The 127,242-nt window shown below is 39.7% G+C and overlaps 2 protein-coding genes across 2 annotated transcripts; both read left to right on the plus strand.

The window, feature by feature from the left end:
- Window positions 1–38,731: 38,731 nt before the first annotated feature.
- LOC143440726 (uncharacterized) lies at window positions 38,732–70,802 on the plus strand. The gene is made up of 2 exons (XM_076927482.1): window positions 38,732–39,069; window positions 66,500–70,802. Exons 1-2 carry the CDS (start codon window positions 38,732–38,734, stop codon window positions 67,452–67,454), a joined length of 1,293 nt encoding a protein of 430 aa, XP_076783597.1. The 3' UTR covers window positions 67,455–70,802.
- Window positions 70,803–84,398: 13,596 nt separating this feature from the next.
- On the plus strand, window positions 84,399–96,849 carry LOC143441058 (uncharacterized). Its single transcript, XM_076928134.1, is given in 6 exon segments — window positions 84,399–84,653; window positions 86,932–87,045; window positions 91,126–91,252; window positions 91,453–91,513; window positions 92,635–93,589; window positions 93,645–96,849. Coding segments are annotated over 5 exon segments (1,419 nt in total). The 5' UTR covers window positions 84,399–84,653; window positions 86,932–87,030; the 3' UTR covers window positions 93,906–96,849.
- Window positions 96,850–127,242: the final 30,393 nt, after the last annotated feature.

Below are 127,242 nucleotides of genomic sequence, written 5' to 3' on the forward strand. Positions count from 1 at the left end.
AAAAGAATGTCCCTGTGTGGAGCTACTTAAACTCAGCACACAAGTCCCATTCTGGCTTCCCTGCCCACATGATAATTATGTATACTATTATGACCAAGTAATCTTTTCCACTGTACCCATAAAAGCCCTCATATACCTTATTTCTGGAACAATAAAGTAGAATTGACTCACTGTGCTGGTCTCTGGAGTTAATTTTATAATACTCACAGCCATCTCAAGCCAGATTGCCACAGCTGCTCCCTTTGTCCTCACTGTTTGGTAGCTAACAACCACCCAAGAATAAAGAAGACACACACCAAAGCTACCACCCTTAGTGGCCCAGTAGAAAAAATTGCTTCCTATTCCTCTGCTCTTAAGATCTGTTGGCCTGCAAGTATTAGTTATAGAGAGGTGAGCATTCCTTCCAGGAATTACAGCAAACCTTCAGTCTTCCCAGTGGTCAATTTGGGCATCTAAGGCCCTTAACCCAACAAGATAAGAAAGCAATAACAGTGTTAGAAAGGCTGATTAATCATCATGGGGAAGTTAAATTGCTTCTCCAAAATGGAGTTACAAAAGCTTATGTCTAGACTGTAGAATCTCTTGTGGTGGTTCTCAACCTTCCTAATGCTGGGACCCTTGAATACAGTTCCTCATATTATGGAGACACCCAAAGCATAAAATGAATGATATTGCTGCTTCCTATTTGTAATATTGCAACTGTGATGAATTGTAATATGAATATGTGATTTGCAGTTGGTCTCAGACAACACTTGAGAAAAGGTTCTTAGATTCCCAAGGGTTGTGACCCACAGGTTGAGAACTAGTGTTTTATGGTATCTCTTGATGATGCAATGTCTTGTAATTAAAAGCAATGGGAACCTACAACAGCCTTATCCAGACAGGATGACAAAAGGGAAAGACCCATCAGAAATGAAGGTATGTATCACTCCTCCAGGAAAAGTTACAGATCTGCTGAGGTTATTACCACAGTTGGGGAAAATATAGAATGGGTAGTAGGGGAATGTCATAATCTAAACAAAGGCCACATGACTAACTGCAGCAATGAGGATTATAAGTGATGTGAGTGATCCTGTCATATTTTGTTAATGTTGTATTTCTACAGACAGTTGTATTTTCTTTCCTCAATTTCAGGAAATTAATTAAGAGAATATCAATGCTTATCACACTTGAAGTTGCTACACTGAAAATGTTTCCATGATGCATTATAACATTTTTATGTGTCTGTGCTTGTACAAGGAGTAGCTCAATCATTTTAGACATAATTATGACCTGGTCCAATACATAATGCTTTTCATTTTTGCTGAAATAGTAACAGTTAGGCATTATTATGACATTGTTTTTCATTTGTAAATTAACCATGACATAAGAAGATATGATTGTGTGTGAAGTTGACATGTGGTAGAGTTGAGATTGCTGTCTTGATTGTTAACTCTACTAAATCTTGAATTAACTAAAACCCCAAAAGTGACTTTAATCTGAAACTTGATAGTGGAAGACACAGCTTTAATCCAGATGTTTGAGCTGAAAAGCCCCAGCTCTAATCTGACCCATGACTTGTACTGCAAGCCTATATAATGGCATGGAAGGAGAAGGTTGTGGGAGGAGCTAAGGTGGGAGGAGTAAGGAGAGAAAGAGGAGGAGTAAGGAGAGGAGGAGAAGGACGAGGAGGAATTAAGGGTGAGATGGAGGATGAGAGAGTGGAACACAGAGGCTGATGTTCATTTGTCTGTAGCAGTCAAAGGTAGTTGGTATATCTAGGTTGGGTACTGGGTTACACCTCTGATTGTAAGGGCATCTTGCTATTGATCATTACAAAATATATAAGCCTTTGGATAATCTAAGCATTAGAGGCTCATTTGTACTGAGCCCAAGTTGTTGGGGGGATGGTCTTGGCAATGCCCAGCCTTGCAGAGACAGCGTGGAAGATTGGCAGAGCCATCTCCCACGCTGCTGTCCCGTGGGTGGCAAGGCTGGTGTTTCTGGCTGCCAGTTTCTGGCTGGCCGTTCAATATGGTGGCTGAGCTAGACAGAGACACTGCAGCTTAGCCAGTTGACTTAACAGGTAGCTGCATTTTTTTTTTTTTTTTAAATAATTGTTACAACAGAAGGTGTTCTCTCTTTAGCTGCTTGCTCTCAACTTGATAGCAAGTCTATTCCTTCACTGACATTAGGGTCACCTTATTTGGAATTCCAGCTTATTCTAAACTTAAGCTGAGACATCAAGCCTTGTGGACTGAGCAACTACTGCATCCTTGCACTTGGCCTTTATAGCTAGTTATTGTTGAATTAGCCAGACCATCACAGCCCTAAGTCATTCTAAACAATACCCTTTAAATAAAGAGAAATTTATTCTATTAGTTTAGTATTCTATAGAACTCTGACTAATATACTAGACAAGCACTGAATACTTTTAGAGCAGTTTGGGCCTCACAACCATCTCAGCTCAGATACAAATTCAAAGTGGCCACCTTCCCTTAACCTTTTCTTCAGGTGATGCTTTGATGCTGGGCTGTTTCAGCTATTGGAAAAGAAAGTCAACAGCAAAAGTGGAAAAATGTAACACAAATAATACAATTAAATGAGGACCTCAGAAAGAGAGATTCAAGATTAAGTGAGGAATGGGAAACCAGATATCTTAGCTTCTGTAGGCCAAGACCTGGCACCCCTACTCACATGAAGGTCACGTGACAGGAGATTCTTTTCATCCTTGATTTTACAGCACCAGTCTGGAGCCCCATAAGGTTTCTTGTCCCACACATTGACTCGGTGATTCACTGTCAGGCTCAGAAATCAGATTTTTTCCTAGGGATCATCACAAGAATAAAGTACTGAGAGAAACAATCAGTCACACCAAAAATATTTTACTTAGTGTGTCAGGAGACAAATTCACATTACCTAAATAGTTATTCCACTTCCATATTGTACAAATACTGGCCAGCCATGTTCTCTCTCTCTCTCTCTCTCTCTCTCTCTCTCTCTCTCTCTCTCTCTCTCTCTCACATAGAGGTTTAGCAATATTTAAAAAACTCTGCTGTGATTATTTTAATTCAACAGAGCTGAAGGTTTGAAAATGGTTGTGGTTTAATTTAGAAGGTAAGAAAAGCCCTGTGCTGGATCTGCCTATCTTTGTATATTTATCTGTTTTTAAAGAGGTTTTACTAAATATAAATATCTTTTAAATTATTAGCAGGTTTATACCTGCATAAAATTTAAAATATGTATATATCATAATTAAAAACATAGATATGTTAGTCTTGTATGAGTGAGGACAATGTCCAGTATTAATAACATCTTCCGGTCTAGGAGTAGAAAACTCTTTAAAACTTGTTATCTATTCCAAGAAAAGATTCAGACCCATATTATCATTTTATATTTGTTGTATCTGTGTGGATATATTGATTAAATATATTTTTGTCCTTTCATATCTATTTTTAAGTTTATTTTTATTAGGAACAAAATGAACTAGGGTCAAGTTAACAAGTTTAATTTACTTGTAATTCATTTGCTATTAAGTATATGATGTAAATAATAAACCATGTCTCAGGTGTATATTCTACATGTAATTAATAAAAAGTCAATTTTTAATAAGCCATGAACTTGTGTCGATTGCTTGTCTGGGATTCCTGTTTCAGAATTTTCATTGTCAACTGAAAACTTCACATAGAAATCTTTAGTAAGCATATTTTTAGGTTGGGCAGAAAGTAAACCAGACATGCCTAGAGCAGAAGAGTATTGAGGGCATTTTATCTCAGAGGAAAATTAACTGCAGCAATAGCTGACAGTGAGACCCAGCATAGGGTAAAATAAATGTTCTTTGCTGGCAGCAGTCTGTGTGGCTCTTGGCAACTTATCCTTAGATTATCTGTGGGGTTCTGGGAATATCAAAGTCTTTGATTCCTTTGCTAGCATGCTAGTTTTGGAGGCAAATGGCTGGTAAAACTTTTAGGTTCTTTTGAGAAGCCTTTCTATAAGTAAGAGAGAAGCTATCAGAATAATAATAAAACAAACCATTAAGATATGAAATGAGCCGGGCGGTGGTGGTGCATGCCTTTAATCCCAGCACTTGGGAGGCAGAGGCAGGCGGATTTCTGAGTTCGAGGCCAGCCTGGTCTACAGAGTGAGTTCCAGGACAGCCAAGGCTATACAGAGAAACCCTGTCTCAAAAAAACAAAAACAAACAAACAAACAAAAAGATATGAAATAAATACCTTGTAGGCCTGATATTTCTTCTTTGTGTAATAGGGATAATATTGACACAGTGGGATCATCAAGAATAATGGTGGCCACCTTAACTTTAACCCTGAGCCTAACCCTATCCTAACCCTCACCTCTGAATTTCCTAACCTCCTAAATCTCATTCTAAAACCCTTATACTAATCCTAACCATAAATGTCTAATCCCCTAACCCTAACTCAAATCCTGCTTGCTGTGGGGCATATTTCTTAATTGCAACTGTTGAAGTGAAAAACCCTTTATTAATATTGCTCTTTTGAGATGTTCAGATCCATCTTTAATCTGGGCTACAGATTCTTTTGACAACCTACATATATAAAGAACATTGAAGAGGGTGGTGTTTTTGTTGTTTTGTACTTGCCCTATTTTTTTTTTTTTTTTTTACAAAACAAAGGTGATTTGTTGGTTTATTTGTGTTTTAAAACTGGTATTAGTAAGTACTTATCTTTTCAGAATTCTGGTATACACTGAAGATCAGCTGTAATATCCTGCATCATGAAATCAACCAGCCCTTGATTTTTCTAATTTCCCTTATCCAACAGCCTTTATTGGGACAGTCTATTACATAACCTTTCTGTTTACAAAGATTCATTGTCTCTATGATTTGAGCTATGTTTATCTATAGAACCTGTACTAATCCAACTGTGTTTTTTCTTCACTTTTCCACTAATGAAGATGTGCTGGCTACCAATAGTGCTGAACTGTGTTTCCCTTATAATTCTGGATTTTCTCTAGGGTTGATTGATACCTATCATCTGGTGAAAGGAAGCTGCAGTTTCCCTGAGCCCAGCATGAAGCTTGTTTTCTAAAAACCCTCTTTAGTGTTAATGATGTTAGCATTCTGTTTAAAACTCTGCCTCACAGTTACCTGGTGACAGCCAGGTATACTCCTCCCCATAGCAACCTTTCTTTAAAGAGAGATGGAATAAGTTCTATTGGTGTGAGGGGAGGTGTGGGGGAAGGGGATGTCTCAGCAAGCTCATGCCTCCTGCTGAGATATTTCTTCCCCTGGAGGGACCATGCCTCATGCTGAGACAGCTCTTCCCCAGTTGCAACCCACCACAAGACAGTATAGTATAGAATATAGTTTATTCAGGACATGGGGAGGAGAGTTAAAAGGGTAGTAGAGGCTGAGAAAGACAGAGAGAGGCAAAGAGTAGAGAAGTAGAGGCCTGGCATGAGCATGTGGAGAGAGAGGGGGGGAAGGGAAGAACACAAGAGAGCAAGAGATCAAAAGAGAGGAAGAGGCAAGCAGTCACCTTTACAGGGGGTCAGGCCTACCCAGCTGTTGCCAGGTAACTATGGGGAGGAGCATACCTGGCTGTTGCCAGGTAACTGGGGTGGAGTTTAGACAGAATGGTAAGAAATATCTAGGGCATCCTTCCTCCCGTAAGGTCAGATTGATACCTCCACTGCACACTGAGTAGTGGGCTATGGAAGCTGTTCACCTTGATTACGGGAAGAAGGCAAGTGCTGTGAGGAAAGCTCATACAAGGTCTGAAGTCAGGTCCTGGTAAATGTAGGATCATTGCTCTCAGAGGGGAGGAGCAGGCAGCTGAACAGCCAGAGCTGGAATGGTGGGTTCTCCCCCAGGGCTGGGTGGGGTGAGATTCCTCTTTGAAGACAGAAACAAATGCTAATGGAGTGCAAACCCCTCCTGAGCTCTGGAAAAGGTCTGACCCTGGTCTGAAAGCACACTTTACCCTTAAGGAGTTGTAAGACTCACTGGCCTATCAAGGCTCCCAGGCAGACCTGCCAATCAGACAAGGAGGCGGGTTCTTCCGGGTGCCATTCTTCAGGTTTGCGGTGCCTGTGCAGGCTTGAACGGTCATCTGTGCCCTACTCTGAGCTATGTGTTGGGTGCTGTGTGGATACCTCAGGGAAGCTCTGAAATCGAGTCATGGTGAGCACAGAATCACTGCCCACAATGGGTAGGGGCAGGCGGCTGAGCAGTGGGAGCTGGGGTGCTGGGTCCTCTCTGGGGCTGCATGGGAAGCATCAGCCAGATGTGACCACCTTTGAGGTCCCTGGTGATGCCCCTCACATGTTAGATCAGGAGGTGACCTCTGAGTAACATCACTGTCATGGCTGATTCTGAATCTGCCCCAAACATTTGGACCAGTTGCTTTCTTATAGAAACATGGGTGGTTTCTCTGACTCTGCAGCACATGTGTCCAAACCCTTTTGTCTTTTATAGAATACATTAGGAAGACAAGCATGAATCTAATATATCTTCTTTCATACATTACTTGTTTTGTTAAGTTTTTGTTAATTTTTTTCGTTGCAGTTTTTATATTGCTTTACTTTTTACGTTTAGTGTTAATTACAAGGTAAAAGGACTTCCCGCCCCCCCCCAACCCCCCCAGTATATTGGGTGTTTTGGAAGCTTCTTGTACATTAACAGGCATCTTCTTTTGTTTAGAAAAATTTTCCTTTACTGTTTCATTGAAAATATTTTCTAGACCTTTGGGCTGATATTCTTTCTCTATTCCAGTCATCTGTAGTTTTCCCTTTCTCATATGTTGCAAAATTCCTGGTTGTTTAGGGCCAGGAATCTTTTAGAATCCACATTTTTTGACCAACCTATCCATTTTGTCTTATTCACCTTTAATGTCTGAGACTGTCTCTTCCTTTCCTGTTCCACAGAACAGGACCTTATCTCTGTAGTTGTCAGTGCACAGGCAATTTCAATGCTCTGCTCTCAGGGACTTAGCAACTGCTTAAGTCATTCCCTGCCTCCATCACCTGCTGCTGTTGTCAGGTGTGCTTTATATACATGGACCACCAGCTACAGCAGCTCTCTCTGTTTCTTCCCTGTCTCTGTTCTCTGCACATGCCCCTCTCTATTCTCTTTCTCTACTCTCATGTCTCTCTCTCTGCTTCCTGTCTGTGTGCCTGTCTACAGGTCCTCTTCTGTGCCTCTATCCCTTCCCCAGATTCTCACTCATCTCCCTTCCCCAAAACAGCCTCTTTTGTACCATATCTGTTGCATGTTTAAATTCCTCAGGACCTCCTGTGATAGGATAAGTTGGCTCTTTTGGTGACTTATTTTTTTCTGGCTGTGATTTATTATATTCCTATGCTGGTGGGTATGCATCTGGGTTTGAGGTGATTAATGATCTAAGCAACCGTCTCTGGGTTTGTCTTATGTGGGTGGGAGTTTTGTTCCTGAGTTACTGTATAATGTATGGATTTGCAGAGAGCCTTGGCTGAGTGTTGCCTCTTTTACTGACCTGTTTGTTGTTATGTTCCAGAGGGAATGCTTGCTAATGTTGAAAGCTGGGAGAAGAGGTGGGCAGGAAGAGATGACCTTAGTAATCTTCAAGGAGACTTTGTCATTAGCAGCGTTAAGCTGCTTCTAGTGTTTAGTACAGTACTAGAGGCAACTGTGAAAATTGCATTTGGAATAACAAATAGTGTGGTAGATCTATGGAAAAGTTACCTTGTGTCCTTTCAGGCATGGCATGTGGGTGAACAGGAACTATCTAGCCCAAGTGGAGGCTATGATACAGGGATGAGGCAGGAAAGGAAGGGCAAGTGGGGATTGCTGCAATATCTTCATGAGGCATGCACAGGGGCAGAGGTATTTTCCAATGGTGAGGGGCACTGGTATTCTGTTCTAGTTGTAAGGACAACTGATATTAGGGTTTGCAGTAACAGATAGTGATGTAGGCCTTTGGATAAAGTACCTGTTCTACTGTCAGGTGTGGCTTGCAGGTAAACAGTAGTATCTTTTGATAATAAGGGGCTTAGTCAAAAAGATGTTTATGAAGTCCAACCAACTCTGTTTTTGAGATTGCACAAAGTCCACTTGAGAAAACATCTTATGACTAAACCCACTTATCAACAGCCAGTCAAGGTACAACAGCAGGGTTTAGCTACATATAGATAACTAATAAATGTTAAAGAGGAAAAGAAAGGTTAGCATACCAATCATAGTTGTCAGATGGTTTTGTCCCCTTGATTTGTTCTTGCCAATTATGCCAGACATACAATTTCTAAAAAAAAATTAAATTGCTGACCTGTATGTTAACACTCCAATTTTGCTGTAGCTGCAATAAATACTCAGCACCCCTAGACTTTGTCTCTCAGTTTGGACCTGATGTGAGATTGACTGGTGAGAGTCCTTGTTACTGAGCTCACAGTGCAGACCTCTGTGTATTGCATTGCAATAGGTTCTGGTAGTCTCTGGGGTCCCAGTGACTTGGGCACAAGGTCTTGGTGCATGGACTGGAACCCCCAAACCCTCAAGAATCCCAACTGAAGGGTTGAAAGGCTGCCTGTTAAGATGTGTCATTGTTGTTCTTTGTGTCAGTGGCTTATCTGTCATATTTGTGTTTGTGTACCTCGGGTTTTAGATTTTCTTGAGTATTTGCAAAGGGAGATGACTAAAGTGACTGTGGAAGCACAGTATAGTGGATGCACTGGAGAGTTGAAGCCACAAAGGGCTTGGAAGATGTTTCAGAGCCTGGTGTAAAGGATGGTGTGTCCATGGTCTTAATTTCTGGGAAGGTTAGAGCAGACTTAAAACCCTGCCACATGGCTCACAGCTACCTTCCCATCTTTATTTTCTCCTGTGTACAACTGTTGGCATATGCTGGGTACCCTTGACTACCCCCTCATGGCTGTCTATTTTGTGTGTGGCATTTTGCTATTGTCTCACTGAGGAAATGAGACAGACTCCATCCTAATTGATTTAGTTACTAGCCCCATACCATGGGTTAAATCCTTCTTAACAACAGGACCTAGATGCATTGACTAGTCCATGACAGAGAGCTCTTTGAGACAGCATCCAGGGCAAAATCAGGCTCTGCCTACCTTGTTTTCCAGGGTAAAAAGACCTCATTTCCCACCTCCTGAACTACTCTCTGCCCAGTTCATATGTGACTCTGTAGTTTTGAACTTGCAGCTGTCATAAGATGGAATGTTGTTCTTCATCGATTCTAACAAATTTAGCATATCTTCCTTGGACCAGAGATCCTGTCCTTTGTTGGTGCTCATTTGAGTTGTGTGGGACAACCTGCTTTTCTGTCCACCTTCCACGTGTTTTAGCCTCCTCTTTGGTAGCACTGCCTGGAAACCCAGAGTTAAAGACACCTCACGCCAGGTCAGCACAGCCTCTGAGCTCCCCATTCCAGTGTATCCTTCCCTGCTCTGAGCCAGGTGCGCTCCCTATTTTGTCCTTGCTCAGCCACAACTCCAACTCCCTCTTGTGGTGACAGGGGCTCCTGTAATTGATATGGTTAAATCATTGGTTTTGTGTTGTAACAACTTCCTCATTTATTATTGTGTCTGTGTCATAGTTGTTTTCTGTTCTCAGCATTTCAGAGCTACAGTCATCTGAGGGAACCTCAATTAAGGGTGTGCCCTCATCAGAATGGCTGGTTGCTGTGTCTGTGAGAGATAGTGTTGATGATTGACTAGGAAGGCTCTTCCACTGAGTGTGGCAATATCCTTAAGCAAGTTGTCCTGGGCTGCATGAGAGAGCTAGCTGAGCATGAGACAGTGACCAAGCAAGAGAGCAAGCCAGGAGACAGTGTTTATCCATGCTTTTTGCCTTCAGTTTCTAATCTAAGCTTTTAAAATGATGGACTGTGATCTGACAGAACCATGTACAACAAACATTTATTACCTGAGATGCTTTCGCTTAGAGGATTCAATCACAACAGCAGGGTAGCAGTTAGAACAACAACATGGTATCAAAGGGTTATTTTACTGCTGGACAGAATCTATGTTCTAGATTTTATTCTTGTGGACAGGACAAATTTTGGGTAAAAAGGTTTTTGGATTGGTTGGTGTCTTTAACTCTCCACTGGGGGTCCTGCCTGACTGCATATGTGGCCTCTTCAGCATCCATATCTTACTGCTATGCATCTCAGCTAAGATCAACTCCATAGACTCCTTGTCACCCTCCAATTCATGGTCTCTGGCACATCCTAAATGTACCCCCTCCCCCCAGCCAGCTGCAGATTTTGATTCATTTTCCCCCTCTGGCCCTCTCTTGTCTGTCGCCACACCTGTTGCTGGTTCACCCCGACTTCCCCTTCTTATCTGCTCTCCCATGCAGTTCTCTCTCTTCCATCTGCCTCCTTTTTTTTTTTTCCTTTTTCTTTTTTTATTAGATATTTTATTTACACTTCAGATGCCATCCCCTTTCCCCATTCCCCCCCCCTTAGAAAACCCCTATCCCATGCCCCCTTTTCCTTTTTGCATTTATACATTTTTTTAAATAATGTTAATCATAAGCATTATAAGTTTGGAATTGTTCAATCAGAGGTGTAACCCACTGACCGACCTAGATATAACAACTATCTTTGACTGGTGGAGATACATGAATATCTGCCTCCCTGTCTCCCCCCTCTTTCTCTCTTTCATCACCTAGCTTCTCCTATCCTTCTTCTCCTCCTCTTCTTACTCCTTTTCTTCCTCTCAGTACTCCTCCTACCTTAGCTCCTCCTACACATCACCCTTCCTGTTAAAATGAAACTTTTCTCTCAAAATACAATTAGAGCATAATTATGCCAATTTGTACCAGTGAGGTACAAGATAGTCCTAATACCCAGTCCATCATTTTGTTGACTAACCAGCACCTCTGTCATCTATCCTAACTAAAACATTTACTTCTGAACCTGGCTTTAGGATGAATGTCAGCTGACGACCATCCACTCAAATCTTTTCTCTTACGGTAAATAGCTATAAGTTTTCAACCCCGTCAGAAATCCAGAATGACTGAGTTAACTATAATTGTGGGAAGCACAAAGCATAGCTTCTAAAACTTAGCCAATTTATAGAGACCTCTGAACACCTGAAAAGTCCCTATACTACCGAACGTTGGAGCATCAAATCTTCAGCCTTCTGGCCCAGAATCATCTGACAGACCTTGGTGATGCAGGATTATTAAGGACTGATTACTCTGTCTAGGCAGATATAATCAGTCGACTATTCTGCATGTGTGTCCTTTTCTGGACAGTAATTTGTCTGTAGATGGAGAGAGGCAATTCTTGCCTAGTGGTTGTTACCACACAACTGGAGTAACTCCAAGGATGCTCATTTTCTTCTTAGAATCCACGACAGGAAGCTGTCAGGAGCAGACAGGTCTCTAATCAATATGAACATTAATATATAAATATTTGTAGCATCAGTTCTATGGACTTCTGATGTTTTGAAAACCAACTATCCATGTAAGGTAACCTGGACTGTTTTCTGTTAACTCCTCTCAGCTATTTCTAAGTAAAATATGGAAAGCACCCTAACAATAAACTCAAAAATATGAATTTGCTATAGTCCCTTAACTCATAGGTTAACCGTCCCAAATCAGTTAAAAAAGTTAAAAAAGGGCTGGGTCTAGGCATTGTATTCCTAAATGTGTTATACAGGCACAATGCCCATGAGTGTATCAATATTCATCTCATTTTTATATTAATAAGAGGCTCGTACCAATGAAAACCTTAAATTTGAGATCAAAGTAAATTTTGTACCATTTAAGAATTTATAACTTCATCTTGATAATAATTATACAGATTTCTACCAGTAGGTTATGGCTATGCAATAAGTCCTAGCTAATCCCCCCTGTTCCAACAAAACCACTACTTGTCCCTAGAAAGACAGACCATTATTAACCACATTAGTCTCCAAGCTCAGGGAATAGGGGCGCTGACTCTTCTTTAACTTCTTCAAGCTGATTAAGGGTGTTGAGATTTTAGAAGAGGGGTCGGGGGGCGGGGGGAGAGTAAGTTGATAAGCCTCTGATGCTGTGTGTCTTCACTGAATCCAGATGGAATTCCAGGACATCAGAGGTTTGGGCAGGTCTGCTCAGTATGCTTGATGAGTAGATACACCAAGGCTGTGTATTCTGCAATATACAATTCTCAGAACAAGTTTTAGTATCAAGAAAAAAAAAAATTCCCACCCCCAGGGGGCTGACTTTTTTTTTAAAGATGTTGGTTCTGAAGACTTCCCCCCCACCCCCGCTTCTTAAAATTGGTTGTAGTATTTACGTTTCAGATTTTATCCCCTTAGCCTACTTCCTCCCACCACCCAGAAACCTATCCCATCCCCCTCCTCATGCTTCTATGAGGCAGTGACCACACCTACCCCCCTCCCTCTCCCCGCCCTCACATCCTCCCCCACTGTGTGTTCATTCATTCATTTTTTATTCATTTTTTTATGGGACCAAGAAACTCCTCTCCCACCTATGTCTGACAGGGCCATCCTCCCCTACATATACCTCTGGAGTCTTGGGTCCCTCCCTATGTGTTCCCAGGCTGGTGGTTTAGACCCTGGAGGGCTCTGGTTGTTTGGTATTGTTGCTTTCCACCTGGAATCAATAACCCTTTCTGCTCCTTCAGTCCTCTCACTAAGTTCTCCATTGGAAAACCCCTGATCATATCAGTGGTTAATTGTGAACATTGTCCTCTGAGTGTTTTAGTCTTTGGCTGACCTCTAAGGAAACAGCTATATCATGTTCCTCACATTATGCACTTCCAGCCATCCACAACAGTGTTTAGATTAGGTGGCTGTACATGGGGTGAATACCCAGGTGGAAAGGTCTCCTGATGGCCCCTCCTTCAGTTTCTGTTCCATGTTTTGTTTCCCTATTTGCTCCCTTGAGCATTTTTATTTCTTGTTCTAAGTAGAACTGAGGCATCCCCTCTTGGTCTTCCTTCTTCATGAGCTTCATGTGGTCTGTGGGTTGAGTCTTCGCTAATCCAAGCTTTTGGGCTAACATCCGTGGAGATATGTATGTGTAACTATCTTCTTTTGGGGTTTTTGGAAGATTACTTTGCTTTTTCTAGGTTGTAGTTTCCCTCCTTGTGTTGGAGTTTTCCACCAATTATTCTTTGAAGTGCTGGATTTGTGTTGAGATACTGTGTAAATTTGGATTTGTCATGGAATATTTTGGTTTCTCCATCAATAATGATTGAGAGTTTTGCTGGGTATAGTAGTCTGGGCTGGCATTTGTGTTCTCTTAGGGTCTGTATGATATCGGTCCAGGATCTTCTGGCTTTTATGGTCTCTGGTGAGAAGTCTGGTGTAATTCTTATAGGTCTGCCTTTATATGTTACTTTGCCTTTTTCCCTTACTGCTTTTAGTATTTTTTCTTTGTTTTGTACATTTGATGTTTTGACTATTATATGGCGGGAAGTATTTCTTTTCTGGTCTAAACTATTTGGAGTTCTGTAAGCTTCTTGGATATTTATGGACATCTCTTTCTTTAGGTTAGGGAAGTTTTCCTCTATAATTTTGTTGAGGATATTTACTGGTCCTTTTAGTTGGGAGTCTTCCCCCTCATCTATATCTATTATCCTTAGGTTTGGCCTTCTCATTGTGTCTTAGATTTCTTGTATATTTTGGGTTAGTAGCTTTTTGTATTTTGCATTTTCTTTGACAGCTGTGTCAATGTTTTCCATGGTATCTTCTGCACATGAGATTCTCTCTTCCATCTCTTGTATTCTGTTGGTGATACTTGTGTCTATGACTCCTGATCTTTTTTTTAGGTTTTCTATCTCCAGGGTATTGTCCCTTTGTGATTTCTTTATTGTTTCTACTTCCATTTTTAGATCCTGCATGGTTCTGTTTAATTCCTTTTCCCGTTTGGTTGCATTTTCTTGAAATTCCTTAAGGGATTTTTGTGTTTCCTCTTTAAGGGTTTCTATCTGTCTACCAGTGCTCTCCTTAAGTTCTTTGAGAGTGTTATTTATGTCTTTTTTAAAGCCCTCTATCATCATCATGAGAAGTGATTTTAATTCTGATTCCTGCTTTTCTGGTGTGATGGGGTGTTCAGGGCTTGCTCTGATGGGGGAGCTGGGTTCTGATGATGCCATGTAACTTTGGTTTCTGTTGTTCAAGTTCTTGCTCTTGCCTTTTGCCATCTGGTTAACTCTAGTGCTGCCTGTACTTGCTGTCTCTGACTGAAGCCTGTCTTTCTAGTTATCTAGCTTGTGTCTGATCTCCTAGGGGTCCAGATGTCTCTGTGATCTTTTCCAGCTGCACTGATTACAGTGGTACCTCTAGGATGCCTCAGGATATGGTGCCTCCAAGGTAGTAGTCCAGCTAGGTGTCTGCTGTTCTGGGTGCAGTGTCTCCTCTAAAATATCTCAGGATATGTTGTCTGAAGCTCTGAGTTCATTTGTTCCTCTGTGGATCTGGATTGAGTGGACCTTCCAGTATGTCTCAGGTGGAATCCGGGGTCCACACAACAGCAGACCTGGCAGAGGTGTGATCTAGGCCTCACATCTGAGAACTAGTTTCTAAGACACTGTCCAAGTTAGAGCGCCTGGGATCCCTGCTTCCTCTGGGTTCTTGGAGGTTGGGGACAGAGCTGCCACCCAAGATCTGCTCAGTGCTCTGGCCCAGACCTGAAGGAACCAGTGTTCTGGGCCGGGAGTAACTTCCTGGGTCCTTTTGGTTCCCAGTTACTCCCTGTTTAGGGCGGGCCCTGCTGTCTGCTTACCTAGGATACTGCCTGAGTTCGAGTGCCTGGGATCCCTGCTTCCTCTGGGTTCTTGGATGTTGGGGGCAGAGCTGCCACCCAAGATCTGCTCAGTGTTCTGGCCCAGACCTGAAGGAACCAGTGTTCCGGGCCGGGAGTGACTTCCTGGGTCCTTTTGGTTCCCAGTTACTCCCTGTTTAGGGCGGGCCCTGCTGTCTGCTTACCTAAGATACTGCCTGAGTTCCAGCACCTGGGATCCCTGCTTCCTCTGGGTTCTTGGATGTTGGGGGCAGAGCTGTCACCCAAGATCTGCTCAGTGCTCTGGCCCAGACAGGAAGGAACCCCTTATCTGCTCTCCCATGCAGTTCTCTCTCTTCCATCTGCCTCCTACGATTGCTTTACTCCCCCTTCTGAGTGAGATTCAACCGTGCTCATTTGGGCCTTTCTTCGTGTATAGATTCTTTGGGTCTATAGAATGTAGTGTGAGTTTCCTGTATTTTATTATTCACTTGTAAGTGAGTACATACATGCATGTGCTTTTAGGTCTGGTTTACCTCACTTGGGATGATAGTTTCTAGCTGTATCCATATGCCTGCAAAATTCATGATGTCCTTGTATTTAATAGCTAAATAATGTTTCATTTTGTAAATAAAGCACATTTTTATATCCATCTTTTGATTGAGAGACATCTCGATTCTTCCAGTTTCAAGCTGTTACAAATAAAATGGCTATGTATTTTGTGAAGTCGCTACTCTAGGTCTCCTGCCCTCACAGAATCCCTCCCTCCAATATCCTCTGTTTCTCTTTTGAGAAGTTGTGGGCCCCTGGGTGGTCTCCACACCATGGTACATCAAGTCTCTGCTGGGTTAAGTTCATCCTTTCCATTGAAGCCAGACATGGCAGCCCAGTTCAAGGAGCAGATTCCACAGATAGACAGCAGGTTTAGGGACAGCCCCTGCTACAGTTTTTGGAGGACCCTCATGAAGACTGAGCTACACATCTGCTACATATGTTCCAGTTGCCTTAGTCCAGCCTGTGTGTGTTATTTTGTTTGTGTGGATCAGGCTCTGATTGTTCCCTAGGGTCCGGGTGAGTTGAGACTGTTGGTCTTCCTGTGGAGGAGTTCCTGTCCTCTTCAGGGCCTTCAATCCTTCCCCCAACTCTTCCATAACAGTCCCCCAGGACCATTCAATGTTTTACTATGGTTCTCTGCATCTGTTTCAAGTCAGCTGCTGGGTGGAGCCGGTCAATGGACAATTATGCAAGGCTCCTATGTGGGAGCATCACAGAGTATCTCTAATAATGTCATGGATTGTGCTTGTCCATAAGGTGGGTCTCCAGCTGGGCAAGTTTTCATTAACAATTCCCTCAGTCTCTGCTCCAGCTTTACCCCTGCATTTCTTTTAGTCAGGACATATTTTGTTCTGTGTCTACTGTGTTGTGGTTGAAACTGATCCTTCAGTTTTCTTCTCATGCTCCCATACAGTCCCCATTTGTTCTCAGTCCCTAATCACATAAGATACTGTATAGACATTTGCTATTCACTGCTAAGCTATTTTGAAAGGCTGGTAGTTTTATATTTTTAACTTTATATATTTTGTTTTAGTTTTCAAGACTAAATTTCTCTGTGAAGCCCTTCCTGTGCTGATAGTAGATACAGAAACCACAGAACTCACCTGACATGTTTTTGTAAAATAAGCACATGCTTCTGTGCAGCTCTTCATCCACATCTTTTAAATTTTAGCCAAATATATAGGTTATATTCTATTTCTATGGATGGCATATGTTCATGATATCAATACTGCCTGAGGCTTCAGACTCATTGGATTCCAGGTCATTCTGCCTAACTCTTGTGTTTGTTCTGAAATTTTTGAATAAATAAGAGTTTTGTGCCTGTGTGGATGAATATGAATATCATGTGTGCCTCATCTTTACTGTTGTCAGAAGATGGCCTCAGTACTCTTGATCTTGAAGTAATGGGTTGTGGAGGACCAATGTGCCCCACATTGGGGGTCAAAATGTTGTGGCCCTCTCGGCCCCATACTGGGAGTCAGAATGTCCCAGACTCCTCTGCTGCTACGGTCCGTGGTCAGGGTCTAGCAAGAGAGAGAGAGAGAGTGGCAGGAAGAAGGGGAAGAGATGCAGAGAATAGAGACAAGCCAGAGGGTCTGTAGTCAAGTCTCGTTTACTGTCTCCCATAGACTATATTCACCTCCTATTGACTCTATTACAAGGAAATCCTGGGTATTTATAAGTACAAGCAGGAGCACACAGGTGAAGACATTTTACCACGTGCACATGCACCATGCAGCTGGGGTCACTAAACAGCAAAACAAGGTATGTGGGATAAACAAGATATTTATGAGTGTGTGCTTCAGCTGTTATAGGCTGTTGAAAACCAAGTCTTATGTCAGGGTATATGGCTCGAGATGGCTGCAAAGCTGATAGCCGTTTTCTAGCCACTTTCTGCTTCAAGTTGGCTCCCAACAATGGGTAGTTGTTGATCCCCATGTAAATACTAGAAATTGACTAGCATTCTGTGGAGACCAGCAGGAGCTTTCCACTCCTGAGCTATCTTTCCTGCTCTATGTTCCTTATTTCTGATCAACATATATATTACTAATATTTTTATTTGTCCCTTTTTAATTGTTTAAACATGCATTCCCTTCTAGTAAAATTTATTAATGTTATGTTTAAACTGGTTCACTTCATGTTTTTGCAAGGTGAACACAGATCTGCAGTGAACGTATAATTCTTTGTAGGAACTTCAGTAAAGAACCGTGAGTTCTCTCTATCATTTTTGTTTCCTTGATTGACTTTTACAAGGGAGTGAGGGTCTTAATATGTAACTTTTGCTGTCCTGCAACACATCACAGAGACCACGCCAGCATCCAGCTCAATGACATACACCTGTCTGTTCCTCTGTGATTAAAACATGAGCAAATACACGCAGCTTGCCCATCATTTTTGTAGTTAGTAATTGTTCATACAGCCTTTCAGATGTGTTCTCAGTACAGTTGATCTGTTTCCCCCTGTATATCCCTCTCAATTGCCATTTGTGTTGCAAGGCTACATCCTATTTAAAGGGATCAGAAGCAACACAGGTGAAACTTATAATTCAATTTTCTTCTAAAATGACAGAATGATTAGATTACAACTTCTGTTTTAGGAAATAAGTGAAGGAAAGCACCAGAATTACATTATTACATTGTCTAGAAAGTATCCATTTATTTACAGTGATGTCATGATCATGCTTTCTGGTGTACACATGTATGGGATATTTTAGGATGCAGTGACTTATGATGATGTGCATGTGAACTTCACTGCAGAAGAGTGGAATTTGCTGGATCCTTCCCAGAAGAATCTCTACAAAGATGTGATGCTGGAGACCTACCGGAACCTTACTGCTATAGGTAAGACTGAGAATTTTGTTTTGCTTTTCAAAATAATGGAACAAGTGATTCTTGGTTATTGATGATCCTCTGTTATTTCAATTGAGAACAAAAAAATTTGAGCTGAATAAATCAGGTTCAGTGCTGTCAAAATTCACAGTAACTTGAGTTTTACCTAATTTCCAATACTATATCATTCATTTTCTGGTACTGTGTTTTAGGTTACAGTTGGGAAGATCATCATATTGAAGAACAAGGTCAAAGTTCTAGAAGATGTGAAAGGTAGTTTTCATGTGCAAGCTGATACAAATATGCATGTGAGGAAATTTTAATGTGTTCTGGAAGCTCTAAAGAAAAGCAAGTGTGTAAAAAAAATCAGTCCTTCAAGTATAGCTATGATTATAATATTCTCACAAAGCCATGTGCCTCAATGTCACTTATCTGATTTATGTTTTAAGGCATTCCTCTAAGGAAGAAGACATGGAAACAATGCCTTAAGAGATACCTTTAATTGATTTGTAGCTCCATTAGAGCTTTGCTGTGCAACTACCAATCTGAATAGTCTCATAATATTTAGATGTTGCACATTGAATAGTGATAAATATATATCCAAAGCCATCCAATAAGCAAATAGTTCATGGTAAATTTGGTGATACTCATATTCCTGTAGTGACATTTCTAAGTTTATTGAGTGGTCAGTTAGTGAGAGTGAAGAAAGTCGTGGAGAAACCTTAATTCATATACCACATGTCTAGAAGAACAAAATGTCAAATGGTGTGAATTCAATATGGAAACCTTTCACTTGTTCTTCTTTTAATGGGTATATCAATTGTCAGAATGGATAAAACCTTGTGAGCATAGGGATGTTGAAAGAAGCAACGCACCTCTTTCCACTCTAAAAAATGAGAAGATATGTAGTATTCTGCCTCTGGTAGACTTTCTGAATAGGATAGACATTTGCAATTAATTGGTTTTCTGACATTACTGGGGACATCACTAAGTCACATTGCAGAAAATCTCTATGGGTACTAGAAGTTTGGAAATTCTTCTGTTTGTCCTGGCTCACAGTGCTGCTGTGGTGTGATTCACACTACAGGAAAAACTAAGAAATCAGTCAGTGTTTTAATACCCTGATATCTTCAGACATATGAAATACATCATATAGAAATATAGAAACCATGAACATCAAAGTGATAAAACCTCACGATCTGAGTGTTCTTTATTATTAGATCAACTGCAAAATTTATTCATATTGGTAAAATGATTGATCAGGCTAATGAATGTGGTAAAGCTTTCACATGTGCCCATTATTGTTGCAGGCATGAAAGAAGTCATACTGGAGAGAAACCATATGAATGTAATCAATGTGGTAAAGCCTTTTCATGTCACAGTCATCTCCAAAGACATAAAAGGACACATACTGGAGAGAAACCTTATGAATGTAATCAATGTGGTAAAGCCTTTTCACGCCACAATACTCTCCAATATCATAAAAGAACACACACTGGAGAGAAACCTTATGAATGTAATCAATGTGGTAAAGCCTTTTCAGGTCACAGTACTCTCCAATGTCATAAAAGAACACACACTGGAGAGAAACCTTATGAATGTAATCAATGTGGTAAAGCCTTTTCATGTCACAGTAGTCTCCAATATCATAAAAGAACACACACTGGAGAGAAACCTTATGAATGTACTCAATGTGGTAAAGCCTTTTCATGTCACAGTACTCTCCAATATCATAAAAGAACACACACTGGAGAGAAACCTTATGAATGTAATCAATGTGGTAAAGCCTTTTCATGTCACAGTACTCTCCAAAGACATAAAAGAACACACACTGGAGAGAAACCTTATGAATGTAATCAATGTGGTAAAGCCTTTTCATGTCTCAGTCATCTCCAAAGACATAAAAGAACACACACTGGAGAGAAACCTTATGAATGTACTCAATGTGGTAAAGCCTTTTCATCTCACAGTAGTCTCCAATGTCATAAGATAACACATACTGGAGAGAAACCTTATGAATGTAATCAATGTGGTAAAGCCTTTTCAGGTCACAGTAGTCTCCGATATCATATGACAACACACACTGGAGAGAAACCTTATGAATGTAGTCAATGTGGTAAAGCCTTTTCGTCTCACAGTAGTCTCCAATGTCATAAGAGAACACATACTGGAGAGAAACCTTATGAATGTAATCAATGTAGTAAAGCCTTTTCACAACAAGGTCATCTCCAATATCATAAAAGAACCCATACCAGAGAGAAACCTTATGAATGTAATCAATGTGGTAAAGCCTTTTCATGTCACAGTACTCTCCAATATCATAAAAGAACACACACTGGAGAGAAACCTTATGAATGTAGTCAATGTGGTAAAGCCTTTTCATCTCACAGTAGTCTCCAATGTCATAAAAGAACACATACTGGAGAGAAACCTTATGAATGTAATCAATGTGGTAAAGGCTTTACACAACAAGGTCATCTCCAATATCATAAAAGAACCCATACCAGAGAGAAACCTTAGTTATGTAATCAATGTGGAAAAAACCATTTATAAGTGAAACGTCTCCAGAGACATAAATGATCACATACTGGAGAGAAACTGTATGAGTGTAATTAATATGGTAAAAGCCTTTTTCACAAAGTTTTTGTTTTCAAAACCATAAAAGGACGCATATTGGAAAAAAAACCTATGAATGTAATCATTGTGGTAAAATCCTTTCCATAAAGATTTCCCTCCCAAAACATAAAAGAACCCATATTGGACAGAACTATGAACGTAATCATTGTGGTCAAAGCCTTTGTATGTTCCATTAGTCTGGAAAACATAAAAGATCCCATATTGAAAGAAACCTCATGAATGTAACCAATGTGGTAAAGACTTTTCACAACTTTACTGTAGAGGACTGCTCTGCCAAATGTTGGAACCCGCACTGTCACAAGCTTGGGGCCCAAATTGTTAGAGCCTGCACTGGACTAGTTAACATTAAATTGTAAATTTCAATATAGGACAAGTTAACATGGAATTGTAAATTTCAATACAGGACTACTTAACATTAAAATGATGTTAACATTAAATGGCAATCTGTCCATAGGCTGATCAAATCGCAATTTTTACTTTTTCACATAGGGGTTATATACGCAAAAGTGCAGGATGTGGGGAAGGGGATGACACAGGAGTGAAGGTGTTCATGGGGAGTACAGATATCTTCCAGAACAGAGTGTCAGCTGGGTGAAGGTTCAGGGGACAGGACACTATGACTCTGCCTATGATTCACTTGTCCTAATCTAACTTGGTACTATCTACCAAGGCTGCCCAAGGTCTATGACTATTCAGGCTGGCAAATTCTCACCAAAGCTGCTTGTTTACAATAGCTGTTTCAGTGTTTTTTGTTTTTTTGTTTTTTTTTCACAGAAACCCACGACTTTGTGTTAGCAGGCTGAATTAGGCCTGTGGTTGATCTTAGGTCTTCAGTGTATAAGCAAAGTTGCCCCTTACAAACATGGAATTAGAAATTGCAATCTAGGACTTGTCAACATAGAATTGTAAATTGCAACATAGGATTCATTAACTTGGAATTGGAAATTGCAATCTAGGACTAGTTAACATTAAATTGTAAATTTTAGTATTGCACTAGTTAATATTAAATTGTAAATTTCAATTTAGGAGTAGTTAACATTAAAATGTAAATTGCAATCTAAGACTAATTAACATTAAATTTTAAATTTAAATATAGGACTACTTAATATGGAATTGGAAATTGCAATTTACAACTAGTTAATATTATTGCAACATAGGGTTAATCAGCTTGGAATTGGAAATTTCAATCTAGGATTAGTTAACATGAAATTATAAATTTTAATACAGGACTAGTTAACATGGAATTGAAAATTGCAATATAGAACTACTTAACATTAAATCATAAATTTCAATCTAGGACTAGTTAACATTAAATTGAAATTTTCATTATAGTACTAGTTAACATTAAATTGAAAATTGTAATCTAAAACTAGTTAACATGAGATTGTAAATTTCAATATAAAAGTAGTTAACATGGAATTGGAAATTGCAATTTAGGACTAGTTAACATTATTGCAACATAGGATTAATCAACTTGGAATTGGAAATTTCAATCTAGGACTAGTTAACGTTAAAATGAATATTGCAATCTGGGACTAGTTAACATGGCATCATAAATTTCAATCTAGGACTAGTTAACATTAAAATGAAAATTGCAATCTAGGACTAGTTAACATAGAATTGGAAATTGCAATCTAGAACTAATTATCAAGGAATTGGATATTGCAATCTAGGAAGTTAACATTAAATTGGAAATTGCAATCTAGAACTAGTTAACCTGGAATTGTAAATTTCAATATAGGACTAGTTAACATGGAATTCGAAATTGCAATCTAGGATTAATTATCCTAGAATTGTAAATTTTAATATAGGGCTAGTTAACATTAAAATGAAAATTGCAATCTAGGACTCATCAACATAAAATTGTAAATTGCAACATAGGATTAATCAACTTGGAATTGGAAAGTGCAATCTAAAACCAGGTTAACATTAAATTGTGAATTTCAATCTAGGACTAGTTAACATTAAATTGAAAGTTTCATTATAGAGTCCTATAATGAAATTAAACTAGTTAACATTAAATTGAAATTTGCAATCTAAAACTAGTTAACATAGAATTGTAAATTTCAGTATAAAACTAGATAACATGGAATTGGAAATTGCAATCTAGGACTAATTATCATGGAATTGTAAGTTTCAGTATAGGACTAGGCAACATTAAATTGAAATTTTCAATATAGGACTAGTTAACATTCAATTGTAATTTGCAATATAGAACCACTACAACAGTAGAGTCTTCCTCTCACATTGGATCATTTCTCTTGGGCAAAGGAGAAAGCTTTCTTCTTCCTGGAATAGATACATATTCTGCTTATGATTTTGACTTTCATGCACACATTGCTTCTGCCAAATCCAGGATCCATGGACATACTGAGTGCCTCATTCACCACAATCGCATTCCACACAGTATTGCTTCTGACCAAGGAACTCATTTCACAGCAGAGAAGTGAGACAGTGGACCAATGATCATAAATGGTTAAGTGGACCATAAATTGTAATGGTATTAATTACCATATTCCTTGTTACCCTGAAGGTGCTGAACTGATAGAAAAATAGAATGACCTTTAGAAGGAGCTTTACACAGCCAATTATGGGACAGCCACCTGGAGAGCTGGGCAGGGTCCTAGGCTATATGTATTTTGAATCAGCTTCCAGTATTTGGTACAGTTTCTCTCACAACCAAGATCCATGGTTTCAGGAATCAAGGTTGTTGGAAACCTGTGTGAAGGTCACAGTCCCCCAAATCTGAGTGGAACTCAGCTCAAAATGTAGGGCTCCCTTTATCAGAAGGGCTCCCATTTCTCTGCCTCAATTTTTCTATACAATGTCCCTGAACACAGTTGGCTGTCGTTATCAAAAGAATGTCCATGTGTGGAGCTACTTAAACTCAGCACACAAGTCCCATTCTGGCTTCCCTGCTCACATGATAATTATGTATACTATTATGACCAAGTAATCCTTTCCACCTGTACCCATAAAAGCCCTCATATACCTTATTTCTGGAACAATAAAGTAGAATTGACTCACTGTGCTGGTCTCTGGAGTTAATTTTATAATACTCACAGCCATCTCAAGCCAGATTGCCACAGCTGCTCCCTTTGTCCTCACTGTTTGGTAGCTAACAACCACCCAAGAATAAAGAAGACACACACCAAAGCTACCACCCTTAGTGGCCCAGTAGAAAAAATTGCTTCATATTCCTCTGATCTTAAGTTCTGTTGGCCTGCAAGTATTAGTTATAGAAAGGTGAGCTCTCCTTCTAGGAACTACAACAAACCTTTGGTTTTCCCAGTGGCCAATCTGAACATCTAAGGCCCTTAACCCAACAAGATAAGAAAGCAATAACAGTGTTAGAAAGTCTGATTAATCATCATGGGGAAGTAAAATTGCTTCTCCACATGGAGTTACAAAGGCTTATGTCTAGACTGCAGAATCTCTTGTGGTGGTTCTCAACCTTCCTAAAGTTGGGGCCCTTGAATACAGTTCCTCATATTATGGAAACATCCAAAGCATAAAATGAATTCTATTGCTGCTTCCTAATTGTAATTTTGCAACTGTGATGAATTGTAATATGAATATTTGATTTGCAGTTGGTCTCAGGCGATACTTGAGAAAAGGTTCTTAGATTCCCATAGGGGTTGTGACCCACAGGTTGAGAACTAGTGTTTTATGGTATCTCTTGATGATTAAAAGCAATTAAATGTCTTGTAATTTAAACCAATGGAAGCCTACAACAGCCTTCTCCAGACAGGATTACAAAGGGCACAGACCCATCAGAAATGAAGGTATGAATGACTCATCCAGAAAAATTTCCAGATCTGCTGAGGTTATTACCACAGTTGGGGAAAATACTGCATGGGTAGTAGGAGAATGTCATTATAAATATAAACAAAGGCCACATGACTAATTGCAGAAATGAGGATTATAAGTGATGTGAGTATTCCTGACATATTTTGTTAATGTTGTATTTCTACAGACAGTTGTGATTTCTTTTTTCAATTTTAGAAATTCATTAAGAGAATAAGTTGCTACACTGAAAAATGTTCCCACGAGCATTATAACATTTTTATGTGTTTGTGCTTGTACAAGGGGTAGTTCAATCATTTTAGGGATAATTATAACCTGGTACAATACATAATGCTTTTCATTTTTGCTGAAATAGTAACAGTTAGGCATTATTATGACATTGTGACTTAGTGACTTAGTGTCCATGCTTATAACCCCAGGACCCAGGAGTTGGAGCAGAAAGAAAAAACATTTAAGTGTATTTTAAGGCAGAACACAATGAGTTTAAGATCAGCCTGGATCACAGTTTATCAGTAATTGCATGGAGTGAGAACAGCACATAGGCCTTTCTCAGCATCAAATGGTAACACCTGTTAGACGACTTCTCTATGGTCCTCTTTTCTTCTTCCTCTTCCTCCTCCTCCTTCTTGTCCTCCTCCTCCCCCCTCCTCTTCCTCCTCCTCCTTCTTCTTCGGCCTAGACTCACATTAATATTGTATAATGATTGTAGTTTTAAATATTCTAAACTTTGTGATTTTAGCATAAAATTTCTATACTTCTCCTGATATAAACCAAATTGATCCTTCTCTGTAAACTTCAACTTACAAAAAAGAGAGAACATCTCATGCCAGTTTCAGTGCAAATTAGATAAATAAAGAATACAGTGAAGTTCCTCATGTTGTAGGAACTTTTATTTGTGTGTGTCTCTGTGTTTCTGTGTTGTGTGGGTGTTTGTTTATTCTCTGTGTGTGTGTGTGCATGTTGAGCTGTGTCTGTGTGTCAGTGTGTGTGTGTTTATGTGTGTGTGTGTGTATGTCTGTCTGAGTGTTATGTGCATTTGTGTGTGTGTGTTTCTGTGTGTCTGTGTGTGTGCCAGGGTGGTTGTGTGGGTATGTTTGTTTATGTGTGTGTCTGTCTGTCTAAGTGGGGTTTGTGTGCTTGTGTGTGTGCACTTGATGACACCTGTGCTGGAGATTTTTATAGTCTTTGTATACATGATATGATAAATCCAGGTATGTTAAAGGAATAGATATATCAAAGTCACAGAGGGTGATATGTACGACAGGTTCTCTCATTCCCAAGCTTTCTCAATGGATCTGCATGTAATCCATAACTCACACAGAATATTAGTTCCAATCAGCATCTTAGGTGTTTTTCAAACATCCATTTTATGTAATTCCAATCCTCTGGTTTGCACGGCCACCACAAATACCTGAGCTACCTTCCTTATCTCATTTGAAGAAATTGTTATATGTCAATGTGTCTTATATTTCTGTATTTAGCCTTTCCCATTCTTCAGGTTTCTCACAAATTCTCCTGTCTTTCCATGAATCCATCACTGGTGATGCTGTGACAAGATGAATATGAGTGGGCTGGCACTGTAGTCACCTTTGAGACATACTTTTTGGTGTTTGTGCAATGGATCCTTCTAAACTTCTAAACTTTGGTGGTTAAACTCACCAAAGGAGTGATATAGAAAGAGCAGCAGTTATGGTGCCTCAGAGAAGAGTCCTTCTAAGGGGACAAAATAAAACAAAAGAGATTACAAAGATTCTTCAAATAAGACAGTCATGGAAGGCAGCACACACGGAAAGATTCTGTTAGGCAAGTCGGTTAACATCCACAATACACAAAAGCCAGACTGTTAGGACCTTCATAATTTCTACTCATGACTTAGTTAAGAATATAATTAGTGTGGGGACTGGCTCCGGATGGGTTCCACAAGAATCTCCAGCTTGGATGAGGACAGGTCTCTGTAGCTGCCTCTGCCCGCAGGTGGTACAGGGTGAAGTGCCTGTAGGGAAGGTCCACTGCTGCCTCTGTCGCAGCCTCCCTCTCTCTGCAGTGGAGAGGGGAGAATCCTGAAGGCATTTCTGGAGAGCTGGCATCTTCTGAAGTGTCACAGCTGTTTGCTAAGCCAGGAGGTGCCAGCCAGCTAGTGGGGAAGAGAACGGATGTCTAGCCCAGTGTTAACAGTTCTCGATGAGCCGGTGAGGTGCCCCGTGAGACACTGCCAGCTAGCTGGCGAAGAGGGGAGGATCCATGACAGAAGCTGTCAGACAACAGGATGATTCTTTTACTCACTTTACTTCTGAATTAGGCTCAATATATACAGGTTGGGGTGGGTTAAGGTTTTGGCAGCAGGTAACCCCTACTGGCTTGGTCTGAGAGCTTGGGGATGCTTCATCTGCATGTGGGGAGAGCCTGAGGCATTATTCCTACATGACCGATGGCCATAGACCTCTCTCTGTGGGAGGGGCTGTGGAGGGCTGAAGCTGAGAGAGCCAGGAGTACAGGAAGAAAGCTGACCACCTTCTGTCCCAGGGGGTATTCTGGGGTTCAAAGCTTATTCAACCAGGAACCCGGCTGTCTCTCATAGCTCAGCGCCCAACAAATTAGGGCAGTATTATGCTTCTTATAGGAAGAAAATAGGCAAGAATCCCACCTAAAAACCGATGTCATGCTTTGTATTGGGTGTTAGAAGACTGATATTTTTGACATTCTTGTAAGGCCAGTAATTTGGTGAAAAAATATCGAGGAATTTTGGATAATCCCATATAAGTTTAGATTCAACCACTGATTCTCTTCTATTACAATCTTGTATAATATATGAAGAATTAAATTTTGAGGAAATACTCCTAGCATCATTTTTAACATGGGTTATGTTTTATAAGGTGAAATGTGCATCTGTTATGAGTTGGACAATATTCCATAGCCCTTCACAAAAGGATATAACTTGAGACAGCTGTTTGCTTCATCAGAACCCTACATGAAGAGCCTGTACCTGCTGCTCCTACATCACATTTAAATCAGGGAGCAGGCATGGTTACTGTAGTGAAGGACACAGTCTATTAGTGAGAAGTTCTCTTTGATAGTGAGATGGTGTTCTATATTTTGTAAATATGGCTTTTAGATTTGGCCTCAGTATTTAATAAGATTGTTCAGTTTTCCTCAGCTGTATGCAGACCCTGCCAAGCTGAAGTAAGCAAAGGGCTTTTCCTTCTTCTGGGATATTGAGATACATCTATATATATGACAAAGAGAATCAAGAGTGGGAATTTATTTTCTTTATTTTGTGTAAGTACACTGTAGCTGTCTTCAGACACCCATATGAGGGTATCAGATCTCATTATGGATGGTTGTGAGCCACCATGTGGTTGCTGGGATTTGAACTCATGACCTCTGGAAGAGCAGTCAGTGCTCTTAACCACTGAGCCATCTCACCAGCCCCGGGAACTTATTTTCTAAATAACATTTCACATGATCAAATAATTTTTGAGGACTCTTGTCCCTTCACTTGCTAAAGAGACACACTGCATTCTGAAAGTGATATACTTTACATATGCTGGCTTAAGATTACACATTTAGCAAAATCAACTTCTGTTGACTTTCTGTTAAGGTCTGTTGAAATTTCTTGTCTAGGTTATCACTTGATCTTCTGAAGAATCTCTGTATCTTCAACCTTTTCTTCATACTATTTTCCCTCTTAGTGAATGTTACTTGATATCCTTGCTTGGACTGAGTGTGACTTCCCATAGAAGCTCTGAGGGAATCATCTCTGTATTTTGACTCTCCTCAATGTAGACTGGACACAGGATAGGATAAAACTTAGATTACAGCCAGTTTGTCATAAAAGTGGATCTGAAGACAGAGGCTTTAATCCCATATGTATTTCCCATAAGTCTCATAATCTAAGTGCCTTCAATACCTAACTTGTTCCTTCAGAATTTCCAAATGCTTTGTATTTTTTTCTTCTCACTTTGGACATTTCATCTTAATCTATATATACCTCCTTCTTTATTAAAACCATTTACATCTTCAGATCATTCTAACATTTTATAAATGTTAATACCATAGGATACAATAGGTTAAACAAATAAATTCACAATCTTTTGTGAAAATATTTCTTTAAGAGTGGGGAATAAGCAATTTATATCCCCTCTTTTTAAGTTCTCAGTGGCTCTACATTTCAAAATTATCATAGCCCACCCTAGGATAACAGTGAAATTATTGGTTTTACTTGCAGAAAACTGACAAATTGTTCCTTATGAGACTGTAGATATCCTGCACTCAGTCATATCAAAAATATTTTACTTAGTATGGCAGGAGACAAACTCACATTACCTAAATAGTTATTCCACTCCCCTATTGTACAAATATTGGCCAGTCATGTGTTCTCTCTCTCTCTCTCTTTCTCTCTCTCTCTCTCTCTCTGTCTCTGTCTCTGTCTCTGTCTCTGTCTCTGTCTCTCTCTCTCTCTCAGAGGGTTAGCAATATTTAAAAACTCCTGCTGTGATTATTTTAATTCAACAGAGCTGAAAATATGAAAATGTTCACTGTTTAATTTAGAAAATAAAACACAAGCCCTGAAGTCGATCTTTCAATCATTTTATATTTATTTGTTTTTAAAGAGGCTTTACTGGATATAAATATTTCTTAAATCATTAGCATGTTTATGTCTGTATAAAAATTCAAATATGTATCTATCATATTTAAAAGAACAGATATGTTGTTCTAATGTGAGTGAGGACAATGTCCATTATGAATAGCATCTACTAGTCTAGGAGCAGTCAACTCTTTAAAAATAATTTAGAACCTTAAGGGATAGAGACCATGTTGTGTACTAGAATTGGGATAAGGTTCAATGAGATGCCATTGTGACCAGAAATATATGATTACATATATCATATTGTTAAAAATAGACAATAATATTTGAATATATATGTTCATGTTACCTGTTTTAAAGAAAGATTGAGACTTGTATTATTATTTTATATTACTTTTACCTGAGAGGGTATATGGATTAAATATGTTTTTGTCTTTTCATATTAGTTTCTAAGTTTAATTTATTATGAATGAAATAAACTTACACAACATATCCAATTTACTTTGCTTGTAATCCATTTGCTATTTTGTACATGATATGAATCACAAACCATGATCTCATGTGCATAGTCTATACATATGAAATAAAAGGGCAGAGTTTAATAAGCCATGAATTTGTGTTTATTGCTTGTCTGGGATTCCTTTCTCAGAATTTTCATTGTCAAGTGAAAGCTTCACATTGAAATCTTTAGTAAGCATATTTTCTTGTTGGGAAGAAAGTAAACCAGACATGTCTAGAGCAGAAAAGTACTGAAGCACATTTTATCTCAGAGGAAAATTAACTGCAACAATAGCTGACAGTGAGACCCAGCATAGGGTAGCATAAATGTTCTTTGCTGGCAGCAGGCTGTGTGGCTCTTGGTAACTTATCCTTTGATTATCTGTGGGGTTCTGTGAATATCAAAGCCTGCTTCCTTTGTTAGTATGCTAGTTTTGGAGGCATATGGCGGGAAAAACTTTTGGTTCTTTTGAGAAGCCTTTCTTTAAGTAAGAGAGAAGCTATCAGAATAAGAATAAAACAAACCATTAAGATATAAAATGAATATCTTGTAGGCCTGATATTTCTTCTTTGTGTAATATGGATAATATTGACACAGTGGGACCATCAAGAATAATGGTGGACACTTTAACCTTAACCCTGAGTCTAACCCTATCCTAACCCTCACCTCTTAATTTCCTAACCTCCTAAACCTCATTCTAAAAACCCTTATCCTAATCCTAACCATAAATGTCTAATCCCCTAACCCTAACTCAAACCCTGCTTGCTGTGGGGCATATTTCTTAATTACAACTGTTGAAGTGAGAAACCCTTTATCATTCTTGATCTTTTGTGATGTTCAGATCCACCTTTAATCTGGGCCATAGATTCTTTTGACAACGTACATATATAAAGGACATTGAACAAGGTGGTGTTTTTTGTCTTTTGTACTTGCCTTACTTTTTTTTTTTTTTTTTTTTTTACAAAAGTGATTTGTTTGTTTATTTGTGTTTTAAAAATGGTATTAGTAAGTACTTATCTCTTCAGAATTCTGGTATACACTGAAGATCAGCTGTAATATCCTGCAACATGAAGTCAACCAGCCCTTGTTTTTTAAATTTCCCTTGCCCAACAGCCTTTACTGGGACATTCTATTAAATAACCTTAATATACAAAGATTTATTCTCTCTATGATTTGAGCTATGTTTATCTACAAAACCTGTACTAATACAACTGTTGTTTTTCTCTACTTTTTCACTAATGAAAATGTGCTGACTAACAGTAGTGCTCAACTGTGTTTCCCTTATGATTCTGGATTTTCTCCAGGGTTGATTGATACCTGTCATCTGGTGAAATGGAACTGTAGTTTCCCTGAGCCCAGCATGAAGCTTGTTTTCTAAAACCCCTCTTTAGTGTTAATGATGTTAGCATTCTGTCTAAAACTCTACCTCACTGTTACCTGTTGACAGCCAGGTATGCTCCTCCCCATAGTTACCTTTCTTTAAAGAGAGATGGAATATGTTCTATGGGGGTGTGGGGAGGTGTGGGGGAAGGGGATGTCTCAGCAGGTGCATGGCTCCTGCTGAGGTATTTCTTCCCCTGGAGGGACCATGCCTCATGCTGAGACAGCTCTTCTCCATGAGGAACCTACTACAAGACTGTATAGTATAGAATATAGTTTATTCAAGACATGGGGAAGATAGTTAAGAGGGTAGTAGCGCCAAAGAAAGGCAGAAACAGGCAGAGTAGAGAAGTAGAAGGTGGGCATGAGCATGTGGGGGGGGAGGGTGTGGGAAGTGGCTCCGCTCTCACCATTACAAGGTGGCGCTTGGCATAGGCATTGCTTGAGAGAAAATACAGGTCTGGCCCTGGTATGAAAGCACACTTTAACCTTGAGGAATGGTAAGACTCCCTGGCCTATCAAGGATCCCAAGCCAACCTGCCAATCAGACAAGGAGGCGGGTTCTGCACGGTGGCTGTGCAGGCTTGAATTGTCATCTGAGCCCTGCTCTGAGGTCTGCTGTGGGTGCTGTGTGGAGACCTCAGGGAAACTCCGAAATTGAGTCATGGTGAGTACAGGGCCACTGCCCACAATGGGTAGGGGCAGGCGGCTGAGCAATGGGAGCTGGGGTGCTGGGTCCTCTCTGGGGCTGCATGGGAAGCATCAGCCAGATGTGACCACCTGTGAGGTCCCTGGTGATGCTCCTCACCTGTTAGATCAGGAGGTGACCTCTGAGTAACTTCACTATCTTAGCTGATTCTGAATCTGCCCAAAACATTTGGAATTCCTACTTGTCCTAGTTGTTTAGTGCCAGAAAACTTTTAGACTCAACCTTTTTTATTATTGACTGATGTATCCATTTTGTCCTATTTATCTTTAATCTCTGAGACCCTCTCTTCCTTTCCTGTTCCTTGGGTGAACCTTGTCTCTGTAGTTGTCAGTGCACAGGTAATTTCAATGCTCTGCTCTCAGGGACTTAGCAACTGCTTAAGTCATTCCCTGCCTCCATCACCTGCTGCTGTTGTCAGGTGTGCTTTATATACATGGACCACGAGCTACAGCAGCTCTCTCTGCGTCTTCCCTGTCTCTGTTCTCTGCACATGCCCCTCTCTATTCTCTTTCTCTACTCTTAGGGCTCTCTCTCTGCTCCCTGTCTGTGTGCCTGTCTACAGGTCCTCTTCTGTGCCTCTATCCCTTCCCCAGATTCTCACTCATCTCCCTACCCCCAAACAATCTCTTTTGTACCTTATCTGTTGCATGTTTAAATTCCTCAGGACCTCCTGTGATAGGATAGGTTGGCTCTTTTGGTGACTTATTTTTTCTGGCTGTTATTTATTATATTCCTATGCTGGTGGGTTGTCATGTGGGTTTGAGGTAATTAATGATCTAAGCAACTGTCTCTGGGTTTGTCTTATTTGGGTGGGAGTTTTGTTCCTGAGTTACTGTTTAATATATGGATTTCCAGAGAGCCTTGCCTGAGTGTTGCCTCTTTTACTGACCTGTTTGTTTGTTATGTTCAGGAGGGAATGCTTGCTAATGTTGAAAGCTGGGAGAAGAGGTGGGCAGGAAGAGATGATCTTAGTAATCTACAAGGAGACTGTCATTAGCGGGGTTAGGCTGCTTCTGGTGTTTAGTACAGTACTAGAGACAACTGTGAAAATTGCATTTGGAATAACAAATATTGTGGTAGATCTATAGAAAGTTTGCCTCGTGTCCTTTCAGGCATGGCATGTGGGTGAACAGGAACTATCTGCCCAAGTTGGGGCTATGATACAGGGATGAGGCAGGAAAGGAAGGGCAAGTGGGGCTTGTCTGCAGTATCTTTAGGAGGCATGCACAGGGGAAGAGGTAATTTCCCTTAGTATTATTTTCCAATGGTGACGACAACTGGTATCCTGTGACAGTTGTAAGGGCAACTGATATTAGGGTTTGCAGTAACAGATAGTGATGTAGGCCTTTGGATAAAGTACCTGTTCTACTGTCAGGCGTGGCTTGCAGGTAAACAGTAGTATCTTTTGATAATAAGGGGCTTAGTCAAAAAGATGTTTATGAAGTCCAACCAACTCTGTTTTTGAGATTGCACAAAGTCCACTTGAGAAAACATCTTATGACTAAACCCACTTATCAACAGCCAGTCAAGGTACAACAGCAGGGTTTAGCTACATATAGATAACTAATAAATGTTAAAGAGGAAAAGAAAGGTTAGTATACCAATCATAGTTGTCAGATGGTTTTGCCCCTTTGTTTGATTCTTGCAAATTATGCCAGACATGCTGTTTTGAAATAATTAAGTTGCTGACCTGTATGTTAATGCCCCAATCTTGCTGTAGCTGCAATAAATACTCAGCACCCCTAGACTTTGTCTCTCAGTTTGGACCTGATGTGAGATTGACTGGTGAGAATCCTTGTGACTCAGCTCATAGTACAGACCTTTTGCAATAGGTTCTTGGTGGTCTCTCGTGTTCCAGTGACTTGGGCACAAGGTCTTGGTGCATAGACCGGAACCCCAAAACCCTCAAGAATCCCAACTGAAGGGTTGAAAGGCTTCCTGTTAAGGTGTGTCATTGTTGTTCTTTGTGTAAGTGGCTTGTCTGTCATATTTGTGTCTGTGTACCTTGGTTTTTGAATTTTTCTTGGGTATTTGCAGAGGGAGATGACTAAAGTGAATGTGGAAGCACAGTATAGTGGATGCACTGAAGAGTTGAAGCCACAAAGGGCTTGGAAGATGTTTCAGAGCCTGGTGTAGGGGATGGTGTGCCCATGGTCTTAATTTCTGGGAAGGTTAGAGCAGACTTAGAACCCTGCTACAGGGCTCACAGCTACCTTCCTATCTTCATTTTCTCCTCTGTACAAGTGTTGGCATATGCTGGGTAGCCTTTACCGCCCTCTTGTGGCTGTCTATTTTGTGTGTGGCACTTTGTTATTCTCTGACTGAGGAAATGAGACAGACTCCATCCTAATTGATTTAGTTACTAGCCCCACACCTTGGGCTAAATCCTTCTTAACAACAGGACCTAGACCCATTGACTATTCCACGACAGAGAGCACTTTGAGACAGCACCCAAGGCAAAATCAGGCTCTGCCTACCTTGTTTTACAGGGTAAAAAGACAAAGACCTCATTTCCCACCTCCTGAACTACCTTCTGCCCAGTTCATATGTGACCCTAGTTTTGAACTTGCAGCTGTCATAAGATGGAATGTTGTTCTTCATTGATTCTCACAAATTTAGTGTATCTTCCTTGGACCAGAGGTTTTGTCTTTTGTTGGTGGCCATTTCTAGTTGTGTGGTACGATCTGCTTTTCTGTCCACCTTCCCGGTGTTTTAGCCACATCTTTGGTAGCACTGGCCTGAGAACCCAGGGTTAAAGATGCTCACCCCAGGTCAGCACAGCCTCTGAGCTCCCCATTCCAGTGTATCCTTCCCTGCTCTGAGCCAGGTGCCCTCCCTATTTTGTCCTTACTCAGCCACAACTCCAACTCCCTCTTGTGGTGGCAGGGTCTTCTGTAATTGATATCGTTAAATCATTGTTTTTGTGTTGTAACAACTTCCTCCCTTATTATTGTGTCTGTGTCATAGTTGTCTTAAGTTCTCAACATTTCAGAGCTTCAGTCATTTGAAGGAGCCTCAATCAAATGCGTGCCCTCATCAGAATGGCTGGTTGCTAAGTCTATGAGAGATAGTGTTGATGATTGATTAGGAAGGCTCTTCCACTGAGTGTTGCAGTATCCCTAAGCAAGTGGTCCTGCACTGGATGAGAGAACAGGCTGAGCATGAGACAGTGACCAAGCAAGAGAGCAAGCCAAGAGACAGTGTTTGTCCATGCTTTTTGCCTTCAGTTTCTAATCTAAGCTTTCAAAATGATGGACTGTTATTTGACAGAACCATGTACAACAAGCATTTATTACCTGAGATGCTTTTGTTTAGAGGATTCAATCACAGCAGCAGATAAGCAAGTTAGAACAACAACAACAACAAAATGGCATCAAAGGGTTATTTTGCTATTGTACAGAATCTATGTTGTAGATTGTATTCTTGTGGACAGGAACAAATTTTGGGTAGAAAGGTTTTTGGATTGGTTGGTGTCTCTAACTCTCCACTGGGGGTCCTGCCTGACTGCAGATGTTGCCTCTTCAGCATCCATATCTAACTGCTATGCATCTCAGCTAAGATCAACCCCATAGACTCCTTGTCATCCTCCAATTTGTGGTCTCTGGCACATCCCAAATGTACCCCCTCCACCCAGCCAGCTGCAGATTTTGATTCATTTTCCCCCTCTGGCCCTCTTTTGTCTCTCGCCACACCTGTTGCTGGTTCTCCCTGATTTCCCCTTCTTATCTGCTCTCCCATGCAGTTCTCTCTCTTTCATCTGCCTCCTATGACTGTTTTATTCCCCCTTCTGAGTGAAATTCATCCGTGCTCATTTGGGCTTTCCTTCTTGTATAGCTTCTTTGGGTCTATAGAGTGTAGTGTGAGTTTCCTGTATTGAAAACTTCCTGTAATAAAGACTTTTGCTCCACCTAAGAGCTGAAATTGGCTTAACCCTCAGTTGCCAGCCAGCCTGACCAGGCTGCTGGAGTCTTTAATATATTGTCAACAGCTCCTACAGGTCTTATTCACCACAGAAGAATGGGAGCAGATTCTACTAACATCTCCAATGAGATGCTGGATTTCACATAAATTAATCTGACTGGAACTGACACCATGGCTACAGGTAGGAAGAGACTGGCTGTCTCCCACCAGACTCTCAGGGCAGGTCTCAGGGGGCAACATGACACCCCACCAATTTGGCCAAGGTAAGAGAGGTTCTACAGAATCCTGTGGAACTACCTTCAGTTTTTCTAGAAAGATTAATAGAAGCTGGCAGACAAAGGAAGTGTATCATAAGAGAGAGACAGGAAAAGAAAGAAAAGGAGGAATGAGAAAATATTGGCAGCAATAGTAAGTGATAAATAGAGATGATAGGGCCTAGGCAAAAAAGGGAACCTGGGCAACAGAAGATCTAGACCTAATGAACATGGAGAGTGTCAGCGACACCCACTGGACAAAGATCAGTGCACCTTCTTCAAAGAGAAAAGGCACCAAAAGTGTCCTAAGAAACAGGCCAAGACTTCAAAGGTCCTGACCCCTAGAGAAGAAGATTAGAGGAGATAACCCTGAATGTGGAGTGGACCCCATGGACTTTTTAGTGGATACCAGATTTGAAAAGGCTACAGGACAAAATTGATATAAAATACTAAGACAGGGGTTGCCAGAGGGGTCCCAACACAGATCTTGGGACCCTAGAGAAGGCCAGTGGCCTATCTGACCGTTGTGACACTCCACTTCCTTGAGAACATTGTTTGACAACCCTCCCCGACCGGTGGATGCTGATATACTATCAGAGCCTGTTGATTGACTAAAAGAGTGATCTTTGCTCCCCCTGCTACCCTAAACCCAGCACTTTGTCAACAGAGATTGACAACTCTCCTCCCGTCCATTGCTGCATTGACATCCTGGCAGAAAAAACAGATACCCAATGTTACCTGAAGGAGCAGCCTGGGCCAGAAAGTCTGAACTGGTATTTGGACGGGAGCGGCTTTGTGAATAAAGGTAAGTGGATGGCAGGAACAACAGTGATGAGTGCTTCGGACCAGCAGCCTGCCAAAAGGGACTTCTGCCCAGAAGGTGGAGCTCATCACCTTAATACAAGCCTTGCAAATGATGGAAGAAAACATGTCAACATCTACACCAATAACAGGTCTGATTTTGCCACTGCTCTTATGCATGGGGTGATTTACAGACAGAGGTGGGCTGCTGACGTCTGCAGAAAAGGACATTAAGAACAAAGAGGAGATTTTGAGTCTCCTCGAAGCCATTCATCTGCCTAAGAAGGTGGCCATAATTCATTGTCTTGGACATCAGAGAACTCAGGACACGGTTGCTAAGTGAAATCAGACAGTAGATTTAACTGCTAAGAAGGCAGCTCAAGGAGCCACATTCTGACTGTGGAAAACGTACAAAGTGCTGGGCGGTGGTGGCTCACGCCTTTAATCCTAGCACTTGGGAGGCAGAGGCAGGGGGGATGACGGGGAAGGAATAATGATCAATAATCATGGCAATCAATAATCAATACCACTCAATGACCAATAGTCAACACTAGTCAATAACCAAAAGTGATCGATTATCATGATAATCAATGATCTATCATCAGCAGTAAATGCTAATCAATAATCGATTCTAATAGCCAATAACAATTAATAACTGATGGCACATGCCTTTAATCCCAGCACTCGGGAGGCAGAAGCAGGCAGATTTCTGAGTCCGAGGCCAGCCTGGTCTACAGAGTGAGTTCCAGGACAGCCAGGACTGCACAGAGAAACCCTGTCTTGAAAAACCAAAAAAAAAAAAATTTAAAAATAAATAAATAAATAAATAAAAAGAAAACCTACAAAGTGTCTTGAAAATCATGTTGCCGACTTAAAATAAATGGCAGATGACGACACAAAAATGGACAAACTGGGATTCAAACCTGGGTCCCCTCATGGACGAGTAGAAATCTCAGAAGAGAAAATCATCCTTCCACAGAAAACAGGATGTGACTGATTTACACTGGTGGACTCATCTGGGAGCTAAACACTTGAGAAATTTGGTAAAATCCTCTCCATTTCATGTATTGGACTTATCTGATGTGGCTGAAACGGTCATAAGAATTGTGAAGCCTGTGCTTTGCCTAATGCCGGGTATTCAAGGTTTTTCCCCAAGAAAGAGACTCTGGAGAGAACAACCTGGACTCCACTGGGAAATGGATTTCACGGAAGTCAAACCTGCTAAATATCACCAGTGACAGATATTTGCTAGTCTTTATAGATACTGTTTTCAGGATGAATAGAGGCCATTTCTACAAAAACTGAGACTGCCAACGAGTAATATAAAGTATACTGTAAAGTAAAATAAAATTTAAAATATAAAATATATGATGAAATATAAAACATAAAATATAAAACATAAATATATAATATAATTTAAATATAAAAAGTAAAATAAAATAAAATACATCGAATATAAAATATAAAGTATAAAATAAAAAAGTAAAATATAAAATTGTATAAAAATAAAATATAAAGTATAAGTATAATAATATTTTAAATTTTATATTTAATTTTTAATTTTATATTTTATATTTCTAAGATCTTAGAAGAAATCTTTCCCCAGTATGCAGTACCTAATAAGGTAATAGGACCCGATAATGGACCCGTCTTTGTTGCCCAGGTGAGTCAGGAACTGGCCGCCCAGCTGGGGATAAATTAGAAATTGTGCATTTAGGCCCCAGAGTTTAGGACAGGTAGAGAAAATGAATAGAACTCTAAAAGAGACCTGGACTAACTTGGACTTGGAGACTGGCGGGAGTGATTAGGCAGCTCTCCTTCCCTTTGCCTCGTTCCAGGTTCAGAATACCCCAGGACTGTTTAAATTCTGTGTGGGCACTGCCACTGCTTACTGAGACAGGTGGGGCACTCAATCCTAATATTGTTCTTTCCAAATCCCTGTTTGCCCACATGAAAGCGTTTGAGGTGGCTCGACATACGAGACTGGAGGGCCTGAGCACCAGTTCCAAGCAGGAGACACAGTTTGACATCACTGAGCTGGAAACTTTGAACCCAGCTGAACACACCTGATGACGACCCCAGCCTCAACCCCAGACACACAGGCTCTAGTGACCGACTTTGTAGGCTACAAGTTAAGGCAGAAGGGTTATGTCAGAGGAGCTGGCCCAGGAGAAGGCCCAACCGCTGACCTGCTACACCAAGCCATACAGGCGGCTGGAGATGAATTTGAGACCCCTTTCCAGCAACCCTCTCTGACCTGGTTGCTCAACTACATGGGACCCCAGGCTCAGCCCAACAACACTTCATCCGGGTTTCCGATGAACTATTCCGAGGAGGCCCCAATCGAGAAAATGCAAGTTATGAAGATACTGAAGTTTAAAATTTCTAAAAATTTACATTATAAGAAGTGGGGTGGGAGCGGGCCTATGAATAGTTAAGCTTTTATGATTAAAAATGTAATTAGATTTCTGAGTTCGAGGCCAGCCTGGTCTACAGAGTGAGTTCCAGGACAGCCAGGGCTACACAGAGAAACCCTGTCTCAAAATACCAAAAAAAAACCCAAAAATACCTAATTAGAAGAAGTGGGGATGTAGAATGGAAATTATGAAAATCATTTTGTATATAGATTCTTTCTTAAGTTTTTCTAAGGACATGGAAAATTTTCTCTGAAACAAGCCAGACCAGTTTTGGGAACTGGCTGACCAAGAAGGGAAGTAAAGAATGTTAGTCATTTAGGCTGCATCAAGAAACTGGTAACCACAACGATTGGGCAGGGCTGCAAGTGAGAAATAGTTAATCAGAAATAGTTAAGTAATGTTAGGAAAGTTGGGCCACACCCACAACATCCTCAGACCAAGCCCACACTATCAGATCAGTCAGTCAGACCACTCAAGCCATGCCCACAATGACATCACTGCAACCACACAGTCAAGGGAGACCATGCCCACATATAAGGACATCACTCAGGCCCTGAAAGGGGCTGATTTGCATGAGTTAACATAAATTATAATACAGCTCAAAGCAAAGGATTGGGCTGAAAGGAGCTGATTTGCATAAAATAGCATAAATTATTATACAGCCCAGAGAACTGAGAAACTGTAAGCACTATTGCCAATGACCCCGGCCTGGCCCCACCCATGTCCCTCACTCTGACTCCTCCCACACTTACATAAGACCATGCCCCATACACAGGCACCAGAACCACATTTTTGAGAAAAAAGAGTATACAGAGTGTTTTTCACATGACCCTGACTCATGTTCTGCCATTTTTATGTTATGTATCCTTGGCAACCCTTAACCCCCTCCTCACTCCCTTGGTTTGTGGTTTGCCCCTTTAAAAAGCCCCTTAGCCCACCATTCTGTGTCAATTCAGCTCCTGCATGAGCAAACAAATTGACCTTGGCTGGCCAATCTCCCTAATAATGCCTCTGCTGATTGCATCCAGGTACAGCGTCTTGGAGTTTGTGGGTGGCCATGACTTCCCGACACTCAAGTGAGGGTCTCTCCTCAGTGGGGTCTTCACTCTTGCTCTTTCCTTTCCCTTCTCTCTCTGTGCACACACGCTTTCTGATTTTCTCTTTTCCCCTCAAGCCACCCCCGCCAAAGTGACTTCCCAGCCTAGGTCCTCGGGACCAATGAATTCACCCTGCTGCAATTTCCCAGTAAACATGCATTTAATATAAACTAATCTGGATTCAATTTCCTTATTTCAAAAGCATAGAAATAACCTATCACCCGTGAAGAGAAATAACCTATCAGTCAAGAGGGTAAGTAATAGATAAAAAAGACCAGGTAAGAAAATGGAAGGGCAGTTGAGAAACAGACAGACCAACCCCTGGGGTAGAGGGCAGTTCTACCAGGCACACCTTGTAAAGGTAGGAACTGAGAAATGTCAGGGAGAACTGACAGCCACATCTGCTTTAGTTGTTAAATGGGCACCTCAGCCATTTGTCCCAGGGTTTGAGACTCATCAGTAGGAAAAAAAATGAGAAAGTTCAAAATGATTAATTATAAATTCAAAAATTATTTTAAAAGTTTCAACCGGCCAGACAGTGGAGGTGCACTCCTTTGATCCCAGCACTGGGGAGGCAGAGACAGGTGGATTTCTGAGTTCCAGGCCAGCCTGGTCTATAGAGTGCGTTCTAGGACAGCCAGGGCTACACAGAGAAACCCTGTCTCGAAAAAAAAAAAAAAAAAGAATAGCATCTTGTATACTACTTACAGAGAGAAAATGGAAAGAAATGGGAGACCTCTAAGAAGCAGAAACTATCACACAACAGGACAGACTTGGGAGGAGTCTCATAAACAATGCTGCAGAAGGAGAATGCACCTTATCTCAAGAACATTCCTGACCAAGCCTATGGTGGCCTTATGACTGATAACCACAGCCTCACATGGTAGAAAGAGTTGGGTTTTGGGGACATAAAATGTCATGAAGGCCCTTCTCCAGACCATCACCAGCTCTCCCAAGGATATTCCTGGTTTTAGAAAAGGACTCTATTTTATCCTCAATCCACTGGGGCCTCAGGATGAGGTCCTCAGACCCAGGCCCCAGACTGTTATTGGCTCTGCCAAGTGTGTTCCTGGTTTTGAGAAGGACTCTGTACATGAGGGCCTCATGGAAAGCCTTGCTTGATAAGGCTAGCCCCCGCCCCCCCCACATCAGTGTTTCTCTCCCTGTCTCTCTGTCTCTCTCTCTGTCTTTCTTTTCTCTCTCTTTCTCTCTCTATCTCTTTTTCTCTCTCTTTTTCTTTCTCTTTCTCTCTCTGTCTCTTTCTTTCTTTCTCTCTCTGTCTCTCTCTTTCTCTCTATCTCTCTTTCTCTTTCTCTTTTTTCTCTTTCTCTCTCTTTCTCTTTCTCTATGTCTTTCTCTCTTTTTCTCTCTCTGTCTCTCTCTTCCTCTCTCTTTCTCTTTTCTCCCTTTCTCTCTCTGTCCCTCTCTTTCTCTGTCTTTCTCTCTCTGTCTCTTTCTCTCTTTTCTGTTTAGTTGTTTTATTTATTTGCCACCCAAATTTTGCCCAACTATCTATTCCCCCTCCCACAGTTCTTTACCCTATTCCCCTTCACTTTGCTTTTGAGAGTGAGCTCCATCACCCCCACTTCCACTCCTCTCATATCCACCCACCACCACCTCACCTCCCTGGGGCATCAAGTCTCTACATGATCAAGTGTATTGTAAATTTCAACATAGGACTAGCTATTATTAAATAGTAAATTTCAATAAAGGACTAGTTAAAAATTATTGGAAATTTCAGTATAGGACTAGTTAATATTAAGTTTTAAATTTCAATGTAGGACTAGCTAATATTAAATTGTAAATTTCAATGTAGGACTAGTTAATATTAAATTGTAAATTTCAATAAAGAACTAGTTAAAAATTATTGGAATTTTCAGTATAGGACTAGTTAATATTAAGTTGTAAATTTCAATCTAGGACTAGTTAACATTGAATTGTAAATTTAAGTATAGGACTAGTTCATATTAAATTGGAAATTTCAATATAGGACTAGTCAACATTAAAATGTGGGCCACCATGTGGTTGCTGGGAATTGAATTCAGGACCTTTGGAAGAGCAGTCAGTGCTCTTAACCACTGAGCCATCTCTCCAGCCCCCTGAAATGTACATTTCAATAAAGGACTAATTAATATTGAATAGGAAATTTCAATATAGGACTAGTTCATATTAAATTGGAAATTTCAATATATGACTAGTTAATGTTAATTAGAAATTTCCATATATGGCTAGCTAAAAATACTTGGAACTTTAAGTATAGGACTAGTTAATATTAAATTGTAAATTTCAATATAGGACTACTTAAAAATAATTGGAAATTTAAACATAGGATGAGTTAAAAATAATTGAAAATTTTAGTGTAGGACTAGTTAACATTAAATTGTAAATTTCAATATAGGACTAGTTAATATTAAATTGTAAATTTAAATATAGTCCTGCCTAATATTAAAGTGTAATTTTCAAAATAGGAATAGTTAATATTAAATTGGAAATATCAAAGAATATTATATTTCAATATAGTACTAGTTAACACTAAATTGGATATTTCAATATAGAACTAGATAAGATTAAATTGTATATTTCAATATAGGACTACTTAAAATTACATTGTAAATTTAATTAAAGGACTAGTTAATATTAAATTGGAATTTTCAGTATTGGACTATTTAATATTCAATTAGAAATTTTGATATAGGATTGGTTAACATAAAAGTGGAAATTTCAATATAGGACTAGTTAAAAATAATTGGAAATTTGGATATAGAACTACTTAATGTTAAATTGAAAATTTCAATATAAGACTAGTTAAGATTAAATTGGAAATTTCAATACAGGAATAGTTAATAATAAAATGCAGATTTCAATATAGGACTACTTAATAATAAATGGAATTTTCAATATAGAACTAGTTAATATAAAATTAAAAATGGCAATCTAGGACTAGTTAACATGAAATTGTAAATTTCAATACAGGACTAATTAACATGAAATTGGAAATGGCAATCTAGGACTAAATATCATGGAATTGGAAATTGTAATCTAGGACTCGTTAATATTAAATTTTAAATTTAAATATATGATTAGTTAACATTAAATTGTAAAGTGCAATGTAGGACTAGTTAATATGAAATTGTAAATTTCAATATAGGACTAGTTAACAAGAATTGGAAATTGCGATCTAGGACTCATCAACATGGAATTGTAAATTTCAACATATGGTTAGTCAACTTGGAATTGGAAATTGCAATCTAGGACTAGTTAACATTAAATTGAAAATTTCATTATAGGATTAGTTAACATTAAATTGAAAATTGCAATCTAAAACTAGTTAACATGGAATTGTAAATTTCAATATGAGACTAGTTAACATGGAATTGAAATTTGCAATCTAGTACTAGTTAACATTAAATTAAAATTTCAATATAGGACTAGTTAACATTCAATTGTAATTTGCAATATAGGACCACTACAACAGTAGAGTCGTCCTCTCACATTGGATCATTTCTCTTGGGCAAAGAACAAAGCTTTCTACTTCCTGGAATAGACAGATATTCTGCTTATGATTTTGATTTTCATGCACACATTGCTTCTGCCAAATCACGATCCATGGACACACTGAGTGCCTCATTCACCACAATCGCATTCCACACAGTATTGCTTCTGACCGAGGAACTCATTTCACATCAGAGATGTGAGACAGTGGACCAATGATCATGGATTCTAATGGTATTAATTACTATTAATACCATATTCCTTGTTACCCTGAAGGTGCTGAACTGATAGTAAGATAGAATGACCTTTAGAAGACACTTTTACACGGCCAATTATGGGACAGCCACCTGGAGAGCTGGGCAGGGTCCTAGGCTGTATATATTTTGAATCAACTTTCAGTATTTGATAAAGTTTCTCTCACAGCCAAGATCCATGATTTCAGGAATCAAGGTTTTGGAAAACCTGTGTGAAGGTCACAGGCCACAAGTCTCAGTGGAACTCAGCTCAAAATGCAGGGCTCCCTTTATCAGCAGGAATTCCATTTCTCTGCCTGACTTTGTCTGGATAATGTCCCTGAACACACGTGACTGTCCTTAGCTAATAAATATCTTTTTACAGCGCTGCTTCAACTCAGCACACAAGTTGCATTCTGGATTCCCTGTGCACATGAAGCACATGTATCTGCTGCATTATAAGAAAAGAGAGTTGAAGTTCAAGGGCATGAGGTAGGATATCTCAATAATTCTATAAATCTGTGCATTTGATGGCAGAAACTCCTGCCATCATTTAAATCAGGGAGCATGCATGGTTAGTGTAACAAAGAACGCAATCTATTATTGAGAAGTTCTCTTTGATAATGAGATGGTATTTTATATTTGCTAAATATAGGTTTCAGATTTTACCTCAGTATTTAATAAAGTTGTTCAGTTTTTCTCAGCTGTATATAGACCCTGCGAAGCTGAAGTATTCCATGGACATTTCTTTCATCTGGAATATTGAGAATCATCTATATATGACAAAGAGAATCGGGAGTGAGAATTTATTTTCTAAATAACATTTCACAAGATCAAACATGATTTTTGAGGACTCTTGTCCTTTCACTTGCTAAAGAGACACACTGCATTTTGAAAGTGGTCATCCTTTACATATGCCTGCTTAAGATTACACGTTTAGCAAAATCAACTTCTTGTTGACCTTCTGTTAAGGTCTATCGAAATTTCTTGTCTAGATCATCACTTGACCTTCTGAAGAATCTCTGTATATTCAAGCTTTTCTTTGTACTAGTTCTCTCTTAGTGACCATTACTCCATATCCTTGCTCGGATTGGGTGTGACTTTCCTTGGAAGCTCCCAGGGAAACATCCCTGTATTTTGACTCTCCTCAATACACACTGAACACAGGATAGGATAAAACTTAGATGACACCCAGTTTGTCATAAATGTTGATCTGAGGACAGATAGTTTAATCCCATAGGTATTTCCCAAAAACTTGATGATCTAAGTGCCTTAAATACCTCATTTATTCCTTCAGAACTTCCAACGGCTTTGTATGCTTTCTTTTCTTTTCATTTGGGAAATTTCCATCGTAATCTATTTATAACTCTTTTATTGAAACCATTTAGATCATTCTAACATTATATAAATGTTTATAACATACAATAGGCTTAACAAAAAATTCACAATCTATTGTGAGAATATTTATTCAGGGGTGGGAAATAAGCAGTTTATATCCCCTTTTTCTAAGTTCTCAGTGTCACCACATTTCAAAATTATCATAGTTCATTCTAGGATAATAATAAAATAATACGTTTTACATGCAAAAAAATTGACAAAGTGTTTCTTCTGAGACTGTAGACATCCTTCAATCATTCACATTAAAGATACTTTACTCAGTATATCTGGAGACAAATTTACATTACCTAAATAGTTATTACCCTTCCAAGTTGTACAAATACTGGCCAGCCATGTCATATTTTTTTTTGTTTTTTGTTTTTTTTAAATAGAGGTTTAGTAACATTTAAAAAGCCCTGGTGTGATTATTTTAATTCAACAAAGCTGAAGGTATGAAAATGGTTGTGGTTTAATTTAGAAGATAAGATAAGCCCTGAGCTGGATCTGCCTATCTTTGTATATTTATCTGTTTTTAAAGAGGTTCTACTAGATATAAATATCTTTTAAATTATTAACATGTTTATGCCTGCATAAAATTTAAAATATGTATATATCATAATTGAAAACATAGATATGTTAGTCTTGTATGAGTGAGGAGAATTCCAGTATTAATAACATCTCCTGGTCTAGGAGTAGTAAACTCTTTAAAACTTGTTATCTATTCCAAGGAAAGATTCAGACCCATATTTTTATTTTGTAATTATTGCACCTGTGTGGATATATTGATTAAATATATTTTTGTCTTTTCATATCAATTTTAAGTTTATTTTCATTAGGAACAAAATGAACTAGGGTCAAGTTAACAAGTTTAATTTACTTGTAAATCATTTGCTATTAAGTACATGATGTAAATAATAACCACGTCTCATGTGTATATTCTACATGTAATTAATAAAACATCAAATTTTAATAAGCCACCAATTTGTGTCAATTGCTTGTCTGGGATTTTTGTTTCAGAATTTTCATTGTAAAGTGAAAACTTCACATTGAAATCTTTAGTAAGCATATTTTTATGTTGGACAGAAAGTAAACCAGACATGTCTAGAGCAGAAGAATACTGAGTGCATTTTATCTCAGAAGAAAATTAACTGCAAAAATACCTGACAGTGAGACCTAGCATAGGGTAGCATACATGTTCTTCGGTGGCAGCAGTCTGTGTGGCTCTTGGCAAATTATCTTTTGATTATCTGTAGATTTCTGTGAATATCAAAGTCTTTGCTTCCTTTGTTAGTTAGTATGCTAGTTTTGGAGGCAAATGGCTGGGAAAACTTTTAGGTTCTTTTGAGAAACCTTTCTCTAAGTAAGAGAGAAGCTATGAGAATAAGAATAAAACAAACAATTGAGATATGAAATGAATACCTTGTAGGCCTGATATTTCTTCTTTGTGTAATAGGGATAATATTTACACAGTGAGACCATCAAGAATAATGGTGGCCAACTTAACCTTAACCCTGAGCCTAACCCTCACCTCTTAATTTCCTAACCTCCTAAACTTAATTCTAAAAACCCTTATCCTAATCCTAACCATAAATGTCTAATCCCCTAACCCTAACTCAAACCCTGCTTGCTGTGGGGCATATTTCTTAATTACAACCTTTGAAGTGTGAAACCATTTATTAATCTTGATCTTTTGAGATGTTCAAATCCACCTTTAATCTGGGTTATAGATTCTTTTGACAACCTACATATATAAAGGACATTGAAAAGGGTGGTGTTTTGTTTCTTGTATTGGCCCTACTTTTTTACAAAACAAAGGTGATTTGTTTATTTGTGTTTTAAAGCTGGTATTAGTAAGTAATTATTTCTTCAGAATTCTGGTATACACTGAAGATCAGCTGTAATATCCTGCAGCATAAAATCAACCAGCCCTTAATTTTTCTAATTTACCTTGCCCAACAGCCTTTACTGGGACATTCTATTAAATAATCTTTCTGTATACAAAGATTCATTCTCTCTATGAGTTGAGCTATGTTTATCTACAGAATGTATACTAATAGAACTGTTGTTTTTCTCCACTTTGCCACTAATGAAGATGTTCTGGCTACCAATAGTGCTCAACTGTGTTTCTCTTATGATTCTGGGTTTTCTTTAGGGTTGATTGATACCTATCATCTGGTGGAAGGAAGCTGCAGTTTCCCTGAGCCCAGTATGAAGCTTGTTTTCTAAAACCCCTCTTTAGTGTTAATGGTGTTAGCATTCTGTCTAAAACACTACCTACCTCTCAGTTACCTGGTGACAGCCAGGTATGCTCCTCCCCATAGTTACCTCTCATTAAAGACAGATGGAATGTGTTCTATGGGTGTGTAGCAAGGTGTGGGGGAAGGGGATGTCTCAGCAGGTGCATGGCTCCTGCTGAGATATTTCTTCCCCTTGAGGGACCATGACTCATGCTGAGAGAGTTCTTACCCAGGAGAAACTGGCCACAAGACAGTATAGAATGGAATATAGTTTATTCAGGACATGGGGAGGAGAGTTAAGAGGTAGTAGAGGCAGAGAAAAGTAGAGAGTGGCAGAGTAGAGAAGTAGAGGCCTGGCATGAGCATGTGGAGAGAGAGGGGGGAAGGGAAGTGCCTAAGAGGGCAAGTGAAAGAGAGAACAAAAGGGCAAGAGATCAAAAGAGAGGAAGGGGCAAGTAGCTACCTTTCTAGTGGGTCAGGCCTACCTGGCTATTGCCAGGTAATCATGGAGGGGGAGCATACCTAGCTGTTGACAGGTAACTATGGTGGAGTTTAGACAGAATGCTAAGAAATAGCCAGGGTATCCTTTCTCTTGTGGGTCAGATTGATACCTCCACTGCACCTTGAGTAATGGGCTATATAAGCTATTTACCTTGATTACAGGAAAAAGAAGGCAAGTGCTGTGAGGAAAGCTCAGGTAAGGTCTGGAGTCAGGTCCTGGTAAGTGCAAGATCATTGCTCTCAGAGGGGAGGAGCAGGCAGCTGAACAGCCAGAGCTGCAATGCTGGGTTCATCCCCAGGGCAGGGTGGGGTGAGATTCCTTCTGAAGGATAAGTATACATGCTAATGAAGTACAAACAACTTCTGAGATTTGGAAAAGCTCTAACCCTGGCCTGGAAGCACACTTTAACCTTGAGGAGTGGTAAGACTCACTGGCCAATTAATGTTTCCAAGCAGACCTGCCAATAAGACAAGGAGGCGGGTTCGCCAGGGGCCAGTTTGCAAGTTCACTGTTCCTGTGCAGTCTTAAGTGGCTCTCTGTATCCTGCTCTGAGCCCTGCTGTCGAGTGTTGTGTGGAGACCTTAGGGAAGCTCTGAAATCGAGTCATGGTGAGCACAATATCACTGCCCACAATGGGTAGGGGCAGGTGGCTGAGCAGTGGGAGCTGAGGTGCTGGGTCCTCTCTGGGGCTGCATGGGAAGCATCAGCCAGATGTGACTACCTGTGAGGTCCTGGTGATGCCCCTCACTTGTTAGATCAGTAGGTGATATCTGAGTAACATCACTGTCATGGCTGATTATGAATCTGTCCAAAACATTTGGACCAGTTGCTTTCTTGTAGAAATGTGTCATTTCTCTGACTCTGCAGCACAAGTGTCTAAACTATTTTGTCTTTTATAGAATTCATTAGGAAGACAGGCATAGCTGGGCAGTGGTGGCTCACGCCTTTAATCCCACCACTTGGGAAGCAGAGGCAGGCAGATTTCTGAGTTTGAACCCAGCCTGGTCTACAAAGTGAGTTCCAGGACAGCCAGGGCTACACAGAGAAACCCTGTCTCTAAAAACAAACAAACAAACAAATAAACAAACAAAACCTGTTTTTAAGAAGACAGGCATAAATCTAACAGATTTGCTTTCATACATTACTTGTTTTTGTTTTGTTTAGTTTTTGTTAATTTTTTTCTGTTGCAGTTTTTTACATTTCTTGACTTTATATATTTATTGTTTGATTATTATGTGACAAAGGGTTTTTTTTCCCTCCAATCTGTTGGTTTTTTTGGATGCTTCTTATACATTAACAGGTATATTCTTTGGTTTAGGAAATTTTTCCTTTATGATTTCATTGAAAATGTTTTTAGACCTTTGGGCAGATAGTTTTCTTTTTTTTATCCAAATCATCTGTAATTTTTCTCTTCTCATGTGTTGCAGAATTCCTGGTTGTTTAGGGCCAGAAAACTTTTAGAATCCACATTTTTTGATGATGTATACATTTTATTCTATTCATCTTTAATGTCTGAGATTCACTCTTCCTTTTCTGTTCCCTGAGTGAACCTTGTCTCTGTAGTTGTCAGTGCACAGGCAATTTCAATGTTCTGCTCTCAGGGACTTAGCAACTGCTTAAGTCACTCCCTGCCTCCATCACCTGCTGCTGTTGTCAGGTGTGCTTTATATACAGGGACCACCCACCAGCTACACAGCTCTCTATGTTTGTTCCCTGTCTCTGTTCTCTGCACATGCCCCTCTCTATCTTTTTTATCTACTCCCAGGTCTCTCTCTCTGCTCCCTGTCTGTCTGCCAGTCTGCAGGTTCTTTTGTGCATCTCTGTCCCTTTCCCCAAACAACCTCTTTTGTACCGTATCTGTTGCATTTTTTAATTTCTCAGGACCTGCTGTGATAAGACGGCTTGGATTTCTTGGTGACATATTTTTCTGGTTGTTATTTATGATATTCCAATGGTGGTGTCTAGGCCTCTGGGTTTGAAATGATTATTGATTTAGGTACTGATTTTTCTATTTCTCTTGTTTGGGTGGGAGTTTTGTTCCTGGGTTATTGTTTACTGTATGGATTTGCAGAGAGCCTTGGCTGAGTGTTACCTCTTTTACTGACCTGTTTGTTTGTTATGTTCTAGAGAGAATGCTTGCTAATATTGAAAGCTGGGAGAAGAGTTGGGCAGGAAGAGATGATCTTAGTAATCTACAAGGAGACTTTGTCATTAGCGAGGTTAACCTGCTTCTGGTGTTTAATACAGTACTAGAGACAACTGTGAAAATTGCATTTGGAATAACAAATAGTGTGGTAGATCTATGGAAAACTTACCTTGTGTCCTTTCAGGCATGGCATGTGGGTGAACAGGAACTATCTGCCCAAGTTGGGGCTATGATACAGGGATGAGGCAGGAAAGGAAGGGCAAGTGGGGATGGTCTGCAGTATCTTTAGGAGGCATGCACAAGGGGAGAGGTAATTTTCACTAATTTTTTTTCCAATGGTGAAGGGCACTGGTATTCTGTTCTAGTTGTAAGGACAACTGATATTAGGGTTTGTAGTAACAGATAGTGAGGTAGATCTTTGGATAAAGTACCTGTTCTACTGTCAGGCGTGGCTTGCAGGTAAACAGTAGTATCTTTTGATAATAAGAGGCTTAGTCAAAAAGATGAGTCTATGAAGTCCAACCAACTCTGTTTTTGAGATTGCACAAAGTCCACTTGAGCAGACATCCTATGACAAAACCCTCTTATCAACAGCCAGTCAAGGTACAACAGCAGCGTTTAGATACATATAGATAACTAATAAACCTTTAAAGAGGAAAAAAAAGTTAGCTTACCCATCATAGTTGTCAGATGGTTTTGTCCCTTTGTTTGATTCTTGCAAATTATGCCAGACATGCTGTTTTGAAATAATTAAGTTGCTGACCTGTATGTTAATGCCCCAATCTTGCTGTAGCTGCAATAAATACTCAGTACCCCTAGACTCGGCCTTTCAGTTTGGACCTGATGTGAGACTGACTGGTGCAAATTATTGTTACTGAGCTCATAATACAGACCTTTGTATATTTGCATTGCAATAGGTTCTTGGTGGTCTTTGGGGTTCCAGTGATCTGGGCACAACATCTTGGTGCATGGACTGGAACCCCAAAACCCTCAGGAATCCCAGCTGAAGGGTTGAAAGGTTGCCTGTTAAGATGTGTCATTGTTCTTTGTGTAAGTGGCTTGTCTGTCAGATTTGTGTCTGTGTGCCTTGGGTTTTAGATTTTTCTTTTATTTTCAGAGGGAGATGACTAAAGTGACTGTGAAAGCACAGTATAGTGGATGCACCAAAGAGTTGAAGCCACAAAAAGCTTGGAAGATGTCTCAGAGCCTGGTGTAGGGGGTGGTGTGCCCATGGTATTATTTTCTGGAAAGGTTATATTAGACTTACAACTATGCTACATGGCTGACAGCTACCTTCTTGTCTTTATTTTCTCCTGTGTACAAGTGTTGGCATATGCTGGGTACCCTTGACCACCCCTTGTGGCTGTCTATTTTGTGTGTGGCACTTTGTTATTCTCTGACTGAGGATATGAGATAGACTCCATCCTAATTGATTTAGTTACTAGCCCCACACCTTGGGTTAAATCCTTCTTAACAACAGAACCCAGACCCATTCACTAGTCCATGACAGAGAGCTCTTCGAGACAGCACCCAGGGCAAAATCAGGCTCTGCCTATCTTGTTTTACAGGGTAGAAAGACAAAGACCTCATTTCCCACCTCCTGAACTACCCTCTGCCCAGTTCATATGTGACTGTAGTTTTGAACTTGCAGCTGTCATAAGATGGAATGTTTTTCTTCATCAATTCTAACAAATTTAGCATATCTTCCTTGGACCAGAGATCCTGTCCTTTGTTGGTGCTCATTTGAGTTGTGTGGGACAATCTGCTTTTCTGTTAACCTTCCACGTGTTTTAGCCTCCTCTTTGGTAGCACTGCCTGGAAACCCAGAGTTAAAGACACCTCACACCAGGTCAGCACAGCCTCTGAGCTCCCCATTCCAGTGTATCCTTCCCTGTTCTGAGCCAGGTATGCTCCCTATTTAGTCCTTGCTCAACCACAACTCCAACTCTCTCTTGTGGTGGCAGGGGCTTCTGTAATTGACATGGTTAAATCATTGGTTTTGGGTTTTTACCCAAACTTTCTAATTTATTATTGTGTTTGTGTCATGTTGTCTTAAGTTCTCAGCATTTCAGAGTTACAATCATCTGAAGGATCCTCAATCAAGGGCATGCCACAATGGCTGGTTGCTAAGTCTGTGAGAGATAGTGTTGATGATTGATTAGGAAGGCTCTTCCACTGAGGGTGGCAATATCCCTAAGCAAGTGGTCCTGGGCTGGATGAGAGAGCAGGCTGAGCATGAGACAGTGACCAAGTCAGGAGACAGTGTTAGTCCATGCTTTTTGCCTTCAGTTTCTAATCTAAGCTCCAAAATGAAGGACTGTGATCTGATAGAATCATGTACAACAACCACTTATTACCTGAAATGCTTTTGCTTAGAAGATTCAATCACAGCAGTAGAGAAGCAAGTTAGAACAACAACAAAATAGTATCAAAGGGTTATTTTGCTGCTCTACAGAATCTATGTTGTAGACTGTATTCTTGTGGACAGGAACAAATTTTGGGTATAAAGGTTTTTGGATTGGTTGGTGTCTCTAACTCTCCACTGGGAGTCCTGGCTGACTGCAGATGTAGCCTCTTCAGCATCCATATTTCACTGGTATGCATCTCAACTAAAATCAACTCCATAGTTTCCTTGTGGACCTCCAATTCATGGTCTCTGGCACATCCTAAATATAACCCCTTTCTTCTCCAGCCAGCTGCAGATTTTGGTTCATTTTCCCCCTCTGGCCCTCTCTTGTCTCTCACCACACCTGTTGCTGATTCTCCCTGATTCCCTTTTTTTTAAAATCTGCTCTCCCATCCAGTTCTCTCTCTTCCATCTGCCTCCTATGACTGTTTTATTCCCACTTCTGAGTGAGATTCAACCATGCTCATTTGGGCCTTCCTTCTTGTATAGCTTCTTTGGGTCTATAGAGTGTAGTGTGAGTTTCCTGTATTTTATTATTCACTTGTATGTGAGTACATACATGCATGTGCTTTCAGGTCTGGGTTACCTCCCTTGGGATGATATTTTCTAGCTGTATCCACATGCCTGCAAAATTCATGATGTCATTGTATTTAATAGCTAAATAATGTTTCATTTTGTAAATAAAGCACATTTTTATATCCATATTTTGTTGAGAGACATCTGGATTCTTCCAGTTTCAAGCTGTTATAAATAAAATGCCTATGTATTTTGTGAAGCTGCTACTTCAGGTCTCCTGGCCTCACAGAGTCCCTCCCTCCAATATCCTCTGTTTCTCTTTTGAGAGGTTGTGGGCCCCTGGGTATCTCCACACTGTGGTGCATCAGGTCTCTGCTGGGTTAAGTTCATCCTTTCCATTGAAGCCAGACATGGCAGCCCAGTTCAGGGAGCATATTCCACAGATATACATCAGCTTTATGGACAACCCTGCTACAGTTATTGGATGACCCTCATGAAGACTGAGCTACACATTTGCTACATATGTTCCAGGGGCTTTAGTCTAGACTGTGTGTGTGTGTGTGGTTTTTTTTTTTTTTTTTTGGATCAGACTCTAAGTGTCCCCCAGGGTCCAGGTTAGTTGAGTCTGTTGGTCTTCTTGTGTATTCCTATCCTCTTCAGGGCCATCAATCCTTCCCCCAACTCTTCCATAACAGTCCCCAAGAACCATTCAGTGTTTGACTGTGGTTCTCTGCATCTGTTTCAAGTCAGCTGCTGGGTGGAGCCTCTTAATGGACAATTATGCAAGGCTCCCATGTGGGAGCATAACAGACTATCCCTAATAATGTCATGGATTGGTGCTTGTTTATAACGTGGGTCTCCAGTTGGGCAAGTTTTCATTAGCCTTTCCCTCAGTTGTTGCTCCAGCTTTACCCCTGTATTTCTTTTAGACAGGACAGATTTTGTTCTGTGTCTACTGTGTTGTACTTGAAACTGATCCTTCAGCTTTCTTCTCATGTTCCCTTACAGTCCCCATTTGGTCTCAGTCTCTAATTCACATAAGATACAGTATAATCATTTGCTCTTCTATGCTAAGCTATTTTGCAAGCCTGGTGGATTAATATTTTAACTTTATATCCTTTGTTTATTGCTTTCATGACTAAATTTCTCTGTGAAGCCCTTCCTGTGCTGATAGTAGATACAGAAACCACAGAAGCCACCTGACATGTTTTTGTACAATAAGCTCATGCTTCTGTGCACCTCTTCATCTGAAGACCCCCATACTCGGGAGACCCTTCCTCAAGTCTTAGGAAATCACGACCACCCAAAGATCACAAGAAAATATACGTGGATGCAATCAGCAGAGGCTTTATTAGGGAAGTTAGCCGGCGGTCAAAACCACAAGCTCTTTAGCTCCAAGAGCAAGGTTTTGGCCCAGAGTGGTGGGTTAAAGGGTCTTTTATAGCATGGGGTGGGGAAAGGAAGGCATTTTCTCATGCTTACACATGAATGGTTGCATTTTCCTGTGGTTACACATGATTGGTTGTTTTACAAATTTTGAACATAGCACTGGGAAGACCAAGGGAGGGGTAATCAAGAACAGTGGAACATTTCAGAGAATCTAGCCCAAATGATCTAGAGTCGTGTGAAAATCACTCTGCACACTCATTCTTCTCAAAAATGTGGTTTTTACCATGCCATTGTGTCCTATCCTGCCATTTACCAACTATTTCAGATTAACTATCTTTACTTTTTTCCGGCTATAGCTTCACCTAGGTGGCAGCATCTTTTATCTGTGGTCAGGAATGTGTCTTCCTGCCTTGGGCCTCTCCCACCCATAGGTAGGAGAGGCTTGAGGAATGTAATCCAGCAAGTGTCCTTCACCTGGAATATGAAGACCTGAAATCTTATTTTCAGTTCCGAGTTCTGGAATCTGCACTTTTCCTGCTCAGGTCTAAGGTGAAAAATCTACACATATTTCATAAAATGGCCTTTATAATTTTTCACTCTACACATCCACATCTTTAATTTTAAAATATGGCTGTCTAATCCCTGAACCCTAACTCAAGCCCTGCTTGCTGTGGTGCATATCTCTTAATTACACCTTTTGAAGTGAGAAACCCTTTGTTAATCTTGATGTTTTGAGATATTCAGATTCACATTTAATCTGGGCTGTAGATTCTTTAGATAACTTACATATATAAAGGACATTGAACAGGGTGGTGTTTTTGTTTTTTGTAGTGGCCATACTTTTTTTTTTTTTTTTCAAAACAAAGGTGATTTATTTGTTTATTTGATTTGATTTTTAAAACTGGTATTAGTAAGTACTTATTTCTTCAGAATTCTGGTATACACTGGATTTCAGCTGTAATATCCTGCAACATGAAGTCAACCAGTCCTTGTTTTTCTAATTTCCCTTGTCCAACAGCCTTTATTGGGACATTTTATTAAGTAACCTTTCTGTATACAAAGATTGATTCTCTCTATGATTTGAGATATGTTTATATACAGAACCTGTACTAGTATAACTGTTTTTTTTTCCTCCACTTTTCCACTAATGAAGATATGCTGGCTGACAGTAGTGCTCAACTGTGTTTCTTTTATGATTCTGGCTTTTCTATAGGGTTGATTGATACCTGTCATCTGGTGAAAGGGAGCTGCAGTTTCCCTGAGCCCAATATGAAGCCACAAAACAAGACTCTTGTTTCCTAAAATCCCTTTTTAATGTTAATGGTGTTAGCATTCTGTCTAAAACTCTACCTCACAGTTACCTGTTGACAACCAGGTATGCTCCTCCCCACAGCTACCTCTCTTTAAAGAGAGATTGAATGTCTTCTATGTGTGTGGGGAAAGGTGTGGGGTAAAGGGATGTCTCAGTAGACTCATGCATCAGGCTGAGATATCTCTTTTCCCTAAAAGACCAGCCACAAGACAGTATAGTATAGTATAGAATATAGTTTGTTTAGGACATGGGGAGGAGAGTTAAGAGGGTAGTAGAGGCAAGGAAAGGCAGAGAGAGGCATACAGTAGAGAAGTAGAGGCCAGGCATAAGCATGTGGAGAGAGAGGTGGTAAGGGAATGGGGGAGACTGGGTAATTATTGAACCTAGGAGGGCAAGAAAAAGAGAGATCATAATATCAAAAGAGAGAGGAAGGGGCAAGCAGCCACCTTTACAGTCAGTCAGGCCTACCTGGCTGTTGCCAGGTAACCATGGGGAGGAGCATACCTAGCTGTTGCCAGGTAACTGGGGTGGAGTTTAGACAGAATGTTAAGAAATAGCCAGGACATCCTTCCACTTGTGAGTCAGATTGATACCTCCACTGCACACTGAGTAATTGGCTATGGAATCTGTTCGCCTTGATTACAGGAAGAAGAAGGCAAGTGCTGTGAGGAAAGTTCAGGTAAAGTCTAGAGTCAGGTCATGGTAAGTGCAGGATCATTGCTCTCAGAGGGGAGGAACAGGCAGCTGAACAGCCAGAGCTGGAATGCTGGGTTCTCCCCCAGGGCTGGGTGGGGTGAGATTCCTCTTTGAAGACAGAAACAAATGTTAATGGAGTGCAAACCACTCCTGAGCTCCAGAAAAAGTCTGACCCTGGTCTGGTAGCACACTTTAATCTTGAGGAGTGGTAAGACTCACTGGCCAATCAAGGCTTTCAGGAAGACCTGCCAATCAGACAAACAGGTGGTTTCTTCTGGGTGTTATTTTGCAAGTTTGCTGTGCCTGTGCAGACTTGAATGGTCATCTGTGTCTTGTTCTGTGTCGGGTGCTGTGTGGAGACCTCAGGGAAGCTCTGAAATCATAGTCATGGTGAACACAGGATCACTGCCCACAATGGGTAGGGGCAGGCAGGTGAGCAGTGGGGGCTGGGTCCTCTCTGGGGCTGCATGGGAAGCATCAGCCAGATGTGACCACCTGTGAGGTCCCTGGTGATGCCCCTCACGTGTTAGATCAGTAGGTGATCTCTGAGTAACATCACTGTCATGGCTGATTATGAATCTGCCCAAAACATTTGGACCAGTTTCTTTCTTATAGAAACATGGGTGGTTTCTCTGACTCTGCAGCACATGTGTTCAAACCCTTTTGTCTTTTATAGTATACATTAGGATCATAGGCATAGCTGGACAGTGGTGAAGCACACCTTTAGTCCTAGCACTTGGGACACAGAGGCAGGCAGATTTCTGAGTTCCAGGCCAGCCTGGTGTACAGACTGAGTTCCAGGACAGCCAGGGCTACACAGAGAAACGCTGTCTCAAAAAAACAAAAAACAAACAAAACCTGTTTTTAAGAAGACAGGCATAAATCTAACAGATCTGTTTTCATTGATTACTTGTTCTTGTCTTGTTTAGTTTTTGTTAATTCTTTTCTGTTGCAGTTTTTTATATTGCTTTATTTTTTACGTTTAGTGTTTGATTATTATGTGGTAAAGGGACTTCTGTTTTTCTCTAATCTGTTGGGTTTTTTGGATGCTTCTTGTCCATTAACAGACATCTTCTTTGGTTTAGGAAAATTTACCTTTATGATTTCATTGAAAATATTTTCTAGACCTTTGGACAGATATTATTCTTTTTTCTATTCCAATCATTTGTAGTTTTTCCCTTCTCATATGTTTAAGAATTCCTGGTTGTTTAGGGCCAGAAATCTTTTAGAATCCACATTTTTTGATGATGTAACCATTTTGTCGTATTCATCTTTAATGTCTGAGATTCTCTCTTGCTTTCCTGTTCCCTGAGTGAACCTTGTCTCTGTAATTGTCAGTGCACAGGCAATTTCAATGGCCTGATCTCAGGAACTTAGTAACTGCTTAAGTCATTCCCTGCCTCCATCACCTGCTGCTGTTGTCTGGTGTGCTTTATATACAGGGACGACCCACCAGCTACACAGCTCTCTATGTTTGTTCCCTGTCTCTGTTCTCTGCACATGGCCCTCTCTATTCTCTTTGTTTACTCTCAGGGCTCTCTCTTGGATCCCTGTCTGTGTGCCTGTCTGCAGGTTCTCTTCTGTGCCTCTATCCCTTCCCCAGGTTCTCACTCATCTCCCTTTCCCCAAACAACCTCTTTTGCACCATATCTGTTGCATGGTTTAATTTCACAGGACCTGGTGTGATAGGATAGGTTGGCTCTTTTGGTGACTTATTGTTCTGGCTGTTATTTATTTATTATATTCCTATGCTGATGTCTGGGCCTCTGGGTTTGAAGTAATTATTATCTCAGTACTGATTTCTGGAATTGTATTGCTTGGGTGGGAGTTTTGTTCCTGGGTTACTGTTTGATGTCTGGATTTACAGAGAAAGTTGCCTGAGTGTTGCCTCTTTTTGTTTTCTTTTGTTTTTTGAGACAGGGTTTCTCTGTGTAGTCCTGGCTGTCCTGATACTCACTCTGTAGACCAGGCTGGCCTCAAGCTCAGAAATCTGCCTGCCTCTGCCTTCCAAGTGCTGGGATTAAAGGTGTGTGCCACCACCGCCTGGCGAGTGTTGCCTCTTTTAATGACATGTTTGGAGGGTATCCTCAAGCGGAAATGCTTGCTTATGTTGGGAGCAGGGAGAAGAGGTGGTCAAAAAAAGATGATCTTAGCAATCCACAGGGAGACATAGTCAGGACAGAGGTAAAGCTGCCTCTGGTGTTTAGTACAGTGCTAGGGGAAACTGTGATCATTGCATCTGGGATAACAGATAGTGTGGTAGATCTATAGAAAGCTTACCTGTGTCCTGGCAGGTAAAGCATGTGGTTGAACAAGGACAGTCTGCCCAAGTGGTGCTGAGACACAGGGATGAGGCAGGAAAGGAAGGGCAGGTGGGCATTGTCTATCTTATCTATAAGAGGCATGCACAGTGGGAGAGGCAACTTCCCTGGTATTCTGTCTCAAAGTAAGTGCAACTGATATTAGGATCTACAGTAAGAGATAGTGAGGTAGGTCTTTGGACAAAGTACCTTTTCTACTGCCATGCATGGCTTGTTCTTGAACAGGAGCATCTTTCAATAATAAGGACCTCAGGCACAAAGATGAGTTTGTAAAGCCCAATCAATTCTGTTTCTGAGACTACACAAAGTCCACTTGAGCAAACATCCTATGACAACCCCCCACCCCCTTGTCAACAGCCAGTCAAGGTATAACTGCAGGGTTAAGCTACATATAGATAACTAATACATCTTACAGAGAAAAATTTAGTCTACCCATCATGATTATCAGATGGTTTTGCCCCCTTGATTGGTTCCTGAAGATTATGCCAGACATGCAGTTTCTAAAATGTTAAGTTGCTGACCAGTATGTTAATGTCCCAATCTTGCTGTAACTACAATAAATACCCAGCATCCCCAGACTTGGTCTCTCAGTTTTAATCTCATGTGAGGCTGACTGTCGAGAATCCATATTACAGAGCTCATAATAAAGACCTCCATGTATTTGCATTGCAATAGGCTCCTTGTTGGTCACTGGGATCTCTTTGACTTGGACATAACATTTTAGTGCATTGACCCAAGACCCTCAGGACTAAAGGTTTGATAGACCTGTTTTTAAGATCCACCATTGTTTTTGTGCCAGTGCCTTCTCTGTCAGATTTGTGTCTGTGTGTCTGGGTTTTAAGATTTTTCTTGAGTAAATGTGCAGGGAGATGGGTAAATTGAATGTGTAATCCTGCTACAGTGGATACGCTGGAGAGTCATAGCCCCGAAGTGCTTCAAAGATGTTCCAGAGCCTGGTATAGTGGACTGTGTGCCTCTGGTCTTAATTTCTGGGCAGGTTAGAGCAGACTTTGAACCCTGCTACAGGGCTCACAGCTGCCATCCTGTCTTCATTTTCTCCTCTGTCCAAGTGGAGGAATCTGCTGGGTAGCCTTTACCGCCCCCTTGTGGCTGTCCATTTTGTGTGTAGCATTTTATTATTCTGTGACTGAGAGAGGAAATAAGACAGTTTCCATTCCAATTGATTTAGTTACTTGTCCCTCCTCTTGGGTTAAATCCTTCTTACCAACAAAACTAAGACCCACTGAATAGTCCATGACAGAAAACTCAATCATGTTCTTCCTACCCTGTTTTACATGGTGGAAAGGACAAATACCTTATTAGCCCCCTCTCATTCTACCCTGGACCCAATTCATATGTAGTTTTGGAGTTGTTATTAGGTGGAGGGTTGTTCTTCGTCAATTCCAACAGAGTTAGTATATCTTCCTCGGACCAGAGATCCTGTCCTTTGGGGAGGCCATTTCTAGGTCTTTGGGGCAATCTACTTCTCTATCCACCTTCCAGCTGTTTTAGCCACATCTTTGGTAGCACTTCCTTGGGAACCCAGGGTTAAAGACACCTCACCCAAGGGCAGCACAGCCTCTGAATTCTCCATTCCAGTGTATTCTTCCCTGCTCTGAGCAAGTACCCTCCCCATTTTGTCCTGGCTCAGCCACAACTCCAAGTCCCTCATGGGGTGGCATGGCTTCCTGTAATTGATATGGTTAGCTCATTGGTTTTTGTTGTAACAACTTCCTCATTTACAATTGTGTCTGTGTTATAGTTGTCTTAAGTTCTCAACATTTTACAGCTACAGTCATCTGAAGGAGCCTTAATTAAGAGCATGTCCTCATCCAAATGGCTGCTTGCTATATCTGTGAAAGGTTGTGTTAATGATTGATTAGGAAGCCTCTTCCACTGAGGGTGGCAATATCCCTAAGCAAGTGGTCCTGGGCTGGATGAGAGAGCAGGCTAAGCATGAGACAGTGACCAAGCAAGAGAGCAAGGCAGGAGACAGTGTTTATCCTTGAAAAAATAAAAAGGAGACCTCCATGCTTTTTGCCTTCAGTTTCTAATCTAAGCTTCCAAAATGTTGTAAGACAGAGAACCATGTACAACAACCATTTATTACCCGAGATGCTTTTGCTCAGAGGATTCAATCACAGCAGCAAGTAGCAAGTTAGAACAACAACAACAAAATGGTATCTAAATGTGATTATGCTGCTGGACAGAAACTATGTTCTCTTTTGAAGGAATGTGGAGAATATCAGAAATTGAGATGGCAAAAGTCATAAAAAGCTATACATGGATCTTAACCGGTTGTTCTCATAGGACATAGAAGATCGGGGTGTTGACAGTAGTGCAGCCAAAGGTAATTGAGGTCATGCTAGTTCAGTGGAAAATAGACTCTGCGAAAACTTTAGTTAGAGGTCATTTGTGTGATATTTCAGCCAAAAATCTTCCCTACTTTGGCTTATGCCCTGAGATATTGAGTAGGGCAAAATTTAAAAATAATATGCTGATTTGTATATTTTTATTTTATTTATATATATTGTTTATTTTTCCCATTAATTTATATATTTCATTATATCTCAGTTACTACCCCCTCCCCATTCCATCTTCATACCTGACTCCTTTTTTCTCCCCAGAGAGGGTGGGGGCCACTTGAATATCCCCCAGTCATGGCATATCAAGTCTCTGCAGGGTTAAGCACATCCTCTCCTACTAAGGTCAGACATGCCAGCCCAGTATGGGGAACAGTATGGACAGACAGGAAACACCTTAAGAGACATCCCCCACTCCAGTTGTTGGGGAACCCACGTGAAGACTAAGTTGCACATGTAGTACATATATGCTGGGGACCTCTGTCCATCCTGTGTATACTCTTTGGTGGGTGACTCAGTCTCTGAGAGTCTCCTAGGGCCCAGGTAAGTTAACTCTGATGGTCTTCTCATGCACTTCCTGTTCCTTCAGAGGCCATCAATCATTTCCCCAAGTCTTCCAAAAGACTCCCTGAGCCCTCTCCAATGTTAGGCCGTGGTCTCTGCATCTGTTTCAGTCAGGTGCTGGATGGAGACTCTCAGAGGACAATTATGCTAAACTTCTGTCTGCAAGTATAACAAAGTATCTTCACTAATGTCAGGGACTAGTGCTTGCCTTTGGGATGGGTCTCAAGTTGGACAGGGTATATTTTGATCATTCCTCCAGTCTGTACTCCATCTTTAGGCCTGCATTTCTTGTAGACAAGACCAATTTTGGGTGGAATGTTTTTTTTTTTTTTTTTTTTTTTTTGGTTGAGTTGCTGCTTTTAATTCACCGCTGGGGGTCCTGCCTGGCTGCAGGTTGTGGCCTCTTTGGGATTCACATCACACTGCTATGCATTTCAGCTAAAATTGCCCTCATAGACTCCTTGGTGCCCTCCAATTCTTGGTCTCTGTCACATCCTAAAGATGCTTCCACCCTTCCACCCCTGCCAGCTGCAGATTCCAATTCAATATTCTGGCCCTCTGGCCCTCTCTGTCTCTCACCACACCTGTTCCTGACTCTGCTTTTTCTTTCTTATCTGCTCTCCCATCCAGTTGTCTCTTTTCCATCTGCCTCCTATGATTGCTTTACTCCCCCTTCTGATTGAGCTTCAACCATGCTCATTTTGGCCTTCCTTCTTGTTTAGTTTCTTTGAGTCTATGGAATATAGTGTGGGTTTCCTGTATTTTATAATTATTACTCACTTGTGAGTACATACATGCATGTACTTTTAGATCTGGGTTACTTCACTCAGAATGATAGTTTCTAGTTGTATCCATTTGCCTGCCAAATTCATGATGTCCGTGTATTTAATAGCTGAATCATGTTTCATTTTGTAAATGAACCACATTTTCTATATCCATATTTTGGTTGAGGGACATCTGGATTCTTCTAGTTTCAAGCTGTTATAAATAAGATGGCTATGAACTTTGTGAAGTCCCTACTCTAGGTCCCCTGCCCAAACAGAGTCCCTCCCTGCAATATCCTCTGTTTCTCCTTTGAGGTGTGGAAACTCACTCAAACTCCCCTGGGTAACTCCACATCATGGTGCATCAAGTCTCTGCTGGGTTAAGTGCATCCTCTCCCACTGAGGCCAGACATTGCAGCCCAGTTAAGGAAACAGATCCCCAAAATAGGCAGCAGCTTTAGAAACAGCCTCTGCTATAGTTGTTGGAGGACCCTCATGAAGACTGAGCTACACATCTGCTACATATATTCCAGGGGCCTTAGCCTAAACTGTGTGTGCTATTGGTTTGTGGATCAGTCTCTGAGTGTCCCCAAGGGTCCAAGTTAGTTGAGACTGTTGGTCTTCCTGTGGAGGAATTCCTATCCTCTTCAGGGCCATCAATCCTTCCCCCAACTTGTCCAAAGACCATTCAGTGTTTGGCTGTGTTCTCTGCATCTTCTCTGCATTTTAAGTCAGCTGCTGGGTGGAGCCTCTTTTTTTGTGTGTGGTTTTTTGTTTTGTTTTGTTTTGTTTTTGAGACAGGGTTTCTCTGTGTAGCCCTGGCTGTCCTGGAACTCACTCTGTAGACCAGGCTGGCCTTGAACTGAGTAATCCACCTGCCTCTGCCTCCCAAGTGCTGGGATTAAAGGCATGTGCCACCACTGCCTGGCTGGGTGGAGCCTCTTAATGGACAATTATGCAAGGCTCCCATGTGGGAGCATAACAGATTATCCCTAATAATGTCATAGATTGGTGCCTGTCCATAAGGTGGGTCTCCAGTTGGGCAAGTTTTCATTGGACATTCCCTCAGTCTCTGCTACAGCTTTACCTCTGCATTTCTTTTAAACTGGACAGATTTTATTCCGTGTGTCTACTGTGTTGTGTTGAAACTAATTATTTGGTTTTCTTCTCATGCTCCCATACATTCCCCATTTGGTCTCAGACCCTAATTCACAAAAGATACCATATAAACATTTACTATTCAATGCTAAGATATTTTTCAAGTCTGGTAGTTTTATATTTTTACCTTTATATTTTTTGTTTATTGTTTTCATGACTAAATTTCTCTGTGAAGCCTTTCCTGTGGTGATTGTAGATACAGAAACCACAGAAGCCACCTGACATATTTTTGTAAAATAAGCACATACTTCTGTGATGCTCTTCATCCACATCTTTAATTTTAAAATTCAGCCAAATATATAGATTATGTTCTATTTCTCATGCTGGCATATGTTCATGATATCCATAACACCTGAGGCTTCAGAGTCATTGAATTTCAGGTGTATGTCGTTCTGCCTGACTCTGTTTTTGTTTTCAAATTTTTGAATAAATATGTATTATGGCTGTGTGCATGAATATGAATATCATGTGTGCCTCATCTTTACTGTTGTCAGAAGATGGCCTCAGTACTCTTGATCTCGAAGTAATGACTACTTCTTGATCCCCATGTAAATACTAAAAGTAGACTACCCTTATATTGAAGACCAGCAAGAGCTTTCCACTCCTGAGCTATCTTTCCTGCTCCATGTTTCTTATTTCTGATCAACATATACATTACTAATATTTTCATCTGTCCATTTTTAAATGTTTAAACATGCATTCCCCTCTAGTAAACTTTAATTAATGTTGCTGTTTAAACTGGTTCACATCATGTTTTTGCAAGATGAATACAGAACTGCAGTGAATGTATAATTTTTGTAGGAACTTCAGTAAAGAACTGTGAGTTCTCTCTATCATTTTTGTTTCCTTGGTTGATTTTTGCTGGGGAGTGAGGATCTTAATATGTAACTTTTGCTGTCCTGCAACACATCACATAGACCACGCCAGCATCTAGCTCAATGACATACACCTGCCTGTACCTCTGTGATTAAAGACATGAGCAAATGCACGCAGCTTGCCCACCACGTTTGTAGTTAGTAATTGTTCATACAGCTTTTCAGATGTGTGCTCAGTACAGTTGATCTGTTTCCCCCTGCATATTTCTCAGTTGCCATTTGTGTTTCAAGGCTATATGCTATTCAAAGGAACCAGAAACAACAGGGGTGAAATTTATAATTTAATTTTTTTCTAAAATGACAGAATAATTACATTATAAATTCTGTTTCAGGAAATAAGTGGAGGAAGCACAAGAATTACATTACTACATTTTCTAGTAGAAAGTATCCATTTATTTACAGTGATGTCACGAACATGCTTTCTGTTGTACACATGTGTGTGATATTTTAGGATGCAGTGACTTATGATGACGTGCATGTGAACTTCACTGCAGAAGAGTGGAATTTACTGGATCCTTCCCAGAAGAATCTCTACAAAGATGTGATGCTGGAGACCTACCAGAACCTCACTGCTGTAGGTAAGACTGAGAATTTTGTGTTGCTTTTTAAAATAATCGAACAAGTGATTCTTGGTTATTGATGACCCTCTGTTATTTCAATTGAGAACGAGGAAGATTGAGCTGAATAAATCAGGTTCAGTGCTGTCAAAATTCACAGTAACTTGAATTTTATCTAATTTCCAATACTGTATCATTCATTTTCTGGTACTGTGTTTTAGGTTACAGTTGGGAAGATCATCATATTGAAGAACAAGGTCAAAGTTCTAGAAGGCATGAAAGGTAGTTTTCATGTGCAAGCTGATACAAATATGCATGTGAGGAGATTTTAATGTGTTCTGGAAGCTCTAAAGAAAAGCAAGTGTGTAAAAAAATCAGTCCTTTAAGTATAGCTATGATTATGATATTCTCACACAGCCATGTGCATCAATGTCAGTTATCTGATTTATGTTTGTAAGGCATTCCTCTAAGGAAGAAGACATGGAAACAATGCCTTAAGAGATACCTTTAATTGATTTATAGCTCCATTAGAGCTTTGCTGTGCAACTACCAATCTGAATAGTCTCATAATATTTAGATGATGCACATTGAATAGTGATAAATATATATCCAAAGCCATCCAATAAGCAAATAGTCCATGGTAAATTTGGTGATACTCATATTCCTATTGTGACATTTCTAGGTTTATTGAGTGGTCAGTTAGTGAGAGTGAAGAAAGTCGTGGAGAAACCTTAATTCATATACCACATGTCTACAAGAACAAAATGTCAAATGGTGTGAATTCAATATGGAAACCTTTCACTCATTCTTCTTTTAATGGGTATATCAATTGTCAGAATGGATAAAACCTTGTGAGCATAGGGATGTTGAAAGAAGCAACGTACCTCTTTTTACTCCAGAACAATGAGAAGATATATAGCATTCTGCCTTTGGTAGACTTTCTGAATATGATAGGTGTTTACAGTTAATTGATTTTCTGACTTTACTGGGAATATCCCCAAGTCACACTGCAGAAAATCTCTATGGGTACTAGAAGTTTGGAAATTCTTCTGTTTGTCCTGGTTCACAGTGCTGCTGTGGTGTGATTCACACTACAGGAAAAACTAGGAAAGCAATCTGTGTTTTAATACCCTGATATCTTCAGACATGTGAAATACATCATATAGAAATCACATAGAAAATGGATGTTATAAATGTGAGCCTTGTAGTAAATGGTCTTACCATCACTGGTATTTTCAGAGAGGTAAAGCAACCTACAGTCAGCAAATACAACCATGAACATCAAAATCATAAAACCTTATGAACTGAGCATTCTTTATTATTACACCAACTGCAAAATTTATTCATATTGATAAAATGATTGATCAGGCTAATGAATGTGGTAAAGATTTATATATGCCCATTATTGTTGCAGGCATGAAAGAAGTCATACTGAACAGAAACCATATGAATGTAATCAATGTGGTAAAGCCTTTTCAGGTCGCAGTGGTCTCCAATATCATAAAAGAACACATACTGGAGAGAATCCTTATGAATGTAACGAATGTGGTAAAGCCTTTTCACGACAGTCTCATCTCCAAGGACATAAAAGGACACATACTGGAAAAAAACCATATGAATGTAATCTATGTGGTAAAGACTTTTCACGACAGTCTCATCTCCAAGGACATAAAAGGACACATACTGGAGAAAAACCATATGAATGTAATCTATGTGGTAAAGCCTTTTCAGGTTACAGTAGTCTCCAATATCATAAAACCACACATACTGGAGAGAAACCTTATGAATGTAATCAATGTGGTAAAGCCTTTTCAGGTCACAGTGGTCTCCAATATCATGAAAGGACACATACTGGAGAGAAACCTTATGAATGTAATCAATGTGGTAAAGCCTTTTCAGGTCACAATAGTCTCCAATATCATAAAACCACACATACCGGAGAGAAACCTTATGAATGTACTCAATGTGGTAAAGCCTTTTCATGTCAAAGTAGTCTCCAAAAACATAAAAGAACACATACTGGAGAGAAACCATATGAATGTAATCAATGTGGTAAAGCCTTTTCAGGTCACAATGGTCTCCGATATCATAAAAGCACACATACTGGAGAGAAACCTTATGAATGTAGTCAATGTGGTAAAGCCTTTTCAAATCAGAGTACTCTCCAAAGACATAAAATAACACATACTGGAGAGAAACCTTATGAATGTAATCAATGTGGTAAAGCCTTTTCACGTCACAGTACTCTGCAAAGACATAAAAGAACACATACTGGAGAGAAACTGAATGTCATGAATGAGGTAAAGCCTTTCCAGGACACAGTCATCTCTGATTACACAAAAGAAAATGTGCAGAGTGAAACCTTATGAATGTAGTCAATGTGATAAAGCCTTTGCATGTCACTGTACTCTCCAAACAGTTAAAGGAACACACACTTTAGAGAAACCTTACAAAAGTAATGAATGTGGTAAATCCAGTGCATATCTCTGTAGTCTCCAAAGAACACAATCTGAGCAGAAACCTTTTGATTGTTCTAAAGTTGGGAAATTGTTTATGTGCCACAGTGGTTTCTGAATATAGAAATGAACACATATGAGAGAGAAACCATCTGAAAGTAATCAACATGTTAAAGCATCTGCATTTCATAATCATTTTTTGTTTTTTAAAGCATCTGCATTTCATAATCATTTTTTTTTGTTTTGTTTTGTTTTTGTTTTTTCAGTCAGGGTTTCTCTGTGTAGTCCTGGCTGTCTTGGAACTCACTCTGAAGACCAGGCTGGCCTCGAAATCAGAAATCCACCTGCTTCTCCCTCCCAAATGCTGAGATTAAAGGTGTGCACCAACACTGCCCAGGTATCCTAATCATTTTTAAAAGCATGAAAGAATTTATACTACAAATAAACTGGTGATATAAATATTTTTAACCCTAAAAATTGGAAATATTAAGAGATGTGCCTTGTGGGAGTAGATGTTACCTTTTTGAAGGAATTGAATTATTATGGTGGTGATCTTTGGAGCTCAGGCCAGTACAAATAGACCCTCCTACCACTTGGCTGGAAGACAGTCTCTTCCTGATGCCTTCACATGAGGATGCAGAACTCTCAGCTCCTTCTCCAGCTCATGGCTGCAGGCATGATGACATTCTTGGTATGATGTCAATAGACTAAACATTTGAAAGTGTAAGCCAGGCCCAATTAAATATTTGCCTTTAACACAGTTGCCTTGGTTACAATGTCTCTTCTTAGCAATGGATGTTCAATCTAAGACAGAAGTTGTTACCACAGTCTTAAGCATTGTTATGATAGGCCTGACCGGGGTTTTTTGTTTTGTTTTATGAAACAATGTGGATTGTTAGACTTTGGATTTGTATATGCATTAAGTGGAACTTAATGGGCTGTTCTAGTAGGAATATGAAACACATATGTACTGAGGGTGATTTGAATTTTGTGTATAGTTTTTATGATGTTTTGCTGAAGAAAGTTGCTGCCTTTTGCCCTTGTCTGTAGAGTGTCCTTTAAGGTAAGGTAAAGAGGTTGATGTTCATTGCATTGATAAAGGAAGTCTCAGTGAAGCCAGCAAAGCCTTTGACCTGTGTTTAGTCTCATGATGATTTGAACAAGCATAGTAATCTTAGAAAGAAAAAAATATAAAATGTTAGGTCAAAACTGAAAATCTGACCAGGAAGTTGAATGAAGCTAAATTCTGTGATTAATGATTTTAAATGGTATTAAAGGAACGGTGACATCAGGGCAAGATTCCATCCACCTAAACTTATGGATGTGAAGTTGTATGAAGGAGAACTATATCAGGTTAGGCATTAGTATTACCTAGTTGTTGTTTTCATGTGGACACAAGAGTTACCTGTGTGTGTGAAGTTGACAATTGATGGATTGTGATTACTCTTCTACATTATCATTTTAAGATCTAAAATAAAATACTTAAGGACAGGCATGGAGGTATATTCCTTAAATTTCAGATAAAGTCAAGCAGATCTCTGATTCAAGTCTTCCTGGTACAGAACATGTTTTAAGTAAGGAAAAGTCTACGTATGGACAAAGTGTTACACACATATTACCCAGCATTCAGAAGACACAGCCATGCAGATCTGAGTTCAAGGTTCAATTACAGAGCAAATTCAAGGACAGTTGAGCTTAGGCAGTGAAGTTGTTGAAAAATAGAAAGCTGGTGATGATGTAATAGGAGTGGCTGTGTTCCAGCCCCAGCAAGCAGAGGAACTCAGGCACTTTGTCCATGTGGCTCTGGCTTTAGAGGCAAGAATAGAAGGTACAACTGAGACAATTGATGCTAGTTAGCCATAGTTAATAGATTAGTGGGGATGAAGAAGAAATCAGCACCACTGAGGTGAAATCTTCTGGTAAGTGTTTTCTGAGAGAAAAAAGTTGTATCCAGAGGTAGCCAAAGTTGTACCTTGCTGTGCAGCTTGACTCAGTCCTGTGTAAGAGTCACCCAGGTGGCACTGGTTTTAAGGCATGGATGTTTCATGCAGTGCAGCTAAGGTTTGGCACCATGAAGGGAGCATGAGCGGAACACAGTTAAGACTGTTTGTCACTGAAGTACCCAGCATACTGAAGATGTCAGTCCTGTGGGATGAGCAGAAAGAACAGCAGCAGCAGTTGAGTGGAGTCAAGCAGAACCTAGTGTACTATAGAGGGAAGAGCTGGAGAGAGACCCAGCTTCTTTTGAGGAGCGCAGAAGATCATCTGTGGATCCCAGATACTGGAACAAGAAGCTGTAATTTTGAAGTTACTTTGGAGACCCCAAGAGTTTTAGGATCCAGAGCTATGGGATACCTTCCTAGGAAAACTACTTTCAGGAAATATAATGAGTCAAAGAGAAAGAATTGTGCTGCAGTGAGCAGGGAAGAAAGGAGTTGGAGATCTGAAAAACACTTTGACATCAGACCTGGAGATGCAGTTTGGAGATTTCTTGCTGGCTTTTGGTCTTCTTCTGGCCCAGTATTTCCTCACAATGCTGATTAGGAATGGTGAGCTATATCCTGTGAATTTGGATGGATATTATGTGCTAATTTTTTAAAGTATAGGGGATTACAGTTACATGATTGGAATGATCTCAGAAGAGACTTTAAACTTTGGACTTTTAACATTTATGAGACTTCTATAGATGATGGGACTTTTTAATTTGAACCTCACATATTTTGTATTATACTATTTTTAAATATTGTCTCCATATGGGGGCAAGGCAATGGAATGTGCTCAGAGAATAGAATATACTTGGCTCAGAGAATAGAAGAAAGTTATTATGAGATGTGGCCTTGTTGGAGGAAGTGCATCACTGAAGGCTTTGAAGTTCCACCCAGTGCAGAATGGGTCCTCCTATTAGCTCCCTGGCAGACAATCTCTTCCTGGCTGCCTTTGGACCAAGATGCAGAACTCTCAGCTTTTTCACTAGCATCATGTTTTCTTGCATGCCTGCCATGCTTCCTGCTATGACAAAAAAGGACTAAATCTCTGAAACTGTAAGCCAGTCCCAATTAAACTGTTGCTTTTATAGGAGTTGCCTTGTTCATGATTTCTCTTCATAGCATTGGAAATAATAAGATATAAACCCTGTGAGTGTATTTAATATGGTCAAGCCTTTGCACAATTCTCTAGTCTTCATTATCATGAAAGAATGTGTGCTAGGGAAAAACCTTATGAATATGTTTAGTATAATGAAGCCTTTGAACACCTCTAAAGTCTTCATTATTATGAAACTATTCATACTGGACAGTGGTTACATACTGTGCTAAAGCCTCTATGTTATGGGGTCCACTGAGGTCCAATACAACTCAAACACAGGACAAGTCAAATGATAAGAATTTATTGTAATCAAGTCACTGCTGATAAATCAGGACCACAAGATTACACTCAGAAGCTTAGCTGCAATACCCCAGCCTCAGCCCCACCCTGAACCAGAAAGTTAAATAGCTTCCAAAAGTCAAAACCACAAAGTCCTGTGCCAAGTTACAGTTACATTTTTCTCCCAATCATGTTTGGTTTTTTGTTTTAATCTGTCAAATGATACAGAATGTAGGTTGTATGGTCTACACAATCACAGCCATTTGTTCTTTTGTGGTTAGGAACATGCATTATATTTTGAGAAATAAAACATGAATAGCAAATTATGGTTAAGAATATTTGTTATGTTTTAGGGAACAAACCATGAATAATAAAAGCTTGTCAGATATTATTAAGTACACAGGTCCCCTATGACCTGGAATTTAAACTTAGTTTCAGTTTATGATTAAATGAAGAGTGGTAACAAAAAGTCAGTCCTTAGGGCAAGTTTCTTTCGCTTCTTTCAAACATTTGTATTTTATAAACATATTAGAATATATTACAGAGCACATATTGAAGACATATCTTACAAATTTTATCAATGAGATAAAATCTTTTCACAACACATAGAAGAATACATCCTGGAGAGAAATGCTATGAATAAGCAATGTGGTAAAGCCTATGCATGTGGCAATTGTCTTAGAAATCATGAGCTAAAGTCATAATTCAAGAAACCCCATAAACGTGGTCAATGCGTTAAACTTGTGTACTTTCTGGTATCTTTTTATAAGAGTAAAATCTTTAGCATAAAATCAATCTATTAAAGCCTTTGTGTATCACAGCAGTCTTTGAGGACCCTCAAAAATACCAAAAGTAATCTGTGACTACAAAGAATTTGCTAAGATCTTATCCAACACAGGTACACTGAGTTACTCAAGGTTATTTATTATGAGGAAAAAAAAATGTGAAAAGCGTCAACAATCAATTCAAACTTTATGATGTCTCTCTATTTTGTTTGCAATTGCAAACTCATTTGTGATGCCACTGCATTTTCTTTGAATTTTTTTTTGTATTTTCTATTTCTTCTATTTTTTCTATTTTGTCTTTTTCTTTGTATTTTCTACGTTGTTGGATCATGTATCCAACAACGTTGCTGAAGGGGCTTATCAGCTCTAGGAATTACATTTGAGAAGTTTTGGTCCACTTGTATCATCTGCAAATACAGATAATTTCGGCCAGGCAGTGGTGGCGCACCCCTTGAATCCCAGCACTTGTGAGGCAGAGGCATGTGGATTTCTGAGTTTGAGGCCAACCTGGTCCACAGAGTGAGTTCCAGCACAGCCAGGCTTACACAGTGAAATCCTGTCTCAAAAAAACCAAAAAAGAAATAATTTTACTTTCTCCTTTCTAATCTATATTACCTTTATCTTCTTCAGTTTTATTTCACTTGCTAGACTTTTAGATAGTATTTCAAATAAATATGGAGAGAACGGATCACCTTATCTTGTTTGTGAATTTGTGGAATAAATATGAATGTCTCTCCAGTTAATTTAATGTTGGGTATAGGTTTGCAGTAAAGTGACATTATGTTTAGGTGTGTCCCTTGTATCCTTAATCACTCCAGGAACTTTATCATAAAGTGGGATTAAATATTGTCACAGAATTATTCATCATCTAATGAGATGACCACTTGTTTTATTTTCTTACACATTAAGCACATTACATTAAACCATTCTTGAATCTCTTTAATGGAGCCTGCCTCATTGATCATGGAGGATGATCTTTGAAGTGTTTTCTATTCTATTTAATTAAATATTTTTGCATCTGTGGTTTTAAGGGAAAATGATCTGTAATTTTTTTGTAGCTGAGTCTTTATATTTATTGGATATTTGCATAACCATGGGTTCCCAAAATAAAATCAGCTAAAGTTTCTTCTTCTTCTATACTGTTGGATACTTTGAGGAATATTTTCATGAACTCCTCTTTGGAAGTCTGGTAGGATTCTACCATAAAACTCATGGCCCAGGCCTTTGTTTGTTGTCAGACTTGTAATGACTTCTCTTTTTCTAAGTGTTTAGGTCTGTTTAAGTTATTTACCTTAGTTTGAATTAACTTTGGTAAGTGGAACAAATTGAGGAGATTAGCCTTTACTTTTAGAATTTCTAATTTGGTGTTGTACAGGCATTTTAAAACTATGTCTTTACCATTCTCTGGCTTTTTTCATTGTCTGTTATTTTGTCACCATTTTTATTTTACATTTCATTAATTTGGATATTCTCTATCTTTTAACAAGTGTTTCTATTTTGTCTAATAAAAGGCTCAAAGGACCAACTCCATGTTTCATTCACTCTTTGTATTTTTCTCTTTCTGATTTATGGATTTTGATACAAATTTGACAATATCTTGATGTCTACTTCTTTCCTTCATTGCTCACTCACTTCTTTCCGTTCTAGACTTTAAAGGATGCTCTTAAATTGCCAGTGTGAGAGCTCTCCAATTTTTTCATGTAGGGATTTTGTGCTATGAACTTTCATCTTAGAGACAGTATTATTTCTTTGTGTTCCATAAGATTCTGCATGTTGCATATTCATTTGCATTGACTTCTATAAGGTCTCTAATTTCTTCCTTAATTTCTGTCTTAACCTAGTTTTCACTCAGTAGTGAGGTGTGCAGTTTCCAGGAGGTTGTAAGCTTTGTGTTCTTTCTGGTTTTGTTGATATCCAGCTGTAATCCATGGTGGTCTGATAAGATACATGGTGGTAGCTTGTTTTTTCTTGTATGTATTGAGATCTGCAATGTGTCTGAATATGTTTGCAGTTTACAAGTGAGTTTCATGAGGTGCTAAGCAGAAGGTATATTCTCTTATATTTCGATAGACGGTTTTCCAAATTTCAGCTAGATTCATGTTCATGCTATTAGTTAGCTGGAGTATTTTTCTGTTTAATTTTGGTCTGGAGAATTCATCCATTGGTGAGAATGGAGTAATGAAATTTGCAAGTATAATGTATGAAGGTTATCATGTGATTTTTACTTTAAAACTCTTTAGTTTACAAAGGTATGTGACCATGTGTTTAAGGCATAGATGTGAAAAATTGAAATGTCATTTTTGGTAATTTTTCCCTTTGATGAATATGTTGTATCTTTCTCCAATTATTTATTTATTTATTGGTTTTTTGAGACAAGGTTTCTCTGTGTATCCCTGGCTGTCCTGGAACTCACTCTGTAGACCAGGCTGGCCTCGAACTCAGAAATCCACCTGCTTCTGCCTCCCAAGTAGTGGGATTAAAGGCATGTGCCTGTCAGAAGCCAGGACCCTTGCCTCTTACCCTCACCCCCTACCTCTCTCCAGCTGCACAATGTCCCCTGCAGCTTCATCCTGCCTGGCAACCACAAGATCCTGCTTGGCAGCTGCAGGTAGATTCATAGCAGTGTACTGTGTCTTCTGGGAAAAGCAGTGTACCATATCTTTTGAGAAAAGCAGGTGGACCGCACATTGTTTCAGGGCACAGGCCGAGAAGATTCTGTACTTTTCTACCACCTGGCTCCTCTTACCCCCTCCTTTTGCAAAATGTATTATAAAAAGGTGCTTCACGCCCAAATATACTACTCTTGACAAGCATTTGCTTCCTTGAGTCCTTTTCTCTCTCTTGCCTGTTCTTTTTTCAGGTTTGCGGCCCTCCTCATGCCCACAAATTACTAAGCCTGCAGGTCGGATCATGCGCCACCACCGCCCGGCCTTTTTTGTTTTTTTAAAAACTATTTTAAAATGGTTACACCAGCTTGCTTCTTTGGTCTATTTGCTTGGAATAACTTTTTACAACCCTTTACACTGAATTAATGCTTATTCTTGATGTTGAGCTATCTTTCTTTTTTCTTTCCTTCTTTTTACAGTTTTTATTGTTTTTTAATGATTTATTTATTTATTTATTTAATGTATGTGAGTACACCATAGCTGTCTTCAGACACACAAGAAGAGGGCATCAGACCTCATTACAGATGGTTGTGAACTACCATGTGGTTGCTGGGAATAGAACTCAAGACCTATGGAAGACCAGTCAGTGCTCTTAACCACTAAGCCATCTTCTCCAGCCCAAGCTATATTTCTTATATTCAATAGAAATATAAGTTTGTGTTAGCATCTATTCTGTTAGCCTGTGTCTTTTTATATGTCATCTGAGGTCATTGATATTGAGAGAGTCAATGAATGGTGATTGTTATCTCCTGATATTTTGTTGTTGTTGTTACTGCTGCTGCTGGTCATGGTGGTGGTGTTGGGGTGTGTGTGTGTGTGTGCTTTCCCTTCTTTTGCATGTCCCCAACATTTTGGCCCCCAAATGTGGGGTACAGCCGCTCGCAACATTTTTGATGCCCAACATAGGGCAGCTCTGGCCACAACACAGGAATAGTTAATGTTAAAATGCAGATTTCAATATAGGACTACTTAATAATAAATGGAATTTCAATATAGACCTAGTTAACATAAAATTGAAAATTGCAATCTAGGAATAGTTAACATGGAATTTTAAATTTCAATACAGGACTAATTAACATGAAATTGGAAGTGGCAATCTAGGACTAATTATCATGGAATTACAAATTGAAATCTAGGACTAGTTAACATGGAATTATAAATTTCAATACAGGACTAATTAACATGAAAATGGAAGTGGCAATCTAGGACTAATTATCATGGAATTACAAATTGAAATCTAGGACTAGTTAACATGGAATTGTAAATTTCAATACAGGACTAATTAACATGAAATTGGAAGTGGCAATCTAGGACTAATTATCATGGAATTACAAATTGAAATCTAGGACTAATTAATATATTAAATTGTAAATTTAAATATATGATTAGTTAACCTTAAATTGTAAAGTTCAGTGAAGGACTAGTTAACAGGAAATTGTAAATTTTAATATAGGACTAGTTAACAAAGAATTGGAAATTGCAATCTAGGGCTTGCCAATATGGAATTGTAAATTTTCATTATAGGACTAGTTAACATTAAATTGAAAGTTGCAATCTAAAACTAGTTAACACGGAATTGTAAATTTCAATATAAGACTAGTTAACATGGAATTGGAAATTGCAATCTAGGACTCATCAATATCGAGTTATAAATTGCAACATAGAATTAGTCAACTTGGAATTGTAAATTTCAATATAGGAGTATTTAACTTGGAATAAGAAATTGCAATCTAGAACTAGTTAACATTAAGTTGTAAATTTCAATATAGGACTAGTTAACATTCAATTGTAATTTGCAATATAGGACCACTACAACAGTAGAATTGAAATGTCAAGACCCGAGCAAAATGTTGAGGCCCGGACTGCCTCACATTTGGGGTGGCCACTGTATCCCAGCCCAAGCTGCCACTCCAGTCTGCGGGTCAGGGTTCAGCAAGAGAGAGAGTGAGGACAGACCAGAGTGAGGAATGGAGACCAGACAGAGTGTGATTCACTCCGTTTATTCTTCAGTCTCTCTTCTTCAATCCAAGTCCCAAGTCCTAAGTTCCTAGTCCCTAGTGCCTCCAAGTTCCAAGTTACTTCTTCCAAGTTCTCTTCCAAGTGCCTGCTACCTAATGCCTAATTCCTACTCCAAGTTGTACTCTCTGAAGTGTCTGATTCTCTGTTGTCTGCCTCTGCCTTTTATATGCCTCACTTCTAAGCCATGCCTCTAAGTCACACCTTTAATCATGCCCTTAGGTCTTGTCTCTAAATCTGATCTCTAAGTCACACACCTTTAATCTCACACACCCAAGGAAAGTCCTGGGTATCTAAAGCAAGATGTTATCAAAGTGTGCTCAGCTGTTGTAGGCTGTTGTAATACAGGTCTCATGTCAGGGTATATGGCTCAAGATGGCTGCAAAGCTGATAGCTGCTTTCTGCTAAAAGTCGGCTCCCAACAGAATTGTCCTCTCACATTGGATCATTTCTCTTGGGCAAAGGAAAAAGCTTTCTTCTTCCTGGAATAGACAGGTATTCTGCTTATGATTTTGACTTTCATGCACACATTGCTTCTGCCAAATCCACGATCCATAGATATACTGAGTGCCTCATTCACCACAATGGCATTCCACACAATATTGCTTCTGATCAAGAGCTCATTTCACACCAGAGAAATGAGACAGTGGACCAATGATCATAAATTAATGGTATTAATTACCATATTCCTTGTTACCCTGAAGGTGCTGAGCTGATAACAAAATAGAATGAACTTTAGAAGGCCCCTTTACATAGCCAATTATGGGACAGCCATCTGGAGAGCTGGGCAGGGTCCTAGGCTGTATGTATTTTGAATCAGCTTCCAATATTTAGTACAGTTTCTCTCACAGCAAAGATCCATGGTTTCAGGAATCAAGGCTGTTGTAAACCTGTGTGAAGGTCGCAGTCCCCCAAATCTGAGTGAAACTCAGTTCAAAATGGAGGACTCCCTTTATCAGCAGGGTTTCCATCTCTTTCTTTCTTTTATTTATTTATTTATTTATTTATTTATTTATTTATTATTTAGGGCTTCCATTTCTTTAGTTTATTATTTATTTATCTATTTATTTTTATTAGGGTTTCCATTTCTTTCTTTCATTTATTTATTTATTTTTATTTATTTACTTTTTTAGGGCTTCCATTTCTCTGCCTAAATGTATCTAGACATTGTCCCTGAACACGGATGGCTGTCCTTATCAAAAGAATGTCCCTGTGTGGAGCTACTTAAACTCAGCACACAAGTCCCATTCTGGCTTCCCTGCCCACATGATACTTAGGTATACTATTATGAACAATTAATCCTTTCCACCTGTACCCCAAAAAGCTCTCATATACCTTAATTCTGGAACAATAAAGTAGAATTGACTCACTGTGCTGGTCTCCGGAGTTAATTTTTAGTACTCACAGCCATCTCAAGCCAGGTTGCCATGGCTGTTCCCTTTGTCCTCACTGTTTGGTGGCTAACAATCACCCAAGAATAAAGAAGACCCACACCAAAGCTACCACCTTTAGTGGCCCATTGGAAAAATGTCAATGTGTTTTACATTACTGTGTTTAGCCTTTCCCATTCTTTAGGTTTCTCACAAATTCTCCTGTCTTTCCATGAATCCATCACTGGTGATGCTGTGACAAGATGAATATGAGAGGGCTGGCACTGCAGTCACCTTTGAGAGAATATCTGCACTTTTTTGTGTTTGTGCAATGGATCCTTCTACATTGTTAAACTCACCAAAGGAGTGTTATAGAAAGAGCAGCAGTTATGGTGCCTCAGAGAAGAGTCCTTCTAAGGGGACAAAATAAAACAAAAGTGATGACAAAGACTCTCCAAATAAGACAGTCATGGAAGGCAGCACACATGGAAAGATTTTGTTATGCGAGTCAGGTAACATCCACAATACACAAAAGCCAGACTGTTAGGACCATCATAATTTCCATTCAGGATATAATTAAGAACATAATTAGGGCAGCATTATGCTTCTTATAGGAAGAAAATAGGCAAGAGTACCACCTAAAAACCAATGTCATGCTTTGTATTGGGTGTTAGAAGACTGACATTTTTGACATTTTTGTAAGGCCAGTAGTTTGGTGAAAAAATATCGAGGAGTTTTGGATAATCCCATATAAGTTTATATTCAACCACTGATTCTCTTCTATTACAATCTTGGGTAATATATGAAGAATTAAATTTTGAGGAAATACTCCTAGCATCATTTTTAACATGGGTTATGTTTTATAAGGTGAAATGTGCATCTATTATGAGTTGGACAATATTCCATAGCCCTTCATAAAAGGATATAACTTGAACCAGCTGTTTGCTTCATCAGAACCCTGCATGAAGAGCATGCACCTGCTGCTCCTACATCACATTTAAATCAGGGAGCAGGCATGGTTACTGTAGTGAAGGACACAGTCTATTAGTGAGAAGTTCTCTTCGATAGTGAGATGGTGTTCTGTATTTAGTAAATATAGCTTTTGGATTTGGCCTCAGTTTTTAATAAGATTGTTCAGTTTTCCTCAGCTGTATGTAGACCCTGGCATGCTGAAGTAAGCAAAGGGCTTTTCTTTTATCTGGGATATTGAGATACATCTATAGATGACAAAGAGAATCAAGAGTGAGAATTTATTTTCTAAATAACATTTCAAAAGGTCAACCATATTTTTAAGTACTCTTGTCCCTTCACTTGCTAAAGAGACACACTGCATTTTGAAAGTGATCATAGTCATACATGCCCGCTTAAAACTGCACATTTAGCAAAATCAACTTCTGTTTACCTTCTGTTAAGGTCTATCGAAATTACATATCTAGGTTATCATGTGACCTTCTGAAGAATCTCTGTATCTTCAAGCTTTTCTTTGTACTATTTTCCCTCTTAGTGAACATTATTCGATATTCTTGCTTTGCTGAGTGTGACTTCCCATGGAAGCTCTGAGGGACTCATCCCTGTATTCTGACTCTGCTCAATGTAGACTGGACACAGGATAGAATTAGACTTAGATCACAGTGTCATAAACGTGGTTCTGAAGACAGAGACTTTAGTCGCATATGTATTTCCCATAAGTCTCATAATCTAAGTGCCTTCAATACCTAACTTGTTCCTTCAGAATTTCCAAATGCTTTGTATTTTTTTTCTCACTTTGGACATTTCATCCTAATCTATATATACCTCCTTCTTTATCAAAACCATTTACATCTTCAGATCATTCTAACATTTTATAAATGTTAATACCATAGGATACAATAGGTTAGACAAATAAATTCACAATCTGTTGTGAGAATATTTCTTTAAGAGTGGGGAATAAGCAATTTATATCCCCTCTTTCTAAGTTCTCAGTGGCTCCACATTTCAAAATTATCAGTTTACCATAGGATAACAATGAAATTATTGGTTTTACTTGCAGAAAACTGACAAATTGTTCCTTATGAGACTGTAGATATCCTGCACTCATTCATATAAAAAATATTTTACTTACTATGTCAGGAGACAAATTCACATTACCTAAATAGTTATTCCATTTCCATAGTGTACAAATACTGACCAGCCATGTTCTCTCTCTCTCTCTTTCTCTCTCTCTCTCTCTCTCTCTCTCTCTCTCTCTCTCTCTGTCACTTATAGAGGTTTATCAATATTTAAAAACTCCTGCTGTGATTATATTAATTCAACAGAGCTGAAGATATGAAAATGTTTGTTGTTTAATTTAGAAGATAAGACACAAACCCTGAGGTGGATCTTTCAATCATTTTATACTTATTTGCTTTTAATGAGGCTTTACTGGATATAAATATCTCTCAAATTATTAACATGTTTATATCTGTATAAAAATTCAAATATGTATCTATCATATTTAAAAGGAGAGATATGTTGCTCTGATATGAGTAAGGACAATGTCCATTATGAATAACATCTACTAGTCTAGGAGCAGTCAACCCTTTAAAAATAATTTAGAACCTTAAAGGATAGAGACCATGTTGTGTACTAGAATTGGGATAAGGTTCAATGAGATAACATTGTGACCAGAATTGTATGATTACATAGATCATGTCCTTAAAAATAGACAATAATATTTAAATATATATGTTCATGTTACCTATTTTAAAGAGAGATTGAGACTTGTATTATTATTTTATATTACCTTTACCTGAGAGGGTATATGGATTAAATATATTTTTGTCTTTTCATGTTAGTTTCTAAGTTTAATTTATTATGAATGAAATAAACTTAGGCCAACATATCCAATTTACTTTGCTTGTAATCCATTTGCTATTTCATACACGATATGAATCACAAACCATGATCTCATGTGCATAGTCTATACTATAAAATAAAAGGGCAAATTTTGTTAAGTCATGAATTTGTATCTATTGCTTGTCTGGTATTCCTTTTTCAGAATTTTCATTGTCAAGAGAAAACTTCATATAGAAATCTTTAGTAGGCATATTTTCAGGTTAGGAAGAAAGTAAACCAGACATGTCTAGTGTAGAAGAGTACTGAGAGCATTTTATCTGAGAGGAAAATTAACTGCAGCAATAGCTGACAGTGAGACCCAGCATAGGGTAGCATAAATGTTCTTTGCTGGCAGCAGACTGTGTGGCTCTTGGAAACTTATCCTTTGATTATCTGTTGGGTTCTGTGAATAGCAAAGTCTCTGCTTCCTTTGTTAGTATGCTAGTTTTGGAGGCAAATGGCTGGAAAAAACTTTTAGGTTCTTTTGAGAAGTCTTTCTCTTAAGCGAGAGAGAAGCTATCACAATAAGAATAAAACAAACCATTAAGATATAAAATGAATACCTTGTAGGCCTGATATTTCTTCTTTGTGTAATAGGGATAATATTGATTCAGTGGGACCATCAAGAATAATGGTGGTCGCCTTAACCTTAACCCTGAGCCTAACCCTATCCTAACCCTCACCTCTTAATTTCCTAACCTCCTAAACCTAATTCTAAAAACCTGTACCTAATCCTAACCATGACTGTCTAATCCCCTAACTCTAACTCAAACCTTGCTTGCTGTGGGGCATATTTCTTAATTACAACTGTTGAAGTGAGAAACCCTTTATTAATCTTGCGCTTTTGAGATGTTCAGATCCACCTTTAATGTGGGCTATAGATTCTTTTGACAACCTACATATAAAAAGGACATTGAACAGGGTGGTGTTTTGTTTTTTTGTACTTGCCCTACCTTTACAAAACAAAAGTGAATTGTTTGTTTATTTGTGTTTTAAAACTGGTATTAGTAAGCACTTATCTCTTCAGAATTCTGGTATACACTGAAGATCAACTGTAATATCCTGCAACATAAAATCAACCAGCCCTTGTTTTTCTAATTTCTCTGGGCTGACAGCTTTTATTGTGGCATTCTATTAAATCCCCTTTTTACATACATAGAGAGACTCATTCTCTCTATGATTTGAGATATGTTTATCTACAGAACCTGTACTAATCCAACTGTGTTTTTTCTCCACTTTGCCACTGATGAAGATGTGCTGGCTAACAATAATGCTCAACTGTGTTTCCCTTATGATTCTGGCTTTTCTCCAGGGCTGATTGATACCTGTCATCTGGTGAAAGGGAGCTGCAGTTTCCCTGAGCCCAGCCTGAAGTTTGTTTCCTAAAACCCCTCTTTAGTGTTAATGGTGTTAGCATTCTGTCTAAAATTCTACCTCACAGTTACCTGGTGACAGCCAGGCATGATCCTCCCCATAGTTACCTCTCTTTAAAGACAGATGGAATAAGTTCTAGTGATGTGAGGGGATGTGTGGGGGAAGGAGATGTCTCAGCAGGCCCATGCCTCCTGCTGAGATATTTCTTCCCCAGGAGGGACCATGCCTCATGCTGAGACAGCTCTTCCCCAGAAGCAGCCCACCAGAAGACAGTATAGTATAGAATATAGTTTATTCAGGACATGGAGAGGAGAGTTAAGAGGGTAGTTGAGGCAGAGAAAGATAGAGAGAGGCAGAGAGTAGAGAAGTAGAGGCTGGCCATGAGCATGTGCAGAGAGAGGGGGGAAGGGCACAAGAAGGAAGAGAAAGAGATCAAGAGATCAAAAGAGAAGACCAAGCAGCCATCTTTACAGGGAGTCAGGCCTACCCAGCTGTTGCCAGGTAACCATGGGGAGGAGCATACCTGGCTGTTGCCAGGTAACCGGGGTGGAGTTTAGACAGAATGCTAAGAAATAGCCAGGGTATCCTTCCTCTGGTAAGGTCAGATTGATACCTCCACTGCACCTTTAGTAATGGGCTATATAAGCTATTCACCTTGATTACAGGAAGAAGAAGGCAAGTGCTGTGAGGAAAGCTCAGGTAAGGTCTGAAGTCAGGTCCTGGTAACTGCAGGATCAATGCTTGTTCTGCATGCCTCTCGTGTCTCTTTCGCCCGCGAAAAAGGACACGGAGGCAGTGATCGGGTATTACTACAAATGAGGCTTTACTTGTAACAGCAGAAGTGGAAAGACCCAAAGCCCGGGAAAGGCACTGCTATATATACCCTAGAGTGGCGTGTTCACTTCTGATTGGCTGTTCACTCATCACCCCATATTACGCCCCGGGATGGGCAGTGACTTTGGCGTGCTTTCTGCCTTTTGCACCTGCACAGTCAGTTGTTTACTAGTGGGAGGACAGGATGCCCGCGCCATCTTGTAATGGCGAATCACTGCGGCTCCCAACAAATGCTCTCAGAGGGGAGGAGCAGGCAGCTGAACAGCCAGAGTTGGAATGCTGGGTTCTCCCCAAGGGCTGGGGGGGGGGTGAGATTCCTCTTTGAAGACAGAAACAAATGCTAATGGAGTGCAAACCACTTCTGAGATCTGGAAAAGGTCTGACCCTAGCCCAGAAGCACACTTTAACCTTGAGGAAGTAAGACTCACTGGCCAATCAAGGCATCCAGGCAGACCTGCCAATCAGACAAGGAGGCGGGTTCTTCTGGGTGCCATTTTGCAAGTCCTTGGTGGCTCTGCAGGCTTGAATGGCCATCTGTATCCTGCTTTCAGCTCTGCTGTGGGTGCTGTGTGGATACCTCAGGGAAGCTCTGAAATCGAGTCATGGTGAACACAGGATCACTGCGCACAATGGGTAGGGGCAGGTGTCTGAGCAGTGGGTGCTGGGGTGCTGGGTCCTCTCTGGAGCTGCATGGGAAGCATCAGCCAGGTGTGACCACCTGTGAGGTCCCTGGTGATGCCCCTCACATGTTAGATCAGGAGGTGACCTCTGAGTAATGTCACTGTCATGGCTGATTCTGAACCTGCCCAAAACATTTGGACCAGTTGGTTTCCTGTAGAAACATGGGTGGTTTCTCTGACTCTGCAGCACATGTGTCCAAACCCTTTTGTCTTTTATAGTATACATTAAGAAGACAGGTATAGCTGGGCAGTGGTGGCACACTCCTTTAATCCCAGCACTTGGGACACAGAGGCAGGCAGATTTCTGAGTTTGAGGCCAGCCTGGTCTACAGAGTGAGTTCCAGGACAGCCAGGGCTAGACAGAGAATACCTGTCTCAAAACAAACAAACAAACAAACAAACAAACAAACAAAAACCAAACAAAGAAGACAGGTATAGCTGGGCAGTGGTGGCTTTTAATCCCAGCACTTGGGAGGCAGAGGCAGGGGGATGACAGTGATAGAATAATGATCAATAATCATGTTAATCAATAATCAATACGAATCGATGTTCAATAACCAATACTAGTCAATAACCAAAAGTGATCAATAATCATGATAATCAATAATCGATAATCAGCAGACAGTGCTAATCAATAATCAATAGCTAATAATGATAAATAATTGATGGTGCATGACTTTAATCCCAGCACTTGGGAGGTAGAAGCAGGCAGATTTCTGAGTTCATGGCCAGCCAGGGCTACAGAGTGAGTTCAGGTATTGCCAGGGCTACGCAGCGATAGCAGCCAGAGACTACATTTCCCATAAGGACTTCTGCCAAGATGGCAGTTGCAGAACTAATTGCGCACGCGCAGCAAACTCAATCCAATATGGCGGCCAGCCTTCATACTACATATCCCATGATGCCACGAGGAAAAAGAAAGATGGTGGCCGGCGGGAGACTACATTTTTCATGACGGCTCTGGCCAGGTGCAAAGGCATGATGTATGGAAATCCCAAACGGAGCCGAGTGACAGCACCACCAGACAACCGCTGTCACCGTCACAGTCCGGGAAAAGCATCTCTGTCCCAGTGGTATCGGCGGCCTCCTTCTGACGTCACAGACCGTGCAACGCAATCCTATTGCCCGCCGCTGGGCTGCCTCAGACCGGGGAGATGACCAGAGCTTCCAGGTACCATGGCAGGCGGGCCTATGGATACGCCCCCAGGCTTGTAGGAAGGAGAACTGTATCATGTTGGGCATTGTTATTAAAAGACCCTCAGGAGGGGAGACCCTCACTCTAGTCTCTAATAACTGGCAAGACAGCAAGAGGCTTTATTTCGGGAATCATCCAGCTGAGGTCGAGACTCACAGCAAAAAGTGTCGACCTCGAGGCCAGGGGGAGAAGGGTATTTAAAGGAAAAAAACACAAACCAGGGGTGTTAGGGGGAAACCAAGGAAGGATATCATAAAAATAATGGAAAGTCCAATCCATCATTCAGTCGGTCATGTGGGAAACATCTTGTACATGTTTTTCTCAGGAATTGAATCTTGCTCAAACTTCTACTTTGTGGTCACCCAGTTCCCAGAATGACCCAGCTGACCTGTAGTTTTAGTTCTGCTTTCTTTGTGGTCAGCTGGTTCCTGGAACCTGGAGCTAGTGAACTGGTTGGCCTACATTCTTGGCTCAGCTCTAGGGGGTCATACAAACTTTCCATACCCTTTATAAATTTTTATATCTTTCAATTGTCACCTGGTCATCATTTTCATGAGGACACAAGGGTCACCAGTGTGTGTGAAACTGACCATTGATGGATTGTGATTACTACTCTGGGCTTTCATTTTAAGATCTAAAGTAAAGTACTTAAGTACAGACATAGTGGTACATGCCTTAAATCCCAGGAGATGAGCGTCAAGCAGTTCTCTGATTCAAGTCTTCCTGGTACAGGAAATGTTTTAGGTAAAAAAAAGCTTAGATACAGGCAAAGGGTTACACATGTATTACCCAGCATTCAGGAGACAGAGCCATGCAGATCTCTGAGTTCAAGGTTCATCTACTGAGTAAGATCCAGGACAACTGAGCTTAGGCAGTGAAGTTGTTGAAAAATATAAAGCTGGTGATGATGTAATAGAAGGGGCCATGTTCCAGCCCCAGCAAGCAGAGGAACTCAGCAACTTTGTCCATGTGGCTCTGGGAGAAAAGAATATAAGGAATGACTGACACAATTGATGCTGGTTGGCTGTAGTTAAAAAATTAGTGAAGATGAAGAAGAAACCAGCATCACTGAGGTGAAATCTTCTGGTGAGTGTTTTCTGAGAGGACAAAGAAGCTGTGTTCCAGAGATAGCCAAGGTTGTACCTTGTTGTGCACCTGGAGTTGATCATGTGTGAGAATCACCCAGGTGGTATTGGTTTTTAGGCATAAATGAATCTCATGCAGAGCAGCTAAGGCTTGGCACAGTGAAGGGAGTGTATGACAGAAATGCAGCGAATCCTAGTCACAGGGGAAGAACCCAGCATATTGAAGATGTCAGTCCCATGGGATGATCAGAAACAACAGCAGCAGCTGTAGAGCAGAGTCAAGCAGAACCTAGAGTGGAATAGATGGAAGAGCTGGAGAAGTGACCCAATCTCCTTTGAGGAACGCAGATGATCATGTGTGGATCCCAGATACTGGAACAAGAAGCTGTAATACTGAAGTTACCTTTGAAACCCTAATATTTTGAGATTCCAGAGCTGTGGGATACCTGCTCAGGAAAACAGTTCCAGACAGTGCAGTAACAGATAGTGAGGCAGGTCTTTGGATCAAGTACTTTTTTGACTGCCATGCATGGCTTGTGCTTGAACAGGAGCATGTTTCAATAATGACTGCAGGCACAAAGATGAGTTTGTAAAGCCCAATTAATTCTGTTTTAGAGAGTGCACAAAGTCCATTTGACTAAACATCCTATGACAACGCCTCCTTGTCAACAGCCAGTCAAGGTACAACTGCAGGGTTAAGCTACATATCGATAACTAATACACCTTACAGAGAAAAAGTTAGTCTACCTATCATGATTATCAGATGGTTTTGCCCCCTTGATTGGTTCCTGCAGATTATGCCAGTAATGCAGCTTTTAAAATATTAAGTTGCCGGCCTGCATGTTAATGTCCCAATCTTGCTGTAACTGAAATAAATACCCAGCACTCCTAGACTTGGTCTCTCAGATTTGATCTCACGTGAGGCTGACTGGTGAGAATCCTTATTACAGACCTCATAATAAAGACCTCCATGTGTTTGCATTACAATAGGCTCCTTGTTGGTTGTTGGGGTCTCTCTGACTTGGACATAACATCTTAATGCATTGACTGGAACCCCAAGACCCTCAGGACTCCCGACTAAAGGATTGAAAGGCCGGTTGTTAAGATGAACCATTGTTTCTATGTCAGTGGCTTGTCTGCCAGATTTGTGTGTGTGCTTTGGTTTTCAGGTTTTTCTTGAGTATCTGTGGAGGGAGATGACTAAATTGAACCTGGAACCCTGCTACAGTGGATACGCTGGAGAGTCATAGCCCCAAAGTGCTACGAAGATGTTCCAGAGCCTGGTATAGTGGACAGTGTTTCTCTGGTCTTAATTTCTGGGAAGGTTAGAACAGACTTGGAACCCTGCTACAGGGCTCACACTTGCCATCTTGTCTTCATTTTCTCCTTTGTCCAAGTGGAGTAATTTGTTGGGAAGCCTTTACCGCCCCCTTGTGACTGTCCATTTTGTGTGTGGCACTTTGTCATTCTCTCACTGAGGAAATGAGACAGACCCCATCCTAATCAATTTAGTTACCAGCCCCACACCTTGGGTTAAATCCTTCTTAACAACAGGACCTAGACCTATTGACTAGTCCATGACAGAGAGCTCTTCGAAGACAGCATCCAGGGCAAAATCAGTCTCTGCCTACCTGTTTTACAGGGTAGAAAGACAAAGACCTCATTTCCCACCTCCTGAACTACCCTCTACAGTTCATATGTGACTCTGTAGTTTTGAACTTACAGCTGTCATAAGTTGGAATTTTGTTCTTCATCGATTCTAACAAATTTAGCATGTCTTCCTTGGATCAGAAATCCTGTCCTTTGTGGGTATATTTGTGGGTATATTTGGGTTGTTTGGGACAATCTGCTTTTCTGTCCACCTTCCAGTTGTTTTAGCCTCCTCTTTGGTAGAATTCCCTGGAAACCCAGCGTTAAAGATGCTCACCCCAGGTCAGCACAGCCTCTGAACTCCCCATTCCAGTGTATCCTTCACTACTCTGAGCCAGGTTCCCTCCCTATTATGTCTTTGCTCAGCCAAAACTCCAAGTTCCTCATGGGGTGGCAGGAGCTTCTGTATTGATATGGTTAGCTCATTGGTTTTGAGTTTTTACAAGTTCCTCATTTATTATTGTATCTGTGTCATACTTGTTTTCGGTTCTCAGCATTTCAGAGCTACAGTCATCTGAAGTAACCTCATTGAGGGCGTGTCCTCATCAGGATGGCTGGTTGCTATGTCTGTGAGAGATAGTGTAGATGATTGGTTAGGAAGACTCTTCTATGCTGGGCAGTGGTGGTGCACGCCTTTAATCTCAGCACTTGGGAGGCAGAGGCAGGCAGATTTCTGAGTTCAAGGCCAGCCTGGTCTACAGAGTGAGTTCCAGGACAGCCAGGGCTACATAGAGAAACTGTGTCTCGAAAAACCAAAAAAAAAGGAAGACTCTTCCACTGAGGATGGCAATATCCCTAAGCAAGTGGTCCTGGGTTGGATGAAAGAGCAGGCTGAGCTTGAGACAGTGACCAAGCAAGAGAGCAAGCCAGGAGACAGTGTTGTCCATGCTTTTTGCCTTCAGTTTCTAATCTAAGCTCCCAAAATGATAGACTGATCTGTCAGAGCCATGTACAACAACCACTTATTACCTTAGATGCTTTTGCTTAGAGGATTCAATCACAGCAGCAGAATATCAAGTTAGAACAACAACATGGTATCAAAGGGTTATTTTGCTGCTGGACCGAATCTACATAGTAGATTGCATTCTTGTGGACAAGAACAAATTTTGGGTAAAAAGGTTTTTGGATTTGTTGTTGTCTCTAACTCTCCACTGGGGGTCCTGCCTGACTGCAGATGTGGCCTCTTCAGCATCCATATCTTACTGCTATGCATCTCAGCTAAGATCAACTCCATAGTCTCTCGCCACACCTGTTGCTGGTTCTCCCCGATTCCCCTTCTTATCTGCTCTCCCATGCAATTCTCTCTCTCCCATCTGCCTCCTATGACTGTTTTATTCCGGATTCTGAGAGAGATTCACCCATGCCCATTTGGGCCTTCCTTCTTGTTTAGCTTCTTTGGGTCTATAGAGTGTAGTGTGGGTTTCCTTTTTTTTTTTATGACTATTATTCACTTGTAAGTGGGTACATACATGCATATGCTCTTAGATCTGGGTTACCTCACTCAGGATAATAGTTTCTAGTTGTATCCATTTGCCTTCAAAATTCATGATGTCCTTGTATTTTGTAGCTGAATAGTTTTTCCTTTTGTAAATGAACCACATTTTCTATATCCATATTTTGGTTGAGTGACATCTGGGATTTTTCCAGTTTCAAGCTGTTATAAATAAAATGGCTATGAACTTTGTAAAGTCCCTACTCTAGGTCCACCGCCTGCACAGGGTCCCTCTATCCAATATCCTCTGTTTCTCCTTTGAAGAAGGTGTGGGCCCCTGGGTATCTCCACACCACTGTGCATCAAGTCTCTGCTGGGTTAAGTTCATCCTTTCCATTGAAGCCAGACATGGCAGCCCAGTTCACGGAGCATATTCCAAAGATAGACAACAGCTTTAGGGACAGCCCTTGGTACAGTTGTTGGAGGACCATCATGAAGACTGAGCTACACATCTGCTACATATGTTCCAGGGGCCTTAGTCTAGACTGTGTGTGCTATTGGTTTGTGGATCAGGCTCTGTGTGTCCCCAAGGGTCCAAGTTAGTTGAGACTGTTGGTCTTCCTGTGGAGTTCCTATCCTCTTCAGGGCCATCAATCCTTCCCCCAACTCTTCCATAACAGTCCCCAAGAACCATTCAATGTTTGACTATGGTTTTCTGTATCTGTTTCAAGTCAGCTGCTGGGTGGAGCCTCTTAATGGACAATTATGCAACGCTCCTGTGTATAACAAACTATCCCTAATAATATCATGGATTAGTGCTTGTTCATAAGGAGGGTCTCCATTTGGGCAAGTTTCCATTGGCCATTCCCTCAGTCTCTGCTCCAGCTTTACCCCTGTATTTCTTTTTAGACAGGACAGATTTTGTTCTGTGTGTCTACTGTGTTGTGGTTGAAACTGATTCTTCAGCTTTCTTCTCATGTTCCCATACATTCCCCATTTGGTCTCAGCCCCTAAATCACATAAGATACAGTATAAACATTTGGTATTCAATATTAAGCTATTTTGCAAGCCTGGTGAATTTATATTTTTAACTTTATATCTTTTGTTTATTGTTTTTGAGACTAAATTTCTCTGTGAAGACCTTTTTGTGCTGATAGCAGATATAGAAACAGCAGAAGCCACCTGACATGTTTTTGTAAAATAAGCACATGCTTCTGTGTACCTCTTCATCCACATCTTTAACTTTAAAATTCGGCAAAATATATTATATTATATTTCTCTAAATGGCATATGTTCATGATATTGATACTGCCTGAGGCTTCACACTCATTGGATTCCAGGTGTATGTCATTTGCCTTACCCTTGTGTTTGTTTTGAAATTTTTGAATAAATAAGTATTGTGCCTGTGTGGATGGATATGAATATCATGCCTCATCTTTACTTTTGTCAGAAGATGTCCTCAGTCCTCTTGATCTTGAAGTAATGGGTAGTTGTTGATTCCCATGTAAATACTAGAAATTGACCACCATTATGTGGAAGACCAGCAGGAGCTTTCCACTCCTACGCTATATCTCCTGCCCTATGTTCCTTATTTCTGATCAACATATACATTACTAATATTTTCATCTGTCTATTTTTAACTGTTTAAACATGCATTCCCTTGTAGTAAAATTTATTAATGTTGCTGTTTAAACTGGTTCACTTCATGTTTTTGCAAGATGGATACAGCACTGCAGTGAATGTATAATTCTTTGTAGGAACTTCAGTAAAGAATTATGAGTTCTCTCTATCATTTTTATTTCCTTGGTTGATTTTTACAGGGGAGTGAGGGTCTTCATATGTAACTTTTAATGTCCTGCAAAACATCACATAGACCATGCCAGCATCCAGCTCAATGACATACACCTGCCTGTACCTTTGTGATTAAAGACATGAGCAAATACACACAGCTTTCCCAACATTTTTGTAGTTAGTAATTGTTCATACAGCCTTTCAGATGTTTGTTCAGTACAGTTGATCTGTTTCCCCCTGTATATCCCTCTCAATTGCCATTTGTGTTGCAAGGCTCCATCCTATTCAAAGGGATCAGAAGCAAAACAGGTGAAACTTATAATTCAATTTCCTTCTAAAATGACAGAATGATTATATTATAACTTCTGTTTCAGGAAATAAGTGGAGGAAGCACAAGAATTACATTACTACATTGTCTAGAAAATATCCATTTATTTACAGTGATTTTAGGATCATGCTTTGTGTTGTACACATGTGTGTGATATTTTAGGATGCAGTGACTTATGATGATGTGCATGTGAACTTCACTGCAGAAGAGTGGAATTTGCTGGATCCTTCCCAGAAGAATCTCTACAAAGATGTGATGCTGGAGACCTACCAGAACCTCACAGCTACAGGTAAGACTGAGAATTTTGTGTTGCTTTTCAAAATAATGGAACAAGTGATTCTTGGTTATTGAAGAGCCTTTGTTATTTCAATTGAGAACAAAGAAGATTAAGCTGAATAAATCAGGTTTAGTGCTGTCAAAATTCACTGTAACTTGAATTTTACCTAATTTCCAATATTACATCATTCATTTTCTGGTACTGTGTTTTAGGTTACAGTTGGGAAGATCATCATATTGAAGAACAATATCAAAGTTCTAGAAGATGTGAAAGGTAGTTTTCATGTACAAGCTGATACAAATATGCCTGTGAGGAAATTTTAATGTGTTCTGGAAGCTCTAAAGAAAAGCTAGTGTGTAAAAAACTCAGTCCTTTAAGTATAGCTATGATTATAATATTCTCACAAAGCCGTGTTCTTCAATATCAGTTATCTGATTTACGTTTTAAGGCATTCCTCTAAGGAAGAAGACATGGAAACAATGCCTTAAGAGATACCTTTAATTGATTTGTAGCTCCATTAGAGCTTTGCTGTGGGATTACCAATCTGAATAGTTTCATAATATTTAGATGATGCACATTGAATAGTGATAAATGTATATCCAAAGCCATCTAATAAGCAAATAGTCCATGGTAAATTTGGTGATACTCATATTCCTGTAATGACATTTGTAAGTTTATTGAGTGGTCAGTTAGTGAGAGTGAAGAAAGGCATGGAGAAACCTTAATCCATATACCACATGTCTACAAAGAAAATGTCAAATGGTGTGAATTCAATTTGGAAACCTTTCACTCATTCTTCTTTTATTAGGTATATCAATTGTCAGAATGGATAAAACCTTGTGAGCATAGGGATGTTGAAAGAAGCAACGAACCTCTTTCTACTCCAGAACAATGAGAAGATATGTAGCATTCTCTGTTAGACTTTCTGAATATGATAGACATTTACAAATAATTGGTTTTCTGACATTAGTGGGGACATTCCCAAGTCACAGTGCAGAAAATCTCTATGGGTACCAGAAGTTTGGAAATTCTTCTGTTTGTCCTGGCTCACAGTGCTGCTGAGGTGTGATTTAAACTACAGGAAAAACTAAGAAAGCAAACAGTGTTTTAATACTCTGATGTCTTCAGTCATGTGAAATACATGATATAGAAATCTCATATAGAAAAAGGATGTTATAAATGTGAGCTACATGATCTTACCATCACAGGTATTTTCAAAGAGGTAAAGCAACCCACAGTGAGCAAGTACAACCATGAACATCAAAGGGATAAAACCTTACTATCTGAGTGTTCTTTATTATTAGACCAGCTGCAAAATTTATTCATATTGATAAAAGTATTGATCAGGGTAATAAATGTAGTAAAGCTTTCACATGTGCCCATTATTGTTGCAGGCATGAAATAATTCATACTGGAGAGAATCCACATGAATGTAATCAATGTGGTAAAGCCTTTGCAAGATCCAGTCATCTCCAAAAACATAAAAGAAGACACACTGGAGAGAAACCCTATGAATGTAATCAATGTGGTAAAGCCTTTTTACATCACAGTGGTCTCCAAGACCATAAAAGGACACATACTGGAGACAAACTTTATGAATGTAATCAATGTGGTAAAGCCTTTTCACATCTGGGTCATCTCCAAGTCCATAAAAGTACACATGCTGGAGAGAAACCTTATGAATGCAACCAATGTGGTAAAGCCTTTTCATGGCACAATACTCTCCAAAGACATAAAAGAACACATACTGGAGAGAAACCTTATGAATGCAATCAATGTGGTAAAGCTTTTTCACGTCACAGTAGTCTCCAAAGACATAAAAGAACACATACTGGAGAGAAACCTTATGAATGTAATCAATGTGGTAAAGCCTTTTCATGTTACAGTAGTCTCCAAAGACATAAAAGAACACATACTGGAGAGAAACCTTATGAATGTAATCAATGTGGTAAAGCCTTTTCAGGTCACAGTAGTTTCCAATATCATAAAACAACACATACTGGAGAGAAACCTTATCAATGTAATCAATGTGGTAAAGCCTTTTCATGTCACCGTTATCTCCAAAGACATAAAAGAACACACACTGGAGAGAAACCCTAAGAATGTAATGAATGTGGTAAAGCCTTTTCAGATAACAGTAGTCCCCAATATCATAAAAGATCACATACCAGAGAGAAACCTTATGAATGTAATCAATGTGGTAAAACCTTTGCTAGGCCCAGTCATCTCCAAAGACACAAAAGTACACATACTGGAGAGAAACATGAATGCAATCAATGTGGTAAAGCCTTTTCACGTCAGAGTGGTCTCCAATATCATAATAGAACACATACTGGAGAGAAACTGAATGTCATGAATGAGGTGAAGCCTTTCCAGGACACAGTCATCTCTGATTACACAAAAGAAAATGTGCAGAGTGAAACCTTATGAATGTAGTCAATGTGGTAAAGCCTTTGCTTGTCACTGTACTCTCCAAACACTTGAAGGAACATACGCTTCAGAGAAACCTTACAGATGTGATGAATGTGATAAGGCTGTGCATATCTCTTTCATCTCCAAAGACAGAAAAGAACAGAAACTGAGCAAAAACCTTTTGATTGTTCTAAAGTTGGGAAATTGTTTACATGCCACAGTGGTTTCTGAATACAGAAATGAACACATATGAGTGAGAAACCATCTGAAAGTAATCAACATGTTAAAGCCTCTGCATGTCCTAATCATTTTTAAAAGCATGAAAGAATTTATAGTAAAAATAAACTCTGGTGATCTAAATTTGTTTGACCCTAAGAAGTTGCAATATTAAGAGATGTGCCTTGTGGAAGATATTACCTTTTTGAAGGAATTGAATTACTATGGTGGTGGTCTTTGGAGCTCAGGCCAGTACAAAACAGACCCTCCTACCACTTGGCTGGAAGACAGTCTCTTCCTGGATGCCTTCTCATGAGGATGCAGAACTCTCAGCTCCTTCTCCAGCTCATGGCTGCCTGCATGCTGACATTCCTGCTATGATGGCAATGGACTAAACATTTGAAAGTGTAAGCCAGGCCCAATTAAATATTTGCCTTTAACACAGTTGCCTTGGTTACAATGTCTCTTTTTAGCAATGAAAATTCTATCTGAGACAGAAGATGGTACCCCAGACTTAAGTATTGCTACGATAGGCCTGATTATATTTTTTTGTTTTGTTTTATGGAGCAATGTGAATTTTTAGACTTTGGGATTGTATATGCATTAAGTGGAACTTACTGGGCCATCCTAGTAGGAATATGAAACACATATGTACTGAGGGTGATTTGAATTTTGTGTATAGTTTTTATGATGTTTAGCTGAAGAATGTTGCTGCCTTTTGCCCTTGTCTGTAGAGTGTCCTTGAAGATAAGGTAAAGAGGTTGATATTCATTGCATTGACAAAGGAAGTCTCAGTGAAGCCAGCAAAGCCTTTGACCTGTGTTTAGTCTCATGATGATTTGAGCAAGCATGGTAATCTTAGAAAGAAAAAATATAAAATGTTAGGTCAAAAGAGAAAATCTAATCAGGAAGTTGAATGAAGCTAAATTCTGTGATCAATGATATTAAATGGAATTAAAGGAACGGTGACATTAGGGCAAGATTCCATCCACCTAAACTTATGGATGTGAAGTTGGACAAAGGAGAACTGAATCGTGTTAGGCATTATTATTACCTAGTTGTTTTTTTCATGTGGACACAAGAGTTACTAGTATGTGTGAAGTTGACAATTGATGGATTGTGATTACTATTCTGGGTTATCATTTTAAGATCTAAAATAGCTGGGCGGTGGTGGCGCACGCCTTTAATCCCAGCACTCGGGAGGCAGAGGCAGGCGGATTTCTGAGTTTGAGGCCAGCCTGGTCTACAGAGTGAGTTCCAGGACAGCCAGGACTACACAGAGAAACCCTGTCTCAAAAAACCAAAAAAAAAAAAAAAAAAAAAAAAAAAAAAAAAAAAAAAATCTAAAATAAAATACTTAAGTACAAGCATGGAGGTATATTTCTTACATCCCAGATAAACTTCAAGCAGATCTCTGATTCAAGACTTCCTAGTACAGAACACATTTTAAGTAAGAAAAAGTTTAGGTATGTGCAAAGTGTTACACGTGTATTACCCAGCATTCAGAAGACAGAGCCATGCAGATCTTTGAGTTCAAGGTTCATCTACAGAGCAAGTTCAAGGACAGCCAATCTTAGGCAGTGAAGTTGTTGAAAAATAGAAAGCTGTTGATGATGTAATAGAAGGGGCCATGTTTGGGCCCCAGCAAGCAGAGGAATTCAGGAACTTTGTTCATGTGGCTCTGCTTTTAGAGGAAAGAATAAAAGGGACGACTGAGACAATTGATGCTGGTTGGTTGTAGTTCGAAAATTAGTGGGGATGAAGAAGAAACCAGCATCACTGAGGTGAAATCTTCTGGTGTTTTCAAAGAAGAGAATGAAGTTGTATTCCAGAGGTAGCCAAAATTGTCCCTTGTGGTGCAGCTTGACTCAGTCCTGTGTAAGACTCACCCAGGTGGCACTGGTTTTAAGGCATGAATGTTTCATGCAGTGCAGCTGAGGCTTGGCACCATGAAGGGAGCATGAGAGGAACACAGTCAAGACTGTTTGTCACAGAAGTACCCAGCATATTGAAGATGTCAGTCCCATGGGATGAGCAGAAAGAACAGCAGCAGCAGTTGAGTGGAGTCAAGCAGAACCTAGTGTCCTATAGAGGGCAGAGCTGGAGAGAGACCCAGCTTCTTTTGAGGAGCACAGAAAATCATCTGTGGATCCCAGATACTGGAACAAGAAGCTGTAATTTTGAAATTACTTTGGAGACCAAAGAGTTTTAGATTCCCAAGCTATGGAATACCTTCTCAGGAAAACTACTTTCAGAAAATATAATCAGCCAAAGAGAAAGAATTGTGTTGCAGTGAGCAGGGCAGGAAGGAGTTGGAGATCTGAAGAATGCTTTGACATCAGACATGGAGATGCAGATTTTGGAGATTTCCTTGCTGGCTTTTGGTCTTCTTTTGCCCTAGTATTTCTTCACAATGTTGATTAGGAATGGTGACCTATATTCTGTGAATTTGGATGAATATTATGTGCTATTTTTTGAAAGTACAGGGGATCATAGTTACATGATTGGAATGATCTCAGAAGAGACTTTGAACATTGGAGTTTTAACATTTATGAGACTTCTATAGATGATGGGGACTTTTTAATTTGAACCTCACATATTTTGTATTATGCTATTTTTAAGTATGGTCTCCATACACTCATGTGTTTGCACAATCATATGGGGGCCAGGCAGTGGAATGTGGTAGTGTAAATATGCTTGGCTCAGGGAGTGGGAGCAAGTTACTATGAGATGTGGCCTTGGAGGAAGTGCATCACTATGGGGGTGGTCTTTGAATTTCCACCCAGTGCAGAATGGGCCCTCCTATTAGCTCCCTGGCAGACAGTCTCTTCCTGGCTGCCTTTGGATCAAGATGCAGAACTCTCAGCTTCTTTGCCAGCATCATGTTTTCTTGCATGCCTGCCATGCTTCCTGCTATGATAAAAAGGACTAACTCTCTGAAACTGTAAGCCAGTCCCCATTAAACTGTTGTTTTTAAAGGAGTTGCCTTGTTCATGATTTCTTTTCATAGCAATGAAAATACTAAGACAGAAACCCTGTGAGTGTATTTAATACAGTCAAGCCTTTGCACAATTCTGTAGTCTTCATTATCATGAAAGAATGTGTGCTAGAGAAAAACCTTATGAATATTTTTAGTATAAGGAAGCATCGCACACCTCTAAAGTCTTCATTATTATGAACATATTCATACTGGACAGTGGTTACACACTGTGGTTAAGTCTTTATGTTATGGGGTCCACTGAGATCCAATACAACTCAAACACAGGACAAGGCAAATGATAAGAATTTCTTGTAATCATGTCACTGCTGATGAATCAGGACCACAAAATTACACTCAGAAGCTTAGCTGGAGTATCCCCAGCCTCACCCCTACCCTGAATCAGAAAGTTATATAGCTTCCAAAAGTCAAAACCACAAAGTCCTGTGCCAAGTTACAGTTACATTTTTCTCCCAATCACAGTTTTTTGTTGTTGTTGTTGTTGTTACTCTATGTCAAATGATACAGAATGTAGGTTGTACGGTCTATACTATATAGCCATTAGTTCTTTTGTGGTTAAGAACATGCATTATATTTTGAGGAATAAAACATGAATAACAGAAATTATGGTTAGGAACAGTTGTCATGTTTTGGGGAACAAACCATGAATAATGAAAGCTGGTCAGATATTATTAAGTACACAGGTCCCCTATGACCTGGAACTTAAACTTAGTTTCAGTTTATGATTAAATGGAAATTGGTAACAAAAAGGCAGTCCTTAGGGCAAGTTTCTTTTGATTCTTCCCAACATTTGTATATTATAGACATATTTGAATATGTAACAGAGAACATATTGAAGATATATCTTACAAATTTTATCAATGAGATAAAACCTTTTCACAACACAGTCATCTATGAACATGGAAGAACACATCCTGGAGAGAAATGCTATGCATAAGCAATGTGGTAAAGCCTAGGCATGTGGCAGTCATCTTAGAAACCATGAGATAAAGTCATAATGCAACAAACCCCACAAACCTAGTCAATGCATTAAAGCTGTGTACTTTCTGGTATCTTTATATAAGAGTAAACTCTTCAGCATGGAATCAGTCTATTAAAGCCTTTGTGTATCACAGTCACCTTTGAGGACTCTCAAGAATACCAAAAGTAATCTGTGACTACAAAGAATTTGGTAAGGTCTTACCCAACACACTGAGTTATTCAAGGTTATTTATTATGAGGAAAAAATTGTGTCAAGCGTCAACAATCAATTCAAACTTTATGGTGTTTCTGTATTTTGTTTGCACTTGCAAACTCATTTGTAACACACTTACATTGAGTTACTCAAGTTTGTGTATTATGAGAAAAAATGTGACAAGCATCAACAATCAATTCAAACTTTATTATTTCTATTTTGTTTGCACATACAAACTCACTTGTAATGCCACTGAATTTTCTTTGCATTTTTTAGTTATTCATGTATCCAACAATGTTGTTGAAAGGGCTTATGAGCTCTAAGAATTACATTTGGGAAGTTTTGGTCCACTTGTATCATCTGCAAATAAAGACAATTTTGGCCAGGTAGTGGTGGCACACCCCTTTAATCCCAGCACTTGGGAGGCAGAGGCAGGTGGATTTCTGAGTTCAAGGCCAGCATGGTATACAGCTGAGTTCCAGGAGAGCCAGGCTTAGAGAAACCCTGTCTGGAAAAAAAAAAAGATAATTTTACTTCCTCCTTTCTAATCTATATTACCTTTATCTTCCTCAGTTTTATTGCTCTTGCTAAACTTTTAGATAGTATTTTAAATAGATACGGAGAGAATGGATCACCTCATCTTGTTTGTCAATTAGGGGAATTAATATGAATGTCTCTCCATTTAATTAATTGTTGGGTATAGGTTTGCAGTAAAGTGACATTATGTTTAGGTGTGTCCTTTGTATCCTTAATTACTCCAGGAACTTTATCATAAAGTGGGATTAAATATTGTCACAGAATTATTCATCATCTAATGAGATGACCACTTGTTTTATTTTCTTACACATTAAGCACATTATATTAAACCATTCCTGGATCTCTTTAATGGAGCCTGCCTCATTGATCATGGAGGATGATCTTTTGAAGTGTTTTCTATTTTACTTATTTTATTAAATATTTTTGCATCTGTGGTTTTAAGGGAAAATGGTCTGTAATTCTTTTTTGTAGCTGAGTCTTTATATTGATTTGGATATTTGCATAACCATGGGTTCACAAAATAAAATCAGCTAAGGTTTCCTCTTTTTCTATATTGTTGGATACTTTGAGGAGTATTCTCATGAACTTCTTTTTGGAAATCTGGTAGGATTCTACCCTAAAACTCATGGCCCTGGCCTCTATTTGTTGGCAGACTTGCAATGACTTCTGTTTTTCTAGGTGTTTAGGTCTGTTTAAGTATTTACCTTAGTTTCATTTAACTTTGGTAAGTGGAACCTATTGAGATTAGCCTTTAGTTTTAGAATTTCTAATTTGGTGGTGTACAGGCATTTTGAAACTATGTCTTTATCATTCTCTAGCTTTCTTAATTGTTTGTTATTTTGTCACCATTCTTATTTTAGATTTCATTAATTTGGATATTCTCTGTCTTTTAATAAGTGTTTCTATTTGGTCCAATAAAAGGCTCAAAGGACCAACTCCATGTTTCATTAATTCTTTGTATTCTTCTCTTTCTATTTTATGGATTTTGCTCCCAATTTGACAATGTCTTGATATCCACTTCTTTTCTTCATTGCTCACTCACTTCTTTCTGTTCTAAACTTTAGAGGATGCTCTTAAATTGCCAGTGTGAGAGCTCTCCAATTTTTTTATGTAGGGATTTCATACTATGAACTTTCATCTTAGAGACAGTATCATTTCTTTGTGTTCCATAAGATTCTGCATGTTGCATATTCATTTGCATTGACTTCTATAAGGTCTCTAATTTCTTCCTTTATTTCTGTCTTAACCTAGTTTTCACTCAGTAGTGAGGTGTGCAGTTTCCAGGAGGTTGTAAGCTTTGTGTTCTTTCTGGTTTTGTTGATATCCAGCTGTAATCCATGATGGTCTGATAAGATACATGGTGGGAGCTTCTTTTTCTTTTATGTATTGAGACCTGCAATGTGTCTGAATATGTTTGCAGTTTACAAGTGAGTTTCATGAGGTGCTAAGCAGAAGGTTTATTCTCTTCTATTTCAGTAGAATGTTCTCCAAATTTCAGCTGGATTCATGTTCATGCTATCAGTTAGCTAGAGTATTTCTCTAATTTTGGTCTGGAGAATTCATCCATTGGTGAGAATGGAGTGTTGAAATTTGCAAGTATAATGTATGAAGGTTATCATGTGATTTTTACTTTAAAACTCTTTATTTTACAAAGGTATGTGACCATGTATTTAAGGCATAGATGTTAAAAATTGAAATGTCATCTATGGTAATTTTTTCCCTTTGATGTATATGTGGTATCTTTCTCCATTTTTTTTTTTGTTTCTTAAAACTGCTTTAAAATGGATACACCAGCTTGCTTCTTTGGTCTATTTGCTTGGAATAACTTTTTACAACCCTTTACACTAAAGTAATGCTTCTTTTTTATGTTGAGCTATCTTTCTTTTTTTTCTTTTTTTCTTATTACAGTTTTTATTTTTTAATGATTTATTTATTTATTTTATGTATGTGAGTACACCATTTCTCTCTTCAGACACACAAGAAGAGGGCATCAGACCCCATTACAGATGGTTGTGAACCACCATGTGGTTGCTGGAAATAGATCTCAAGACCTATGGAAGACCAGTCAGTGCTCTTAACCACTGAGCCATCCTCTCCAACCCAAGCTATATTTCTTATATGCAATAGAAGGATAAGTTTGTGTTAGCATCCATTCTGTTAGCCTGTGTCTTTTTATAGTCATCTGAGGTCATTGATATTGAGAAAATCAATGAATGGTGATTGTTATCTCCTGATATTTTGTTGTTGTTACTGCTGCTGCTGGTCATGGTTGTGGTGTTGGGGTGTGTATGTGTGTGCTTTCCCTTCTTTTGTACATAACAAGATTATTTACTACCTGTATTTTCATATCTATCATTAATCTCCTTGGGTTGGATTCTTCCTTCTACACTTTGTGTAGTGTTGTTTATATAGATAGATCAGGATAGGGGATAGGATTAAGGTTAGGATTAGAAATCCCCAAGTAATATTTACCACAAGATGACTGTAATTATGATTTGTGTCCAATGATTGAAATGGAATGGAGAGTAAGATGATAGAGGATACTCAGTAGTCCTGGCTCTGGTTCTTTCTAGAAAAGGTCATACTGTGCTTTCAGATGCCTTTCCTTTAAAGAAGATGAAAAGGAAAGATTGTTCCAGTAACCCATTATTGGACATGGAAGTTGAAAGGCAAAATGCTGCTCCCTGTGGTGGTGCATGCCTTTAATCTCAGAGCCCAACAGACAAGTCAGGAAGATTATAACGCCAAGACCCAGCTCAGCTATCTAATGAATTTGAGGCTAGCTTAAGCTAAATTAAACCGTCTTACTTTCACCTCAAATATTTTCATTGAAACTGGTTAAAAAAGGTGTCATGTGAGTACATACATTCATACGTATCCCTTTCTACTTAATGTTTTTAGATGTCAATAAATGCATTGGAAAACAAGAAGAGTTAATAATAAAATATTAAAATTAATTTCTGTGGGAGAATTTAAGTTTACTTTAGCTTTTGGGTTTTCTCTTTTGCATCTATATTTCATTATTTTATGTATCAAACATGGATTCCTTGTGCAGTTTAATCAAAAGCACAAGCTATGACAAACAGTCTGCACAACAGTGTGGTCTGTAATGTGTTATTTCATTCTAATTCCTAGGGATTAAGAAAAAAATGAAATACACATTGTAGCCCAGCTGCAGAGGTCACATGTGGATCTGGAAAGTCTCTGGTACAAGAAGGCCAAGAAAATCTCCAGTGCTAAAGAAAAATCACAGAATTCCCAGGATGATATTTTGTTTTCTCGTTAAGCAGTACAAAAGCCTGCTTCTGAGCAAGACACTGACTTTGAACCTTCACAAGACCAAGGGCCTCTCCTCCCATTGATGCCCAACAGGGCTGTCTTCTGCTACATATGCAGATGGAGCCATGGGTCTCTCCATGTGTACTCTTCAGTTGGTGGTTTAGTCCCTGGGAGCTCTGGGGGGGTCTGGCTGGTTGATATTGTTGCTCTTCCTATGGGGTTGCAAACCCCTTCAGCTCCTTCAGTCCTTTCTCTAACCCCTCCATTGGGGACCCCATGCTCAATTCAATGGTTGGCTGCAGGTATCTGCCTCTGTATTTGTCAGGCTCTGGCAGAGCCTCTCAGGAGACAGCTATATCAGGCTCCTGTCAGCATGAACTTCTTTGTATCCATAATATTGTCTGCGTTCGGTGACGATATATAATATGGATCCCCAGGTGGGGCAGTCTCTGGGTAGCCTTTCCTTCAGTCTCTGCTCCACACTTTGTCGTCTCTGTATTTGCTCCTATGAGTATTTTGTTCCCTCTTCTAAGAAGGACCAATGAACTCACACTTTGGTCTTTTTTATTCTCTCTCTCTCTCTCTCTCTCTCTCTCTCTCTCTCTCTCTCTCTCTCTCTCTCTCTCTCTCCTGTTTGTTTTTTGAGACAGGCTTTCTCTGTGTAGCCCTGGCTGTCCTAGAACTCACTCTGTAGACCAGGCTAGCCTTGAACTCAGAAATCCGCCTGCCTCTGCCTCCCAAGTGCTGGGATTAAAGGCGTGCACCACCACTGTCCGGCTTGTCTTTATTCTTGAGTTTCATGTTGTCTGTGAACTCTATCAGGTATTCTGAGCTTTTGGGCTAATATCCACTTATCAGTGAGTGCATACCATGTGTGTTATTTTGCGTTTGGGTTAACTCACTCAGGATGATATTTTCTAGTACCTTCCATTTGACTAAGAATTTCATGAATTCATTCTTTTAAATAGCTGAGTAATACTCCATTGTGTAAATGTACAACATTTTCTGTATCCATTCCTCTGTTGAAGGACATCTGGGTTCTTTCCAGCTTCTGGATATTATAAATAAGGCTGCTATGAACATAGTGGAGCATATGTCCTTGTTATACATTGGAGAATCTTCTGGGTATATGCCCAGGAGTGGTATAGCTGGGTCCTCAGGTAATGCTATGTCAAATTTTCTGAGGAACTGCAAGTCTGATTTCCAGAGTGGTTGTACCAGCTTGCAATCCAACCAACAGTGGAGGAGTGTTCCTCTCTCTCCACATCCTCACCAGCATTTACTATCACCTGAGTTTTTTATCTTAGCCATTCTGACTGGTGTGAAGTGGAATCTCAGGGTTGTTTTGATTTTCATTTCCCTTATGACTAAGGATGTTGAACATTTATTTAGGTGTTTTTCAACCATTTGAGTTTTCTCAGTTAAGAATTCTTTGTTTAGATCTGTACTCCATTTTTAATAGAGTTATTTGATTGTCTGGAGTCTAATTTCTTGAGTCCTTTGTATACATTAGATATTAGCCCTCTATCAGATATAGGATTGGTAAAGATCTTTTCCTAATCTCTTGGTTGCCATTTTGTCCTATTGACAGTGTCCTTAGCCTTACAGAAGCTTTGCAGTTTTATGAGGTTGAATTTGTCAATTATTGATCTCAGAGCATAAGCCATTGGTGTCCCTTTGAGGAACGTTTCCCCTGTGCACATGTGTTCGAGGCTCTTCCCCACTTTCTCTTCTCTTTAGTTTCAGTGTATCTGGTTTTATGTGGAGGATCTTGATCCACTTGGATTTGAGCTTTGTTCAAGGAGATAAAAATGGGTTGATTTGCATCCTTCTACGTGCGGACCTCCAGTTGAACCATTTGTTGAAAATTCTGTCCTTTTCCCACTTAATGGTTTTAGCTCCTTTGATCAAGTGACCATAGGTGTCTGGGTTCATTTCTGGGTCTTCAATTCTATTCCATTGATCTCACTGCCTGTCTATGTACCAATAACATGCAGTTTTTATCACTATTGCTTTGTAGTACAGCTTGAGGTCAGGGGTGGTAATTCCCCCAGAAGTTCTTTTATTGTTGAAAAATTTTTTCCCTATCCTGGGTTTTTTGTTATTCCCAATGAATTTGCAAATTTCTCTTTCTATCTCTATGAAGAATTGAGTTGGAATTTTGATGGGGATTGTGTTGAATCTGTAGATTGCTTTCAGCAAGATGGCCATTTTTACTATATTAATCCTGCCAACCCATGAGCATGGGAGATCTTTCCATCTTCTGAGATCTTCAATTTCTTTCATTAGCGGCTTGAAGTTCTTGTCTACAGATGTTTCACTTGCTTGGTTAGATTCACACCCAGGAATTTTCTATTATTTGTGACTATTATGAAGGGTGTCATTTCCCTAATCTCTTTCTCAGCCTGTTTATACTTTGAGTAGAGGAAGGCTACTGATTTGTTTGAATTAACTTTATATCTAGTCACTTTTCTAAAGTTGTTTATCAGGTTATCTGGTGGAAATTTTGGGGTTACTCATGTATACTATCATATCATCTGCAAATAGTGATATTTTGACTTATTTCGTTCTTATTTATATTCCCTTGATTTCCTTTTTGTTGTCTAATTGCCCTGGCTAGGACTTTGAGTACTATATTGAATAGGTAGGGAGAGAGAGGACAGCCTTGTCTAGTCCCTGATTTTGGTGTGATTGATTCAAGTTTCTGTGTCTGTGCAGGCTTGAATGGTTCTATGTGTCCTGAGTGCTCTGAGTTCTTCTGTCAGGTGCTGTGTGAAGACCTCAGGGAGGCTCTGAAATCGAGTTATGGTGAGCACAGGATCACTGCCCACAATGGGTAGGGGCAGGTGGCTGAGCAGTGGGAGTTGGGGTGCTGGGTTCTCTCTGGGACTGCATGGGAAGCATCAGCCAGATGTGACCACCTGTGAGGTCCCTGGTGATGCTCCTCACTTGTTAGATCAGGAGGTGACCTCTGAGTAACTTCACTATCTTGACTGATTCTGAATCTGCCCACAGTTGCATCCTTGTAGAAACATGGGTGGTTTCTCTGACTCTGCAGGACATGTGTCCAAACCATTTTGTCTTTTATAGTATACCTTAAGAAGACAGCTATGAATCTGATAGATCAGATTTTATACATTACTTGTTTTTGTTTTGTTTAGATTTTTAAAATTTTTTTCTGTTGCCTTTTTTTATATTTCTTTACTTTTTATGTTTAGTGTTTTGATTATTATGTAGCAAAGGGATTTTTCATCCAATCTCTTTGGCATTTTGGATGCTTCTTGCACCTTAATTGGCATTTTCTTCTTTAGTTTAGAAAATTCTTCTCTTATTTCATTGAAAATATTTTTCTAAAGGTTGAGCTGATATTGTTCATCTATTTCCATCATTTATAATTTTGCCTTTTCATATTTTGCAGAATTCTTTTTTGTTTAGTGCCAGGAACCTTTGAGAATTCATATATTTTGACCAATGTATCCATTTTGTTCTATTCATCTTTAATGTCTGAGAGTCTCTCTTCCTTTCCTATTTTCTGAGTGAACCTTACCTCTGTAGTTGTCAGTGCACGGGCAATTTCAATGCTCTGCTCTCAGGGACTTAGCAACTGCTTACGTCATTCCCTGTCTCCATCACCTGCTGCTGTTGTCATGTGTGCTTTATCGTTGGGAGCCGACTTTAAGCAGAAAGCGGCTAGAAAGCAGCTATCAACTTTGCAGCCATCTGGAACCATATACCTGAAATATAAAATATAAAATATAAAAAAAAAACAAAAGTAAAGTAAAACATAATATAAACTACAAAATTAAAAAGTAAATTAAATATAAAATTTAAATATAAAATATAAGATATAGAAAATAAAATATAAAATAATATAAAATATATAATTTAAATATAAAATATAAATGAAATATAATATAAAATAACAACGACAATCGCTTATCAGAATTAAATTGAAGTTGGGCTGAGGAACACAAGGAGTCGGAGGATTTTCGCTGTTAGTCTCTTGAGACCTCTTCCCTGTCCTTAATTTCTGTAACTGGTTACTTAAGTCCTGATACTCTTTTTCTAACTCTATCAGTTGTTTAAGGGTAGAAATTTTGTCCTGTGTGGTTCTCAACACTTTGTATACGTGGGCCACCAAATATAGCAGCTCTCTGTGTTTGTTCCCTGTCTCTGTTCTCTGCACAAGCCCCCTCTCTATTCTCTGTCTCTACCCTCATGACTCTCTCTCTCCCTGCTCCCTGTCTGTGTGTCTGTCTGCAGGTCCTCTTCTGTGTCTTTATCCCTTTCCCAAGTTCTAAATCCTTTCTTTTTCCCCAAACAACCTCTTTTGCACCATATTGGTTGCATGTTTTAATTTCTAAGGACCTGCAGTGACAGAATAAAGTAAAGTAAAACATAAAATAATATAAAATATAAAATTAAAATATAAATTAAATATAAAATTTAAATATAAATATAAGATATACAAAACAAAATATAAAATCTAAAATATAAAATAATATAAAATATAAATTAAATATGAAATTTAAATATAAAATATAAGACATAAAAATAAAATATAAAACACAAAATAATATAAAATATAAAATTTAAATGTAAAATATAAATGAATTTAGCTTGAATTTCTTGGTGACACATTTTCCTCGCTGTTATTTATTATATTCCTATGCTGGTGTCTAGGCCTCTGGGTTTGAGGTGATTATTGATCTAGGTACTGGTTTCTGGATTTGCTTTGTTTGAGTGGGAGTTTTGTTCCTGGGTTACTGTTTAATGTATGGGTTTGCAGAGAGTGTTGGCTGAGTGTTGCCTCTTTTACTGACCTGTTTGGTGGGTACTTTCAAGAGGGAATGTTTGCTCATGTTGAAAGCTGGGAGAAGGGGCAGGCAGGTAAAAATAATCTTAGCAATCCCAAAGTGGACATAGTCAGGAGAGGGGATAAACTGCCTCTGTTGTATAGTACAGTGCTAGGGGCAACTGTGAAAATTGCATCCGGGATAACAAATAGTGTGGTATATCTGTGGAAAGCTAACCTTGTGTCTCTCCAGGCATGGCATGTGGTTGAACAGGTATGTCTGATCATGTGGGGGCTGAGAAACAGGGATCAGGCAGGAAAGGAAGGGCATTTGGGGATTGTCTGTGGTATCTATAGGAGGTGTGCACAAAGGAAGAGAAAACTGCCACTAGTATTCTCTTCAAATTGTAAGGGCAACTGATATTAGACTTTGAAGTAATAGTGGGGTAAGCCTTTGGTCAGGGTACCTAGTCTACTTGCAGGTGTGGCTTTTGCTTGAAAAGGAATATCTGCTGATAATAAGGGGCTCAGACAAAAGATGAGTTTATAAAGCCCAACCAATTCTTTTTTGGGACTGCACAAAATCCACTTAAGCAAACATCCTATGACAACCCCTACCCCTTATCAAGAGCCAGTCAAGGTACAACAGCAAGGTCAAGCTACATATAGATAACTAATACACCTCACAGGAAAAAAAAGTTAGCCTACCCATCATGGTTGTCAGATGATTTTGCCCTCTTGTTTGATTCCTGAAAATTATGTCAGACATGCAGTTTCTAAAATATTAAGTTGCTGGGCAGTGGTGGCGCACGCCTTTAATCCCAGCACTTGGGAGGCAGAGGCAGGTGGATTTCTGAGTTCGAGGCCAGCCTGGTCCACAGAGTGAGTTCAGGACACCCAAGGATATACAGATTAACACTGTCTCGAAAAACCAAAAATAAATAAATAAATAAATAAATAAATAAAATATTAAGTTGCTGACCTGTATGTTAATGCCCCAATAATGCTGTTACCACAATAAATACCCAGCATCCCTATACTGGGTCTCTCACTTTGGACTTGATATGAGGCTGATTTGTGAGAGTCCTTGTTGCTGAGCTCATAATAAATACATTTGTGTGTTTACATTGTAATAGGCTTCTTGGTGGACTTTGGGTCTTTGTGACTTGGGCATAAAATCTTGTTGCATAGACTGCAACATCAAGACCTTCAGGACTCCCAAATGAAGGGTTGAAAGGCCGGTGGTAAAGGTGTGTCATTGTTGTTCTTTGTGTCAGTACCTTGTTTGTCAGATTTGTGTCTGTGTGCCTTGGTTTAAGTGTGGGAAGTGGCTCCAATCTCACCATTACAAGGTGGCGCTTGGCATAGGCATTGCTTGAGAGAAAAGACAACTCCATATATGGAGTTGTATGCGCTGAGAGGTGTGGTTACCTGATCACCCCACCTCGCATCATTGAAAATGACCAATCACCAGTGACTTCGTGGCAGTTGCTGATAGGATCAAGGCAATGCTTATAAGGGGCGGCAGGAGCTGGAAAGACAGGAGAAGAGACAAGAGAAGAAGAGGAAAGAGAGAAGAAGCTCATTGTACAGGGAGATAGCTGAATAAACCGCTTGAAGAAGAACACGGTTGCCGTTGCCTTATTCCGCAGGTCGGACGTGGGTAGCGATAAGTGGTGCCGAAACCCAGGATCCACTGAAACCTCTTGGGACGTGTTCAGAACTTTTTGCGGCTTCAGGACAGTCGACTGGGTAAGTTCCCAGGTAAGTGGGACAAGTTAGGTTCTCGGGTAGGAGACAAGATAGGTTCCCGGTATTGGGACGAGTTGAAAGTGACAGTTGAAAATGAAAGTTGAAAGCGAGAGTTGAAAGCGACAGTTGAAAGAGACAGTTGAAAGAGACAGTTGAAAGTGACAATTGAAAGTGACAGTTGAAAGTGAAAGTAGGTTCCTGGTTAGTGGGACAAGTCAGGCTTTCAGAAGAGACTATAAAGTTCCCAGGTAAGTGGGACAAGGATAAGTTCTCAGTTTAGAGACTATAAAGTTCCCGGTTTTGGGACAAGTTAAACAGAAAAATCGAAAGTAGTAGAGCTTAAGAAGGCTACTTTGGAAAAGTTCTTACAGGCCATGGATGAGGTTTCAGTTTCAGGGAAGGATCTTAAGATGGCCAAGGAACGAAGGGTCCAAGAATGATAATGTTAATTGATTTAACTTTTAAAATGGGTGTGATTTTGAGTTGTATAGCTAAATTTTTCCTCTGGACAAAAGGTCAATGTATAGGTTTTTCTGGTTACTGGCTTAAGGAAAGGCTAATTTGGGAAAAAAAGGTTTTTCTATGAGTTTTTTGATGAGGTCATTAGGGTAGTAGTTATATCTTCCAGAATTATATGGATCAGATATGACAGAGGTAGGCCTCCAGAAGACTAGATTCCAGAGAATCAAACAAAATAATTATCTTGATAAGAGACGGTGCCCCAATTCCCTGAACTTGGGGACTGAGATGGTTAATATTAGACTGTCTTTCTAGGGAAAAGTAATGGTTTTATTGAAACAGGAAAGAAGAGGTAAAATTGATTACACAGCTATAATCTATTGGTAGAAATCTGTATAATTGTTACTAAGCTGATGCAAATTCAAGGATTTCATTGGTATAATTTCTTCTATTGAAAATTTGTGGGTACAAGGCTTGTGCAGGCCTGCTTAACACCTGGCCTATATTTTTAGATTGGAAAGCCTATTTGATAGAATATTCAGCTGAATATGTGGCTCAAAATCAGGCAGCCGGACAGCAACAATGGGATCAGGACATGCTTTTAGGACAAGGTAGATGGACCATCTTGAATATCAGAGAGAAAAAGGGTTTTGAAAAGCAGTTGTTTTCTCTGTGTTATGTCAGCAAAAAAGAATGAAAAGGCTGTTTCAGAGCTCTCCTAGGAACAAGAGAAAATTCAGGAGACATCTTGAGTTTCTCTCTTCCACAGGAGAAATCCTTAGTTCTGCTTTCTTTGTTTATTGTCTTGTCCTTGGTGCACCAATATCCACGTGTGTCAATTGTTGTTTGAATGATTGGTGGTCTATGCTTTATGGTGTTCTATGTTTCAGGTTCAAAAGAAAAGATCGTTAAAACTGCTTGATCCAGCCTTTGATCTAGTTTACCTTGGTTTGAAAGGCAGTCTTAATATGCACAGAAGAGGTTGATAAGTTACCCTACACCTGTAGCTAAGAGTCGAGCTGAGCTGGAAAAACCTTTCCAGGAACTGATTGTCAGCATAAGCTGCTTTTAAAAGGCCCAGTAGCTTTTTGGATTCTATGATAAAGAAGAGTTGTCTTTCTTAGAAAAATCTCAGTGATAAGGTGCTTTTCTCTTGAAATTACAGCTAGAAAGACAAAATTTTGTTTGGCCTAAATATGAAAATTTGTAGGGAAATAGGAGGACCTTTATCTAATGCAGGACTAGCCACTGTGGTGATGCAAATGACTCTCAGTACAGGTGCAGCAAATAATAGGTGCAGCAAATAATAATGCGTGCTTTAAGTGTGGGCAACCAGGACACCTGAAGCATCAATGCCCACAGCTGCAGGGTAATCAGGATCAAAGAAGCCGAACTTCAGGTTTATACCCGAAGTGCAAAAAGGGAAATCATTTGGCGGCACCATCAGCTATGACCTTGTTTAGGACAGCAGGGATTTTGGTATCACTGCCACCATCGTGACAACTATTGCAGTGTCAGCTACTGCTGCTACTGCAGCAGGCCAAAGCAGCTACAGCCCTGGATACACAGCGGCAGATTAATTCTCAATTGAGAGCCAGGATTATACTGGAGAATCAAAGAGTGGATCTAGTCCAGGAGCAAGTAGACATGTTCATGGAATTAGCTCAGTTGGGCTGTCAGTGGAAGTATACAGGTCTTTGTGTGACATCTGTAGGATATGAAAATACAAGTCAAGCAGCTCATTTGTCTAGAAATTTGTCTCAGTATTTTACAGGAAATTGGACGGAAGATTTCGATGGCTTGATGCAGAAGCTGCGGCTAGCCATGGTGCAAGTGAATTCGACCTGTGTTGACCTGTCTGTTGCTGAGGGCCTGGCCTCCTGGATCCGATCTGCAATGAACCACCTAAAAGAATGGGCAGGAATTGCAGCCCTTAGCTTTTGCCTTGTTCTTGTCAGTTGCCTAGCACTATGGTCCATTCTGAAGATGCGTATGCAACAGCACAACGCTAATGCCATGATTGTTCAAGCATTTACTGCTCTTGAAGGAGGCCAGTCCCCGCAAATCTGGCTAAGCTATTTGAAGAGCTCTGAGTTGTAACATGCAGCAGGATGTAGGGCATAGCACCGCAGAGGGCGCTGTACATCCTCGGACATATGTCTGACTGCATACAGGTTTTGCCCTCGTTCCTGTCCCCTGGAAAACAGCATTGGGTTGGGTCGCCCATGGTAACCATACTGTAGACGGCAGGTGGTGAAAATGGGGTTGACAATCTCCCTTCAAATACAGGGGGTCAGACCTCTATGTCCTTCTGCTTGCATAAAACAAGAAAGGGGGAGTTGTGGGAAGCGGCTCCGATCTCACCATTACAAGGTGGCACTTGGCATAGGCATTGCTTGAGAGAAAAGACAACTCCATATATGGAGTTGTATGCACTGAGAGGTGTGGTTACCCAATCACCCCACCTCGCATCATTGAGAATGACCAATCACCAGTGACTTCGTGGCAGTTGCTGATAGGATCAAGGCAATGCTTATAAGGGGCTGCGGGAGCTGGAAAGACAGGAGAAGAGAAGAGAAGACAAGAGAAGAAGAGGAAAGAGAGAAGAAGCTCACTGTACAGGGATAGCTGAATAAACCGCTTGAAGAAGAACACGGTTGCCGTTGCCTTATTCCGCAGGTCGGACATAGGTAGCGATATTTAAGGATTTTTTGTTTGTTTGTTTGTTTGTTTGAGACAGGGTTTCTCTGTGTAGCCCTGGCTGTCCTGGAACTCACTCTGTAGACCAGGCTGGCCTTGAACTCAGAAATCCACCTACCTCTGCCTCCCAAGTGCTGGGATTAAAGACGTGCACCACCACCGCCCAGCGGTTTAAGGATTTTTCTTGAGTATTTGTGGAGGGAGATGAGTAAAGGAACATGGAAGCACAATGCAGTGGATGCAAACGAAAGTCCACAGAGGGCTTGAAAGATGTTCCCGAGCCTGGAGTAGTGCCCATGGTCTTAATTGCTGAGAAGGTTGGAGCAGATTTCGAGCATGACTCACAGGTGCCATCCTTCATTTTCTCCTCTATCCAAGTGTAGGAATCTGCTGGGTATCCTTTAGTGCCCCCTTGTGGCTGTCTATTATGTGTGTGGCACACTATTTTGTGACTTAGAGAGGAAATGAGACTGTTTCCCTTCCAATCAATTTAGTTACTAACCTTGGCTCAAATTTTTACCACAAGGCCCATGACAGAAAGCTCTTTCAGACAGCATCCAAGGCAAAATCAGGCTCCCTCTACCCTGTTTTACAGGGTAGAAAGGACAGGTACCTCATTTCCCCTTCCTAATCAACACTGTTACCAGTCCATATGTGAATCTGTAGTTTTGAATTTGGAACTGTCAGTAGATGGCAGGTTGTTCTTCATCCATTGCAACAAAGTTAGCATAACTTCCTTGGCTCTGCAGTCCTATGTCGGGCCTTGGACGAGGCAACTCCATTTAACCTGCACCATCAGGCGCATAACACAGAGGTAGAGGGAGTGATTAGCAGGTCTCCACCTCCAGAGATTAAAATATTAATGAGTTATCTAAAGGCGGGGGAGGGGCGTAGCTAATTAAGTTACTCCCTCCCTTTTTCCCCCCTCCCTAAAAATCCAGGGGAGGCTGGCTTTCGGCTGGGAGCACACACCATCTACAACCACTCACCACGCCATAAACAATAAAAGCTTTGGAAAACCGGACTCCACGTGTCACCTGGGCCTTCCTGCGCCTGCCACCAGATTCCCAGCCTTTGGAAACTTGAACTTGGTGATGCAGCTGCTGGCTCGCCTGTAATGGCTGCATGAATGTGGGACCCTCCACCGGCAGTGTGGGTAGCCCACCCAGGACCCCACTGCCAGATCACCTTGGGACACCGATGCTGGATTCCCTCGCAAGTTGTTTTTTTTCCCCCCACAGTCCTATTTCCAAGGCTGTTGGACAATCTGCTTCTCTGTTAACCTTCCAGCTGGTTAGAGTCTTTGGCTGCACTGGCCTGGGAACCCAGGGTTAAAGATACCTCACCCCAGGTCAGCACAGTCTCTGAGCTCCCCATTCCAGTGTATCCTTCCCTGCTCTGAGCCAGGTGCCCTCCCTATTTTGTCCTGGCTCAGCCACAACTCCAACTCCCTCTTGTGGTTGCAGAGACTCCTGTAATTGATATGGTTAGATGATTGGTTTTGCGTTGTTACAATTTCCTTTTTTATTGTCTCTGTGTCATAATTGTCTTATGTTCTCAGCATTTCAGAGCTACAGTCATCTGAAGGAGGCTCAATTGAGGGTGTGTCTTTATCTGAATGGCTGGTTGCTATGTCTGTGAGAGACAGTGTTAATGATTGATTAGGAAGGCTCTTTCACTGAGGCTGGCAATATCCCTAAGCAAGTGGTCCTGAGCTGGATGAGAGAGCACGTTGAGCATGAGACAGTGATCAAGCAAGAGAGCAAGCCAGGAGACAGTGTTTGTCCATGCTTTTTGCTTTCAGTTTCTAATCTAAGCTCCCAAAATGATGGACTGTGATCTGACAGAACCATGTAAAACAACAATTTATTACCTGAGATGCTTTTGCTCAGAGCATTTAATCACAGCAGCAGAGTAGCAAGTTAGAACAACAACAACAACATTGACATCTAAATGTGATTATGCTGCTGGACAGAATCTATGTTCTCTTTTGAAGGAATGTGGAGAATATCAGAAATTGAGATGGCAAAAGTCACAGAAAGCTGTACATGGATATTTACCGGTTGTTCTCATAGGACATGGAAGCTTGGGGTGTTGACAGTAGTGCAGCCAAATGTAGTTGAGGTCATGCTAGTTCAGTGGAAAATAAACTCTGTAAAAACCTTACGTAGAGGTCATTTGTGTGATCTTTTGGCCAAAAATCTTCCTTTCTTGGCTCATGCCCTGAGATACTGAGTGGAACACAATTTAAAACTAATATGCTGATTTTTATATTTTTATTTTATTTATATGTATTTTCTCTTTTCCCAGTTATTTATATATTCCATTATATCTCAGTTACTACCCCCTCCCTATTCCATCTTCCACAGTTCCTCATCCCTAACTCCATTTTTCTCCCCATGGAGGATGGGGACCACTTGAGTATTCCCCAGTCATGGCATGTCAAGTCTCTGCATGGTTAAGCACATCCTCTCTTCCTGAGGTAAGACACACCAGCCAAGTATTGGAAACACTTTGGACAGACAGGCAACACCTTAAGGGATGTCTCCCACTCCAGTTGTTCGGGAACCCACGTGAAGACTGAGTAGCACTTGTAGTATATATGTGCTGGGCATCTCTGTCCATCCTGTGTATACTCTTTGGTGGGTGACTCCGTCTCTGAGAGTCTTTTAGGGTCCAGGTTAGTTAAGTCCGATGGTGGTCTTATGCACTTCCTGTTCCTTCAGGGGCCATCGAACATTTCCCCAAGTCTTACAAAAGACTCCCTGAGCCCTCTCCAATGTTAGGCTGTGGGTCTCTGCATCTGTTTCAGTCAGGTGCTGGATGGAGACTCTCAGAGGACAGTTATGCTAAGATACTGTCTGCAAGTATAACAGAGTATCTTCACTAATGTCAGAGACTAGTGCTTGCCTTTGGGATGGGTCTCAAGTTGGACAGGGTATATTTTGTCAATCCCTCAGTCTCTGTTCAATCTTTGTGCCTGCATTTCTTACAGACAAGACCAATTTTAGGTGGAATGGTTTTTGGTTTGTTGGTGTCCTTAACTCTCCACTGGGGGTCCTGCCTGGCTGCAGGATGTGGCCTCTTCAGGGTTCATATCTCATTGCTATGCATCTCAGCTAAAAATCACCCCCATAGACTCCTTGGTGCCTGTTGGGAGCCGACTTTTAGCAGAAAGTGGCTAGATTATCTTTGCAGCCATCTGGAACCATATACCCTGATAAGAGATTTGGTTTTCAACAGCCTACAACAGTTGAAGCACATTCTGATATCCCACATATTTTCTTTTGCTGTTTACTTCCCCCAGCTGCAAGGTGCATGTGGTAGTCATGCCTGCAAGGCATGCAGTTCACGTGCTGTCCACGTGCTATCCAGGCCATATATATGCCTGTAAGGCGCACATGCTATCCAAGCCTGCAAGGTGCATGGTGCATGTGCTGTCCACGCTATAGACACCTGTAAGGCTAACGTCATATCCATACCTGCAAGGCATGTGGTATTCACGCGCCTACAAGGCATGTGGCAAAAGCCTATAAATACCTCAGATTTCCCTTCAATAAATGAAACTCGAGACTTGAGACGAGACTTGATCAGAATCTCTGTCTTGTCTCCATTCTTCGCGTCTCTTTCCCTTTATCCCCACTCTCTCTCTTGCTAGGCCCTGACCCTCGGACCGGAGCGGCAGCTTGGGCCAGGACACAGTGGCCGCCAAGCGTGGAGCGGAGCAGGCTGCAACATTTTGGCCCACAAAGCCCGGCAGTACGGGCTGCGACAGGTGCCCTCCAATTTGTGGGTTTTGGCACATTCTAAATATGCCTCCACCTTTCCACCCCTGCCAGCTGCAGATTTCAATTCAATATTCTGTCCCACTGGCCTAGTCTTGTCTCTCACCACACCTGTTCCTGACACTCCTTTCCCTTTCTTATCTGCTCTCCCATCCAGTTCTCTCTCTTCCATCTGCTTCCTATGACTGTTTTATTCCCACTTCTGAATGGGATTCAACCATGCTCATGTGGGCCTTCCTTCTTGTTTAGTTTCTTTAGGTCTATGGAGTGTAGTGTGGGTTTCCTGTGTTTTATGATTATTATTCACATGTAATTGAGTATGTACATGCATGTACTTTTAGGTTTGGGTTACCTCACTTGGGATGATAGTTTCTAGTTGTATCCATTTTCCTGCAAAATTAATGATGTCCTTGTATTTAATAACTAAATAATATTTCATTTTTAAAAATGAACCACATTTTTATATCTATATTTTGGTTGAGGGACATCTTGATTCTTCCACTTTCAAGCTGTTATAAATAAAATGGCTCTGAACTTAGTGGAGTTCCTACTCTAGGTCCCCTGCCCACACAGAGTCCCTCCCTCCAATATCCTCTGTTTCTCCTTTGAGAACGTGTGGGCCTCTGGGTATCTCCACATCATGGTGCATCAAGTCTCTGCTGGGTTAAGTGCATCCTCTCCCACTGAGGCCAGACATGTCAACCCAGTTAAGGAAACAGATTCCAAAAATAGGCAGCATCTTAAGGGACAGCCTCTGCTATAGTTGTTGGAGGACCATCATGAAGACTGAGCTACACAACTGCTACATATGTTCCAGGGTCCTTAGTCTAGACTGTGTGTGCTATTGGTTTGTGGATCAGTCTGTGAGTGTCCCCAAGGGTCCAAGTTAGTTGAGACTGTTGGTCTTCCTGTGGAGGAGTTCCTATCCTCTTCAGGGCTATCAATCCTTCCCCCCAACTCTTCCATAAGAGTCCGAAGAACCATTCAATGTTTGACTGCAGTTCTCTGCATCTGTGTCTCCAATGTTGTGGTTGAAACGGATTCTTCAGCTTTCTTCTCACACTCCCATACATTCCCCATTTGTTCTCAGTCTCTAATTCCCATAAGATACAGTATAAACATTTGCTAGTCAATGCTAAGCCACTTTGCAAGCCTGGTGGTTTTATATTTTTAACCTTATATCTTTTGTTTATTGTTTTCAAGACTAAATTTCTCTGTGAAGCCATTCCTGTGCTGATACTAGATACAGAAACCACAGAAGCCACCTGACCTCTTTTTGTAAAATATGCACATGCTTCTGTTTACCTCTTCATCCACATCTTCAATTTTAAAATTTGACAATATATATACATATACATATATATTGTCAAATTTATATATATATATATATATATATATATATATACACATAATTTCTTTGAATGGCATATGTTCATGATATCAATACTGCCTGAGGCTTCAGAGTCATTGGAATCCAGGTGTATGTCGTTCTTCCTTACTCTTGTGTTTGTTCTGAAAATTTTGGAATAAATAAGAGTATTGTGCCTGTGTGCATGAATATGAATATCATGTGTGCTTCATCTTTACTGTTGTCAGAAGATGGCCTCAGTCCTCTTGATCTTTGAAGAAATGGGTAGTTGTTGATCCCCATGTAAATACTAGAAATTGACCACCATTATGTGGAAGACCAGCAGGAGCTTTCCACTCCTGTGCTATCTTTCCTGCCCTATGTTCCTTATTTCTGATCAGCATATACATTACTAATATTTTCATCTGTCCATTTCAACTGTTTAAACATTCATTCCCTTTTAGTAAAATTTATTAATGTTGTTGTTTAAACTGGTCCACTTCATGTTTTTGCAAGATGAATACAGAACTGCAGTGAACATATAATTCTTTGTAGGAACCTCAGTAAGGAACTGTGAGTTCTCTCTATCACTTTTGTTTATTTTTATCTTTGGTTTATTTTTATATTTTGTTTATTTTTATCCTTATTTTGTTTATTTTTATCCTTGGTTTATTTTTTACAGGGGAGTGAGGGTCTTAATATGTAACTTTTGCTGTCCTGCAACACATCACAGAGACCACATCAGAATCCAGCTCAATAACATACACCTGCCTGTACCTCTGTGATTAATGACATGAGCAAATACACACAGCTTGCCCATCACTTTTGTAGCTAGTAATTGTTCATACAACTTTTCAGATGTTTGTTCAGTACAGTTGATCTGTTTCCCCCTGCATATCCCTCTCAGTTGCCATTTGTGTTGCAAGGCTATATCCTATTCTAAGGAATCAGAAGTCACAGAGGTGAAACTTATAATTCAATTTCCTTCTAAAATGACAGAATATAAATGATAGAAATGATAGAAACTTCTATTTCAGGAAATAAGTGGAGGAAGCACAAAAATTACATTACTACATTGTCTAGAAAGTATCCATCATTTATTTACAGTGATGTCATGATCATGCTTTCTGTTGTACACATGTGTGATATTTTAGGATGCAGTGACTTATGATGATGTGCATGTGAACTTCACTGCAGAAGAGTGGAATCTGCTGGATCCTTCCCAGAAGAATCTTTACCAAGATGTGATGCTGGAGACCTACTGGAACCTCACTGCTATAGGTAAGACTGAGAATTTTGTGTTGCTTTTCAAAATAATGGAACAAGTGATTCTTGGTTATTGATGATCCTCTGTTATTTCAATTGAGAACAAGGAAGATTGAGCTGAATAAATCAGGTTCAGTGCATTCAAAATTCACAGTAACTTGAACTTTACCTAATTTCCAATACTATATCATTCATTTTCTGGTACTGTGTTTTAGGTTACAGTTGGGAAGATCATCATATTGAAGAACAACGTCAAAGTTCTAGAAGGTATGAAAGGTAGTTTTCATGTTCAAACTGATACAAATATGCCTGTAAGGAAATTTTAATGTGTTCTGGAAGCTCTAAAGAAAAGCAAGTGTGTTAAAAAAAAATCAGTCCTTTAAGTATCGCTATGATTATAATATTCTCACAAAGCCATGTGCCTCAATGTCAGTTATCTGATTTATGTTTTAAGGCATTCCTCTAAGGAAGAAGACATGGAAACAATGCCTTAAGAGATACCTTTAATTGATTTGTAGCTCCATTAGAGCTTTGCTGTGGAACTACCAATTGGAATAGTCTCATAATATTTAGATGTTGCACATTGAATAGTGATAAATGTATATCCAAAGCCATCCAAAACAGCAAATAGTCCATGGTAAATTTGGTGATACTCATAATCTTGTAGTAACATTTCTAGGTTTATTGAGTGGTCAGTTAGTGAGAGTGAAGAAACTTGTGGAGAAACCTTATTCTATATAAAACATGTCTACAAAGAACAAAATTTCAAATGCTGTCAATTCAATATGGAAACCTTTCATTTTTTCTTCTTTTAATGGGTTTATCAATTGTCAGAATGGATAAAACCTTGTGTGCATAGGAATGTTGAAAGAAGCAACGTACCTCTTTCTACTCCAGAAATTTGAGAAGATATGTAGTATTCTGCCTTTGGTAGACTTTCTGAATATGATAGGTGTTTGCAATTAATTGGTGTTCTGACTTTACTGGGAACATCCCCAAGTCACAGTGCAGAAAATCTCTATGGGTACTAGAAGTTTGGAAATTCTTCTGTTTATCCTGGCTCACGGTGCTGCTGTGGTGTGATTCACAGTACAGGAAAGACTAAGAAAGCAATCAGTGTTCTAATACCCTGATATCTTCATATATGTGAAATATATCATATAGAAATCTCATATAGAAAAAGGATGTTATAAATGTGAGCCATGTAGTAAATGCTCTTACCATCACAGGTATTTTCAAAGAGGTAAAGCAACCCACAGTGAGTAAGTACAACCATGAACATCAAAGTAATTAAAACCTTATGATCAGAGTGTTTATTATTATTAGACTAACTGTAAAATTTATTCATATTGGTAAAACGATTAATCAGGCTAATGAATGTGGTAAAGCTTTCACATGTGCCCATTACTGTTGCAGGCATGAAAAAAAGTCATACTGCAGAGAAATCACATGAATGTAACCAATGTGATAAAGCCTTTTCAAGTCACAGTCATCTCCAATATCATAAAAGAACACATACTGGAGAGACATCTTATGAATGTAACCAATGTGGTAAAGCCTTTTCATGTAACAATAGTCTCCAAAGACACAATAGAACACATACTGGAGAGAAACTGAATGTCATGAATGAGGTAAAGACTTTCCAGGACACAGTCATCTCTGAATACACAAAAGAAAACGTGCAGGAGTGAAACCTTATGAATGTAGTCAATGTGATAAAGCCTTTGCATGTCACTGTACTCTCCAAATAATTGAAGGAACACAGGCTTTAGAGAAACCTTACAGATTTAATGAATGTGGTAAAGCCTGTGCATATTTGTAGCCTCCAAAGACATAAAAGAACACAAACTGAGCAGAAACCTTTTGAATGTTCTAAAGTTGGGTATGGTTTATGTGCCACAGTGGTTTCTGAATACAGAAATGAACACATATGAGAGAGAAACCATCTGAAAGTAATCAACATGTCAAAGCCATTTGAAAGTGTAAGCCATGCCCAATTAAATATTTGCTTTAACACAGTTGCCTTGGTTACAATGTCTCTTCTTAGCAATGGAAATTCTATCTAAAGCAGAAGTTGTACCCCAGACTTAAGTATTGCTATGATAGGCCTGACCTTTTTTTTTTTTTTTTTTTTTTTTTTTTTTTTTTTTATGGAGCAATGTGGATTTTTAGACTTTGGATTTGTATATGCATTAAGTGGAACTTAATGGGCCTAGTAGGAATATGAAACACATATGCACTGAGGGTGATTTGAACTTTGTGTATAGTTTTTATGATGGTTTACAGAAGAATGTTGCTGCATTTTGCCCTTGTCTGTAGAGTGTCCTTGAAGATAAGGTAAAGAGGTTGATGTTCATTGCATTGACAAAGGAAGTCTCAGTGAAGCCAGCAAAGCCTTTGAGCTATGTTTAGTCTCATGATGATTTGAGTAAGCATGGTAATCTTAGAAAGACAAAAATATAAAATATAATAAAAATAAAATAAAAAATATAAAATGTTAGGTCAAAGGAGAAAATCTAACCAGGAAGTTGAATGAAGCTAAATTCTGTGATCAATGATATTAAATGGAATTAAAGGAATGGTGACATTAGGTGACATTCCATCCACCTAAACTTATGGATGGGAAGTTGGACAAAGGAAAACTGAATTGTGTTAGGCATTATTATTATCATTATTATTATTACCTAGTTGTTGTTTTCATGTGCACACAAGAGTTACCAGTCAGTGTGTGTGATGTTTACAATTGATGGATTGTGATTACTATTCTGGGTTATCATTTTAAGATCTAAAATAAAATACTTAAGGACAGGCATGGAGGTATATTCCTTAAATTCCAGATAAATGTCAAGCAGATCTCTGATTCAAGTCTTCCTGGTACAGGACACGTTTTAAGTAAGAAAAAGTTCAGGTATGGGAAAAGTGTTACACAGGTATTACCCAGCATTCAGAAGACAGACCCATGCAGATCTGAGTTTAAGGTTCCTCTACAGAGCAAGTTCAAGGACAGCCGATCTTAAGCAGTGAAATTGTTGAGAAATATAAAGCTGGTGATGATGTACTAGAAGGGGCCATGTTCCAGCCCCAGCAAGCAGAGAAACTTTGTCCATGTGGCTCTTCTTTTAGAGGAAAGAATAGAAGGGATGACCGAGACAATTGATTCTGGTTGGCTGTAGTTAGAAAATTAGTAGGGATGAAGAAGAAACCAGCATCGCTGAGGTGAAATCTTCTGGTAAGTGTTTTCTAAGAGGAGAAAGAAGTTGTATTTCAGAGGTAGCCAAAGTTGTCCCTTGTGGTGCAGCTTGACTCAGTCCTGTGTAAGACTCACCCAAGTGGCACTGGTTTTAAGGCATGGATGTTTCATACAGTACAGCTAAGGTTTGGCACCATGAAGGGAGCATGAGAGGAATGCAGTGAAGACTGTTTGTCACAGAAGAACCCAGCATATTGAAGATGTCAGTCCCATGGGATGAGCAGAAAGAACAGCAGCAACAGTTGAGTAGAGTCAAGCAGAACCTAGTGTACTATAGAGGGAAGAGCTGGAGAGAGACCCAGATTCTTTCTTTTGAGGAGCACAGAAGATCATCTGTGGATCCCAGATACTGGAACAAGAAGCTGTAATTTTGAAGTTACTTTAGAGACTACAAGAGTTTTAGGATCCAGAGCTGTGCGGTACCTTCTCAGGAAAACTACTTTCAGGAAATAAAATCAGCCAAAGAGAAAGAATTTTGCTGCTGTGAGCAGGGTAGAAAGGAGTTGGAGATCTGAAGAACTCTTTGATATCAGACATGGAGATGCAGATTTTGGAGATTTCCTTGCTGGCTTTTGGTCTTCTTTTGGCCCAGTATTTCCTCACAATAGTGATTAGGAATGGTGAGCTATATCTCGTGAATTTGAATGGATATATGTGCTATGTTTTCAAAATATCGGGGATTATAGTTACATGATTGGAATGATCTCAAAAGAGACTTTGAACTTTGGACTTTTAACATTTATGAGACTTCTATAGATGATGGGGACTTTTAAATTTGAACCTCACATATTTTGTATTATGCTATTTTTAAATATGGTCTCCATATGGGGGGGCAGGCAATGGAATGTGGTAGTATAAATATGCTTGGCTCAGGGAGTGAGAGGAAGTTATTATGGGATGTAGCCTTGTTGGAGGAAGTGCATCACTGTGGGGGTGGGCTTCAAAGTTCTACCCAGTGCAGAATGGACCCTCCTACTAGCTCCCTGCAGACAGTCTCTTCCTGGCTGCCTTTGGATCAAGATGCAGAACTCTCAGCTTCTTCACCAGCATCATATTTTCTTGCATGCCTGTCATGCTTCCTGCTATGACAAAAAAGGACTAAATCTCTGAAACTGTAAGCCAGTCACAATTAAACTGTTGCTTTTATAGGAGTTGCCTTGTTCATGATTTCTCTTCATAGCAATGGAAACACTAAGACAGAAACCCTGTGAGTGTATTTAATACGGTCAAGCCTTAGCACAATTCTCTAGATTTCATTATCATGAAAGAATACATGCTAGAGTCTAAGCATGACCCTGTGTCTCAGGACATGCCTGCTGAGTTTTAAACACACCCCTTGTGACTCAGGACATGCCCCCTGTGTCTCAGGACATGCCTCCTGAGTCTTAAACATGTGCTCAGAGTCCTAAACAAGCCTCCTGTGTCTCAGGACATGCCCCTTGAGTCTTACACATGGCCCCTGTGACTCTGGACATTCTCCCTCAGTCTTAAACATGCCCTCTGTGACTCAGGAGATGCTCCTGAGTCTTAAGCATGCCCCCTGTGACTCTGGACTCACCAGCTGAGTGCTAAGCATTCACCCTGTGTCTCAGAACATGCCCACTGAGTTTTAAGCACATCCCCCTGTGTCTCATGACACACCTACTGAGTTTTAAGCAAGTCCCCCCGTTTCTTAGGACACACCCCCTGAGACTTAAACACACCCTCTGTGACTCAGTACAAACCTACAGAGTCCTAATGGACATGTTTAGTATAATGAAGGCTTTGCACACCTCTGTAGTCTTCATCATTATGAAACTATTCATACTGGACAGTGGTTACATACTGTGCTAAAGCCTTTACGTCATGGGGTCCACTGAGATCCAACACAACTCAAACACAGGATGAGGCAAATGATAAGAATTCATTGTAATCAAGTCACTGCTGACAAATCAGGGCCACAAAATTACACTCAGAAGCTTAGCTGCAATACCCAACCTCAGCCCCACCCTGAACCAGACAGTTATATAGCATCCAAAAGTCAACACTACAAAGTCCTGTGCCAAGTTACAGTTACATTTTTCTCCCAATCATTTTTTTTTTGTTTTACTCTATGTCAAATGATACAGAATGTAGATTGTATGGTCCACACTATCACAGCCATTTGTTCTTTTGTGGTTAGAAACATGCATTTTATTTTGAGGAATAAAACATGAATAACAGAAATCATGGTTAGTAACAGTTGTTATGTTTTAGGTAACAAAACATGAGTGATGAAAGCTGGTCAGATATTGTTAGTACACAGGTCCCCTATGACTTAAAACTTAGTTTGGATTTATGATTAAATGGAGGTTGGTAACAAAAAGGCAGTCCTTAGGAAAAGTTTGTTTTGCTTCTTCCCAACATTTGTATATTATAGACATATTTGAATATGTAACAGAACACATATTGAGACATATCTTACAAATGTAATCAATGAGGTAAAACCTTTTCACAACACAGTTATCGATGAACATAGACGAACACATCCTGGAGAAAAATGCTATGAATAAGCAATGTGGTAAAGCCTTTGCATGTGGCAATCGTCCTAGAAATGGTGAGAAAAAGTCATAATGTGAGAAACCCCATAAACATGGTCAATGTGTTAAAGTCTTGTACTTTCTGATATCTTTATAGAAGACTAAACTCTTTAGTAAGTAATCAGTCTATTAAAGACTTTCTATATCACAGTAGTCTTTAAGCACCTTCAATAATATCAAAAGTAATCTCTGACTACAAATAATTTGTACGATCTTACCCAACACACACTGAGTTACTCAAGGTTATTCATTATGTAGAATAAAAATTTGACAAGGGTCAACCATCAATTCAAAGTTTACGGTGTCTCTCTATTTTGTTTGCACTTGTAAACTCATTTGTACATACAAAGACCACTGGTTTTTCTTTTTCTTTTTTAGTTAATCATGTATCCAACAACTTTGCTGAAAGTGTTTACCAGCTCTGGGAATTGCCTTTGGCAAGTTTTAGTTCACTGGTGCTTCCTATCCTATCATCTGCAGATAAAGATAATTTTACTTCCTCCTTAAATTTACAATTGAATGTTAACTTACTTAACATTCAATTATAAATTGCAATATAGGACTTGGAATATAGGACTAGTTAACATTAAATTGTAAATTGCCATACAGGGCTAGTTAGTATTAAATTGTAAATTGCAATACAGACTAGTTAACATTAATTTGTAAATTGCAGTAAAGGACTAGTTAACATTAAATTGTAATTTCAATATAGGACTAGTTAACATTAAAATTTTAGATAGTATTTTGAATAGATATGTGGAGAATGGATCACCTTCTCTGTGAATTAGTGGAATTAATTAGAATTTCTCTTCATAATTTAATATCGGCTATAGGTTTGCAGTAAAGTGATATTATTATGTTTAGGTATGTGCCTTGTATCCTTAATCACTCCAAGAACTCTATCATACAGTGGGGTTAAATATTGCCAGAGAATTTTTCATCATCTAAGAGATTACAACTTTTTTCTTACACTTTAATCATATTATGTTGAACCTGCACTTGAACGAAGCCTACCTCATTGTTCAGGGTGAATGATCTTTTGATGTGGTTTTTATTTTTATTTTTTACATATTTGGTTTTAAGGAAAAATTAGTCTATACTTCTCTTTTGTTACTGAGTCTTTCTATTGACTGGATATTTGAGTAACCATGGTTTCACAAAACAAATTGGCTAGTTTCTTCTTTTTTATATTGTTGAATACTTTGAGGAGTATTCTCATGAACTCCACTTTGAAAGTCTGGTAGAATTCTACCCTGGAACTCATGGCCCTGGGCTATGTTTGTTGGCAGACTTGTAATGACTTCTCTTTTTCTAGATGTTTAGGCACTTTGAGTTGTTTCCCTTAATTGGATTTAACTATGGTAAGAGGAATCTATTGAGAAAATTTTCCATTATTTTTAGTAATTCCAGTTAGATGGAGTTGAGGCTTTTAAAAACTATGTCATTATCATTCTTTAGATTTCTTCATTGTCTATTATTTTTGTCCCCATTTTCACTTTAGATTTCATTAATTTGTATATTCTCCATCTTTTAATAAGGGTTTGACTATCTTGTGTAATAAAATGCTCAAAGGACCAACTCCATGTTTCATTAATTCTTTGCATTCTTCTCTTTCTATTTTGTTGATTTCTGCCCCTAAGTTGGTAATTTTTTTTTGGGGGGGGATGGGTTTTTGAGACAGGGTTTCTCTGTGTAATCCTGGCTGACCAGGATATAAAGACCATTTTATGATATATATATATATATATATATATATATATATATATATATATGCTTTCTCTTGACCCTAAACCTGAGCAAGTGAATGCAAGTTCCAGAAGGCAGAACTGAATGTAAGATTTCAGGCCTTCACTGCCACAGGACACATTCTGGGTGGAGGACATTATCCCTGCATCAGAGGACACTTGCTGGATTAACATTCCTCAAGCCTCAGGGTGGGGAAAACCCAAAGCAAGAAGACACATTCCTGACCACAGAGAAAGATGCAAGTCATCTAGGTGGGGCTATAGCCAGAGCAAGTGAGAAATAGTTAACCTGAAATAGTTGGCAATGACAGGGTAGGGCACAGTGACATGGTAAAACTACATTTTTGAGAAGAATGAGTGTGCACAGTGATTTTCACATGACTAAATCTTTTAGGGTGGGTTCCTCTGAAATGTTCCACTGTTCTTGGTTACCCCTCCCCTTCCCTTGGTCTTTCCAGTGTTACAGCCTGCTGGTGTTCAAAATTTGTAAACCAAACAATCATGTATAACCATGCAGAAATACAACCAATCATGTGTAACTGCATAAAATTTCCTCCCTTTCCCTACCCCATGTTATAAAAACCCCTCAGCTTGCTGGCCTTTTGTCAAAACTCTACTCCTGCATGAGTGTGCAGTTTGACTGCTGGCTGCCAGCTCTCTTCCCTAATAAACCTGTGCTGATTGCATTCAGGTATGGTTTCTTGGAGTTTGTGAGTGGTTGCGACTTCCTGAGACTTGTGTAAGGGTCTCCAGAGTTTGGGGGTCTTCAGTGGCATACTTCTTTAATCCCAGACCTTCAGAGGCAGAGGCAGGCAGATTTCTGAGTTCCAGGCCAGCCTGGTCTACAGAGTGAGTTCCAGGACAGCCAGGGCTATGCAGAGATGGTGAAAGGAATGGAAATTTTTTGAGACCCCTAGCAGATAGAGTGAAGCCAGGCCAGCTGTGTTCCAGGAACTTAGTGAAAGATATAAAAATTTATTAAAGGTATAGAAAAGGTTTTGTGACCCCCTGGAGCTGAGCCAAGAATGTAGGCCAGCTGGTTCACTACCTCCAGGTTCCAGGACTGGCTGATCATAAAGTAGATGGTTGAGCAAGATTGAATTCTTGAGAAAAACATGTACAGGGTGTTCCCCACATGACTGACTAAATGATGGTCTGGTACTTTCCATTGGTATTCCCCCTCACCTCCCTGGTTTGTGTGTGTGTGTGTGTGTGTGTGTTTCTTTAAATACCCTTCACTAGCGAAGCTGGGGGTCAAACTCATCTCCCCATGCGTGGGTTACGAGTCTCAACGTCATCCAGCTGATTCCTGATATAAAGCCTCTTGCTGTTTGTAACAAGGTTGGTGTCTTTTGAGTTATTGGGTGGCTGCAATGTCCAGAGACTTGAGTGAGGAGCTCCCCTCTGGGGGTCTTTCAACGGCGGCCGGCTTGAGACTACATTTCCCATAAGGACTCGTGCCAAGATGGCTGCCAGAGAACTGCGCATGAGCAATGAATTCAACCAAGATGGCGATCGGCCTTCAAACTACATATCCCATGATGCCATGAGGAAAAAGCAAGATGGCGGCCGGCTGGAGACTACACTTCCCATAAAGGTTCTGGCCTGGCGCACATTCGTGGTCTTTGGAGATCCCCACCAGAGCTGATTGACTTCACCAAGAGATTACTCCACGAGATCCCCGCTTTCCAGATCCCGGTGGCATCAGAGACCTCTTTTGACGTCACA

The sequence above is a fragment of the Arvicanthis niloticus genome, chromosome 30, assembly GCF_011762505.2.
Source record: "Arvicanthis niloticus isolate mArvNil1 chromosome 30, mArvNil1.pat.X, whole genome shotgun sequence".
Lineage (NCBI taxonomy): Eukaryota > Metazoa > Chordata > Mammalia > Rodentia > Muridae > Arvicanthis > Arvicanthis niloticus.

Coding starts and splice junctions, on each gene's coding strand:
- LOC143440726 (XM_076927482.1), top strand. CDS start 38,732: ATGACGACCCCAGCCTCAACCCCAGACACACAGGCTCTAGTGACCGAC. Junction 39,070..66,499: donor AAAAATTTACATTATAAGAA/GTGGGGTGGGAG, acceptor TTATTGTTGCAG/GCATGAAAGAAGTCATACTG.